The sequence below is a fragment of the Marmota marmota genome, unplaced genomic scaffold (genome assembly GCF_001458135.2).
Source record: "Marmota marmota marmota unplaced genomic scaffold, marMar, whole genome shotgun sequence".
In the NCBI taxonomy this organism is placed as follows: domain Eukaryota; kingdom Metazoa; phylum Chordata; class Mammalia; order Rodentia; family Sciuridae; genus Marmota; species Marmota marmota.
In genome coordinates this window covers 3,973,823-4,107,727 of record NW_025999927.1, presented here as the reverse complement: position 1 = coordinate 4,107,727, position 133,905 = coordinate 3,973,823, and the positions used below count along the sequence as shown (strand labels likewise).

The 133,905-nt window shown below is 48.4% G+C and overlaps 2 protein-coding genes, 1 long non-coding RNA gene and 1 pseudogene across 3 annotated transcripts in view; 3 read left to right on the top strand and 1 right to left on the bottom strand.

The window, feature by feature from the left end:
* Positions 1–12,247: 12,247 nt before the first annotated feature.
* Positions 12,248–68,908, top strand: Nid1 (nidogen 1). The gene is made up of 19 exons (XM_015504343.2): positions 12,248–12,565; positions 14,696–14,922; positions 17,231–17,613; positions 20,037–20,186; positions 23,485–23,736; positions 26,076–26,276; positions 28,019–28,264; positions 30,295–30,438; positions 36,367–36,492; positions 40,733–40,882; positions 42,059–42,181; positions 54,163–54,390; positions 55,903–56,075; positions 59,987–60,113; positions 63,403–63,574; positions 64,071–64,228; positions 65,175–65,298; positions 65,947–66,059; positions 66,975–68,908. The coding sequence occupies exons 2-19, from the start codon at positions 14,822–14,824 to the stop codon at positions 67,094–67,096; spliced, it is 3,093 nt and encodes a 1,030-aa protein (XP_015359829.2). The 5' UTR covers positions 12,248–12,565; positions 14,696–14,821; the 3' UTR covers positions 67,097–68,908.
* Positions 68,909–70,090: 1,182 nt separating this feature from the next.
* Positions 70,091–88,385, bottom strand: LOC125615910. Its single transcript, XR_007346517.1, has 4 exons — positions 87,721–88,385; positions 78,588–78,800; positions 72,072–72,173; positions 70,091–70,538 (listed from the first exon to the last, which is right to left on the bottom strand). It is a non-coding gene; the product is annotated as an uncharacterized LOC125615910 (long non-coding RNA).
* A 38,473-nt stretch (positions 88,386–126,858) lies between these two features.
* On the top strand, positions 126,859–130,076 carry LOC107157956 (annotated as a pseudogene).
* A 3,031-nt stretch (positions 130,077–133,107) lies between these two features.
* The window catches only part of Lyst (lysosomal trafficking regulator), a 165,948-nt gene continuing 165,150 nt past the window's right edge, over positions 133,108–133,905 (top strand). Inside the window, exon 1 of the mRNA XM_048800390.1 lies at positions 133,108–133,548. The gene's annotated coding sequence lies outside the window, so the exon portion shown is untranslated. The remainder of the gene's footprint in view (positions 133,549–133,905) is intronic.

Below are 133,905 nucleotides of genomic sequence, written 5' to 3'. Positions count from 1 at the left end.
GTCTCGCCTTTGTCCCGTGTCTGGCGTGGCAGGACCCGGCCGGGTGGGGCCAGGTGCGGACACCGAGCCTGGGTAGGAGAGTAGCCAAGTTAGGGTCCAGCCCGTGCGCGGGCACAGGGATTCCCGGGGGTGCCAGGCGGGAAAAGAGACGACCCGACCCGGCCCCGCGCCCGGGCTTTTAACCGACAGCCGCCTGCATCAGTGTGTGTGGACTGTGGATCCGACTTGGCAGTGATTCTGCTCTCTACTGGGCGCCGTTCAGTGTCCAGAGGTCAGGGCTGGGAACGCAGGGCCCCTGGGTGAGCCAATTTCCTGTGGCCGACATTGTCACCCCGGGGGGCCCACATGAGGAGCGAGGCCAGACGACCTTTAGCTCTCCTTCCCTGAACTGGCCGGGCCTGGGGACATTGTCAACTTGGTCAAGCCCTGCGGTGCCGCTGCCTCCCCAGCCAAGCACCATGTGGATTTCATAAAAGCAGCGTGCATTCCAGAAGTGGGGAACTACACAAACAGCGCCTGGAGCCTGTCCTGCTGGTGAAGCCGCTGGGAACACCCTCGTGGGGCTGGTCAGTTGAGTCCTTAGTCCCTGACCCACGAAGAGCTCTCAGCCCTTCCAGTTGACTGCCCTGCCCCCTGGGCATTCTGACCCGGTCTGTAGACCCCTTTGCAGCATAATGCTTTTGAATGCATGAAGTAAAATCTGCGAGATTACCCAAGAGATCTCACATGTTGAAATACAGATCAAAATATAAAAAAATGTATGGAGTGGTGTTCTTACTTTTAACCATATTAAATAACAAGGTGGAACAGTGGATTCAAGGGTGGGCCAGGCAGCTATTGAACCTTGAAGATCCTGAGGACTGTAAATACCTGCAGCAACTATAATTTGATGTGGAAAGGCCTGTGAATTTTGTTAGGGTCAGAATCACTAAGTGCTACTGCTGTTGTGCTTAGTTACCTACATTCAGGTTGAAGGAAGTACTAAATATCAGTTAGTAGCTACAGAAAATAAACATGAAAATTTCTCATGCAAGAAAGCAGACTCAATGGAACCACCTGGCAGTGGAATGATCCAGGGTAGCCTTGGTAGGGGTATGGGATGATTTGCTCTGCTTCATCCACCTCTCACCTTCCACAGCTGTTCTTTCTAACACAGTAGCCACTACCCAGAGGTATTTCTCTAAATGAATGGCCACAAAATAATATGAAAGTTTTGGTCATAGTAGCCACATTTCAAGAGCCCAGCACCCTCATTGGCAAATGGCAACTATGTTGTACACTGACACTTTAGAACATTTCTAGCATTGCTAAGAGTTTTGCTGGACAGTGCTGCCTCCCAGGGCCAGTTGAGACTCATCCTTCTTTCATGTCAAAGGCACAGGAGAGATAGTGGAAGGACCTGAGTGCCTTCTCAAATCTCGGCTTGGGCCACGCCTGCTGACATCTCATGGACTACAGCAAGTCAGGTAACTGTACCCAGGGTCAGTTGGGAAGCCAGTCATCCTATCCATGGTGGTAACCAGCAGGGGGACAGGGAGGGGGAAGAACTGAGGCCAAGTGATGTAATTTGCTGTGTGGAGAGTCATGGAAGGTGGCTGGAAGGTCGTGGTTGGAAGCTTGGGTAATGGTAGCTCCTCTGTTTTGCATATCTGTCTGCCGGTGATTTGCAAGATGGCCTAGACAAGCAGGTGAGGGAGAGTTTGGAAGCAGAAACCAGTGTCGTAAGAGGCTGGTTTATCCTGGCACGTGGGCAAGAGGCCTGCAGAAGGGGGGAAAGGGAAGGAGAGGGTGGATCTGAGAGGTGATCTGTCAGGTCACCTAAGGGACATGAAGAAGGCAGACAAGGATGGGGTGGCTGGCCAGAAGGGCTGACTCAAGTGAGAAGTCATTAGCCCAAGTTTGACAATGGCTTTGGAGACCAGAAACGGGACCAGAACATGGAGATGCCCTGGAACTAGCAGACCCTCAAGCAACCAGTTGGATTAGGGAGGAAGTGGAAGCCTGCAGACAGTGGTTTGCAAAGGGGAATAGGATAGGAAGAAAAACTGAATTTGGAGCCCTGGAAAACGATACCTGCTATCAATGTTGTGCCAAGGCAGCTGTTCTCAGTGTGCCACTTGGAAGAAGGGATCCCTGCTTCTGGTCTGCCCAAAGTTGTTCAGTGACTATGGTTGAATGGCAGAATCCAAAACAGAGTTTTCATCTCCAGGGTCCCTGGGTGCCCTGAAACTTTTACAAGGAATTTATAAGTTTGAAACTCTTTTCCTAATCATGCTAAGGTGATACTTGCTTTTGATACTCTCATGGTCTCACACATATAAAGTGAAGCTCACCAGAGGCTACATGATGCATGCATGATATCACCACAGATCAAATGAAGAAGCAGATGTGAGACTCCAGCTGCCTTCCAGTGAGCCAGACATCAGGCTGATTTGAAAAAAGTAAAATGATAACTCTTCTCTTCCTAGGTACTTTTGAATTGGAAAATGTAATTATTTTCATTAAAAATCTCATTTATCATATCATGAGTTCATTACTTAAATGTTACCAACATTTAAATATTTCTCAGCTGTAATTTCTCATAGGATAAATATCGATTGTAATAATTTATATAAAACAAGTCTTTGGGACTCTTCAAACTACATTAGGAGTGTAAAGGATCCTGAGACCCAGTGTCTGTTGGAGTGCTGTTGGTCTGGTGGGATCCGGACATCATATAGGTATATGTTCTCCTCCTCAAAGGCAGGAGGAGAACATTGCTGGGCAGTGCCCCAGGTGCCATCTTGGTTTACCAATTTCCTCCTGTGGCTCACGTGGGCTCCCTCTGTGAGGAAGCCTCATTCTCCCCATGGAATGACCTCTGAGCTTTGGATGGTAAGTCAGCACAATCTACCAATAAGACCAGCCATTCTCCAGATTTCATTTTGGGTCTCATCAGCTACCTCTCTGAGCCACTGGACGTTTCACTTGAGCTCTGTTGCCTTGGCCAATGAACCTTGAACTCCCTGGGTGAGAGTTTTTCAAAATCATAACAAGGTTGAACAGAGCAATGAAAACATGTTCTTCCTTTGACTGGATTTTTATTATGTCAGTTTATTTATGCTAGGAATCTCATGCTGATTTGAAACTTTCATTGGTGGTATAGATCAATAGAAGAATTTCTGGAACATAATTTTATTGCATATTAAGTTATTTGTCTTTGATTCATAAAAATTGAGAAATGAATTAATTGTTATTATTTAATGCATTTAGGGGGTTTTTTTGTAGATAAAAAAATCCTCATGCCATGGAAAAATAATCAAAGGATATGATATCCTTGGTAGCAAAAAGATCATAGGTCTCTATCCTGACTCATCTCTGTGCCTCTGGTTTCCTTCCCCCTGCTTCCCTTTCTCTTCTCTGTCAGTCTGTCTCTCTCTCTTTCTTTTTCTCAAACACACACACACACACACACTGTCCTCTAGATGTTTCAGGTATAGAGTGGCCACATTTACTGGCAGTCAGGAAGTTTATGGATTGACTGGTCAAGCACAGGGCCACCACCTAGGGCTGCGCAGGCTGTTCACTGCACGCAAAGGGTTCTGGCCCAGGACACAGTAGGGCTAAAATCCTGCCCACACCCTGTTCACCCAGCCCTGAACCTCAGCCTGGAACTGGGGCCACTTGGAAAAAGGGACCCCTGCTTCTGGTCTGCCAGAAGTTGCTCAGTGACTATGGTTGAATGGCAGAATCTAAAACAGAGTTTTCATCTCTAGTGGAGGCGAAAATGCAGCTGATTAATTGAGGAGGCTATCTATTGCAAAGAATACCAGCTGGGGGCGTGCCTTTGACCTGGGACAGACAGGGGGGAGCTAAGCCCTGGGGGGTCCAAGGAGGTGCCTTGTAGACCGACCTCTCCTCACCAACTTACAATTGATAGAAAATCATTTCCTTTCTCAGCCTCTTGTCAACCTGGTGTTTTTACATATAAAATGAAAGGGTTCAACAAGGTTATCCCCTAAGCATTTCATTTTGAATCTTGAATTCGGTTTGATTGGTGACCCCCTGCCATGTAGGCAGTTTAACGTTTTCAAGATGCTGGATATCCTTATTGCTATAATGTGAAATGCAGTCCAGTGTTAAGATCCGTCATTCATTCACTCCATAAATACTTAATTTGTCCCCTAGTATGCCAGGCATAGTGCGAGGATTTGGACAGAAATTGAAAATAGATCATGTGTTTCTATCCTCCCAGAGCCTACAGGATTATGAGGACGGTGGACATTGAGCCAGTGGTGACACAGTGCCCATGTGCCATTGTGCCGGAAGAAGAAACTCAGGGTGTAATGTGCTGGCGGGAAGCCTGGGGAGAGGCCTGAGACCCTCTCCAACAGGGCAGGGACAAAGGGTGACAGAGCTTAGCCTGGGAGGGGGAGGGCAGGTGGCAGGAGGGAGCCTCACCTTATTCAGTCAGGGATTCAAAAAAGGACCATGCTTATGAGTTGCTGTTTTCCCCTTTTGATTAATCTGTTTATTGAGAATCACTGCCTGTCATCCTTGGGCATTTCTGTGTCATGTAGCTTAGTGTGTTATTTCATTTTTGCATTTCCTATAAGTGGGTCATTGAATCATATCTTGAAAATATTCAGTTAGATTTTTTTCCTGTAAAAAACATGTATAATTTCATTTTGAAATTAATTTTGGAAGTAGTAATACATCTAAGGTTTCAAAGAAGCAGTCTAGTAAAAACAGTGGAAAATGGATTTTCCTTCTCACTCACCTTAGAGACATCATTGTTCATGTTTCAAAAATCTCCTTGCAGGGAGATTCTCAAATGTATCTCTCTTCTCATTTATTACACTCATCTCCCTCTCTGATTTTTAAACAGCAGCTTTATTGAGATATAAGGCACATACAATGGAACTCACCTTTAAGTATGGTGTAGTGACTTTTAGTATTTTTAGAGAGCTGTACAGCAGTCACCACTATCCAGTTCTGAAGTAATATTTATTAGCCCCAAAGCAAACCGGGCATCCGGCAGCCACTTCCCATTTCTACCTCCCCCGCTCCTGGCAGCCACTACTCTATTTTCTGTCTCTGGATTTGCCTGTTGTGGCTGTTTGATGAAAATGGAATGTGTGATCTTTCACTCTGCAAGTCTTGGAGGTTCACCCCTGTTGTAGCACTACCAGAACCCTGTCACTGTCAGAGCCCCGTCACTGTCAGAGCCCATCACTGTCAGAACCCATCACTGTCAGAGCCCCATCACTGTTAGAGCCCATCACTGTCAGAGTCCTGTCACTGTCAGAGCCCTGTCACTGTCAGAGCCCGTCACTGTCAAAGCCCATCACGGTCAAAACTCCATTCTTTCGTGGCTAGATAACAATCCGTTGTTTGGATAACCCACATTTTGTTTATCCTTTCTTTAGTTAATGGACATCCAGTTTGTTTCTCCGTTTGGGCCATTTTGAGTATATGCCATGAATAATCCTGTGCAAGCTTTGTGTGGATCCCTGCTTTAGGATCTTGAGCACATCCTCGGTGCAGAATTGCTAGGTCATTTCTAACTTTGCTTGATGTTCTGAGGAGCTGTCAGACTGTTGCACGGTGACTGCACTGTCCCTCCTGTGTCCGGGGGTTCCACTTGCTCTGCGTCCTCGCCAGCATTGTTGGTTCCGTGCATCTGGGGTGGTGTCTCATGATTTTGACTTGCATTTCCCCAGTGGGTCCTGAGGCTGAGCATCTTTGCTTGTGCTCATTGGCCACTCGTACGTCATCTTTGGAGAAATGGCTATTTCAATCCTTTTAATTGAGTTTTTAAGTTTTTAATTTAATTTTTAATTGTTTTTTTATTGATGAATATGTTGTATTTTTTTAAACTAAAGTACTTCGTAAATGAAGCTGTGGGTCACATGGGACCGCTGATGTCTGGTTGTTGCTGTGTTCATCTTGTTAAGATTAATAACAGGCACCAAGGAGATGACGGCCAGGGAGTGTCTGTCAACCATGTTCTGAAGTTTGTGAGCAGAGCCCTGGTGGATGTTGGTCTCCAAGCTAGTCCCTGCCCCCAACCTTTCATCCGTGTTTCTTTTTTTTTCTTTTGTCATTTGCTTGTTTCTATTGTTCTTTCCGCATTATTAGCTGGCACTTCTGAGGACAAGGCTCTTCCTTGTGAGTACAGTAGGTCTCCTTCTAGAAAGACAGAAACAGAGCACACTGAATCCTTAACTCTCTCCTAGAGTCTCTGATGTTCAAATGAAGGAATTAGTATATCAGGAGGCTCCTGTTGCCACAGTGCTGATTTCTCAGGAGAACCCTGTTCTCCACAGAGATGGAGGCATTGGGCAAGGCCCCTTCCTCCGTCCCCACCCTCCGAGGTGAAGTGGAGTACTCAAGGGCATCATTATCTCTTCTCTGATAGGCAAACCACGTAGTTAAAATGTAAAGACCTCGACCATTTCTAAGTGTGGGAATGTCGTCTCTGTAGAGATAGGTAGGTAACTCTTTGAATCTCTCATTAGACATTAACTGGATTAAGCAGCATTTGATGACTTTCTATTACCCTTGGTTGTCCCTCACCTTTATTTAGTAATACTTTTGTTTCTATTTCTAATTCAAGACAGCCATTCTCCGGTTCTATGGGGTTAATGGGAATACCATTGCCTTGGACTTGGGCTGCCTTCCTTCCTTCCTTTCTTTTTTTTTTTTTTGATGGTGCTGGGGATTGAATCTGAGGCCTCAGGCATTCCAGGCAGCTGCGCCAGCCCTCTTTTAGTTTTGTTTTGAGACAGTGTCTCACTCAGTTGCCCAGACTGGCCTGGAACTCGGGATCCTCCTGCTTCAGCCTCCTGAGCAGCCGGGGGATAACAGGCGTGGCCACTGCATACAGCTGGACTTGGAGTTTTGTTCTGTCACTACTAGTGTGTGGTCTTTAGGCAAGTGATAGAAACTGAAGCTCATTTTTTTTCCCCTCAAACTAAGAAGGAAGAAGCTGTTAATAATGCCCACTTTACTAAATTTAGTGAGAAAACTGAGGTAAAAGTGCTTTGTAAACTGTCTGAATTGACAAGGCCCCAGGTCCTCGTCTGGGCTCTAGACTTTTGACTTGGTTGTATCCTGGACTTGTTTTCAAAGTTTTTCTTTTCTTAAGCCTGTTAGTTTTCCAGGTTTTTCTGGCTGCTGAACCCTAGCTACGAAGCCACCTTGTCCATGGCTCCTGCCCCCATTTCTCCAAACAGAGCAGCCGCGTGTGACTAGAAAGACCCGGGTTATGGAACCCACTTGAAGTGTGTCTGGATCCTGCTTTCATCGCTGGGCGGCTGAGTGAACATTAGTCTCTCCATTTCCTTGTCTGTTTCACACAGGAGAAGACAGTGTTGAATTATTAAACTTCTAAAAATGCAAACAGTCACAGTAAAGGACTGTAAACAGCATACACTCTCTAAATGTTTGTAGCTTTCCCATTCTTTATTCTAAATAATTCTACCTTGAGTTCCCCCTGCCTACCACCCAGGGAGTTGGCATTCCCGCAAATGTCATTGTCTTCTCAGCACAGCTATTTGCATTTCTAAAGCCACTCTGTTTGTTTCTCATTTATGTTACCTCAACTATTCTCTGACCACACACCCTTTGGAGAAGGCCTTCCTCTCTATTGCAGGCTGCTTTCTGCCCTGGGGACTGCAGCTCTGCTCACGGAAACCAAAATGATGGCTGTTGTTTTCCTTCTAGACTGTGCACTTGGATATAGGAACTCTGGTACGATTTCAATTGACTATCTGCGTTTAGACTTTCCCCAGCATCTCCCACTGTCTTAAAGAGGAAAATGACAGCAACTGCTTTTGACACAGGAAGTGCTCTTCCACTTTAAGTTACTTGCTCCTTTTTGTCAGATGGGCTGAAACCATCACAGGTGGGCTTTTTCAGCTGTTAATTATGAGGTGGGTGACATTTTCCCCTTGTAGTTTTGTGACATGATTGACACTTTCTGCCCTAGGGCAGCCCATGAAAAGCTATATTGTGCATTGTGTGCCTTGGGGTGAGTGGGGAGAGGAAAGAGCTTTAGGTCCTGCCAGGGACATGCAGGGCACATATTTGCACCTTGCTAAGGGAACCTTTCCAATGCAAATGGAGTTGGTAAGCAAGGCTTCAGGGCAGTATTTACACTGGTCAACCTGCCAAAGGAGGTAGGTGTTTTCAACAAACAGTTTTTACTCTTTGATGTAAGTAACAAGGATCTCCCTGGCCAGAGATGTTTGTTACTTTGACACTTTAACATAATTGCTGTCATGTTTAGCTCTCAGTAATTCCTGGAGGCTTCCTAGAGTGTGCTTACTCAGGGAGGGCTCCTGGTGCGATCCCCAGCAGGAACACCCAGGTGACATTGAGTCAGAGATCCTTTTTTTTTTTTTTTTCCCTGGTGGGGGGGTACCAGGGATTGAACCCAGGAGCACCTAACTACTGAGCCACATCCACAGCCTTTTTTTATATTTTATTTTGAGACAGAGTCTTGCTAAGTTGCTCAGGGCCTCACGAAGTTGCTGAGGCTGTCTTTGAACCTGCAGTCCTCCTGCCTCACCCTCCCAAGCCACTGGGATTATGGGCATGCATGCGCTCTGAGGTGCTAAATGCAAAGTTGGAGTGTGGTACCTCTCACTGGGGAGGTCAGAAAAGCCTTCTAGAAGAAATGAGATGTTCTCTGGAGAAGCTAGGCCACCTAAAGACTTCCCCTGGCACCTGGATTTCTACTTTAGCCTCCTATTTACAGATGTTCACACCAAAACTGAAGTCTGGTTCCATAACCCTAATTGTTTCAGGAAGGGCAGATGGGTGAGCAGAGTACTGTGACTGCTGTGCACCCCCTTGCTTAACAACTGTTCTTTCTGGACCCGGGCACTGCTGGTGCCTGTAACATTTGGTTGGCTTTAATTACTAGAGCTGCATTTGCCAGCACCTTCTGCTCATTAACCAGCAGGCCCAAAGCCACTTACACTCCTGAGTCCCCGGCCGGCGGGGTGCTGGGATGGAGGCGTGGGAGAGGCTGGGAGAGCCCGGGAAGGAATTCAAAGCCCTGACGGAGTCCCACTTACTTATTTTTGGCTTTTGTTGCTTGAGCTTTTGGTGTCATGCCCCCAAGAAAGCGTGGCCAAGACCAATGCCAAGAGCCAGTTCCTTGTTTTCTTTTGGGAGTTTCATGGTTTCAGATCCTACATTTGTCTCTAATCCACTTCACGTTAGTTTCTGTGAGCACTGTAAAGCAAGGCTCCAGTTTCATTTTTTGCAAAGATAACCAGTTTTCGTGGCACTGTTTACTGCCCCATCCCTCTGTCTTCTTGGTGCTCTTGCCACGTGTCAGTTGACCGCACCGTGTGGGTTTCTTCCCCAGCTCTCCATCGGGGTGGTCTAGTTCCCGTGTCTGTTCGTCTTGCCAACTAACCTGGTATGGCCGTCCCTTCATGCCGCTTACACAGATGGCAGTCATCACGCTGTCCACCCACATGTATATAATTTGTTTTTGTCAGTTAGATACCTCAATAAATCTGGAAAAGCAGAACAGAATCAAAGATGGTGTGCTACAGGCCCTCTGGTGATCACGCATGAGTGTCAGCTTGTCTGCTGAAACCACTGGCCCCTTTGCTAAACTCCAGATAATGATGTTCATTAGCTTTTCAAAAACTAAACCTTGGGTGGGGAGGGGGACTGGGGGCAGGAAAGATCGTGGAATGAGATGGACATCAGTACCCTAGGTACACATGAGACTGCCCATAGGGTGCGACGCCACATCGTGCACTGCAGTTGTGTACAGTGGATCAAAGTGCATTTTGCTGTCATAAATACCTAATTAAAATTAAAAAAAAACTTTTTTGTGGCAAATATTCAATGTATTCAAAAATAGATTGATGCTAGGAACTCCTTTGTACCCATCATCCCGCTTTGACAGCTGTTAATATGTGACAAATCTTGTTTCATTTATAGCCCCAACTGTTCCTAATATTCCCTTTCTTGTCCCAAACTATTATTTTTAAGCAAATCACAAACATTTTTTTCATTGTAAATATTTCAGAGTGTGTCTCAAAAAAGATTCTCTTTAAAAACAAAGCAGAAAAATAATGATCATGATTAGAATTAATAATAATTTCTTAACATTATTCAATATCCACATAGTTTCATAAAATGTTTTATTTTGCTTTTCAGTTGAATCAGGGTTTAAATCAGGGCCCAGCTGAAGCCCACCGATTGCATTTGGTGGGTATAATCTTTTCTTAGGATTTTAACAATCTATAAGCTCCCCCACTTTCCCTACCTCTCTTTTCCTTGAAATTTTTTAGGGGTGCTGGAGACTGAATCCAGAGGCCCTCTACCATTGAGCTAGACCCCTAGCCCCTTTCATTTTATTTTTGAGACAGGGTCTTGCTAAGTTGCTGAGGCTGGCCTTGAACTTCCCATCCTTCTGCCTGAGCCTCCCGAGTTGCTGAGGTTACAGGCCTATGCCATCGTACCTGACTTCCTCGCAAATTATTTATTAAAGAAACTTGACATTTGTTTTTTCCAGCATACCAACTTCTGGATTTTGCTGATCACATCCCTGTTGTATCATTTAACATGTTCTTCTGTCTCCCGGTCTTCCTGTAAACTGAGAGATTGGTCACATTTGCATTACGGGTTCATGTTCAGGCACTCTCTGCTTTGGCAGCAAGGACTGCAGGTTCACAGAGTTCTGTGGTCCTTCGTGCTCCCTGATGAACTCTCTCTCGGCATGGTTTCCACAGCAGTCTGGGTGCACAGGTCCTATCCTGCCAGGAACCTCCCTGCCTGCATATTGGAGGAAGTCAGGAAGAAATGGAAACGTGTATCAGGTAGCAGGTAAACTCTGGAGCTGCAGTGGTGACCTGAATGGACAGTCTCCTACCCCAAGGAGCTGAACTCACAGTGACAGAGCAGCCAGAGTCTGCAAAGTTGGAAGGAAACCCATAGGGGATGGAGACAGAAATCTGGGCGAGGGAGTAGGGGAAGGGAGGAGGAGAGGCCAGTGGTAGGAGCCTGCAGGACATAGTGGGGAGCTCTCTGAGGAGGCCAGTCAAGTGAAGGAAGGTACTGGTGGCAGCAGGTAGTGGAGGTGAGAAGTGATGAGAAGGCTCTGCTGTGGTAGAAGGAGGGGAACAGGCAGAGCATCCTCAAGCCTCTGATGGACTCCCCAGCCTCTGAATGCTGCTCTTTCAGATTTGGGTGCTTCCAATCTATAGCCTCTAGAAGAGCAAAATAGGGTCCATTTGCAAAATCTCTCCTATGTGATTAGAGAATTTTAAAAAGGTTTATATTCTCAAGAAAAGATGGCTGGAGTGGGGTTCCAGCCACCAAGACGTGGGAGGTATCTGGCCTTGCTGGCTAGTTGGCTTTGCAGTAGGCCCTGGACCACACACCCCCACCACCACCACCATGGGGCTGGTGCCCCTGGATCTCAGCGGCCCCTTCCCCGTTTCCCGGAGGAGTGTGAGGTTTAGCTGAGTGGGAACAGTGGTGCCTTAAAGGTGACAATGATTTCAAGAAGGCTCTGCATGTGGCAATTAAGACGGCCAACTTTGGAGTCAGGTTCCCTGAGTTAGAATCCAATGTTGCCACCTATTACTTAGTGGCCTTGGACAAATTGATCAATGTACTGAATTTTCTTTACCAGAAAAATATGGATATTAATAGTACCTGGTCTTCTGGGGTTCTTTGGAGGATTTGATGCTAATAAGATGCTTAGAGCATGGTGAACAGTCAAAACACGTTAACTGTTCCTCTAACCCGATAACCTAGCGGCAGCAAGGAGTGATACCACAGGCCCCTTTCTCTTGGAATTTCAGGTCCTTGGAGGCAGGCACTGGTCCCTTCTCGATTTGTACCTACAGCACTGCACATAGTCCTGGCGAGGGATGGTTCCTCTATCTGTGGAGTAAATTAATTAAGGCCTGAATGGTGACTTATGCTTGGCATTAAACAAAGCACTTTTATTCCCATGTTTTACTGGAGGTCAGGAGGATACATGGGGAAACTGGAGACTCCAAGTCTGAGAGGCTTGCCCACGCTCTGGCGGCTGGCAGTCGGCAGAGTCCATCCTTGGGATCTCAGCCCTGCTTCCTCACCAGTGCACCTTGCCTGGAGCAGGAAGGCTGGTTTTGTGATTCTCAGATTCCCTTGGGGTTTGTGTGGAGGAGTGTGGGTCCCCATTACAGCGTTCGGTGAGCAGGGCTCCCTCGGGGAAGCGGTCACCTCTGCATCCCCTTGAACCACACTTGGTTTCCCACAGGTCACCACAAATGGCATCATTGCCACCAGTGAACCACCGGCCGAAGAGTCGCACCCCGGACTCTTCCCACCCACCTTCGGCGCCATCGCTCCTTTCTTGGCGGACCTGGACACAACCGGTGGCCTGGGGAAGGTCTACTACCGGGAAGACCTGTCCCCCTCCATCCTGCAGCTGGCGGCGGAGTGTGTCCAGAGGGGCTTCCCAGAGGTCTCTTTCCAGCCCAGCAGTGTGGTGGTGGTGACTTGGGAATCTGTGGCCCCCTACCAGGGGCCCGACAGGAGCCCTGCCCAAGAAGGCAAGGTAAGCGCTGCTGTAGACACGGTGCAGACAGCCTGGACTTCTGCCTTGTGCCACCCTGATGTGTGAAATGTCTGCATTATTGATCAAGACAGGAAATGCCAATTATTTAACAGGCGGGTTACTGCAGGTCTGAAACTTCCGAGAGCTTCTCTGCAAGGGTATGCGAATATGTGTTCCATGCCAGGCACAGTGGCACACAGTGTAAATATGTAACTCAGGTGGCTGAGGCTTTGCAAGTTTGTTGCCAGCCTGGGCAACTTGGAGAGATCCGTCTCAAAAAATACAAAGGGGTATAGCTGGGTGGTAAAGTGCCCTGGGCTCACTCCCTGGTACAAAACAAAGTTCTGGCAGCAAGATAGCCTAAAATTTATAAATAAGTACATAATGTGTCCAATGACAACTAAATATAAAGAATGCAAAAGAATGCAAATCCAGAGAGGATCGCCACTTAGCAAAAACAGTGCTGCTAAATGGCAGCCCCTGGTGATCCTGATTCAAATGGCTGATGGTGGAAGGACACTTTCTAATTAAAGAGAGGAATTATGTACATGAAGTGGTAGGTTTTGGTGGCCCAGTACTCTGAGGGATGAGGTGGGGGCAGGCTGTAGCAGGGGAGGCAGGAACCACATGTGCCCCTGAGTGTTCAGAACACAGGTCTTTATAACCCAGGTGGGCTCTCTTGGGTGCAGCAGTCAGGAAAGGCCTGGAGACCCTCGACTTGCCCTTGAAGGAGGAAGAGTGTTTGAGTAGGTTGAGAAATGACCTACCGTGGCTTTTTGGGGTAGGCCTCAACTTGTCCTATGAAAAGTTCCATTTTTTAAATTTTGATAGGATAACTCGGTAGAGAGAAACTCAAAAGATCCAAAATCACACTAAGGGAGAGGTGCTGCAGACTGATGGTTCCCAAAGTGTGTGCCATGGACCAGCCCTATAAGACAGGCCTTGGGGAAAAGACCTCCCCTGGCCAATTTAGTTTGGGAAATCTAAAGTTATAGCTCCCTCTTGGTGATTCACTCTGAAGAGTCCTGCAGTAAAGAAACTTGCTTAAATGTGTTTAACTGAGCATTCCCCAAACCTTTTGGTCATATCTTCCCCTCACCCCTACCCCCAAATAAGGCATATCACATGGGGTATGACCTGCATTGCCAGCTGTTACCTGTCAGAGTACCATACTTGGAGAAGCTCCCAACCCCTTGCATAGAGCCTTTGCACGCCCTTCCCAGCACTGTATCGAGTTACCTGCAATTCATGCCCCTCCCCATTTGTACAGTGCTTTGCATGTTCTGTCCTTTCTACCGGGGGCATCCTCTCCCTGACCCCTGCAGGTGGCACACTGCTCCTACTGGTTCATTCAGGCCCTTCTGTGAGGCTTTGACCAGCTGTGGCCTCCTCCTCTCCCACCCGTCCAGGCACAGGACACTCCCTCCTTTGGCTCCCACAGTGCTTTGCACCTATCACTGCTGGGGAATCTGTTCCTAGGTTTTGCAACGCTTTGTTCACATGTCAGCCTCTCTGCCTAGACTGTACATGAAGTACAGGGCCATGTGTTGTTTCCTTCATGTGTGCCGAGCTCAGGGCAGTGTGTGGCCTATGGAGAGGTGTTAATGTGTAAGAACATGATTTCTGTCTGGCCTTTCACATGCTGCCTCAGGATGTGGTCTTCCAGCAGTTCTATCAACCAGCTGTACCATGCCCATGACCTCAAGACCAATAAGGAGTACAGCAAAGATTTGGATCGAGGTCTATTTTCTTCCCAAACTCATATTTTTACTACCACATGATGTGATTGGATATGTTTAACGGCCTTGGAAACAAAAGCCACTCTATTCTGTGGGTAGAGATTTGCCAAGTTGCATGAGATTTAGGCCATCATATTGAGGTCCCATCTGTATAATTTTTGGTCAATAAGGTAAGAGTTATGTAAAATATATTCATTAATTAATTAGGAAATGTCATGTGTGCACATAGCTCTGGAGATATTTCAGTGGAGCCATGATGAGAGAGAAGGTGAGAACAAGAAGGTGAGAACTCTCTCTACAGTGCTCTCTGTTCAGAGCTGAGAGAGCTGCACATCTGAAGTTCTGTAGGAATTTTGCCACTGGGTAGCTGAATTTTAACTCATCTCCACAGAGAAACACGTTCCAGGCTGTCCTGGCCTCCTCTGACTCCAGCTCCTATGCCATTTTCCTTTATCCGGAAGACGGTCTGCAGTTCTCCACCACATTCTCCAAGAAGGATGAGAACCAAGTGCCCGCCATGGTTGTGTTCAGTCAAGGTTTAGTGGGATTCCTGTGGACGAGCGACGGAGCATACAACATGTTTGCTAATGACCCAGAGTCGATTGAAAACTTGGCCAAGTACGCTTTCTTTGCTCCTCAGTGGATTCTTTCCTAATAATATTATTATTTTACCAAGGGAAATGCAATGGGCATTACAGATCATTCCCCAAACATGTTTCTGCAGATTTAAATTTTATATGTAGTTTTTCATATTAATGAAGTATGATTTTTCTAAAAAGCTTAAGGGAACATACTCGGAACCAACAGATATGCTATTTTTTAGAAGTCGCCCTTGTTGAGAACAGTTTCCACCATGTCCTGTAGAAGTCAGGAATAAGGGTCATTCACACCTGTCCTCTGCCAGGAACTGAAGGCTGATGAAATACGAACCCCTCCTCCCCATGACAGAGAGACACTCCTACAACATCGACTATGCTCAGTGCTCTCAGGCCATGGCAGTGTTGACCAGAGGGGAAAAGCCCTGTCTGGTTTCTATAAATTAAAATTTTTCCCTCTCTCATTTCTCTTTAAAAAACAAAGGCTAAATCCAGCCTCTCCTGATTTCATATTTTCCAACCCTCTGTGCTTTATTCTGTGGGCTCCTGGTGGATGCTAACAGCTGGTTTTATGATGGCAGAGGAGCCCAGGTTCTTAGTGCTTGCCTGTTTCTGTGGTATAAATAGTCCCTCTGCGGTCAAGTTCAGGCTACTAGTGCCATGTCACTCAGTGCAGAACTGAGAAAAGATGCACCTTATGTACACTCTCACCATAAAGATACCATGGACTCTAACCCCAAAACACGGATACATGTCAAGTAAATAGGACGTGATGAGTTTTGAGTATTTCTTGCCTTTTAAAACATATACTTTATTTAATTGTAAATTTATATTATTTCATTTTTTGCAATGGCTATGTTTAATAACTGGCTTGGAAAATTTCTAAAAATTCAACAGATTTCCATCATATAATGTGATCATTTTGTGTAATTTTGTGATAGGACATCTCTGATCACAGATATGTAAGAACAGTAAAGATCGTGGAGCGAGAAGTAGGGCTTAGGGTTATTCTGCTGCCCTGGATAAAATACCTTTGGATCTGGCATCTCATTGGCTTTTCACTACACCCTTTGAACACAAAATGGTAAATTGAGACCTGCATAGAATCCCACAGCTAGGGAAGTTGGGGTTTTAATAAACCAAATCTGCACTGTTTTTACTCACAGGGTGTCTGACACCAAATATATGTTTGTTTTTTCCCTCTCATACCAACCAATTCTCCAATGCTCTGGACACGGACTGTGAGTCCTGAATTTCCATTTCAACTCTGGCACTAACTTCCTGCAGTTAAGGGCGGCCCCACAGGTGCAGGGCCCAGCCCTACCACATTGCTCCACTTCAAAAACCAGGCACCAGCCCTACAGCCCCACCTGCACCTCTCACTTCCCAGCAAGGACTTGGGGCCTCCCGACTCTGTCCTCAGGTTCAGTTATTCAATGGAAGAGTTCACAGAGCCCAGAAAAGTGCCTTACTCACTATTACCAGTCTGTTATAAAGGACATGCCATAAGGACAACCAATTGAAGAGAACACAGGGCATGGTAGGGGAAGGGTACTGAGCTCCCAGGCCCTCCCCACCACCTCACCTCCCAGCACTGCCAGGTGTTCACCAACCCAGTTCTCCAAGCCCTCACATGTAGGGTTTTTCATGGAGGCTTTGTTACATGGGTGTTGGTTATTGACTGAATCCCAGCTGGTCTCTCCAATCTGGAGGTGGAGGTGGAGGTGGGGTGGGGTGGGGTGGGGTGGGACTGGGATGGGACAGAACCTTCTCACTCTCTCATTATGGCTTGGTCTGTCAGGCCACCATTCCCTAATCTGAGGCTATCTGTGAGCCCTCCAGCCACCAGTCAACTCACTAGCTTACAAAGGACACTTCTTTTCTATTATTTTGGAAATTCTAAGTGTGTACAGAATTCTTGAGTTAGGAACCAGGGACAGAGACCAACTGTATGTTCTCTGTTAAATCACACCATGCCATGGAGAGCATGTAGTGGAGAAAATGAATGACCACAGACACCTTAGCACGTAAGGTAGGGCAGATAACAAGTGGTCAGTACAGCAGGCAGCCTGTGAATCCTGCTAAAGTCTTTTAGACCATCTGGGAATGGTGGAGGCTGAGCCCTTGCTAGTGTTGTGCCCACTGGGGTACAGCCTCCCCAGATTGCCCTGGACCGCCTGAGCTCTAGGATAACCAGACACAATGGCTGCTGCCCTCCCACTCCATCCAGGCCCTGCTGGTGGGAGAGGGAGATGGGTTTCAGATCGACAGGGGTCCCCAGGGTTTATCCCCTGCTGGCCAGTTTTCAAGAAGCCTTCCTCGCCCCCTAGGAGTAGCAACTCTGGGCACCAAGGCGTGTGGGTGTTTGAGATCGGGAGTCCGGCCACGGCCAGTGGCGTGGTACCTGCAGATGTGAACCTCGGACCAGATGATGGAGCACAGTATGAGGAGGAGGATGAAGATTATGACCTGGTGACTCCTCCTCTGGGCCTGGAGGATGTGGGCACCACATCCTTCCCCTACAAGACTTCAAGGAGGGGAGACACTGACACATACAATGTCCCCAGTGTCCTCTCCCCCCGTCATGGGGCTACTGAGAGACCCTCAGGATCCTCCACAGAGAGGACCAGGTCCTTCCAACTGCCAGCGGAGAAGTTTCCCCAGCAGCACCCCCAGGTCATCGATGTGGATGAAGTGGAGGAAACGGGAGTTGGTAAGACCCCTCAAGACCAGTCAAGTTGCAGTTGGACCCTTGGGTTTCTAGAGGGGAGTACTGCTGGGGTGTGGGGTTACATGCTTTGTGTGGGGGCTTCTAAGAGTGGGTGCTTAGGGAAGAGGGGCTGAACTCAGAGCCGGGTGCATGGGGGTGTAGCCCTGGTGCCTTTGAAGAGCCCAGTGATTTCTCCTGGGATTAAGACTATGGTTCTAGAGACAAGGGGTGCCGGGTGTCCTCTTTCAAGATTCCTCGTATTCCATTCTGTCTGTTTTAAAGAGAAACATGCTTTAGAGTTATTTTGAAAGTCAGAATTTCTTATTTGTGACTTCTGAGATCAGAAATGTATTCACCCACCTGAAAAAACATGGTAAAAGTTCTTTTGGCTATTTATGTGGCTTATCTTTGACATGTATTTCCTCTTGGTTTTTTGGAATTAGAATGGCTGATTATTTTTCCTCCCAGGACCTCTCAGTCTCAGAGTTGATTTGTGAAGATTAAAAAATTCAAAATGAGCAGATGCCCTTTAAAAAATAGTTTCACAGGGCTGGGGTTGTGGCTCAGCGGTAGAGTACTCGCCTAGCGCGTGCGAGGCCCTGGGTTCGATCCTCAGCAACACATAAAAATAAATAAATAAAACAAAGGTGTTTAAAAAATAGTTTTACAGTTTAATATCTGTTAGTCAACTATATTGGGGTTTTTCTACATTTTGAGGAAAAAATAGTTTGAACATGATTTAATTTGTCTAATAAGAGATGTTCAAACTAAAGTGTGTTTTTTTTTCTCTTGAGATTGCTGTATAATCCTTTGAGACTTATGGGTGGGATGGTTTAAGCCTTTGAACCTATTTTTTATGATTCTTTACTGTTTCTACTAAGAAGTTATCATGAGGCCCCAGGAGAGTCTAGTTCTTTTCACACTCTTCATTTTTTTTTTTTTTTTTTTTTTTTTTAGTTTCTCCTTATTTGTTTTGATGTATCTCATAGTGATAGTCAGAAAGGCTGGTTCTTATTGAGCACCCCAAACTACAGACAGGATGGGGTGCTTACCAAGCAATGTGATCACTCACTTCTGAGGCACAAAAATGAAGGAGTTGAATTTGCAGCAGGACGAGGACATGGGCTTCTGTCTCAGGGTTCCCCATACACACTGCACTGGGATTCCTGGGGTGAGGCCCACATCTCTCAGGCTGTGGCACTCTGTCATGGGTCCAGTTTAATCTTCCGAAGAGTTCACTATGCTTATTTGCAGACATTGAGCCTGAAGACTCATCCTATTTCTACCCTTTCTAGGTATCTCTGAAATTCTCATTTGTGAAGCTGTTGCATTTAAAGAAGACCCTACCTAGCCCCAACAACTTAAGACGGTGTATTACTTGATACTGGAAAAAGCCTAGATTTGAACTCAAAATGTGTCTGTAACAGATGTTTTACTGTCCCTCTATTCCAGTTATTCTATTGTGTTTATTAGAAAGGTCAGCCTTCTGTGGTCAGCAGTGCATTCCTGGTGTTGTCTGCATAGTCACCCTCAGGTCACAGTGGACCCCCTGAGAGTTGGTCACAGCTGGGGCTTATGCAATCAGTGTCCCCTCTTGAGTCAGGGCCCAAGTGCTTCTTGCTGTGAACATTATCCTTACACACACCGGAAGTTCCCTTCCCAGCCTGCAGGACCAGTGGAATCTACCTGGGGTTAAACTTTACTTTGATCTTCACTGGTAACAGTCAATTATAAATGAGATCATTACTCCCTCTAAAAGTTCACTCCTCTTGTGCTTTTGAACTCATTCCAAATTAATTTGCTATGGATCATTAAATTTAATGGGCTAGTTCATGATTCTAATAAAATGAACTTGGGAGGTGGGAATTTGAACTAGGAGAGATTCTTTTTGATACTTGGGTCAAAGACTTTTTTTAGAACAACTGTAACTGAGTGATTATTTCTGATCAGCTTTTGAATTGTTCCCTGGGAGAAAGGAGGAGATTTACATAAATATGTAGTAAATACACATACTTAATGGTTGTTAAAATGGCAAATTTTATGTTATATATATTTTGCCACAAGAAAAAAAAAAGAAAAACAAAGATATATTTTAAGGTTCCCCCAAATGTGAAGCTGATCCTTCTGGCCACATCAGACATCACATTCGTTGGACTCTGAATGGCAGAGCTTCAGTGATACCAGGAACCCTGGGTTATAAGTGGTTCTAATAGTTCAGTCTTGTCAGGTCTCAGTTGTTTTAGACCAGTTGTGCACAGCGGAGCCCTGTCACCCTGCTAGCTGTGTACAGTGGGCTGGGGTCTTCCATGGTGAGCTGGGTCCCCAACGCCCAGGCAGGTAGGGCCCTGCAGAGCTTGGGGGCGCCCGGGGAGATGCCTCCTGGTCCCGCACAGTGCTGACCCGTGTGCCCTTCTTTCCTGAAACAGTGTTCAGCTACAACACGGACTCCCGGCAGACGTGCGCCAACAGCAGGCACCAATGCTCGGTGCACGCTGAGTGCAGGGACCACGCCACGGGCTTCTGCTGCCGCTGCGTGGCGGGCTACACCGGCAACGGCAGGCAGTGCGTTGCAGAAGGTAACTGGTCCTTACTGCTCAGCTTGGGGGAGGAGGAGGAGTGGGGTTTTGCTTCTGTGTGTGTCTATAGTGCAGCTAGTCCCAGTGGCAGGAGCGTGGGAGGTTTGTGCGGAGTGCCACCACTCTCCCCTGTGCCTTCCCCTAATCTAACCTGCCTTCCTCTGGACATGCCCATTTTTCTAACATGGAGAAGTTCCTTTCTTTCTTGTGCTACTTCTGCATCTTGGAGGTGACCACCTCTGGGAGCACCTAGTGTCCCTCTTCATGGCAACCCCAGTGCTGAAGTGTCACAGCCTGGACCAGGTGTTGTTTAGCCCCCTCACCTGCCACAGTCTCTGCCAGCCTTCTCCATGTCCTTGTCCTTGGAGTCTCTACCTGGTGCTGTTCACAGACCTGTCTTAATGGTAGTGGCCCCCGGCTGGACCCAGGGATGCTGGCTTAGCCCGTGGCTTGCAGTGGGTCAGGTTTACCCCAGAGGTCCTCCCTGTGTTTCTCTTTCCTGGTGCCCTGAAATCATAGCAGGGCTGTGGTGGAGCTTAGGGGTGCACTCTGTTAATCCCAGAGGGCTGGACCACTGTGGGACCAGCTCCAAAGGGGACTCTAGGATGGGCTGTGGGCTCTGAAGTCCTTCCTCAGAACTGGTCTTGATGCTCCCAGATGGTCAGAGGAATCTTCTCTGGGCAAATCCAGTTCACTCAGAGTGAGGCCAGAATTAAAAAAACAAAACAAAACAAAACAAAAAAACCCCCACTATACTAAGCCTTTGTCCTTTCATCTGCCACCAATTGCTTCCCTTCTCATGGGTCACTTTCCTTGTATGCTTAATGAGAACTTCAATTGCTTTGTAAAATCCTACTAAATGAATCCCAGTTGGAGAAATGTGTTCTGCTTTTCAGATTCTTTGCCATAGCTGTTGTTAAGTCAGGTCATTTTAATTTGCCAGAAGCAAAACATTGTTTCCTTCTGAGTCTTAATTAAAGTTTTTTTTTTTTTTTTTAATTTCTATTTTTTTTTAAAATACTACCTTCAGCCATGGAAGAAAAGTCAGTATACTTTTCATGTTAATTTTGGGGGTTGTTTTTAACTTCTTTAGAGTGTTTTCTATTTTCTTCCAAATCTCCTCACCCCAGGGATTGTGTGTGCCTTTGCCTCTTTGTTTCAGGCTTGGCTTTTATACCTCCCCACCCTGGAGAAGCTTCCAAAATCCACAATGAGAGCTTATTCTTAAAGAGCAACCTCATCAACCCCCCTTCCCCCTAACCCCCACCAAAAAGAGCAGAGCTCAGAACGCTGAGCAGTTTGTTTGGCAGCAAGCTTAGAGATCACAGACTGTTCAGCCACAAATTTTGATGTTATATACACACCCCATAATAGTTTCGTGGTTTAAATATTTGTTGCATTCTTGCTACTTAATTTTTTTTTTTCCTAGCTCAAAGTTTGATGGAAAGTTTCTGTTGGTTGTGTCCACTTGGCTTTCCAGCCTGTTTCTGGATTTGTTCTGGGATGCATTTTTTCGCTATTAGCCTGCTGGATTCATAGCATTCTCCAGTGTAATCGAACAATGTGTGCGGAATTGCTCTGTCAGATAGGACCTGGCTTGTGAGTGACCCTGTTTAGCAATCTGGGCATGTCCTATCAACAAAAAGTCACCAGAACATAGGGAGCCCCCGAGATATGAGCCCATCTGTGTAGGATTATTCCACAAAGTTTACTGAGAATTTACTAAGTGAAGAAACCTGCCAAGAACAAGTGAGGGGGATGGGTGAGTCATGTTCCTGGTGATTCAAATCCAGGAGGATAAACAAGATACACGCTCAGTAGCTGATAGAATTTAATTCACTGTCACATCTAAGCAACCAAGGTGACCTTCATTTTATCTTCTATTTACCTCTTCCTTCGGCGTTTGTTTTTTTGAGATACAGTTCACATACCTGATTAAGATAGACAATTAGATGGGTTTAATAGATTCACAAGGTTGTGCGACTATCGCCTCTGTCTAATCCTAGGACATTTTCATCACTGTCACTCTCAGCAGCCACTCTTAATTCCCCAGAGTTCCCAGCTGCATCCATCACCAGCCTGCTTTCTGTTCCTGTAGGTTTTTCCTGTTCTGGACGTTTCATATCAATGGAGTCATGTGATTGTGGCCTGTTGTGTCTGGCTTCTTTCACTCAGCACAGTGTTTTCAAGGTTTATCCATGTTGAAGTCCACATGAGCATTTCATTCTTTTTTCTCGCCAAATACTACCTGTGGATGGATAGTCGTATTTTGTTTATCCATTCATCGGGTGATGGGCCTTTGGATTGTTTCCGTTTATAGCTGTAATGAGGAAAGCTGCTAAGAACATCTGTGTACAGACTTTGGTGTGGACATATGTGTTCTGTTCTCTTGGGTATATACTGAGGAATTGGAATTATTGGGTCATATGGTAGCCTTCAGTTTTCTTATCTAAATACAATAAGAGCAATTTAATGTCTTTAGTTCTTATTATTTTTATTTATTCAACAATACCAAATTCATACAAGTTATAAATATTCAGATATGTAATGCAGAAAAATGATTCACCATACTGTTCCGACTTAGCTTCTGTTAGCAGTTTTCCCCCAGCTGTAGGCTAACACTCATGAAGGTAGTTTCTAAAGCCAATGATATTTTCCATGTGCTGTGTCAGGTATCAATCACATTGTTTCCAGTTGCCTAAAAGAAACTTCCCTCTGCCCCAGTCTACCAAGTGGCTGTGTTTCAGAGGGCCTGTCTGTGGTCTGTGACGCTCACCCTGCCCATATCTCTTCTGGATTGTGCTATGTGAAGCTGCAGGACTCACGTGTCCACCCTAAACTTGGGAAATAAGACATACTTGAGCCCATGGGCTTGTTTTGTGGATCAGTCGCCACATGCCCCAGATTTCTAGGGCCATTCAGTTTAGTTTCAGTGCTGTCCTGGAGAATGAGTAATTCTGCTCTTTTACTCTCAAAAGATCTTTTATATGATCTAAGGTGCTATTGTGCTGGCTAGCGTGTCTGTGATATTGCTCTTCTCCTGGAATTACTTGCCCCTGAAGTTCCAGATCACGCGGTGACTCCCAGTGGAGCTATCTTTCACTCTGTCCACTGTCAGTGACCTGGAAGAGAGGCAGCCACATTGGAATTTCTAAGACTCCCAGTGCACGGTCATGGCTGCGGTTGCTTATGTTTTCCCAGTGCTTTCTTCATGAATGGGTGCAGGCTCTGTGGACACGCTCCTTTGGAAGGCTTGCTGGAAAGCCTTCTCCACCTCTTCCTTTTTTTTCTGGCTCAGGTTCCCCGCAGCGTGTCAATGGCAAGGTGAAGGGAAGGATCTTTGTGGGGAGCAGCCAGGTCCCCGTTGTCTTCGAGAACACCGACCTCCACTCCTACGTGGTGATGAACCATGGACGCTCCTACACGGCCATCAGCACCATTCCCGAGACCATCGGCTATTCTCTGCTTCCTCTGGCGCCCATTGGAGGCATCATTGGATGGATGTTTGCAGTGGAGCAGGACGGATTCAAGAATGGGTTCAGCATCACTGGTAATTTACATCTGACGTTAAGATCAGAGTTTAACGGGGGGCCTGGGAAGGCCTGGGAATGAGTGGAGAGGGCACCCTGAGCCTGCAGGCAGCTTTTGATAAGCATTTTGTCTGTAGAAGGGTACACTATAGTTCTGCTCTGGAAATACAACGATGAGGTCAGATTAACACATAGTACTTATTAACTGAGACTGCCTAGAATTGTTTTGAACAGGGAGCAATTTCTTGGTGGCTATTCAGAATAGAAATCTCTACAGAGCAAGTGATGTCAGCTCACATATCCCCACAGCCAGAAGGGTGGTGCTGGGGCTTTCCTCCTCCTCCTTATCAAGCCTGTCTCCAAATTCCAAAGCAATCTGAGCTGACTGGACATTCCATCAGTATCTTGTCAGAGAATAGGAACCTGCCATGTCCAGCTGGTGAATTAAGCCTGATAACCATCACCCTCAGGATCTTAGGAAGCCATGAAGGCTCTTGGAGGCTGTGCCCTGTTGAGGAAAGTGCAGGCCTTCATGGATATGTGGGCAGATAACTGGGGGATATTCCCTTGGTGTGATGGGAGCCCCTCCTTTGCTGTGCCAAGGCCAGTCCACCTGAGGGTGCCAGGGCCCATTCCTGGACACAGCTGGGTGGAGGAGCCTCATCCTTCATCTCTGGGCACCTCCTGTCATGCTGGGTGTCACCTCTCTATACCTGCCTTCCCTCACTGCCTGAGGTATCTGGTTAGCCTGGGCTGGTTAGTGGACACTCTGCTGGGAGCAGAGCCTCTGCCTTGGCTTTACCCTGGTCATCATCCATAAGTTAAATGTGAAAATGCACAATTTTCTGAAGTGTGGCCATTTAGAAAGGAGAGAACCTGGCGTGAACAGGGTGCACTACCCTAAGACTTGCCGGTTTGGGCCTGGGTCTTCTTCCTGTTCTATAGGCCTGTGTATTTTGAATATTGTAACCACATCCATGTTCTCACGCAAGCAAGATGCTCTTTGCAGACAGCTGAGCTGCAGCAGCCCACTGACCCTGCTCTTCCTAGCACAGCTTCCCCAGGGTGCTGCTTGTAGTGGGTTACTACTAATGGGTGACGCTCTGTAGCATAGGAGAGGGGGAATTTCAAATTCCCTGCACCAGCAAACCTTTGTAACTCTTAATTTCTCCAGGACTTATGTTATTAATTGGATATTTCCCTGGAAATTGGGTAATGACAAAGCAGAAGTTGTCACACGTTTCCTGCAAAAGGCAATTTAGTAAACACTTAAAGCTTGGCCCGAATATTTTAGGCTGCATGGCTTCTGTTGCAGCCACTCAACTCTGTTACTGCAGAGAGAAAGCAACCGTCGACAGTATGTACACGGAGGAGGCTATGTTTCAGTAAAACCTTATTAATGGGCATTGAAGTTTCAATTTCATATATTTTTCACATGAAACAACATTCTTATTTTGATTATTTTTAACCATTTTAAAACGTAAAGAGCATTCTTCTCTTGAGATTGATGCAAAGGAGGCAGCCCTTGTGGCCCAGCCCGGGGGCCTGGTTTGCTGTCCCCTCCTGTGGTGGGGGCATGCCCTTGTGGAGGAGGAAATCGGCTGGACGAGGGGGAGCATTCCCCTGCCTGTCTGGGCTGCTGCCTTGCTCAGACCAGGGGGAGGTCCCAGCTCAACACCAAAGCCAGTGATCTCAGGGTGGTATCTGGTACTGTTGATGGTTTTCCCTGAGCAATGGGCCCATCCTGACTGGGACTTAGCTGTTTCAAAATTTATCACCTTACTGTCATCACAGAATGCTGGACAATTGTGCAGAACATTTGTTTTTTAATTTTTTTTCACTTGTAGATGGACATCATACCTTTATTTTATTTATTTTTTATGCGGTGCTGAGAATCCAACCCAGTGCCTCACACATGCTAGGCAAGCACTGAGCCACAACCCCAGCCCCCAAACACTTTTTAACATATTTCCTGTCCTCTAATCCCTATAAGATAGATTGTCCCTCTTTTATAATATCAGGAAATGGAGGCTCAGAGGAGTTAAGCAACTTATTCAAGTTCACCCAGCCAGAAGGAGGCATGCTGGGAGCAGACACAAGTCCCCTGCTTTTTCTGACCCAGCCTGGAGCCAGTACATTGAGATGCTGGTGTGTGGCTGGGAAGCGACTTCTGTCCTCTGCGAGGCTTTATTGGACCACTGGGATTCCTCAGTGTCTCCAGCCCCATGTCCTACCAGCCAGGCTGAAGCACCTTCAGAGGAGGTCCCTGCCCACCCGCACCTTGTGGCATTGCCCTCGAGCCTGTGATGGGAAGGAGGGTGGCCTGACCGTGGAATGACAGGCCACTGTTGCTTTCCAGGGGGCGAGTTCACCCGGCAGGCTGAAGTGACCTTTGTGGGCCACCCTGGCAAGCTGGTCATCAAGCAGCAGTTCAGTGGTATCGACGAGCACGGGCACCTGACCATCGACACGGAGCTGGAGGGCCGCCTGCCGCAGATCCCGTTCGGCTCCTCTGTGCACATGGAGCCTTACACAGAGCTCTACCACTACTCCAGCTCTGGTGAGTCCCAGCCTGGGCCAGCCCAGGGACAGCGCCACATTACCCTGTGCTCCAACCAGCTTTGTGCCCTCGTGGGCCTGGCCACTCTGGGGTCTGGAGGGGATTATGCAGACCTTCGCTTATTACACTTTCTGTCCCCCAGTGATAGACATGGGGCGTACTTGTAGGGAATTGGTGCAAAACAGGAATAAGCTTAACTTGGAAATTAATTTAAGAGTAATTCCCTTCCCCATCATCTATCATCAAATATCCCAACATATTCCATAGTTCAAAATAAAATAATAAAATTTTACCGTAATAAACATCTATCTGTAGCTTTTAAACTGCATTTATTCTCCATTTGTTACCAAGAAGAATTCCACACACCATGTATCCAGCTTTATCCATTGTTAACATTTTGCCGGGTCTCTGCGTGTGCATGTGTGTGTGTTTATGTGTGTGAACATGTATGCAGTTTTTTTCCTGACCATTTGAGAGTGGGTTGTATACATCACAGTAGTTCATCTCCTAAACACTTCATGTGTTTTTCCTAAGAACAAAGACATTCTACATTATAACAATCAAAATCAGGAAATTTAATACTGATATGATTATACAACTTATAATCGGATGTATTATTTTATTTAGATCAGTTCTGCTGGATGCCTGTTAATTTAAGTCCTTATCCTGTGTTCTAAAGTTCAGGCTATTTCCAGCTGTCCTCTCATGAGGAGTTGAAATGACCATCTTCATATAACTCTTGGCCAGATTTCTGACTTTTCTGAGACTCAGTTCCTAGAAACAGAGGTACTCAGTCAAACAATAGGACTTTATTTAGAAGGCCCCTATGAAATCACTGTCCAGAGCCCTGGGCTTGGTCCAGTCCTGGGGTGGGAGCCTGTGGGGGAGCCCCAGGGCCGTGGGGCGCAGCCTGCCGGGCCAGATGGCCTTTCTGGCAGGCGGCGTGTGGGAGCGGGACAAGAGGCGGCCACTGACTGGTGTTTACCCTTTGGCTTTCATATTTCTATTATGGAGCAAACTGCAGCAGAGCACAAAACTATAAAGAGTCTTTTATACTTTTTTTAAAAATAGGAAGTGGAGGGTTTCGTCGCATGGGCGAATAGCAGCTGTTCTGTGTTGGGGTGGCCTTTCCTCTCCTCTGCTGAGGTTTGCTCAGGACACTTGAGTAGTTTTGCCAAAACTGGCTGCTAAGATGCATTTAGTTTTCCATTTTTTAAAATATGACAGCACTGCTTTATTGGGGTGGTGTGGTGCAAACCCTGTTTACTGACTCCTAAGTGAAGTCAACTACAGAAAGCAGGGAGCATGCTGCTTGTCATATAGTGAGTGCTCAGGAAATGGTGGTTGTCTTGGTAATAGGGTTTGCTTGCTTCCCCAAATTTTACCTATGTGACTTCATCTAATCTGTACCCAGCTCATTCTGCAAAAGAAACCGAAGCTAGTGCTGCTGGCAGCCGGTGGGCGGTCTCATCCAGGTCTGTCTCCTGAGCTCTTCCTGCCAGACGTTGCCTCTAGTTCTGGGAGTCCTAGGCACCTACAGAGAGTTACTTGATTCACAAAGGAGCCGATATTAATAACGCTAGGGCTATCAGTGATGGTCAGGGACATGTGGCAGGCAGCGTGTGTGGCCTTCCTCCTCCAGCCCATGGGCCTGCCCTCTGGTTGCATCATGGACCGGACACCACCTGTGGTTTCAAAGTCCTGGATGAGGAGATGAAGGTCTCTGTCTTTCTCCCACCCAGTGATCACTTCCTCCTCCACGAGGGAGTACACGGTGATGGAGCCCGAGCGGGACGGGGCCACGCCTTCCCACACCTACACCTACCAGTGGCGCCAGACCATCACCTTCCAGGAGTGTGTCCATGACGCCTCCCGGCCGGCCCTGCCCCGCACGCAGCAGCTCTCGGTGGATAGCGTGTTCGTCCTGTACAACCAGGAGGAGAGGATCCTGCGCTACGCTCTCAGCAACTCCATCGGGCCTGTGCGGGGTAAGGGACGGAGCCGTGCCTCTCTCTGCCCTCCCTCTTTGGAAACTCCGCTCTGTGACTTTGGGGTTTTTGATCTCTTACTCTCCTAGGAAAACTGTGCTCAAATGTCTTCTGAAAAAAAAAATTGCTTGTCAACTGTGATTCTTGCCAAACCCAGTTAGGATTCTGCGGGGGCGGGGTGCCAAAAGCTAACAGATGAGTGACGCTTCGGGGTCCCAAGCAGCTGGCTTGGACAGGACATTTTAAATTTTTTGGTTTTGTTTTTAATTGGTACATTAATACTCCTACATATTAGTGGGGTATAGTAATTCATTTCTATGCAGGTATACTATGTATGATGATCAGGTCAGGGAAATTGGGTATTCATCCCTTAAACGTTATCATTTCTTCGAGTTGGGACAGTCTTAATTCCCTCTGTTGGCTATTTTGAAGTAAGTGCCGTTAACCTCAGTCCCCTGCTGGGCTATAGAACGTGAGGAGTTATTCCTCCCATCCAGCTGCACCCCATGAGCCCCCTTTCCCCTCTCCTCGCTGTCCTCTGGTTTCCACTATTCTACTCTTACTTCTATGAGATCAACTACATTAGCTATATTGAGCCCCCACACTTAAGTGACATTGTGCAGTGTTTGTCCTTCAGTGGCTGACTCATTTTATTTAACATCGTGTCATGGATGACAGGATTCCATTCTTTTTTGGGGGGGAGTGGGTACTGGGGATTGAACTCAGGGGCATTCAACCACTGAGCCACATCCCCAGCCCTATTTTTTAAAAAATATTTATTTTTTAGAAGTAGTTGGACACAATACCTTTATTTTGTTGATTTATTTTTATGTGGTGCTGAGGATCGAACCCAGGGCCTCAAATGTGCTAGATGAGCGCTCTACCGCTGAACCACAATCCCAGCCCCCCCAGACCTATTTTGTATTTTATTTAGAGACAGGATCTCACTGAGCTGCTTAGCTTCTCACTGTTGCTGAGGCTGGCTTTGAACTCGCAATCCTTCTGCCTCAACCTCCTGAGCAGCTGGGATTACAGGCGTGAACCACTGTGCCCAGTAGATTCCATTCTTTATAGCTGACGACATTCCATCATGGACGTCTACCACGATTTCTTCATCTCTTCCTGACGGGACCTTTCAAACACCCAGATACTCCACTCTGGAGGAACCGTGTGCTTAGGGCCTGAGGAAATGTGAATGAGTCATGCACAGAGCCCAGGCCCAGCTCTCGGAGATTCACACCCCCCGGCTGGGCTGGTGGAAGGGGCTGCCAGGGGAGTGCCACATGTCAGCGCCTATACTCCCATTGTCCCCATGAGGTCCTGCATAACTGGGGCATGTCCTTTTTCCAGATGTGATTCTTCTTCCATCCCCAAGTCACTTCCCCAACTATTGGTTTGTCCCTGGTTAGCTCTGGGACAGCGGGAAGTAGCTGAGGTTCTCCCTGTTGACAGCCATGTCTCTGAGCATCAGGAGCAAGCACAGCACTCCCCACCCTTCTTTTTTCTTTTTTTGGTACTGGGGAATGGACTCAGGGGTGCTCAACTACTGAGCTACATCCCCAGTCCCCCCGCCCAATTTTTAAAAAATTTTTGAGACAGGAACTCACTAAGTTGCTGAGGGTCTTACGAAATTGCTGAGGCTGGCCTTGAACTTGTGATCCTCCTTTCTCAGCCTCCTGAGTCACTGGGATTACAGCAGTGTGCCATGATGCTTGGCACATTTTTTTTTTTCCTTGAAGGAACAGATAGTAAATATTTCAGCCTCTGCCAATCACATACATCTCAGCTCTGCCATGGCAGCTTGAAAGCAGCCATAGACCATTTGTAAGTGAATGGGTATGACTGGTTGCCAGTAAAACTTTATTTTCAGAAACATGGAGGGAGCCAGGTGGAGGAGCGTCACAGTGTGCCCAGGAAATGCAGGAGCTGGCTCAGCCCCCACTGCTCTCAGTCACTGCTTGCTTTCTGGGGCAGGAGGCCTGGGGGAATTCCTGACCACTCACTGGGTCCCACTGCCCCTGCCTTCACAGATGGCTCCCCGGATGCTCTTCAGAACCCTTGCTACATCGGCACTCACGGGTGTGACACCAACGCAGCCTGTCGCCCTGGACCTGGGACACAGTTCACCTGCGAGTGCTCCATCGGCTTCCGAGGAGACGGGCGGATCTGTTACGGTACAGTCTTTGATTCTGGCTCACTGGGGCTGGGGCAGTTGGGCTAGCAGGAGCATCCAGATTCTGTAGGGCCAAAAGCTGGGTCCGGGGTGGAAGCGCAGGTGAGATGCAGATGTCGAAGGACGTACCATGCCTGAATGGTGTACGTCAGCACTGCTATCCCGGGTAAGGGGGGCTCCGTCCCTGTAGTACAGTACATGTGACGTGCAGACGCCCAGCTGCCAGCAGCATCCCTGGGCCACACTGCTCTCCATGCAGAGTGCACAGGGCTGAAGGGAGGTAAGAGACAGTGACATAGCTGTGGCTGGGTTCACCCAGCGCTGTTTGCATTTAGTGCTTCACAAACACCATCTCGTCTAATTCTCTAGCACTTTCATAGGATAGAGTCTTTCATTCCTCTTTTAAAAGCTGACATTTAATTGTGGTAAAATGTGCCATTTTAACTATGCCGTTCAGTGCGGTTAAGGACATTCTGCTGCTCTGCAGCCACTGTCCTCCAGAACTCTTCATCTCACACGACTGGCTATGAGCCTGTTAAATAACCTCTTCCCTTCCCCTGGGTCACTGGCCACCATTCTACTGTCCCTATGAATCTGATGTTTCTTGGAACCTCAAACAAATGGAATCACACAGTATTTGTCCTTCTGTGATGGGCTAATTTTACATACTGCAATGTCCTCAGAGTTCTTACACATAGCACGTGTCAGAATTTCTTTTTTTGAAATTGAATAATATTCCATTGTGTACACATACCACATTTTATTTCTCCATCTATCAGTTGATGGGCACATGGGCCGCATCCACCTTTTTGGCTGTTGCCAATAATATATGCTGTTATGAACGTGGTATACAAATACTGTTGAAGCCCCTGTTTTCTGTTCTTTGGGCTGCATACTCCAAATGGGGTTACTGGATTATATTGTCATTCTATGCTTATTTTTAGAGAATCCCCCACACTGCTTTCCATAGCAGTTGTGCTGTTTTGTACTCCCATCAATAGTGCACAAGGTTCCAATTTCTCCATACCCTTGACAGCACTTGTTATTTTTTTAATAGAGGCTCATTAACATGAACCAGTGACAAAGAGTATTTGAACTCAAGCCTGTGACTTGAGCATCTGCATTACTTTGCCTTCTTGTAGCACTTATTTTACTATTTATGACTTTACTTCAAAGGCTTTCCTGTGAATAGCTTGATATTTACGTTTGTTAACAATTTTAATCCAATACCAGGGCAAGAATGTCTGGCTCCTCAACCAGCACTACTTAAATCTGCAGTAAAGAACCCCCTAGTAAGGGTAAGGAATGCTAGACCTGAGGTTCCCTGGCGCAGGGAGGAGCGTATTCTCATATGTTTGCCCAGAAAAACAGGCAGCTCCCTCCACCCTTGCTTGACTGGGGAATCAGAATCTGGCAAGTCGACAGCCTTGGAATTTGGGAGTAATGCCTTAAACTGGAATTCAACTCCACTGACTGATTGTGGCTTTGGTGTGTGATTCACTGTGAAACTCAGCAGGTCCTGAGGCAGGGTACTGTGGCATTTGCTTCCGTGACTCTTGCATGCAAGGTGCTCATCGGGGTGCCTGAAGCATCGGAGGGCAGGGCCTTGACACAGAGATAGGCTGTGTGCTTATTTGGCCAGCTTGCTGATAGCTTTGTAGTGTGGAAGAATCCAATCTGAGACTCACCTTCTTGGTAACACTCCACACGAGAGGACACAGTGCCTGTTCACCTAAACTGTCAGTTGCCCAGTCTTTCCCTAAGGAGCGAGATGGTCTTGGGTGACTGTGTTGACCCAGGACAGTCCCTAGCAGCACAGCACTGTTTGGATATGCAGAGCTGTCCTGCACTGTGCAGAGGTGATGGACACCATGCACGGTGGGCCTCCTTCATTCGCCCACACCTCCTCAGTCCTTATGCAACCACAGCAGCTTCATAAGCCACCTGAGTGTTAGAGAGTTGTGGGAGACCCCAGCCTCCTGCTGTTGACTGTGACCTTCAGGCTGACTCTGCTCTTGGCACCTGAGCTTGGTGCAGAGGTGGCTTCAGCTTGGAAGGCTCCGCCAGACATGCTTCATGCCATCAGCTGCTGTCCTCGGAAGTTCTCAGAGGCCCTTGCCCAGGAGGGCAGGTGGTCACGTGCATTGCTTTTGTGCTGAAGTCAGTCATCATTCTGGAATGTTAGCTCTGTGGAATGTGGGGCTGTTCCCAGTCGGGCTGGTCATTGTTCTGGGTCACTACAACATGCTTCAGAGTGTTAATGCATCGGGACATGAGGCTTTCAATAGGAAATTGCATTAAGCAGATCGCTTTGTGTGTTATTTTGACCTGGGAAGTACCTTGGAGGAGAATGAGGATGAGCCTTTGTGACTCGGTGTGTGTGCTATTGATATAATGACTTCTGGCGTCCAACACAAGCTGGCTTGGGTTAGACATCTCACAGCGAACCTCCCAGGTAATTTGGAGATTTCCCGGTGAACCGAAGCACTCTCATTCCCTATACTCCGCAGAACAGTGCCTGTGCGCTTCTCAATTTGGAGTCTGTCGAGGCTGTACTGCATAATCTCTCATGGAGTGATTTTTTCGAGTATGTAGAAGGCATTTAACAAATCAGTAATGAAACATGTCTCCTCAAAGATCTGGCCTTTAAAAAAGAGCTGAATTAGAGCAACAGTTCTTGAAAATATGTGAAAAGTAGCCACTCTGAAAAAAAAAAAAAAAAAAAAGAATAATCCAGGATTTTGCTATTGGACTGGAGAGTGGTCATGTGAAGGGAATCTCTGTCCAGAGAGAAGGTTGACCGGAAGCTGAAGAACAAGCATCGTCAAGCAGACACCATGTATGCTAGGAGAAACAATTGTCACAGTTACCAGGTCACTGTTCCCAATAAAGAAAAGTTTAGGGTTCTGGCCTCAATTTATAGAAGAGAAGATTTAAATTGCACCTCAGGAAAAATTTCCACACTGCAAGGACCATGAAACACTCACAGGGAAATTGCGAGAGTCTTGTCTCTAAAGAAAGGATGTCATCCGGCTTGGCTTGTATGTGTACATCTGTGTGGTGGGGGTGGCTGTGCTGGGGACACTTCCCTCCCTTGTCCCTCTGCTCCCAGATCCTATTTGTCTCTGGTTCTGCAAGCCGAGCATGTGGAAAGAGCCTGATTGCTTAATGAGCTATTTCAAAACACATAGCTTCCCTCTCTATAAATGTTCCCGGGGAGGAATGGAGCTTGGAAAAGTTCCCCTGGTGATCTTGCTCTTCTGTCTTCTTGATTGAAAACTATTGCTCGGCACTCTGGCGCTGGTGGGGTGAGTCTAAGCCTGTGGGGCCCTGGAGCCTGTACAGTGCGTCTGGCCATCTGTGCGAGGAGAACCCTCTGGGGGCAGTGGTGCAGGGGTGGGCACTGGGATGTATCTCCCAGGCTGTTGATGGCAGCTGGCAGATGGAGTGGTGAGGTCCACCCTTGCTGCCCATCCCCAGCCCCACCCCAGCCCTAGCTCTTACTGTTCCATAACCCTCCAACTGTGATTGGCACAGACCTCTTGCCTGAGATCCTGTCTCTCTCTCTCACACACTTTTTAAAAAGACTTGACTATTACTTGGGCTTTAGTAGGAGGGATTTTGCTGGGTACAGGACTAACTATGGGGCTGATATGGCAAAAGTGCTTGTCCAAGAAGCCAGCAGGCATTTGTTTCACCCAGGAAGGGACTGGCTAGATGGGCTATTGGAGGTGGACAAGAGGCTTCGCCTCCCAAGTGTGGAAGATTCACATTAGAGCCCTGGGGAGGGGACTTCACGGGGGGAAGGGAGGTGAGTGGCCTCAGCCATTATGGAATCCTGTGCACACATCTCAGACACTCTGAGAATGGTGTTGGCATGGGGAGGACCTTGTTTCACCCCATTGATGGATAGGTAACCAGGGTTATGAGAGGTTAGGTCAGTTTTTTTTTTTTGTCTGCGTCAACCAGCCTTACACTAGTGGCAGCTGCAGACTGGCCCCCAAAGCTTAGTGGCCATCTGAGGGCTGTGTCCCTGCAATCAGCCAAACCCCTCACCACGGCTGGAGGTTGAGGGTGGATACCTGATAATTTTAGAAGTGACGTGCCTTGAGCATGCTAGGCATGCCTTTGGCCTGCATCCATTTTCTGTAACCCTCTGAAGAACCTTCAAGATGATTATTAATATGATTATTTACCAATGGGGAAACTGAAGCTGAGTAGTTGGGTAGTTTGTTCAAGACCACAAGAGCTAGTAATCAAAGCAGGTAGGATTTGAACCTAGCACATTCAACTCCAAAACATGTCTTCTGCTGTACATCACCCCAAGGCAATGGCTGTAGTACTGTCATGTGAAAGGACATCACCCTATTGGCCAGCTTTCTGTCTTATTGAGACCAGAGTTTGAGACAAAATTGGATTCTCCACTTACTGATGGTGGGTATGGCCTGTGCAAGCTGCAGGTCTCTGCAGCCGAGAAAGCCCATTTTAGGGTTGGCAGCTAATCACAGCACGATGCCTGCCACAGTCAGGGCCAAGGGCCATGGCCAGCAAAACTGGGTTCTTCTCCACTACTGTGGAGGGGCAGGGGCAGTTCTGAGGAGTGGACTGTGCACTCCAGTGTTGCAGCAGACCTCAGAAGCTTGCCACCAACTTCCTTCCAGCTTCTTGTTGCTATGGAAGGTCAGGGTCAAAGGAGTAGAATTTTTTTTAGATATAAAGAATAGACCCAGCAACTCAGGAGGTTGAGTCAGGAGGATCACAAGTTCCAGGTCAACCTCAGGAACTTAGCAAGGCCCTATGCAAATTAATGAGCCCCTATCTTAAAAAAATAAGAGGGACTGAGGACGTACCTCAGTGCTAAAGCTCCCCTGAGTTCAATCCTCTGTACAAAAAAGAACTCTTGCAGGAACAAGAGAGAAGAGTGATGGGGGCTGATGCCTGAGTAGGGGTTTATATAATACTTGCTTCTCCCTCGTTATTAATTAGTGGGTGCAACAGAAGGTGTATGCTATGAGTCCAAACTTATGCTAATCAGAGTTTGAAAAAGCACTAATGCTATTGGTCCAAATTTATGCTAATCAGATTTGGAAAAGCAATAATGGCTATTGGTCTAAACTTATGCTAATCAGAGTTTGGAAATGCTATTGGTCCAAACTTAGGCTTATCAGGGTTGGGAAAGACTATTGCTATTGATTGGCCCTGCATTCCTTGCAGGTCTGCCCCACTTCTGTATTCTTGCTGCTGCTCTTGGGGAGGTGGGAGGTTGAGGTCCTGGGATGGTGAATGCTCAGGGTATTCGGCTGTAGTACTGTGTGGAGTGGGTGCCACACCGAGCCTGGGCTGGGTCTCCATGGGGCTAGGTGTGCCCGGGCTTTCTGAGCCTTGGGTCCATGATGGCATGGCTGGCTCCATGTGCTGCCTGTACTCCAGCCTGAGTGCACTGCCGCTCTGCAGCTCTGGAACAAGGACTTGCCTTCCTCTGAGTTGATGACTTTCCTTTTAGTCCATTAAGCTTCAGATAACGTTCAAATGTTCACATTAGGCTCTAAATTGTCCAACTTTTCTTTATAACTGTAATTGGAGAAAGGTCACATTTTTAAGCCATAATATGTTTAACATGCTCTCAAGTTTAGGCTTTTATCCAGAGTCCCTTGTCCCTGTGTCCTTCAAATTTGTCTTTATGAATCTTCTGTGAGCAGACACGAACTCCAGGAGAGGTGGAGGAAGGACCTGCTTACTTAGGAAATGGGCCTGGGAACCGCTCTCTGAAGCCATGCACAGAAAAAACACATTCATTTCACTCTATTTTGGGGACGACGTATAAAAATCTGCCTGAAAATTGGTCTGTTCTCAGGGAGCATGCTTTCTATTTTATTATATTCAGTGCCATTTGAAGAGGCTAAGAGTACGTTTGTAAACTTTGCTGCAGATATTGATGAATGTTCTGAGCAACTCTCGGTGTGTGGCAGCCACGCGATCTGCAATAACCACCCGGGGACCTTCCGCTGCGAGTGTGTGGAGGGCTACCGCTTCTCAGACGGGGGGACGTGTGTGGGTAAGTTCTTCAGGCAACGTTTCAAAGCGTGTCACGGTGCCTGCCGACTCCTGTGGTAGAGGGATCGTTCTGGTATCGGTCCTGGTGGAGCGGGTGACCTTTCTGCTATCAGACGGGCAGTTTCCAGAGGACCGTGGACCTTTCCTCTGCCCTCCCCCTACCTGGAGAGTCAGGCTGCAGAAGTTTCATCTGCGACTGTAACACTGTCCGCTTGCCTGCTGCAGGTGTCCACAGTGCGTTTGCTTCATCATTAAGCTTCTCCTAATCATTCTTGGTATGCTTTTAGTGGCTATGAAAGCTCTTCCACTTGCTTCTCCCTCATCATTAATTAGCAGCAGTGGGTGCAGCATAAGGACCAATTTCGGGTATCTTTATGCTATTAGCTGTCGTAGACCAGATTCTCCATGAGTTCTGTCTAAAATCCCACTCCATCTATTTATGCATATTAATTTTATAAACTGCAGGTCACAGTGTACCGTTTTAGTCTTTAAAAAAAATTTTTTTTTAGTTGTAGATGGACACAATACTTTTATTTTATTTATTTTTATGTGGTGCTGAGGATCAAACCCAGTGCCTCATACATGGGAGGCAAGCGCTCCACCACTGAGCCCACAAACCCTGCCCAACTTTTTAGTCTTACTGAGGCAAGTGGATACTACTGACTAGGCTAGCTATGCTCTTGGTGGTTGATGGTTTGGTGGTGGGGACAACGGGCCAGTCACAAACAGCGTTGTCTAAACCCTTTCTTGTTCTGCCACTGCTCGTTGACCTTGGTTCCAAGGACATTAAGGTTCCCAGGTTTAGAGGGCCGCATGCTGGATGGCCACCTGAGCTCAAGCATCTGTCAGCGTAAAGCGGATCCTCACATGGGGTCAGCTAGCTGTCACTTTGTCCTTCCTGCCTGCGTGCAGCGCCTGGGGTACTTTCCCTGTGCTCCGTCTTGCAGCTCAGACGAGGAGCCAAGGTCACGGGGTGAGGTGTGTCTGTGGGTGGAGGGAACAGGCAGTTCTCATGTTTTGAGTGTGACCCAAACCATCTGCAGGCTCAGGGAGGCCCGTCCCCTGCACAGCTGTGATTTCAGCTTGCTCTGCTGGAGTTTTGTCTTTTTCCTCTTGACGGAGAACATCAGTTTCTCTGTATTTGGCCTGACTTCCTCCTCTGCTTTTTGAGGTCAAAGAGATTCCAAAGTTTGCTTTTAATGGCAACACCATCTACTGCCCATGTTGTCTCAAGATGGATAATAGTTTCTTTACCCCTCGGGTGGTGGTGTGCGCAGTAACTGAAATCCATTTTGGGACACGTGTGGGCAGCATGGTGGCCTGGATCTGACCATGCCCATTGGAGGGGCAGGGAGAGTGCTGTGCAAATGTCTGCTCCTGGTCATTTGATTTTTGAGGACACTCATCCTCCCTGGGCCTCAGTTCCTTATCTGTAAGGTAAACAGACTGGACTTGACCAGTGGTTTCCTGTGTCCCATGGAGCTCTTGGAGGTGCCTCAGGAGTTCCCAGGCCACAGGGAGGCCACAGGCAGACCCTTGTTCTTTCCTCCTGGTCACTAGCCTTCCATTTTTCTGTATATCAAATTCTGAGTGAGGTGTTTGAATAGTGGATTCCACTGCTCAAAAACAAGGGTGAGCAGTGCAGGTCATCACTGATCCCGGGGTTCAGCTGCATGAGGCTTCCTCCCATCCCTTCCCCCAGCCACTTGCAGTGTCCCGGGTACCTCCATCCGGCTTAGCCCTTTACCCTGTTTGTTAGCTCTTTTGGGAACCAGATCTAGCTGAATACGTTTAAATAGCTGGCTTGTCACTGCATAATTGAGTGTCACTTTATCTCCTTCCTTCAATGTCATACAAGGAAGTGTGGGCTGGGACAGTTTCTCTGTGGGACAGACTGGGAAAGGTGCAGAATGAGTCCTGGTGGCTTAGGAGGCTGAACGAACCCTTCCAGCTACTTGGGGCCAGGGTTCAGGCAGGACACATGGGCTGGTCACAGAGGAGTCTCCCTTCATGACCGCTGTCCATTACTGGGGCCTAGTAGACTCGCATACTGGTATTTTCTATAAGCCTATGACTTTCTTTTCCACTAGATGCAAACTTCTGTAGTTAACTGAAATATTCAAAACATTTTTGAAGGAGATGGGCCCTAGCTTGCCCATAATTCACCTTAGATGTACCTGAGTGGACATGGCCCTGGGATACTGACCATGTATATGGGGCTTGGAAACCTGGAGATTCTGCTTGTCCCTCAATAGGACATCTCTGCAGCACACATTATGCACCAGCCCCTCTCAAGGCAGGAACAGGGCCAAGCTCAGGTGAAGGCTACTGTGCACAGATCCCCTTGGCCTTGCCTTACCTAGTGTTCCTGTCCCCTCCCTTGCTAGCTGTTAGGAAAAGCTGTCCACCATGATCTTCGTTTTAGAACTCTCAGTAATGGGGGCTTTATGAAACCTCCTTTGCCCCCTGCCCTTCCCCTCCTTCCCTCCATTTGTCCTTCCTTGGCATCTCCTTCCCTCTCCTATTGCCTCATTTTCCAGCCCTGACCTGCCTGTCAAACCAGCATGGCAAGCCACCCTGCTGTCCTCCTTAGCCGGTAATCGCTCTTCAGGAATAAATGAACCAGGAAAGTGAAATCCTGCCTTGAGAATCTTTTCAAATCCTCTTCCAAAACTTTCCCGTGCCCTCATCCTGTGGCTCCCCTTTGCTGAATGAGTAGGGAGGTAGGGAAGTCACCTCTCTGCAGTCCAGGGCCTCCAGGGAAAGGAGGCTGTGCTGGTGCCCCACTGGGGTGTCAGGTCTTCTTGAAGTTCTTGGTCAGCTTTGCTCTTGTGGCACTGGCCACTGGCTCTCCGAAGTACCATGCTGCTCTCTGCATGCACAAACCATCAAGGCCATCTGGACGCCCTGGATTCCTTATCTCAGGAGAACTGGAAAAAACTCACACTCAGCTGAGTGTTCCTTTGCACAATTCAGATAGAAATCACAAATAAGCAAATCACAGCTCCCTAAGCGTTAGCAGCCGGGCTGTGGAGCGCGGGTGGCTCTCTGCACCTCCAAGTTCAGCTCATGCTGGACGCAGCCTCAGCCCTTCTCATGGCCGCCTGGCAGAAGCTTGAGGGAGCAGCTCTCCAGCCCTCTACCACTCTCTCCCTCTGCCCCAGTGTTGGCAGCCCGGCTTCTGGTAGTTCCCAGTGCCAGCTGCTCTGCGTTGATAGCTCTTAGTGCAGCCAGCTCTGCTGTATTGGAGGCAAAGGTGACAACCAGGGACCTCTACCCCCACCCCCCAAGTGGCCTTATCAGAACTTCTGCTGCAGCACAAGGAAGCATCTCACACACTGTTCTGATAAAGGGCAGGGGTGGGGGTGCTGCTTATATAGACAAAGAGGCAGGCTCAGGCCTGCGCAGTGTCCTGCAGCTGGCCATAGACCTTCTGCTGAGTCATGGGGAGTGGGGGCTCCTCGGGACCTGATTGAGGACAGCTGAAGTGCTGCAGAGGGGTGGAGTCATTAGGATGGACCTGGGCAGAGGCCACCAAAGCTAAATGTCTGAATGCCAAGGTGTTTGGGACAAACCTTAGCTGTTAACAACAGAGGAAAAATTTAAGAAGTACCTGGTGGGAAGCACTGGGCCTTCTCCATCTCAAACTCCCAGACCTGCGGAGGGCACAGCGGCCACAGGAAGACCTAGGAAGTACTTTCCTTCCAACTGGTGTAAAAACATTAGCTTTCAAATGCTTTATGGTACTAAACTATCTATTTTTGTGGTAGTGGGGGGACTCTGGCAATGGTCGTGAACATGCTGTCTGCCCAGGGGGCCCAAAGCTGTAGACCCCGTGTGTCTCAGATTCTTGGCTCCAAAGCCACCCCAGCAGGGTTGCCGTGGGAGTGTGGCCTCTGCAGATGTCCTGCCTCTGGGTCCAGATGAGGAGGAGCTTGGTCCTGGGGCCTGTTGCAGGCTGTGGTGTGGTTAGTGGCCTGGGCCAGAGCCTGGGGTGAAGCTGAGGTGGGGCCAGGCTGAATGCCCAACCAGGGTGTTGGTCAGTGAGGACGTGTGACACAGTCCAGGAGGAGGGGACAGCAGGAAACAGTGGAGAGCACGGTGACCCCCGCACACCTGGCGTCCAGGCGCTGTCCCTCATTCATACCCCACTTGGTCAAAGCATAGGTGAGGAGGGGCTTGGGAGGTGCCTGATGCTCAGGGACTGTTCCACCAGCGGGTGATAACTTTTTGTTCCGAAGCCATTGTGGACCAGCGCCCCATCAACTATTGTGCCACCGGCCTTCACGACTGTGACATCCCGCAGCGGGCCCAGTGCATCTACACGGGAGGCTCCTCCTATGCCTGCTCCTGTCTGCCCGGCTTCTTCGGGGATGGCCGAGCCTGCCAAGGTGCGTGGTGCCCCCTTTCCCACCAGGTAACCCAAAAGGGTCCCTAGGTGGGACTTGTGCTCCGCTGGTCACCAACTTGCCTTGGATGATAAGAAAGAATGGTCCTCTCAGCTCTCCCGGGACGTGGGCAGCTGACCTCTGCTGTAGCTGGAACCATATGCTTTCTCGGGGGCTATTCTCAGCCCCTGCTGATTTGTCCTACGTGACTGTCTCGCTGTGACTGTCTCGCTGAGGCGACAGTTAGACACCTGCTCTCTGTTGGGGACTGGGAATGTTGTTTGTCTTGTACAAAAGGATAAACAGTGCTTGCATGCTCATAGCTTAAAGTCCACGCTTTTATTTAGTAAAATACACATAGTTATTCAGCCGGCTCACTCCAGCCTCTCCACAAAAAGCAAAGTTTCCTAATTGGATAAATAATGACAGAGTCAGAGAGTAAATGACGCCATAGAGTTCAGGTTTGGCATCAGCCCATCCTAGGAGACAGGGTGCCCTGGAAGGTGATTCTGGGTAAGATGATCCATGAACAGATCACCCTGAGTCTCTTGGATACAAAATTGCTTAAAACTATACCATAGAGTGTTTCTGAAAAGTGCATACTTTCTAAGATCAGCCGTCACCTCTGAGATATTCTCTCTTCGTTACTGCACAAGTGAATTTTCTCTCGTCCCTGAGGCTCTTCTGTCCAGCAGTTAATGATCTGTCTTCAAACGCCCAGCCATTTCTGAAGCTCTCATTGATGATGGGAGAGGTCATCTTAAGGTGCAGATGAATCCTCTCTTTCCCCTTCGGCAAGCATGACATTTTCATGAGAATATTATTGCCAAGGTGAAACACACTAGGTGGAAAGGTACTAGATGGAACTGAGGACCTCGTGTCCTGATAATTAATATTTAGCTGGGCATGATTGCACACACCTGTGATCCCAGCCACTGGGGAGGCTGAGGCAGGAGGATCACAAGTTTGGGGCCAGCTTCAGCATCTTAGCAAGCTTAGTGGTAAAGTGCTCCTGGGTTCGATCCCCTTGTCAAATAAAGAAGAAAGAAAATTAATATAAGGTGACTTTAAAGTCATCGCAGCTGGCCCCCATAGATTTGAGTAAGTGCCTTATGTTGCTGTGTAAGCCACAAATTCCAGAAGCAGTCTCACTCTCCTGGCCCTGTGACTGTTTTGCAGATGTGGATGAATGTCAGCCCAGCCGATGTCACCCCGATGCCTTCTGCTACAACACCCCAGGTTCCTTCTCGTGCCAATGCAAGCCTGGCTACCAGGGAGATGGCTTCCGATGCGTGCCTGGAGGTGAGGTGGTGGAATATGTGGGGCTGGTAGCCATCTCCCTGCCCAGGGGTGCTGAGTACATGGCCCCTGGGCAGGGGACAGAGGGGAGCGGGGAGGGGAGGCTCTGTGGAGGGGCCTACAATTCTTGAGGTGGGAGATGGGAGCCCAGGCTGCAGCACAGAGCCCCTCTGGTGTGCACTGCACAACCCAGTGGGCAGACAGGGACCGTGCTTGCTGGCAGCCTGGAACCCATCACCTTGGACTTCAGAATAAGGACTGGCCTGTTTGTCAGGGTTCTCCAGAGAAACAGAGCCCAAAGGACATACATGTGGGGAGTTTGTGTGTGTGTGTGTGTGTGTGTGTGATTTATTATAAGAGTTGAGTCAGATAATTACGGAGGCGACAAATCCCAAGATTTGCAATAGATAAGCAGGATACCCAGGAAAGTTGGCAGCCTGGTTCTAGTCCAGAGACCAGCAGGCATGTGAACCAGGAAGAGCCAATAATTTAGTTCAGGTCTTGAGATGGGGGAAATGAAGTTCCCCTTTGGAAACCTCTGGGCAGAAGAATTCTGTCCTTACTCAGGATAGGGTCGGCGTCTTTGTTGTGGTCAGCCTTCAATTGATTGGACTGGACCCACCCACATTAGGAGGATGATCTGCTTTACTCAGCCTATCGATTTATATATTAATCTCATTCAAACACATTCTGTGGAGACACCTAGAATGATGTATGATCAAATATATGGGCACCATGTGACCCAATCAAATTGACATAAAATTAACAGGTTCCTAAAGAGCCCTGGGGAATGGAGTTGACTTGGGGGTATGAGACAGTGTGAAGGGCCCGCGCTAGGGGAAGATGCAGACTGAGGACTCCTTGGAAGAGCCTGGATTGCCTGTATTCCAGACCCGGACATGCAGCTTCTCCAGTCACTGCTGACCTGAGACTCAGGTGGCCACTCCCTAGAGCACAAAGTCCCAGTGGCTCCAGGCAGCCCTAGCACGAGTCTGGGAGGCTCTCAGCGGATGTTGTTGGATGCATGAACCTAAGTGGCTGCTGTTTGTGCAGAACTGATTACATGCTCGGTGATTGTGTTGGTCAGATTTCTATCATGAGAAAATCAACTTAAAAGGAGAAAGATTTATTTTGGTTCTTGGTTTCAGTCCAGGGTTGGTTGGGTCTGGGATTTCTGGGCCTTTGATGAGTCGGAACCTCATGATGGGGAGCATGTGGTAGAGCAGGGCTGCCCACCTCTCAGTGGCCATGAAATGGGGGGAGGGCCTGAGGTCCCAGTATCTCCTTAAGGCCGCGCCCCCAATGACCTAACTTCCTTCCACCAAGCCCTGCCTCCTAAGGGTTCCACCTCCTCCCAAGGGCACCACAGGCCCCCAGGGGCTGGCAACAAAGCCTCCAACAGTGGCCCTTGGGGGATGTTTAAGATCCAAACCATGAAGGGCTCTGCAGCCCCTGCTTCATGATGAACCATGCTGATCTTCTCAGGCAGGTTCTTTACACATAGGCTGCTGAACTGGAGGAAGGGATAAGGCCCTTACAAGGCCACCTGGGGAGTCAGTGTTTTAGACCCAGCCCAGGTCCCCGTCACAGAACCCTAGGTCTGACCCACAGTGTCCTTAGACTTCCCATCCTGGAGTTAGCCAGTTACGTGGTTTGTTTTTAACCACTGCTGCTGCTACTGGACAGATGTGTCCATGTGACCTTAAACATTTCAATAAGAGGTGTAAGGGCATGGTCACTCCACCGTGCCTCCAAGAGGCTGCCAGCTAGCTGTCTGAATGTCCATCCCCTTCACCAGCCCTGGAGTGTGCTGAGAACAGGGGCAGGCACTGTGCTTTGGCTTCTAGTGCCCGCGGGGGCACCTGGATCTTGATGGGGCCTGCAGCTCCTTACAGTTGTTGAAGAAGGAAAGGAAGGTACATGCGCTTCCCGCACCCTGAGCGGGGTTCAGGATGTTGTTGACCTAGGAGAAAACGTCAAATCAAAGTTTAAATTTTGACCTATAATACTAGATGTCGCTGAGCTAAATCGTTTTCTGCTTAGAACAGGAATAGCAGGGCCTGGGGCTGGGGCTTAATGGTAGAGCACTCGCCTAGCATGTGTGGGGCCCTGGGTTCCAGCCTCAGTACCACTTAACAACAAATAAATAAAATAGAGGTATTGTGTCCATCTACAACTAAAAATATTTTTTAAAAGAACAGGAATTAGCAGCCTATTTATTTATTTATTTTAATTTTATCAAGGGTCTCGCTGAGTTGCCCAGGCTGACTTCAAACTAGTGATCTTTCTGCCTCAACCTCCTGAGTCTCAAGTTTGGCTCACTCTCTGTTCTTGTAAGTAAAGTTTTATTGGAGCTGGGTGCAGTGGGGCACACCTGTAATCCCAGTAGCTCTGGAGGCTGAGGCAGAAGGATCCGAAGTTCAAAGCCAGCCTTAGCAAAAGTGAGGCACTAAGCAACTCAGTGTGACCCTGTCTCTAAATAAAATACAAAATAGGACTGGATGTGGCTCAGTGGTCATGTGCCCCTGAATTCAATCCCTGGTACCCCCCAAACACACACACAACAAAATTTTTATTGGTGCACAGTCTTGCTTGTTAGCTTATGCATTGTCTGTGGCTGTTTTCATGTTGTGAAGACAGAATCTAGCAGTTGTAACAGAACCTGGAAGGGCCAGACCCCAAATACCCCAAATAGCTTTCTTTCTGGCCTGTGCGAGAAAACATTTGCTGACCCTGGCTTAGAAGGATCCAGGCAGGGCCAGCCTTTTGTTCCTGAGCCTGCAGGTCAGAGCTGTAGCACTGCTCACAGCTTTTGGAAGGCAGGGTACAGAGAGGGCTTCTTGTGATTTGGGTCGAAGCATTGCAGCAGCTGTTAACCATGAATATGTTCAGCTGGGCATGGTGGTCACACCTGCAATCCGGCAAACCAGGAGGCTGAAGAAGGAGCAGATCAAGTTTAAGGCTTGGACCAGATCATCAATAAAAATAAAATAGAAATTAAAAATTTAAAATTGGGCTGGGGATGTAGCTCTGTGGTACTCAGCGTCCCTGAGTTCAATCCCCAGTACCACACACACACAAAAAAAATCACATCCGTTATTTGCATAGCCTGTCTCATATCTCCACTTCAAAGAGAAGCAGATGTTCCAGTTTTGGGGTTTTGTTTGCTTTGGCTTGACTCCTTGCCCTCTCTTTAAAGCTCTGTTTACTAAACAGAGACAAATCCAGGCCTACAGGTTGGATGTGAAGATGGGGTGACGACATTAATAAGAGCTGTGTGCCAGACTGTTCAGGTATTTAATCCTGTCCCCTGAAGAAATTCCACTTCTAGTTGTACACCCAGGAGAGAGTATTCACTGCCTGTGGTTTGTAACAGGTAAACACCTCAGCGACAGTTGGCAGGAGGAGTGGACAGCTGACTTCTGGTTCAGTTCATACCATGAAGTAACAGAGCAGTTGAAATGAATGATGTGCAGGGCATCGGGGTGAATCTAAAAACACAACCTTGAGCCAAGCAAGATATAAAAGCGTACAGATATACGCAGTGTGACCCCAGGTGTGTAGAATGTAAACCCATGTGAAAGCAACTCACTGTGAAAATCTCGCAGTGTGAGAATTGACACGCACGTGTGGGATGGAGAGGCAAGCTCGGAGCAGAGGTGCCCTTGGGCGGGGAAGGCACTGGCTTGCAGAGGCAGGCATGGGGGGTCTTGGTCCATTTGGACTGCGGTAACAGTATGCCCTAGACTGCCGATTTATAAACAGAAACATGTTTCTTTCAGTTCTGAGGGTTGAGAAGTCCAAGAAAGTTCTGTGCCTGGTGAGGGCCAATTTCCTGGTTCACAAGCACCCAGTCTTGGTGTAATTACGTCACATGGCGGAAGCAGCGAGGGTCTCTCTTTCTTAGGACTCAAATGGTGTTCTCCAGGGCTGCACCCTCATGACCTGATCACCTCCCGAAGGCTCGGCCTCCTTCTGCACCACCTGGGGGCTGGGTTTCAACATGGGGATTTTCGGGGAGGCAACCGTCAGGCCTAGCACAAGGGTCAGGAAAGGCATGGGTCAGCACTTAGTTGGTACCTGCTCTATACAGAACTCAGCTGGCTTTGAGGGTGGGCTGGTTAAGGTCATGGCTCCTGCAAGGTCAGCTGAGGACAGACAAAATAGAGGAAATTACTGTTTGTTCCCCTCTGTCCTATGCCCTGTTCCATTGAGTCACCTTAGTAGATCACTATGACCATTTTCTTTCAAGTGCTCTGAATGAAATAGAGAACAATATCTACAAGACAGTGTGCATAGAGTGTATTCGGTAGGAACAATACCATTCCATGAAACAGTCCTCACGCGTGCTCATGTGTGTATGGGGGTGAGTGCATGCCTGCATTGCGATGTGTGTGTGTGTGTATGTGTGAGCATCGCGTGTGTGCACTGGGTTGCCAAGTAAAATGTATTTCTTTCTGTAAGCCATAGTTAAGACAGTTTGGAAGCCATCATATTAGGAATCTGCTGTTGCATGACAAATCCCCAGAATTAGCAGCTTAACACAGTACACATTAGTCATCTCACAGTTCCCTGGGTGAAGATTTCAGGAGCAGCTTACCTGGGTGATGCTGGGTGGCTGTCTGCCCTGATGGTGGGGAGGGATCTGCACTGAAGGACTCATGCAGCCATTGGCAGCCTCGGCCTGCTCTCTCCACAGGGCTGCCTCCTTCTTCAAGGTCTTTAAGACCAAACAGTTGGCTCCCTCCAGGGCAAATGATGAGCAAAATTTGGTGGGGGCTGAGGTCGAAGCCACAGTCTTTACTTTGGGAAGTGACCTTCTGTCACTCTGCTGGTGCTGGTGTCTCAGGCCAATGCTCTTAGAGTGTGAGAGGGGATTGCCAAGAGGGGAGAAGGGAAGCCATCTTGGAGGCCAGCTGCCACCGCCTCTGACCTTTCCTGGACATCAGAGGGAGTGTCACTGGCGAGGCTTTAGTAACTTAGGAGTTTAGTAGAGGATCAAAGAGGAGCATAAAAGTTCTGGGCTGCAGACTAAAGCCTGTTCCCTGGGCAGACACCAGGCCTCCGACAGATCACTCTCTGCATCCTGGCTCTGTTCTGCCTCTGGGCGCCCTGCCTGGCGATCCACACCACACATCTAGAGAGGAAGATAATGAAGGGTTCAGAAGGTAGGGCCGCCAGCAGAGATGAGAACAGGCAGCACAGTACAGCTCAAAGGAAAGAAAACTGACAAACAATTCCGTGCTTTCTGTTTCTTGGGCTTCTGTGGTGGGGAGCAGTTTTCACCGTGTTTCAGGCAACTCCAATGTGAGAAAAGTGGGATTTCCTAGTTGGATCTGGAAGGGGCTCTAGAAACTCTGTTGTCCATTCCCTTTATCTTAAGGGAATGAGGCTTGAGGGACTTCTTAGATCTGTGTTTAAACAGGCCTGCTGTGCTTTTCAGGGTACACCTCTTTGAAGCCTGCCTGCTCCCAGGACTCCTGCATGCTTTGGTGCTTCCCTTTGCTTTCTGTCACCCAGACACTGATAACAGGTGGGCCTTGTGGCCACTGGTGGTGTTCCTCACCTGTTTGTGTTTCAGAGCTCACAGGGCTGCTACCTTGGCACCTTGTTTCTTTGTACATGTGACTTACAGGCTTTATCGAGTTCCCTTATCTGTAACCAGATTCTAAATCTAGGCTGCTGCCTTTTTCTGAGTCTCCCGTGCTTGCTCCTGTACAAGTCAGAGACAACCCTCACTCACTGGAGCTCAGGTCCACTTTTATTGGCAGCACTGGGCAGTTGGCCTCACCATCCTTCCTGAAATAGTTCTTGCGTTTGGTGTCCAAGGCACCACACCTGAGTTCTCTGCATCAATGGGCTGCTTTGTCACTCTTGATCAAAGCTGCTGGTTGAATGGATAAGAGTATGAGGATTTAGCCAGGCTAGCTAATTTGCCCAAGGCCCTCAGCTATCTAGTTGCATAGTTAAGTACTGTGGAAGCACTTCCTGTGGGCCTGCTGTTGTACTCAGCACAGGAGTAGGAATGCCTCTGCCCTGGAGGGGTGTACCTGGCAGGAAAAAGGAGCACTTGAAAGTAGAGAATCTGTCAGTGGTGACTAGTGGCTGGGTGGGCTAGAAATGCTGGGGAAAGCACGAGGAGAGAAAGACTTGCACACAGCCTTGAAGGACGGGTAGAGTGTGGAGGAATAATGCGGAGATGCAGTGGGGCAGGCAGGGAGGGAAGGTCGTGGAGGACCCAGCCAGGGCCCTCTGAGCTGGAGAGCCTCCCCAGCCTTGGTGCTCTTGGGTTTGCAAAGCACAGCCTCTCCTTGGAGCTCTCAGGTGGCCTCATTTCCAAACAGGCTCAGCAGTGTCATCGCTGAGCCTTGGGCTTCTCCTTGGGCTGGGGGGGTTCTCCATTGTTCTTCACCTTGAATCTCCTCTAACCAAAACTCTGGAAGCATTGAGACTGGAGTTTTGAGGTGAAATTTGATTTCTCACTTCCACTGGCCAGTAAGACTGGAGTTTCTCCGCTCCTGCAGGCAGTGGGGTAGAGCACAGTTTGCAGCCTCTGTAGCCAAGAGGTGTTGTAGCTCTTAACAATGGGCTAGGTTCCTGGTACCGTAGCAGGCCTTAGCATCTCATCATCAACTTTTTTCCAGGTTCTTGTCTTGTGAATTCAAAGAATAAAATCCATAGAGCAGGATGAGGGAGTGTAAGAGTAAGATTTATTGAAGAATAAAACCCAAACTAAAACTCTTATGCCATTTAAAGAGAACTCAGTAGCAGGTTTTCTCCCAGTGTGCTGGTCTAGGGTTTTATATGGTATTTGGTTCCATGCTATTGGTCCAAACTAATGTTAATTAGGGTTTGGAAGAAGTACTAATGCTATTGATCCAAACTAATGCTAATTAGGGTTTGGAAAGATACAGACACTATTGGTCAGTTCTTGAGTCTTGCTTTCCATTCGGGTCTGCTCCACCCACCTTTTCTGCCCAAGTCAGGAAGACAAAGGTTGAAGTCCTAGGGTGGTCTATTCTTGCAGATTCTGGGCTGCAGCGCTGCATGGAGTAGGCTTCTGCCGCAGGGTCTGTACCGTACCCAGGCCTGGCTGCTGCAAGGTGACAGGTCAGCAGCGTACCTTGGCTCACAGTGCCTTAGGACCCCAGCCTGCAGGTTGGGCTCCATTTGGCCACAGGTTGTGTTGTAGCCCACGCGCCCACCCACCCAGGCTGCCCCCCACCCCCAGTACACTGCAGCCGCTTCTCGCCAGGGACTGATGTTCTGGCTCTTGGCTCAGCAGCTGGGAGCCAGGTCAGCATCGTGGCGACCAAGCTTACCAGGGCCCTGGATCTCTTGCCTCCTGATTCTTAGACCTGGAAGCCCCCAGCCTTCTGCCAGTCGGCTACTGCACCAGGCCTCACACACATGGGGACACCACAGATTGTCACCCTGAAGGTCAGACGAGCCCTTACTGGGGATGGATGAGCTTCTCTTTCCCTTTGGTCCCGTGGTGGCCTTCTCCCCCTGTGGTCCCCTGAGCAGGAGCCTGGCCTTCCCCTCTGGCCTGTGAGCTCTGCAGCCACCTGTTCAGCTATAGACCCTCTGTCTGGGGGCGCCTGGCTCATGGCAGCTTCCCAGGAGTGCTTTTATCACAATAAAGGGGACAAGTGGTTCAAGGGTCTGGGAAGTTCAATGAATGCAGTGATTTAAAACGTGACGGGCGAGGGTTTTAGGAGAGGATGGAGAAGAAGCTTCTTCCGGAGGCGGTGAGGAAGGCTGACAGGGCACTTCGCACAGCGCAAGAGACAACTCGGGCTCCAGGGCATGTGCTTTCCTCCCGGCTTCAAGGGCTTTCCTCCACTTCTGTGCAGGAAGAGCCCCAGTAAACGGAACTTCTTCAGACCACTTTGAGTTCTCCCCATCAGAGAGGCTCGGCTTCCTTCTGCGATGGCCTCTTTTTCTTTTTTCTTTTTGGTTCCAGGGATGGAACCCAAAGGTGCTCAACCACTGAGCCACATCCCTAGCTCTTTTAATATTTTCTTTTGAGAAAGGGTCTCGCTGAGTTGCTTAGGGCTTTGCTAAGTTGCTGAGGCTGGCTTTGAACTCAAGATCCTCCTGCCTCAGCCTCCTGAGCTGCTGAGATTACAGGTGTGCACCTCTACACCTGGCTTGTGATGGCCATTTATTTGATAGAGACAAACTGAATCCCATGGGGGACATGGAATGCAAAACCAGAGGTCAAGAAGGGCTTCTTCCTCACTTCTCCTTCTCCTTGGTTTTCCTTGGCTTTCATTCTCCTGGTCCTCACCACAGGAAAAGCCCCCCTAGACTTCCTACCCTTCCTCAGGTATGTATCAGGTCTTGAGTGGCTCAGCCACTTCTCAGAGGGTGAGAAGAAGCCTGCCTGAGTTTTCATTTTCCCAACGAGAAGCCAGTGCAGGAGAAGCATCTTCCGGCCTCCCCACCCACCGACCCTGATGGAAGCCGCAGCCCCTGGCAGGCTGAGGAACCATCCAGGAAACCCACTGAGGTCACAGCTTGATAAACACACCTGAAATCCCATTTCCTAGGTCAGAATGGGGTTTCCCCCTCTGGGTAAGTTGAAGACACAATTAAGAGTTTTGCTGCCAGCTCCAGATCACTTGAGATCTCCTGTGTCAAACTCCAGGTTTACACAGAACGTCTGTGCTGGAACAGCAGCATGTGGAGATGTTGATAAGAGGAGAATCTGTCTAAGCCCTCAGATGACCTCAGTGAGTGCCTTGGGGCCATGTGTGCCATCGTTGTTGGCGTGACAGTGAGTGCGTGTTGGCCATCCTGGGGCACAGATGTAGAAATTCAAGGCCCGAAGGAACGGGGCCTGGACCAGGAATCCAGAGATTCTAGTTAGAGCCCAACCACTTACCCATGTCTGGGCCTCAGGGAGCCTGTTAGCATGTTGAGTTGCAGGTTTCTCCTTTAATGTAAAAACTCAGTTGTCTTGGGGTGTGGTGGCGTGAGCCCGCAATCCCAGCTACTCAGGAGGCCGTGGCAGGAGGATGGCAAGTTAGGAGCCATCCAGGTAATTTAGCAAGACCCTGTCTCAAAATTTAAAAAACAAACCACAACAAATAATAATCAGACAGAAAGAACTGGGGGTGTAGCTCAGTGGTGGAGCATCCCTGCGCTCAATCACCACACTGCAAACAAAACGAAACCACAGTTGCCTATCACATAGGATTGTAATGGAACTAAATAAAATGTCTATGGTATGGGGCAGCTAAGGCAGAAACTCTAAGGCCCTGTGGGAATGTAAGGTTTTGAGAAAATAAACACATTGGATGTCAGAGAGCACAGGGAAACCGCCATTCTTGTTCTAACCCAAGTGGCTCATTCATCTCCTTGGCCCTTCCTACATCCAGGGTTTCATTTTTTTGTTGTTGTTGTTTTGTTTTTTTAAACTGATGGTCTCCCATGCCATGCATAGAACTTTTTATTATTATTATTATTATTATTAGAGAGAGAGAGAGAGAATTTTAACATTTATTTTTAGTTTTCGGCGGACACAACATCTTTCTTTGTATGTGGTGCTGAGGATCGATCCCGGGCGCACGCATGCCAGGCGAGCGCGCTACCGCTTGAGCCACATCCCCAGCCCTCATTTTGTTTTTTATAGTAGCCTCTGGTACAAAAGAAAAGCAGTTTCTTCTTGCCAGGTTCCACACACATTCTCGGCAAGCAACCTGCTTCTAATCAAGGGAGCAGTCGTGTTGAGCCGGCCAACCTAAAGACTGGCAGCCTAGACCGAAGGCACGTTAAACGTTGATTGGCAGCTCATCCACTTAATGTCACCGTGTCTGCCTGTGTGGGTTCAGTCACAGATGAACATTTGGAGGCAGAGCCTAAAATTCCGATTGTGTGTGTCGTCTTGTTGTCTAAGCCAGTTTTCTGCTGGAGCAGGAGCTGAGGCTGGGTGATTTATAAGAAAGAGAAATTTATTTGGCTCACAGTTCTGGAGGCTGGGAAGTCCAAGGTCAACTAGTGAGGGGCCCTTTTGCCACGTCATAACATGCAGACGGCATCCCATGAGAGGGAGAGGGCAGGGAACAGGTCCGAACTCCGTCCTTTAGTCAGGACCCCTCTGACAACACTAATCCATCTGTTCAGACATAGCCCTCGGGGTGTCGGCACCTCCCACCGCAGTTGTGCTGGGGACCCAGTTTCCAGCAGGAGAATGTTGGGGGCACTTTCAAGCCACAGCACTGTCCTTCATTTACTTCTCATACCAGTCTTGGGACGTTAGTGCTACTGCCGTCTCTGTTCTACAGCAGAGGGAGGGTAACCCGGGAGTAGTGACCTGGGAACCAGAATACTCTCAGGCACAAGTCTGTGAATACGCAGCCTTTAGCATAGGTTATTACCACACATTTCATTAATTAATGTATATTAATTCACACCTACTTTTAATTTCCCCCAACATAACAAGCAAGGCCCTAGAGCAGGGGGCATCAGCCACTGTCCTTATCAGGCAAATCTGTGGCCCATGCTTTGCTATGAATACAGTTTTATTGGAACACAGCCACAGCCCCTCATTTGTGTATTAAACGTGGCTGCTTTCGTGCTACAACCACAAAGTTGCGCGGTTGTGATGGGGAGTGTGTGTATCCTCCACAAAGCTGAAAATATTTACTGGGTAGAGTCGGCAACGCCCTGCCCCAGAGCTGTCTTGCCCTCTAGTCATTGGGAGGTGTGTGCCCTCCTTTTCTCCTGCCCTGTGGAGAGTCTTCTGCGTGTCCACCATATACTGGGCTCCTCGTCTAGACCCTCGCTCCAGGATTACTAGTGTGCCCCTGTGGCTTCCCTCTAGCCAGGGTTGGTGTGGGTCTTCAGCATAGCCCAGTCCTGTAGGCGCCCCTCCCGAGGTGGAGGAGAGTGGGTCATGGCCTCTCAGAGCCTAGAGTCTGCTCAGGAGTCAGGGAAGGACCAGCCCTGGGGTGGTGTGAGGAGAGCTACAGAGCTAGTGAGCCGGGGGCCCCGGAGTTCACCAGGGGCCGAGGGGGCTTCCTAAAGGATGCCTGAGCGGGTTTCTGAGGGGTTACCTGGCAGGGGAGGGGAGGCCCTCAGGGGAGGGGCAGCCAGACATTGGCCAATGCAGCTCTTGGTAATCAGCAGCATAGAGATTAGGGGCCTGGTTTTATGTGGCCAGCACTGCGCAAGTGGCCTGTTTGGCCTGGTCCTCGTGTGGCTTGACTGGGTTCCAGCAAGTGTGGAGCCAGCTACAGCTCTGTGTGCCTGGAAGTTGTTTGTTCCGGGAAATACTTAGAACTTTTCCCTTGCCTTGGGGTCTGAGTTGCACCATTCAGAGGCCAAGTGTCAAGCCAAACACAGGCCAGGTCCCTGTTGGTGGACACTCTGGTTTTTAATTTCCCAACTCTTTGGCTTTGAGTCAACATGAGTCAGCCAAAAGCTTGTGGGGTCAAAGGACACATTTAAGAACAACTTAAAATTCCTTAGAACCCAGTGATGTCCGTCAATGGATAGACAGACAAAATGTGGCATAGCCAGACCAGAGATGTCACCCAGCCAGCCATCAGGGAGGGCAGGACTGACCCAAGGTAGGACGGGATAACCTTGAAGACCTTCACCAAGAGAAGGGCCAGACTCCAGACTGGACGAGGCCTGGTGGTCTCCCGGGGCTGGGAGGAGGGGATGGGAGCAGCTGCTGCTGGGCTCAGGTGGTTGCATGGCCCTGAGAAGGTACCAAATGTGCCACTGACATTTGAAAACGGTTCATTTTATCTTATGTTCATTTTATCTTTGCCCCAATTTTTAAAAATTTCCAAAAATTGCTTAGGAGAGAAAAGGAAATATAAATAGATTATTGATAGTTACATAAATAAGAGTGATCTTTTATTTTTTAAAAAATGGACAGAATGAAACCTATCCACAAGGGAGGCTGCCCTCGGGTGCCCCCCCCGACACACCCCAGCTGATGGCCCCTTTTGCTGTCTTCCCGACAGAGGCAGAGAAAACCCGGTGTCAGCAGGAGCGAGAGCACATTCTCGGAGCCGCGGGAGCAGCCGACGCGCAGAGGCCCAGGCTCCCTGGGCTGTTTGTCCCCGAGTGTGACGAGCACGGGCACTACGCGCCCACGCAATGCCACGGCAGCACTGGCTATTGCTGGTGCGTGGACCGGGATGGCCGTGAGTTGGAGGGCACCAGGACCAGACCCGGGATGATGCCCCCATGTAAGTGGACACAGGGTTGCCCAGCTAGCGACCAGAAGGAGTGCCTGTGGGGCTGCTGTCACCCGCCCTGGCCTCTCCCCATCCTCCTACCACTTCTCTTCCTTCTCTGAATGTCCAGCGGGGCCTGTGGCATGGGTCCTGAGGTGGTGGCAGAGAGGGTGTGTGGGAGGCCTGGCCTTGGGCTATCTGGGCAAGGGGATGGCAGGGAAGGCAGGAACTGCCCCTGGTGGTGGGGCTTGTTCCCTCCTTCACAGTTGTGCCTGAGGGCCTTGAGGTGCCCAGGCCACCCTTCAGGCCACCCTTCAGCCCATGGGGCAGGCAGCCCCACAGGTGGTGCAAGCTGGCTCCGAACCCTCCTCACCACAAAAGGCTCCAGGGGGCCTGAGGCCCAGCAGGGCTGTGGGGCCCTGGGCAGACTCCTGCCCCAGACTCAGACCTCGGCCTTAGCTTGAGGGATGAGCAAGGACATTTCCCAGCTCTAAGGGTCTGCCTCTGCCATAAATGTGGAAATTGGTCACTGTCACAAGTCACCAAAAGCCAAGATAACGAATTTTGGATCTCCACACTCAGTGTAGCTAGTGATCCTAGATTGATCCCCCACCAGATGTTTCTCCACAGCTGCTAAGAAACAGCAAAGCGATTGTCACAACTCCACGTTTCACTCAGCCAACACAGAGTGGGTGGCAGTGTGGGGGGATGCCAAGGAAAGTCACGGTGCCACCCCCGGAACCCAAGGGCAGGGACCAGACAGGAACAGGGCCGGGAGGAGAGCCCACAGGGGTCCTGGTGTGCACGGTGGGCTGATGGGGAGGCCTCTCAAAGCAGCACCTCATAAACCATAGCTTTGAGCAGGGCCAGGAGTGAGCAGCATAGGGAGAGGACGGCCTCTGTGGCCAGGCTGAGCCCCTGGGTGCTGGTCTTGGGGTGCCCTGTCCCATGCCATAGGAAGGGGCTTCTGATGGGCAGTAAAGGACTCAGCAGCACCCAGGGGAAGGCAACTCCCTTCAGCAGGGATTTCCGGCTGCTGTGCCTCACCACTGCAGCCGGTGTCCAGTGACAGAGGAATAGCCCAGTCCTTTCTGTCAGAAGGAGGCTAGCCACTTCCCCCTGCACCTGGAATGCCCAACTCATGTGCTGCCTCATCGTCACCAACACCCTCGTGTTGACTGCAGGCCTCCTGCTTTGGAGCTTGCAGAGGGAAAATGAGCCCTGTATGGCTGTGCATCTTGTGGTGCCAGAAAGGTGACGTGACCTGGCATGTGGGTGCCCGTGTGGGTGTGTGCATGTGTCTGTGTAGGTGTGCTCGCATGTGTGTGCATGTGTCTGTAGGTGTGCTTGTGTGTATGCATGTGTCTGTGTAGGTGTGCTCATATGTGTGTGCATGTGTCTGTGTAGGTGTGCGCATGTGTGTGCATGTGAATTGTTTATGTGTGTGCACCTGTGAGCATGTACGTGTGCACCTGTGCATCTCCCGTGTGTACAGCCTTGCTCATTGACTGTCCTGTTCCCCAGGTCTGAGTACAGTGGCTCCCCCCGTTCCCCAGAGACCCTTGGTGCCTACAGCCGTCATCCCCCTGCCCCCTGGGACCCACTTGCTCTTTGCCCAGACTGGGAAGATCGAGCGCCTGCCCCTGGAGGGCAGCACCATGAGGAAGACAGAAGCCAAGGCGCTGCTTCACATCCCGGTGAGTGCCAGCCTCTGGGCCTGGTGGCAGCTCCTGCTCCCATGCCCCAGAGAAACGAGCAGAGCAGCCAGACCAGGACCCCTGGCTTGGCCCCTGGAGCCAGGCATCCCCTCCATGGGGCCTGAGTGCTCACCTCACTGGGGCCCCCCATTGCCCAGCTAGCCGAGAGGCTCACAGTGAGACAGAGTCAGACACAGCCAGCCTTCCAAAGACGCCTTGCCTGGGGCTTCCTGTGAGTTGGTGAATGGTCTCTGTGCTGCTGCTGGGTTAGACCTTCGTGCTCCTCCTGAATCTGTGGTCACTCACCTCCCAGGGGCTTCTCAATCAAGGTCCTCACATCTGCCCTGAGGCAGGAGCAAGCTCTGCCCAGAGGCTTTTCAGAGCTTCAAAGTACATTTTGTAGGTTGGGGGTTTTTCCATTAGGCAGGAGCTGCCCTCCGGCTTCCTCTCCTGCCCCACTTCCTACTACTGTCTGCACTCAGTGGCTCTGGCCCCCTGGCTAGTGCTCAGTCAGGCCACACACGCTCCCACCCCCACCCCAGGGCCCTTGCACTGGCTGTTCCCTGCCTGGAGTTTCCTCACCCCTAGCCCTTGCACAGCTTGCTGCCTCACTCTTCATGCAAACTTATGCCCCAACATCCCCTCTCAGGCCTGTCCTGTCCCCACGTCCAGATAGCCACCTACACTGCCCTTTCTCTCTTTCATGCTACTTGACACTGGATATTTAGTATCTGGTGTCTGTCTTCCCAACAGCATCTGCACCACAGGACAGGGCAGAAGCATCTGCTGGACAGATGCATGAGTGACCCTGTGAACGACCCTGTGTTCTCCAGTTGCCCCAATGGAGACAGACCCTCTGGGTTCCGTCTCAGTCCCCTCCAGCGCATGCTCCCGGGGAGTGGGAATGGGTGGGACTCCTGTGAAGTCATTTCTCCCAGGACCCAGGGGAGAGGATGTGCTGAGTCATGCAGCTGTCACCTCTGTCATCTACAGAGCTTTCTCCATCTGCCCAACTGGGACTCTACCCACTACGCCCAACTCCTCATCCCCACACCCCGCCCGACCTAGCAGCCACTGTTTTACTTTTTGTCCCTAACTACTGGACTCCTCTAAGTTCTTACATGAGTAGAACCACACTGTACTTGTTTTTGTGTGTGTCTGACTCCTTTTGCTCAGCATACTGTCCTCAGAGTTTATCCACATTGTAGCGTGTGTCAGAACGTCCAGGCTGAGCAATATCCCTCCCATGTACGTACCACATTTTCATTATCTGCTCTTCTGTCGATGGACGCTTGGGTTGCTGCCTCCTTCTGGCTGTGGTGAATCTTGCTGCTGTGAATACAGGTAAAAAAAGACCTGTTTGAGCCTCTCCTTCTGTCTTTGGCTCTATACCTACAAGTGGAACTGCTGGCTCCCGTGCTAACCCTGCGTTTGATGTTTTGAGGGACTGCCATGTGTGCTCCACAGTGGTTGTGCCACTTCACATCCCCACCAGCAGAGCACAGAGTTTGAGATTATCCACGTCCTTACCAATACTTGCTATTTCCTGCTTGTCTTTCCTGTGATAATTGCTATCCTGTTGAGTGCAAGCACCATCATATTATGGTTGATTTAACGATTAGTGGTGGTGAGCACATTATCAGGTGCTTATCGGCCATTCATATAACTGCTTTTGAGAAATGTCCATTCAAGTCCTTTGCCCATTTTTAAAAATCAGATTTTTGTCATTGAGTTAATTGTAGGAGTTTATATATATATATATGTGTGTGTGTGTGTTTATATATGTATATATGTATACATGTATATACACACGTGATACATATATGTACACATGTGCATACATGCACGCACACGTGTGTGTGTATACACATACACACACACACATATACTTTTTCTGGCAATTAACCCCTTATAAAATATATGTTTTGCTGATATTTTCTCCCATTCCAGGAGTCGCCCTTTCACGCTATTGATTGTATCCTATAGAGCACAGAATTTTACATTTTGATTTTGTCTAATTAATCTAGTTTTTCTTCTGTTGTCTGTGCTTTTGGTGTCATATTCAACAAATTTGCCGGGTCTAACATCACAAGGCTTTTCCCTTGTATTTTCTTCTAAGTATGTTATAGTTTTAGCTTTGAAGTTTAGGCCTTCGATCTGTTTGGGGTTTATTTTTCTATGTGGTGTGAGGTAGGGGTCACTGTCCCTTTGCCCTGACCTCTACAGGGGAAGTATGTGCTGATAACCTTAATTTTCCCAGTGAAAGGTCATCCTCGTCTTCAGAGCCTCCCTCCCGAGCCTTTGCCTGGCCTGTGTCCTGTGTCCACAACCAAGCACCCACCCCAGAGTTTCCTGTACCTGCATAGTTCAGTGTTCCCAGGCTTCAGACAGAGCCTGACCTCATTATGGGCTGAGATCACTCAGGCTGCCAGCTCCTTCCCAGGCCTCTCAAGAGCAATACCTAGAGATGAAGTTCTTGCTCTTTGATCAAGTTTGTGTCCTTGTTTTGTTTTTGATTTTTTATTTGAAAATTTTTATAGAAGCATAGGAAGATCAAAAGATTGTTTAGAGAGGTCCTGTGTACCCTTCACCTGGTTCTCCCAGTGGCCAAATTTTATGCAAATACCTAGCTTTTAAATACTTAAATTTGCAAAAGATCTGAACTAGGCTTTACCAAAACAACCTGTGGGGAAAGGGCTTATTTTGAGGCTTCGGACAATTTAATTTACTGGGTGTCCTTACTGGGATGGAGTCTTGCTAAATATCACCATAGTTCATCGTAACTGATGATGTTAAGAAAAAAATATGTATTAATATTCAATAAAGCATGATAAAGAAGACTTTTTCAGGACCATCTCAATAGGTGTAGGGACCACTCAACCAGGTCTTGCCATGAGGAGGAGATTGGGCTCAACTCTGAACACAGCTTGGACAGGTGGGAATTTATAGCCAAGGAGCAGCATGAGGATCAGAGAGGAGAAAATCACTAAGAGGAAACATCAGGGTGAGGGGGACTCTGGCTAAACTGACCTAGCAAGGTTCTTGCTGAAGATGTCTGGGGGATCAGACATCACCTGGTCAGTGGTGGAGATAGGAAGCTGACAGGTATCAGAGACCAGGCTTCTTGCTCAGCCTCTTGAAGGTGTCTTCTGAACAGATTCACCTCTTCCGAGGAGAGGTGGCTTACTCCAATGTCTAGCTCCTGGTGGCTCTTCAAACACAAGAGTGGCCCAATAGATTTCTGTTAAACTCAAATCACGTGTGCAAAAAACTACTCAGCTGTTTCCTCTGATCCTTTTACGCTTTCTTTTTGTAAGAATTGGTGTGGAAAGGGAGTCTCAGTGTGTTACTGCAGGAAATGTTCCTTCTTTTCTAAGATGGGGGCTAGAGAAGCCGATGAGCATGGATACGGTGAGAGGGACCCAGAGGTGGGGCCAGAGCCATTGGTCATGGTGCCTTCTGCTGTCATGTCCACACACAGGTGCACAGAGCTGTCTTGTTTTCAGAGACTACCTAATTAGTTGATAGCTACATATGTAAGAAAATAAATATAATATATAATACAAACTTATTATTTAATTTAACCTATAACCTAGATCTAAATATAGTGTAGGTTTATAGCTTTCACATTTACAATCTGCTGTAACAATTTAGAAGTTCAGTCCTACGACTGGGAGTTCCCTGCGGAGCTGCCCTGTCTGTCCTGCAAGCTTGGCCTCAGGGGTGAGTTCATTTGGAAGCGTGTGGAGATGTTGTTGAATGATTTCTTCTAGGAGTTTCTTGTTTTGGACCTGAATTTTGCCTGTGGTATAGGTCAGGTTAGAAGTCTTTTTTCCCACCTCTTTATCCAGCCATCTTCTATTAACTCGGATGCTAGGGTGAACGTTCTCACCGCTGGTCTTCACTTCCAGGCGAAAGTCATCATTGGACTGGCCTTTGACTGCGTGGACAAGATGATTTACTGGACGGACATCAGCGAACCTTCCATTGGGAGAGCCAGCCTGCACGGTGGGGAGCCAGCCACCATCATCCGACAAGGTGGGCAGGCAGACACTTCGGGGAATCCATTGCTAGCCAGCCTCGGGGGAATAAAATCAAACAGGACAGTGCCTGTGCCTTTCTCTGGAGCTGATGTGGTCAGTTTTCATGAACTAGAAAGGCCAAAATCACTGTCTGTTTGTAACCCAGTCCCCGTCTGGCTGCTGAGCCAGGTTCTCGGGGTGCACGTAGTGTGCTCAGAAGGTTTCCCAAAGGCAACAGGTGGGTAAATCATGAAGTCGGGAGAGTTGCCAGCCACTTCCAAGCCTGAGCTATGAGTCTATGCCCGAGACGGTGGTCAAGGTAAAGGGCTGTTGCATCAGCCTGCAACGCAGGTGCGGGGGTGGGGGTGGGGGGTTGCTGCTCTTTCTTCCTCACACCCCAGAGGCTTACTTGGGATTGCTTAGGTCAGAAAAGTGTAGCAAACCAGGCTGGATTCTTTAGACAGTCCTGTGTTTGCTGATCACTGGTAGTGAAGCGCATGCTGCCTTGGCGTAGCCTACCTTCAACATTTCATCTCTATCCCTTGACTTAAGGATGCTGAAGTCAGCCAAGGGCGCTGTGCATGATTTTAATGCCTCCAGGTGAAAAATCTAGACCATTTTGTTTAAGTATGTTTTACATATCTATAACAAAAATCCCAGGATCTGTAAAAATTCCTCTGAACCAAAACTGTCAAGAAGCATCCGTTGCTTAAGTTATGCCTCCTCGTCGGTTGCCTCGAGAATATTCTTACTCAAAAGACACCACCTTTGGTGTTATTTGTTGTAGAAAACACTCATGCTCCTCTGTAAATATTCAGAGACTCATCTCTGCAGGACAGAGGCTTCATGTTGTGTTTCTTTTCCCTTGGGACTGAGTGTGGCTTCTTCAACTTCTAGGTTCAAGTTTCTCTCACAGATGATGTTCTGAAGGGTCCTATGTCTGTGGAGCTGCCCCTGGGGCATGCTTTCCTTTCCTCAGGGCCTTCCCCAGAGACCATGCAGCAGGAATTAAACTGAGTCTGAGTTGACTCTGCCTGGCTTTGCCCTTGGACCCTAAATCCTTTTCTGGAAACTGATGGGCTATTAAATGATGTCTGCTAGTGTTCCTGCTCTGGCTTAAGGAGCTGGAGATTTGAAAATGCCCTTTTGCCTGTTATCTCTATTGAAAAGCTCTTCCTATTATCTACAATTCAAGTTCAAAACCCAGTGGATGAGGGGAGTAGGTCATCTTCTGCTATTTCCTGTTGCCTTTGGAGCTGATAATCATCCAAGAAAGCTTCAAGCACATTCCAGGCAAAAGCCTACTTAACTGCAGAAGCATAGAATTAAACCAAAAGGAGAAAGAAACGTCCAGTGGACTCCTTGGTGTGACAAGGCGGGTGCTTCCCTTGGGAGTCTGGGTGGTCCTGGGCATTATCCCTTTCCCCCCTGATTTTGTACAGTCTGAATCCAGGGTGTCTCTTTCTTTCCCCACACTGAAGTCCTGATATCTTCAGTAAGCGTAATCTTCCATTTCCTTTTGACATAGCAGCAGGGGACATGTGACCTTGCCTGTGCAAAAGGGGACCGGCTCTCCAGGCCTTTCCTTTAGAAGAACCATCCATGAAGCAGCGTCTTCGGGGTGGGGGAGGGAGGCTTACGGCTCTTGGTTTGAGATCAGGACCTGGCTGTGTACCGGATGTGGAGCTCCCTCAGGGGTTCCCCTGGTGCCTGTGAAGACACTGTTGTGGGCAGCCCACATCTGTCACCCGATGCCCTCATTCCTCCTGTGCACAGAATGGATTATTCTGGTTCCCTCTGGAAGCCAGAGGGTCCTCTCGCTGTCCTTTGGCCTCTAGGGGCGTGGGGAAGATCCAGAGCTCTCCTTTGGGTATGAATAGTAATAGAGATGGTGTGGGAGTGTGGGTTCTGCTGAGGGCTCCTTTCCCAGAGCTTGATGTTTCCAGAGTTTGTGGCCCACTGCCGTGCTGGGCCCAGTGAGGCTGATCCAGAGGGGCTGAGGGGCCATCCCTCATACGCAGACGAGGCAACATGGTACTAGATGGTTCTCTTACCCCAGGGGGAGCAGCCTCTTCCCCTTCCTGCCTACACCCGAGCCATGCTCAGGGACCCTCTGTCCTCCATTTAGGGGGAGAACCTAGAGTGCCAATAAATCCCACAATGTCATTTTTTAACTTCAAAAAAATTTGTAGTCAGAAAACCATAGGAAACTTGACCTTTGGACCAAGTGCTGCAGGCTTGCTGTGAAGACTTTGCTGTGCAGTGACAAAATGGCAGCTGGGGTCCAGGAAGACAGTGGGTGTTGTTCATAGTCACTGGCAGCACTTTTTGATACCCCTTGTGCTTGTATGAAAGTACAGTTTCCCTGAACGCCTTGGTCCGCATAGTTAATGAGGAAGATCCATTGTCTGTCACCACCTTGAGACCTTCCCCTGCCTCCCTTTACCTGGGAGTTGAGCTCTGAGCTCACCGCCCACCCAGCCTTGCGGTCTCCAGCCATAGAAAATGACACACTGTCCATGTCAAGCCTTTTCCAGTCTTCCTGGATGCCTGTGTGCTGCCCACTACCTGGAAACACTTACCTGGCTTCTTTGCCTGACAGACTCCCATTGGTCCTTCAGGAGCCAGCGTTGAGAGGTGTCTTTGCCCCCAGGGATGCTTTCCTGGTCTCTGCAGGCTGGGTCCCGTGTCTCTTCTCCATGGTCTCAGTAACTCAGTCTGAATTGTGATTGGCTGTGGTCTACTTAATGGCCTGGCCATAGCTTAGTAGTCGGTGACCATCCTGTTTCTCAGGGCAGCACACAGGAATGGACAAGGAGAGAATGAGGGGCATTCTCACATTTGTTGCTTTGAGTTGCTTATCTTATAAACAACAAGCATTTCACATTCCATTTGGTTTCTCAAAAGTGCAAGGATTGGATGCACTGTGGAGCAGCACTGAGCAATCAGAGAAGGCTGATCTTGTAATCCCAGGGGCTTGGGAGGCTGAGGCAGGAGGATCGAAAGTTCAAAGCCAGCCTCAGCATCTTAGCGAGGCTCCAAGAAACTTAGCGTGACCTTATCTCAAAATACAATGCAAATCACCTGGGGATGTAGCTAGGTGATAAATTGCCCCTGAGTTCAATCTCCAGTACCCCCTCCCCCCAAAAAATGATCTTAGGCTGGGGACGGAGCTCAGTGGTAGAGCATTTGCCTAGCATGGCCAAGGCCCTGGGTTTGATCGTCAGTGCTGCAAAAGAAAAAGAAAAGTCTAATCTCACCTGCTTAGAAGAAAACAATCCCAGAAGTTCCATCTTTGGTTCTAGATCTGGGAAGCCCAGAAGGTATTGCCATTGACCATCTTGGCCGCAACATCTTCTGGACCGATTCCCACCTGGATCGAATAGAAGTTGCAAAGCTGGATGGCACACAGCGCCGGGTGCTTTTTGAGACGGATTTGGTGAATCCAAGAGGCATTGTGACGGATTCTGTGAGAGGGTATCTTTGTGTAAATATGTGTGTGCATCTACTCTGTCTGGTCCTTTGGCTATTCCCTGATGTGAGGTTCTAACTCAGCCTTGTTCTCCTGACTTGAGTACAGGATACCTGTGGGCCTACAATGGGTGACCTGCTTGCCTTAGTCAGTCCCTTGGGTCTGCTGTGCCCTCCTGTGTGACGGCAGCATGCTGGGTACCATCGTGTGTTTATGCCAGTTACAGAGCATTGTTTTGTTAATAGCTCTTTTGAGATATGTCCTTTAGGTTAAAAGGAACTGAATTTGATAATTGAGTAACTAAGTCCGAGGCAGGAGCACTAGGTCCAAGGGTCCTTGCACAGGGAAAAGCTTCTTCGCCCCTCCAGATCCTGTGTAGGCGTTCTGTTTTCCTATCTGCCACTCTTGTCTTCAGGTTCCTTAAAAGCATTTTTTTATTAACTTTTCCCTCAATGTCTTCAATATTTCCTCTTCCTCTTTCCCTTCCTTTTCCTCTGCCAGGAACCTTTATTGGACAGACTGGAACAGAGACCGCCCCAAAATTGAAACTTCCTACATGGATGGCACCAACCGGAGGATCCTTGTGCAGGATGATCTGGGCCTGCCCAATGGCCTGACCTTTGATGTGTTCTCTTCCCAGCTATGCTGGGTGGATGCAGGTGACGGGAGCTTGACTCTGGGAGCATCCTTGATCTCAGGCAGGAGTTGGCCAGCTGACCCGCTGCCTGGTTTTATATAACGGGAAGCTCTGAATGGCTTTTATATTGTAAAACATTGCATTTTAAATGGTTATATAAACACCTGAGTGCCACCCTCGATTTTGCCTCTGGGCTCACAGAACCTATCTGTCCTTTTAGAGGTTGGCTGTCCCCTGTTCTAAGTGGCATTGCATAGTGCCCATAGCTCCCTCGTGTCCCCAAGAGCTTAGATGCAACGTTGAGCCCAGGAAGACACAAGGAAAGCAACCCCCATGGGGTCCCTGCAGTGTGCCCTGCTTTGGCAGATGTGGGGTGTCCCTCAGGATAGGGATGTAGGCAGGTTGCCGATTAGGGAGGAATGTCCCTGTCTGTAAAAGTCTGTTGCGTTCCTTCTCCATTCCCTACACTGTCAGGTGCACAGGGGATGCAGAGACAGTGGGACTTGACCTGTCTGGTTGAGACAAGGGGGTGAGATAAACTCTGAGATGATAAGGCAGCCTCTGACCGGCGTGTGAGGCCTCAGTGCAGGCTGTACACAGCTGCTGAGCAGCAGCAACCCCCCAGCACGCTGAACCCAGTGAGCAGGGACTTGATCAGGAGCTGGAGGATGTCGCCCCCTCCTCAGAGGAGGAAAGCCTAGGGTGCCTGAGGCATGGTTCCTCTGCCCTGGCTCATGTCTCCCCAGCAGGACCAGGTGTGGGTGCCTGGACACAGGGGTGGTGACAGACCAAGGGGCAAGGTGTGAGGAAGGGACGGCCACATGTTGAGAGCAAGTTGTGCGTGTTCCTGAGGACTTGGCCGTGCAGCACAGAGCGTCTCCAGCCCTCGCCCTCCTTGGTCTCGTCTTGTGACACAAAGGGCCCATTTCTTGCATGAACAATGACCGCCTTGTTTTTGCTGCACACAGGCACCCATCAGGCAGAATGCCTGAACCCGGGTCAGCCCAGCAGACGCAGGGTTCTCGAAGGGCTCCAGTATCCTTTCGCTGTGACGAGCTATGGGAAGAATCTGTATTACACAGACTGGAAGACGTATGTCCACTGTGGCCATGGGGACTGGGCAGGCCTGCTGTCCCACCCTGTCTCTGGGAGACCAGGCCCTTCCCTCTGGCCTCTTGACTTGATCATTGAGTCTTTAGAGATGCCTTCTCACTGTCACCCTTCTGGTTGTGACAGAGGAGGGTGGAGGAGGGAGATCAGGACTCTGGGGAGACCTGGGGGGGGGCATATATCATCTGGATGCCCCTAGCTGGGCACCTCACTATAAACTTGGATTTCCTGAGTGTGTCTGTTCTTTCTCAGGAGCTGGCCCAAGATCACTTAGCTGGGGGGCTCCAGGCCTGCCTCATTATAGTCCTCAAACTGCAATATCCTTGTCTCTTCTTGACCACCACTTCCTACAGTTGGAGGGTTAGCTAGAGGAGGTGACTGGCAAGGGCCTGTGTATAGCTACTAGGTCTCTCCCAAAATTTAGTGTGGGAGGAAGGAGTGAGCTAATTTTTGCCTTTAAGAAGTCAAAGAAATGCAGTCTTGACTCCCAAGGGGAGGGAGGGATGCCTAGGGCCCCCGTGTCTATTTATGGACTCCAATTTTTCCCTAAACCGCACAGAGGCTGCCCGGTGGAGGAAAGGTCAAGCCACCAGATACATTTTTCAACCTCTTCCCTTCCGTGCTTTGTAGGAATTCCGTAGTCGCTGTCGATCTTGCTATTTCCAGAGAGACGGATAGCTTCCAGCCCCACAAGCAGACCCGGCTATATGGCATCACCACCGCCCTGTCACAGTGTCCCCAAGGTAACGCACCCATGCTGAAGCTCCTGGGGGCTGGGGGGATCCTCATAGCCTACATCATGGCTGTCACATCTGCTGGTAGCCTGATCCCGAGATGGGTGAGCTGCAGTTCCACCCTCCAGGGTTCTTTATCACTGAGTGGTGAGCCAGACACAAACAAAAGATGAGAAATGGACATGGCGGGCAAAGTCTTGAGTCTCAGGCTGGGCCTGGAGGTGCTTGGCCTTCAGGTTCCAAATGGGAACCTTAATGTTAGGATCTCTGCAGCTTTGAGTCTTCGCCCATTTGACCTGACAGCAGCAGCAGTAGTTAATAATAACAAGAAGAATTGCAAACTCAGCGTGGTGTGTGCTGTGGGCGGGGCACTTCCTGTGCACAACTCAGCCTTCATTCAGTCTTCCTGGCAGCCCTGTGCAGTGGGCACTGTTGTTATGCTCATTTTAAAATCAACCTGCTCCCTCACAGTGGCAGAGCCACAGGGAGCTCCAGGTGCCTGGCTCCCCAGATTGTGCTGTGCTGCCTCCAAGGCCTTGGTCTGACCCATTTCCTCCTCCACTTCCCTCCTCTGCCCAGTCCAAGTGGAGACTGGTGTACCAGCTAGACTGCAAGCACTTTGTACTTTAAAATTCCAGCTCTAAGTTGGAGTTGGGAATCCTCCATGAGGCCTATTTAATAACTTCAGTGATGAATATGTATAGCTGCCAAATTAGGAATCTGTGCTCTTACCCATGTGGTGTAATCATGAGGGAATAATAACTAGCTCAGCTTTAGCTGAGTGCTAGGCCCAGTGTTCCCTCTTCCCCTGGATCCCTCATGAGCTTGGCCCCTGAAAAGGGGTTCAGAGAGAGGTCTCTCTCTTAAATGGCTGTCAAGTCAGGTCAAAGAGGAGGCTGTAGACCTGATTTCTGCCTTTTCCAGGTCACAACTACTGCTCGGTGAACAATGGTGGCTGCACCCACCTCTGCTTGGCCACCCCGGGGAGCAGGACCTGTCGTTGCCCTGACAACACTCTGGGAGTTGACTGTATAGAGCGGAAATAAAGATCAGAGTGTCTTATCCCCATCCAAGTATTTCACAGCAGCACCCTACTTGAAACTACTTGGTCCAGATTGAAAACTGCCCTCCAGCTGACTGACCACTGGGCCCAGGCTAGCCAAGCCTAAGCAACAACTTTCCCCTCATTCTTCCCTAGAACATACACCCTGGACTTCTGCAGTGGGAAATCTCTGCACGAGGACAGGATCACCCAAACTGACCCCAACACTCAGATGAGCTCATAGAGCCCAGCTCAAAATTAGGTGCCATCCAGTGCCCTAAGTCCTTTCCCCAGGGTGAGCAGACTCTTCACAGGCCTGAGTGGTCAATTGTTCTGTGGCCTTACGAGCTCAGCCTTGATTCTGAGCCACCTACCATCCTGGCAGCTCCTTGTCACACCAGCCAGGGTCTTCCTAGGTGAGGTTGGGAGGGAGGAAGGAAAGGAGGGAGAAAGCCCTCACAGACTTCCTTTCTTTATTCACATCTTTTTCGCCCCTTCATCCTACCTGAGATGACAGCTGTAGTGTGTGTGCTCTGCCTTTTAATTGCACCATCCTAAGAACATACAGGTATTTAGTAGATGATAATGAGTAGCACCTCCTGGATAAAACATTGGCATTTCAGCAGTAGTCTTTGGTAGTCAAAGGATTAAATTGAAAGGTATTCTGAGGTAGGAATTTTAAGATGTAGAATCAGATGTTTGGGGATAGGGGATTATGTTCATGTGCCTTAAATTATACCAAAGATCACCAAATTATTTCTCTCTGCCCAAAGCACCTGCTTCTCAGTCTCTGATCACTAATGCTGTGCTAGTCTTCAGTGCCACTGCTGGCACCTGTGTTCTGTCTCCTCATGGAGACCTGTCTGAGGCACAGGCTGGGACTGGTTCCGGGTGACCCATCACAGCACCTCATCTCTGTCCTCCATGCCTGAGAACCAATATACTCTCAACCACCAACTCACTTCTTTGTTTCTCTCTCTATCTGTGCCTCTTGCTGTGTGTATTCTTACTTAAAGACACAATCCAGGAAGATCTAGTTGAGAGTTTATATTAATAGTTCAGACCCCTTAATTTCTCATTGGTCTAATTCAAGGGACCATTGCTTCATTTCATGTTTATGTTTCTACAATTTTTTTGTGAAAAAAAAATTTCCTGACCATATGAGTAATTAATGTTCATCTTTTTTTCCAACCGTCTCCCAAATTCCTAAAACAATAGAAATTTTGGATTGAAAGTTGAGCATAAGGAGTTTGAGTTGGTAGAGGGTAGAGCAAGGGCAGAGAGAAGACTCAGTGGAAAGCACCACAGAGAGACTAAGGGAGAGCAGGAAAGGAACATCTGAGAGGAAATGTTGAGGGGATTCAAGAATAGCAGTAACTAGCCCCTTTAAATAATGCCAAAGAGATGGATGGGGAGCAGGAAAGGTGAACCCCAGAGGAAGGGGAGGGAAGAGGACTTAGGAACAGCAAGAACAAAAATCCTTAAAAAGTGCCAAAGAGAAAATGGAACATTTTGCCAAAGAATGCTTATCCTGAGGACATGGAAGGTTTGCATGAAATTCTCCCTGTGGAAGGATTCCACTTTCTTACAGGCCCAGCACACTCAGCACTTCCTGCTTCTGTCCTCACCTGCCCTGCAGTACCTGGGAGCCTGGGTTGTGAGGGTGGCTTTCTCTATACAGTTGGGTTTAAGAGGCAACTATATCCCCAAGAATCACAAGATTTGGGGAACACATGGACCTTATATGTAGCACAACTCAATAAATTTCTTTTTATATTTATCATTCCATATTAAACCCTCTATATCAAATGTTCAACATGATGTTGTATGATTTTCATAATAACTTTTATTCATTTCAATAGACATTCTAAAATGTTTCAAATGGTAAGTTCTTAAACTGTGGAAACCATTGAAGGTGCTTATTAACTGTTCTCCCAGATTATACAAGTGTTGAATGATTCCTTGAGTTTACAGCTGTACAAATATTAGTGCAGGAAATTAAAAAATTTTGTTAAAAAGAAAGTCTCCGTGTTTTCTAAATGAGAGTCTTTCTGTTGGCCGGTGGGGGCAGGGGCAGCTTCATGATGGGAAAACAGATGAGTTAATAATCTGCAAAACCCGTGAAGCCTAGAGATTCTTCCTCAGTGTTAAAATGAGTTGTGCATTTCCGACAGTTCACAAAGACTTAGGGACTTGGAATTGACTCAGAAAGTATTCATATCATAGGCCCCAAACCACACTTTTGCACATTGTTTACATTTTTTTCTAGAAAATATATCCTAGCTGCAGGGAATAGAATTTCCTGTTTCAATTCTGAAAGTGAGTTTCCCCCACTCCTCACCTTCAGGAGGAGGAAGATGCTTTCTTGACAGTGGTCTGATCTGTTAGGTCACCCATGGGCAGAGCCACCCTATGTCTCTGGAAGGGCTGAGAATGGCCTCTGAGCAGGACAGAGGAAAGGGGGCTCAGGTGGCAGGACCGAGGTGCTCTTGTCTGCAGACAAGGGCCTCAGCACGTGAGGACCCACCTGTGAAACGTCACTGTCAGTGGAATCCACGTGTAGTCTGCCCATGTGAGTTGCTTGAAATGGACACTTGTCTTGGTGTGAAATTTTCCAGGGTTTTCTACTGGCTGTAAAACTTAGTTATCTAAAGATGACATCAGGGAAGATGTGGAACAGGAAGCTCCAGGGGTCCATCCTCTATCAGGTCCACAGCTGACCTGGCAGGCGCTCTGAAGCCACTATTTGGTAACTCTGGGTCCAGCAGAACCCGTGCAGCACCCAGGAGGGACTGGGAAGAGGCTGGTCAGTGTTAGTGAACTTCAGCTTTGGCTCAGTCACGTCTACCCTCTCCCAGGACACGCAGACCACATATCTGTGGCTTTCTGGAGCCGGGGAGCAGGGGCACTAAGAACTGGTTCTCTGAAAATCAGGATCATATATTTCTGAGCATTGAGTTCTGGTTGGTAGAGAAAATCTTTGTGACACTGGGTTTGGCAGTGGTTTATTGAATATGACATCAAGAGCACAAGCAAGAATGGGCTCAATCCTCAGTACCAGAGAGAGAGAGAGAGAGAGAGACTAAACACACAAAGAACAACAACAACAACAAAAAAACCAGGTAAATTGGACTTCACCATTAAAAGTGTTTGTGCATTGAAGGAGACAGTGAAAAGAGACAGTCTATTAAAAGGGAGAAAATATTTGCAAAAACAATACCAGATAAAGAATTAGGATTCAGAAATATGAAGACCAACAACTCAACAACAATAGGAAAAAAAATTCAAAAATAAATAATGGATATGAAAAAATGTTTTACAAAGACACACAATTGGCCAATAAACATGTGGAATGAAGCTCCTAGGGCTGGGGGTGTAGCTCAGGGTTGAAGAACTTGCCTGGTGCTTGCCATGTGAGAATGAGGCCTCGGGTTCAATGCCCAGCACTGCAAAAAAAGGAAAAAGGTTCCTCATCATTAGTCATGAAAGAAATGCAAATCAAACCCCAAATTTGGTACTACTTCATACTAATTAGGAAAAAAAAAAGTGCAAAGTGATGTGCAAAAATCGGAACTTCTTTGCATTGCTGGTGGAAAAACAATTTGGTGGTTCCCCCCAAAAGTGGAAAACAGAATTACCCTGTGATCTGGTAATTCCACTCCTAGGTACAGACCTGCAAAAATCAGCCGGGAGGACTGGAACAGATAGGTGTAAGCCAATATCCACTGCCACATTCCTCACCATAGTCAGAGGGTGGGAACAACACAGGTGACTATCAAGGGATGAACAGATAAACAAAATGGTGTGTACATGCTGTGAACACATGCAGATTCAGCCATGAGGAGGAGGGAGGCCCAATACATGCCGCAGTGTGGATGAACTCAGAGACCTTATGTCTCTTGAAGTAAGCCGGACACAAAGGAAGAAGCACTGTATGAGTCTACTTACATAAAGAATCTGCACTAGACAGATTCATAGAGACTGAAAGTAGATTCGGAGGAATGGAGTTATTGCTCGATGGTTTCTGAGCTTTTGTTAGTGGCCATGTGTGGTGAGCCGTTCTAATTAGACCGTGGCCACCATTAGAAGATGGCGCCGGCTTCCACTGTGGCCTGTGACAAATAACTCCTTATATGGAGAATTGGCACGCAATCCCTTCCCATCCTATGAGAAAGATCCACGTGGCAGCTTAAGATTGGTATGCTGGAGGCTTTATTAGGCTGTGCTTGGGCGCTCGGCGACGGGTCGCTAGAAGATGATACTTGAATCAAGGCCTGAATAAACTGCTGAAAGAAGAATCCTGTGTCGTGTTTTCCCTTGCTGGCGAGGGGTCGCGACAGCCATGAAAAGATTTTGAAAGTAGACAGTAGTAACAGTTGCACAACATTGAGAATGTAATTTGTGCCACAGAGTTGCACACTTAAACATGGTTAAAGGACAAACTTCATGTCTAATGTATATATATTCTACCGCAATTTTTTAAAAATTAATAAGGTAATACACCAAAAAACATTACCCATGCACTTTAAGTGAAATTTATAGCATGTGAATTTTATCTCAGTAAATCTTTGTTTTAAAAAACTCCTAGTTGGGCTGGGGTTGTGGCTCAGCAGTAGAGCGCTCACCTAGCATTTTCGAGGCCCTAGGTTTGATCCTCAGCACCATGTAAAAATAAATAAATAAAATAAAGGTATTGTGTCCAACTACAACTAAAAAATAAATATTTTTTAAAAAACTAGTTACCTAAGTTTGGCAAAATGCCACTCGTGGTGGCAGCTGGCTGTTTGCTAAAGAGCTTGAGATCCTGATTAGGTGCAGCTGTGGAGGGACTGCAGATGGGATCAAGGTTACTAATCAGCCAACCCTGAGACAGGACAAAGATCCTGGGTCATCCAGGTGGGCCTTCAGAAACAGACAAGGAAGGCAGGGGTCCACGAGGTGAGGCAGATGAGGGCCAAGAGCAAGACAGTGCCACCTACCATTTCTGGGTCCTGAGTGGAGGATGGAGTCGGGAGTGGAGGAGAAAGGTGACTTCTAGAGGTGAGAACAGCTCCCGGCAGGTGGGAACCTCAGTCCCACAACTGTAGGGTGTAAGGAATGGTGGAAAAGCTCCGTAAACTCAACAAGCCCAAACAACCATTTTATTAGCAGGACCATAGCGGCCAGTAGCAGAAGAGAAGGGGGGGAGAGGAGAGAGGGGAGAGAGAGAGAGAGGAGGGAGAGAGGAGGGGAGAGAGGAGGGAGAGGGGGAGAGAGAGGAGAGAGAGGGTGAGAGGAATAGCGGGAGAGAGAGAGGGGGAGAGGGGGAGGGAGAGAGAGGGGGGAGTAAGAGAGAGAGCTTGAACAGGGTGTTGATATTTATGGGCTTAACGCAGGATGACGAGGAGCAAGGTGAGTGGGCTGTTACTTCTTCATTGGCTGAGAGTTCGTGCCACTTCAGGGATTGGGGGTGCACCATTCAAAGTTTGCGCCATTCACAGGGATTGGAGGTGACGGTTTGGGCGCCATTCAGTGCATCATGGACCTGAGCTCCCGGAAGAGAAGCGCTCGAGGCGCCATCTTTACCAATATAGGGGATGGGGGCTTGTGAGCAGATTCTTCCCAGAGCCTCTGGCAAGGGCTTCAGCCTGGGACACTGTCAGCAGAGGATGTGGCTGAGCCACATGGGATGGCTCTCCTGCCCCTCAGCACTGAAGACAATAAAGGTGTTGGTTTACGAGCTACGTGAGTGTGATTTGTCACACAGTGATACAGAACTTTCTAATGCACTTGTTGCAGCTGGGTATTGCCAAATGGAACATGTCTTGTCCCTTCCATGTGTCCATCGGCCACCCTGATCTGGGCCCCAAGAGGCTGATCAATGCCGACAACATTTGGCCTCTCCTGCTCCCCGGGTTACTAGCAGGAGGCGGAGGGCAGGTGGGAGTGGGATGGGGCATCTCCCTGACTCCCGGCCACATAGCTCAGGGCAGGCTGAACCCTTGACTGAAGGTCACAGCCCCTCTCAGGGTGTCCCTCTATCTACACTCTGCCTAGGCCCCAGGAACTACCCCCCCCAGGCTCGGGGAGGTGACAGGCCCCTGTTTTTCCCCCAGGGACTGCTCTATTCCTCTTCATTTCCCTGCACCCCTGACAAAACTGTCAACCTCAGACAAAACTTTAATCCTTCCTCAAGGGATTTAATTTGAGGTCATCTGTTTGTTGGTGTGACCCTAAATTAGAAATTCATAACTTCATGATCCCTACTTTTGTGTGTTTGAAATTTTATATAGTTTGATTTCTAAAAAATGTAGAGCTATCTTCTAGTTGTATCTCGTTTAATTTTGTACCTGTGCATTACAGTATAACTAACGGGAAAATTACACAGAGGTGCCCCAAAAGGTACAGAAATGTCCAATTTATTTACTAGCTCATTTCAGTTCTCAGACTTGGGACTGCTGATGGCAGACAGCTTGTCCTGCTCCTCCAGATGTCCCCAGTTGCACATAGCCATTTATCAGTCCCTTGTTGTGCTCAGGAGTGCCGTTGCCCTGTCCTTCCTCAGGTCTACCTCTAAACTCCACAGAGCCTGGTCCTCCACACAGCACAGTCTGACCCATGTGAGACTGGGCTTGTGCTCCCTGTGTCCCTCTGAAGACCTCCCACCAGGCCCTCCCTTGGCCTTCTCACCTTGCCCACCTGACCTAACTGGACCTCAGCTCCTCCTCACCCCTTCTGCAGATAGGCAAGGTCCAGCTGTCCTGCCTCCCACAAGGGGGACTGGGTAGTCAGTGGGGAGTTCTCAGGGCCACCCTGCCCTAGAGAGGGCCATGCAGGATGTGGGAATCACCCATGCACCCACAGCTCTTGCTTTTCCTGCATATTGAGCACGCTGACCCAGGGCCAACTCCCTTCTTCCCCTTCCCTCCTGCTCTGCTCAAGCTCTCCTGGGGGCTGTAAGGCACAGGGGCTGCAGGCCTTTCTCTTTTTAACCTTGGCTCACTGTCATTCCCACCACCGTGCTCCCAAGGACAAATGGAGGCCCCAGCATCTCATTCCAAAGGCAGAGTCAAAGGTCAGGGTATAGAGAAAGGGTGCCCTCAGGCTGATGCCTCAAGTGAACAATCCTAGCATACTCACCCTCGGGGGGTGAGAGACAGTAAGGGCACCACCTTCAGGGGTGAGAGACAGTAAGGGCTCGTTCTCACTGGATCAGGGTTCCCAAGCATGGAGTCCCCTCCTCACCAAAGCCATTTACCTCACTACTGAGAGCAAAGAAATGCTCTTATCCAAGGAACAAGGGTTTTGGGGTCTGATTTACAGTCTCAGAAGCCCTTCTGTTCTTTTCTTCATCTATTCACAGATTTTGTTTAAAAGCCCAGACACATGGCCCAGCTCTGCTCTGTGCCCAGATGGACAGCCCCCAACAACGCCTCTGCTGTATCGGGGTTTCTGACACCACTAGAGAAAGGAAATGACTGATCTCACCTTTGCCCTTCTAGGAGACAGCAGGTGGGTGTGAGGCCAGGCTAAGTCAGTGCAGGTGCTTCTGGGTGTGCAAGAGGGCAGCATCCTGCTAAACCCACCATCAGTCAAAAAGCTCTGGAAGTGCCAAATGTTCTTGGCAGCTACCTTACACCTGACCCAGCTGCCCAGTGAGGGACTGCCTGGGGGCTGCCGCTGCCCAGCATCATGAGAGAGGATGGCACCCCACCTCTCTAGCCAGGAGAAGAGCAAAATTCAAATTGAAAGCATGGCTTCTACTTTATGCACCATTGTGATGTCAAAAAAAGTCACAATTCCAACCATCATAAGTCAGGGATGCCCAAAGAATGGAATAACAGAGTGAGGTGAGGATGTAGAGCCACTCCTCATTATCGAGGTGACAGAAGTTCACTCACATTCGCTCAGGAGCTGAGCACCTGGGCTGCAGAGGGGCTGCCCAGCAACCACGCGGAGGAGGAGGTGGCCCATGTCCAGCCCAGTTGCCCACTGGCTGCAGGTCCTGTGAGTCCACACCATCTTCCTCCTTGGGGATCCCCAGGTGGGCAGAGCCCTCTCTCTGTGGCATTTCTCCTTATGAAGCTATAAACTGGAGTCCTCGACACACCCAACAAGAGAGCCCTGCGGAGAGCACAGCACAGGATGGACACCTGCTTCAGATCTGGCAAATGTGGTCCAACCAAGCAACCTGCTGTGATTTCAAGACAAGAGCTTCATCTGTTGCTCCCTGATGAACTGATCCCCACACATCCCTCCCGCCCCAGTAAAACCCTAATCTTTTCTTTGGCTCTCTAGACCCCCCCGCCAGAGGACACCTGGCCTCGTGTGTCTGAGGTTGCAATCCTGATTTTTGTATTATTCCTAAACAAAGCTTTTATACTTGGAGACTCATCTCTGGTTTTAATTGACTGTTACCCTTCACGTACCTCCACAGCACCACGCCAGGTGGTGACAAGCATCTGGTAGGCTCACACAGAAGCAAGGGAATTGCGACATTATTATTTAATCATACAAGTTTAGGGGGTACTGTGTGATAATTCGATATATGTAGGCAAAGTGTAATGATCTAATCAGGGTAGATAATATTTCCACCTCAAACATTTAAAATTTTTATTAACACGTAGTAATTGTACATATTCATGAAGCCCTAACCATGAATGATCCTTATGAAAATTAAGTCATGGAGGAGCCCCGAAGCCTTGAGCCACCATCGGCTGTGAGAGCGGCCTGATGCTCAGGTGGGCAACTAGAGGCAGCAGAACAGCCAGGGTGCTCCAGCCCAGCCACCAGGTTGAACTCCCTGGGGACTGTTCTCAAGGCAGTTCCAGAACAGACCACATGAGGGCAGTCAGAGCCCCTCAATGTCTGGGGAGAAAGAACAGGGATGGGCAGAGTTCTGATAAAGCCACCAGCCTTCAACCATGGGCTTCCCCCTGGGCTTCCCCCTGACTACCCTGTTTAATTCTGATGACCTGCCCAAAGTCCCACCTCTGAACGTCATGAAACCTTGGGGGGATCAAGTTTCCACCCTCAAAACCCCATGATGTAGGTTAAACTCCAACATGAGTTGGGGAAGATACAAACCATACTAGTGTGTACAGACCCGGGGATATCCCCAAGGTGAACACACAGTGGAAAGTCATGTTTAAGGGCAAACAAGAATTTGGAAGTTGAAGTTTGTTAGCAACAGAGCGCATCTAAATCTTCAGGGGCATCCTCCTGCCCTGTGACTTTAAGTAAACAATGCCCTGGCAGAGGTGCCCACCAGCCCTACCTGTTGGCCCTCCTGCCCTTAGTGAAGTTGCCACTGAGATACATAAAGGAGCTTCTGGGGACATGGCACCAGACACACATAGTGGCATCTGATAACCATGACTTTGCCCTTCCAAATAAGGCAACCGGGTCAAGGGTCAAAAGGATACATAAGTTACAAGGCTTGAGTGTCACCTGCATTAACATAGTTTTCTTAATATTCCAAGATACGGGAAGGGAACGGGTTGAGATTTTAATACAGATTCCAAGTGTGATCAGCTCTTAGGAACCTAGAGCTGCGTTTTGTTGGTTGCTTTAATCAAACAAAATAAAGGAGAATATGTACCTTGTTGGAACCCTCTGGCCCCTCCTCACAGTCTCACTGCCCTCCCTGTGAAGTGGTATTACAGAAGCACCCAATGCTCTTGAGGACATAAGAGGTGCCTTGCAGCCCCAGGGCGGCAGGTGGCGGTGAGGAGGTGGAGAAGGTGCCCCATGCCAAAGTCAGGTATTCCTAGGACATGTGTCAGTGCCTTTAAAAATCATGTGAGTCTTTCATTAAACTCCATAGTATATAAAAATTTAAATATAAAATACTATTTTAACTCTTCAGCATCTACTATGGGTTGAAATGGGGGTCTTCCAAAAAGATATTTGAAGTCCTAACCCCAGTACCTCAGAATGCAATATTTGAAAATAAGTGTTTTGCAGATATAGGAAAATTAAGATGGAGTTATTAAGATGGGGTTGTTAGAGTGAACCCTAAGGACTGGTGTTCTTATTAAAGGGGGCAAGTTGGACAGAGATAGACATGCACTCAGGGAGAATGTGCAGAGACGAAGCCAGAGGCCAAGGTTCTCAGATGAGTGAAGGGGCACCCAGACAGCCAGAGTGCCCCCAGGAAGAAGCCGGGGAAGAGGCTGGCACGGACCCCCGACAGTCCTCAGGAGCAGCCCTGCCAACACTGTAAGGGTAAAAGAAATTGAAGTTAAAGCGTAAAAGTTAAAGGGTAAAAGACCGGGTGTTGTAAAAGTTTCTAAGCTGCAAGGTCTAAGTTAAAATGTAAAGGAGGTATTGTTAGGTTTCTATGCTACCTGCAACACCTGAAATTTCTGTAGCTGTTAAGACAATGCTTAGAACCGCCTAGTAAACATTTCCCCTAGCTGTTTGGTTGTTTAATAACTGAAGGGCTCTGTGTGGTCGCACGTAGGCCTTGCAGGGCCTAAACCAATCAGTTTAAATGTGTATTCTCCTTAGGAATGACCTATCACTCCAGCCTGACCTGTTCCCGCCAATGAATGAACTAATCATGTTTAGGAGTTGTTCAATTTTCCCGTGCCTCATGATGATTTGTTCTGATGTATACAAAGCCCTCCGCCCTCCCCAAAAAGTGTACTTAAGCAGTGCTCAGCCCCTGCTCGGGGCTCTGGGCTGCTTTCCCTTCTTGAGTGGGCACGGAGCCCCAGCATGCTGGTTCAATAAATCCCCTTCTGCCAATTGCATGAGTGGTCACTTGGTGGTCTCTTTCTCCGACGTTTCGTGGGACCCTTACAACACCTCCATCTCAGATTCCACTGAACTGTGAGATCAACTGTGGTTGTTGAAGCCACCCCTGCAGACTAATAAGCAATCAAACCACATTGGCACTTGACAGAGACACACCACTGCCACCCCACGTCTCCCACCCTCCCCAGCTGATGCCCATCTCAGGAGACACAGTGGAGCTGCATGACTCCTCCAGGGGCCATGGAAACACACACAAAAGCACTTCACGGATTCTTGAGCATGAAAAGTCCAGCTATTGCCAGGAAGTGGCAGGGAAAGGCAAAGAGGCTTCTGGGAAATGGTGACATCAACTAAGTCAAGATGACTGAGTGACTTGGAAGCCTACCAGGGCACTCAGGAAAGCATTCAAGCCTCTATCAACTTATAGGCATGAAAAGCCCAGGGATTGCCTCTTTAATGGTCCCACATAAATCAGCTCAGCACATAAAGTACTCAAGTATAATTCCTACAGATGCAACGTAGAAGAACACCAGCCTTCTATTTAAGGGCAGTATTGATCTTAGGAGCTCATGCTACGTGGACACCATATCTCTAATGGAAAGACAAGGAACAGACATCCAGAAAATGACGGCACACACGGTGCATTTTGGTGGGGTTTGAATTCCCAAGGGAGAAGAGATTTGGGCCAATATTTTGTTCAGTAGAAAAATGCCAGAATTAGGTTATAGTACCAACACTGGAAGGCATTTAAGTACCTCTAGTTGGAATGCCAAGAATGGTTTATATTAACACGACGTCAGGCACGTAGAAAGCATGGGGACTCCAGGCCAGCTTTGTAATGGCTTTCGTAAGGATACTGAAGACACAAATGATGAAGACCGGTGCTCTCCTTGTGGACGTAAACATGAACGGGCCTTAGAACAAGATAAGGGCCAGCATGGGGTCACACCATGGTCTCTACTTCATTCCTGAAAAAAATAATAAATTACTCAATGAATTATAAGTTTCCTGATGTGACTCTTCAAGATGCAAATCTTTTTTTTTTTTTAGTTGTAGATGGACACAACACCTTTATTTTATTTGTTTTTATTTTTATGTGGTGCCGGGGATCGAACCCAGTGCCTCACACGTGCTAGGCAAGTGCTCTACCACTGAGCTGCCGCAGTCTGGCTGGGCACAAAATCACGAGCCACTCACAGCTTTGTAGATTCAAACAGCAACTCTTTATTCCCCAACTCACACCGGCACTCTACACACGTACTGGGGAAATTCACGTTCTCCGCCAAATTCACGTTCTGGGCAAAATCCCAAAATACTCTCTGAATCCCACGAGAACTCAAGGAGAACTCAACCGGAACTCAATGAGCAGGCGCGCCTGAGGCAGCAGGATACACCCTATTCCCAGCAGGGTACACCTTAAACCTGGAACCGCCCTAAACCCGGATTGTCCTAAACCGGGAACGCCCTAAACCCGGATCCGCCCTGGTCCTTGAGCAAGGTCACCTTACATGCAATGACACTGCAAATGACCTGGGTCATGCCATGCATCATTCTTACTTAGCAATGGCCCTCAGCACTGAGCCACAACCCTGGCCCCAAGATGCGAATCTTGATGTATCGATTGTAAAGAAAGTGTGATGAGAATAGGACACTTGAAGACTCCAATGCCTTCAACCACCGCAGGGATGTCATAAGCAAAGCCATGAATTTTGAGAGGAAAGCAGAAGATATTTCATGAGTCTATGATTTTTTTTTTCTTGTCATCATTTCAGTTCTTTGGTCTTCACTTGCTGTGTCAGTTCTGGGGAAGGCAGGTTCCGAGCAGCGTTCCCAATACTTTCAAACAGATTTCCTTTTTAATGTTAACAAATGTTTCAGTATCCTCTTGAAATAACTGTCTTTGAAGAAAAGAGAGGAAATAATGAAACTGTGACCCTCCTAAATAAAGTTGCTTATCGTTATCATCAGATCAACTGGACGCATTGAAGAGGGTCACCCACAAAACTCCCTGACTTTAGGCAACTGCATTCACTTTAGGCAAGGCTTGGTGCACATGGAGGGTCTCGGTCCCTTGCAATAGGATCAAGGAACAGCACACTTTGGGGACCCCTGGCCAAGGTACCAGGTTTGTCAGTGCAGGCCTCTGTCACACACCCAAGGATGGCAGCTGTGGAGAAGGTTCGAGTTGGGACGAGGTTAGTGGAGACCTTGAGTCTTGGCTCAGCTGCTCTCTAGCAGCTCGGCTAATCTCATGGAGTCTCCATGTCTCTTCTAAAAAGACGCCTTGTCGGGTGGACCAATGGTACAGAATAGAGGACACAGAGACCAATCCACAAAATTACAACTATCTTATATTTGATAAAGGGGCTAAAAGCATGCAATGAAGGAAGGATAGCATCTTCAACAAATGGTGCTGGGAAAACTGGAAATCCATATGCAACAAAATGAAACTGAATCCCTTTCTCTCACCATGCAAAAAGTTAACTCAAAATGGATCAAGGAGCTTGATATCAAATCAGAGACTCTGCGTCTGATAGAAGAAAAAGTTGGCTCTAATCTACATATTGTGGGGTCGGGCTCCAAATTCCTTAATAGGACACCCATAGCACAAGAGTTAAAAACAAGAATCAACAAATGGGACTTACTCAAACTAAAAAGTTTTTTCTCAGCAAGAGTAACAATAAGAGAGGTAAATAGAGAGCCTACATCCTGGGAACAAATCTTTACTCCTCACACTTCAGATAGAGCCCTAATATCCAGAGTATATAAAGAACTCAAAAAATTAAGCAATAAGAAAACAAATAACCCAATCAACAAATGGGCCAAGGACCTGAACAGACACTTCTCAGAGGAGGATATACAATCAATCAACAAGTACATGAAAAAATGCTCACCATCTCTAGCAGTCAGAGAAACGCAAATCAAAACTACCCTAAGATACCATCTCACTCCAGTAAGATTGGCAGCCATTATGAAGTCAAACAACAACAAGTGCTGGCGAGGATGTGGGGAAAAGGGTACACTTGTACATTGCTGGTGGGACTGCAAATTGGTGCGGCCAATTTGGAAAGCAGTATGGAGATTCCTGGGAAAGCTGGGAATGGAACCACCATTTGACCCAGCTATTGCCCTTCTCGGACTTTTCCCTGAAGACCTTAAAAGAGCGTACTATAGGGATACTGCTACATCGATGTTCATAGCAGCACAATTCACAATAGCTAGACTGTGGAACCAACTTAGATGCCCTTCAATAGATGAATGGATTAAAAAAATGTGGCATTTATACACAATGGAGTATTACTCAGCACTAAAAAATGACAAAATCATGGAATTTGCAGGGAAATGGATGGCATTAGAGCAGATTATGCTAAGTGAAGCTAGCCAATCCCTAAAAAACAAATGCCAAATTTCTTCTTTGATATAAGGAGAGCAACTAAAAACAGAGCAGGGAGGAAGAGCATGAGAAAAAGATTAACATTGAACTGGGACGAGAGGTGGGAGGGAAAGGGAGAGAGAAGGGAAATTGCATGGAAATGGAAGGAGACCCTCATTGTTTTACAAAATTACCTAAAGAGGATGTGAGGGGAAAGGGAAAAAAAATCAAGGGAAAGAAATGAATTACAGTAGATGGGATAGAGAGAGAAGATGGGAGGGGAGGGGGATAGTAGAGGATAGGAAAGGTAGCAGAATACAACAGTCACTAGTATGGCAATATGTAAAAACGTGGATGTGTAACCGATGTGATTCTGTAATCTGTGTACAGGGTAAAAATGGGAGTTCATAACCCACTTGAATCAAATGTATGAAATATGATATGTCAAGAGCTTTGTAATGTTTTGAACAACCAATATAAATATAAAAAAAGTAAAAAAAAAAAAAGACACCTTGCAGGGCAGTAATCTTAAGTGAGGTGAGGCTCCCCACACAGAACTGAGAACCTTTGCTGTCACCCCAAACATTGCAGGGACCAAGAATCACCAGTCTGAGGGCACCTGGGAATAAAGAGCCACTGGGTTGGAGGAGGAAAGCAGTGTCAGCTGCACTCTGGACGAGACACTGCCTGTCCTTCCATGAACTCAGAACTTTCCATCTCCTGGCTAGGCGGCATCAGGCCTATTGTCAGTCAGAGCTCTGCCATTGGGATCCCATGTCTGTATTCTTTTTGTGGCTCCCCACAATGATTCCAATGTGATTGAGGTTGAGAGCCATGGAAAAACATCTGGGAAACAGAAAGGCCTTCTGGTGTTTGAAGGGATTGTGCTGTGTCCATAGATCACGTGGGGTGTGGGGTGGGAGGTGGTCACCATCTTAATAACACTGAGGCTTCCAATCCATAAACATGGAATGTCTCTCCGTTTATTTAGAAGGGCGAACCTTCTTGAGCACCTGTTACACTGATGCATTAACCTAAATCGAGGATCATCTGCATTTTACTGATGCTGAGTCTGAGCCCAGAGTCATCCAGAAACCTATGACGATGCCGTAGCTGGAGGCTGCAATTCCAGGCTGGTCTGTTCGACTCTCTTTGAGCTTCCTTCTGTTGGCTCTGCTCACTGAAGTAGCTGACAGCCCCCAGCCAGCTACACCTTAGTGGATTGATGGAAAATAACAACTCTGCTTTGAGGAAATAAGAAAATAGTTTATTCTGAGCCAAAAATGATGACCATGGCCCCGGAACACAAATTCAAGTGACCCAAAGCAACAGTTTCTTCCTGGAAGGAATTACGTGAGGAGGTGGGTCATAAGCAGTGGACCAGAAAGAAGAGAGGGAATCTCTTCTGTGAGATTCAGATGTTATCACATTCTTAGCTTTTGGGTCTGTGGAGGCCAGAGATCTTTCAAGCTTACCACACACTCCAAGGGTTTTATCTAGTAGTCACAAGAATGCTGGATCCGATACAGGGGTTGATATTAAGTGGCTGTGAAGAGGGACTCAAGCTAGTGCAAGATGACTTGGGCTCTTGCTCTGTACCATCCCCTCCACAGCCATCAGTCCTGGGCCAGCCTCAGCCTGCTGCCTCTTGAATGCACGAGCATCTTCTTTGGAGATCTTTAGTTCACAAGGGTGTTTCATGAGCACAAACACCTGCCTTCAAAAACAGCTGAGAAACTGAGTGAGACAAATGAAAAGAAGATGAGTTATCTGTAGTGACATGGAAATGTGTCCAAGACACAGAGATAAGCGAATAAGGAAATCACCAAACTTTGTACATCCTATGACCTGTGTATTTTTTTTTTTTACAACCAAGATACTTTTGTGTATGCATGTAGGGAAGTCCTGGAAGGAGACCCAAGAAATCCTGAGTAGTGTTTCTTTCTGAGGCGGGAAATGCTAGTGGAGGTGGGGTCAGTGAAAAGGACTATGACTTTTTTTTCCTTTTTAAAATTTTTAAATTTTTTTTTTAATTTTTAAAATTTGTTTTAATTAATTGACTTTTGATCTTCTACTGTCCTGTCTTATCAGTGGAAGTTTCTACTATAAACAGGTGTTATCCTTGCAATGAAAAGAATGTCTGTTTGAGAGAGTTGGGAAAGATCTCCCCTGTAGTGCTGATTGCAGAACCTTGAAAATGGGAAGTTGCCGCCTCCCCCTCCCAGCGTGGTGACCTGGTGACCATGGGGTGATGGGTCTCACCCTCCAGAGGGTGCGCCTTGCAGGGGAGCCACCCAGGCACACACACACCTGAGGGGACAAACCAGCACTTGCCCCTCCCCATGGTCCTTCCCCAGGCTGACCATGAGCCCAGCCACAGCTGCTGCCCTGAGATTGGTTGCTGGTTGTGTCTGGGCGCCCAGGCCACTCATCCCCCTCCAGTGCTGCCCTGAGATTAGGCTGTGTCCTGGGCACCCAGGCCTCTCATCCCTCTCCAGGGCTGCTGCGACCTTGCAGCAGTTCCTGTTTGGGGATTAAGGAACCCTGTGGGGTGACAAAGAGGAAGCTGCGGCTATGACAGGGAGAGTGGCGCAGGGAGGGCCTCTTGCCTTGGCCTCTGGGCACCATGCAAATGGCTCAGCAGGACAAGAACCGCCCTCTAGTGCCCCACGAGCCACAGGACAACCTGGTGGCCCCTTGGTTTCCGACCTGTGCTGTCCAGCTCAGGATCTGCTCTGGGTCCTTGCATTGCTGTATGACACCGGTTGCATTCGGAAGCAGTTCCTGCTTCCCCTGAGCAGGCCCCCCTCGCCCCAGCTCTGCTTTGCTTGCTCTGCGAAGCTGGCCTCAGCTCAGACTGGCCAGTCCCAGAGCCTCAGGGTTGGAACAACAGAAGCCCTTTGCCTGCGGGCTGAGGGACCCCACAGGGAATGGAAGAGGCCAGAAATGGCTGCCTTTTTAATATAGACCTTCCTATATGAACTGACTGTTAAAAGTGTGCACGACGTATCTATTCTCACAGACCAAAAGAGGGACTGGGGGCTAAGCTCAGTGGTGTGGCACGTGCCTGGTATGCACAAGGACCCTGGTCCTCCCCAGTGCGCACACACACACACACACACACACGCACACAAGCCTAAAACAAAATCAAATTTTTTTGTTTGCTTGTTTTTTTTTTTTTTTTGCGGGATGGGGGCGCATGGAGATAAAAATTCTGGATTGGTGGCTGAGAATGCAGAATTATGGTGGTCTAGGGGGCAGCTGGCCTAGCAGACGGCCACACTGATATATTAGTCTTCTTTGGCTGCCATAAGCAAGCATTACAGACTAGATGACTTAAATCACGAAACTTTGTTCTCTCACAGTCCTGGAAGTCTGGAACTAAGGGGTTGGCAGGGCTGGTTCCTTGTTAGGGTGTTATTTATTATTTATTTGGTACTGGGGATTGAACCTGGGGGTGCTTTACCACTGAGCTATGGCCCAGGCCTTTTTAAAATTATTGTTTTATTTTGAGACAGGATCTCACTAAATTGTTTAGGGTCTTGCCAAGTTGCTAAGGCTGGACTCCAACTTGCAATCCTCTTGCCTTAGCCTCCTGAGTCGCTGAGATTATAGGCAGGTGTCATTGCATCTGGCTTACTCTTTTAAAATAAGGACACCAGTCACATTGCAGTAGGGCCCACCCTAATGACCTCATTCTACCTTGGTTTCCTCTATAAAGACCGTCTCTCCTGACAAGGTCACATTCTGAGGGAACTGAGGGTTAGGACTTCCACATATTAATTCAGGGGACACAATTCAACTATAACACCAGAGCTTCCACCAGCCCCCGGAGATGTTCCTACAGTGAAGCAAAAGCCAAGTGGCCACACTCCTGGGAGGTGCAAGCAACAGGGACTCCCCAGTCACCTCAGGAGAGGGTGACCCGTGCCCAGGAGCACAAGCAGAGCTAAGGTTCAGACTCAGTGCTGGTGAGCTCAGAGAGCTCCTGGCTCTGCTGGGCTCATGCCGTCTCTCGTGGTTCAGTGGTCCCTGCCTCCCTTCCAGCTCCCCCTTGAGAGAACACACCTGGTTTCTGCCCTAAGACTGTCTTGCTTCCTCGGTTAGCCACTCACCGCTGTGCTGATCAGCAATGGCTGGGGTTGGGGATGAGTCAAGAGGAGAGGTATGTGACAGATGCAGCTATTCTTGGGTGGGGGCCATGGTGGGCAGCACATGGCAGCTGGACAATGGCCAGCATGGTCAGTGTCCCTGAAAGTATATTTTCTAAAGCTTCTCCTAGTGGTGGCTCCTGGGGGGGCTGGTAGCTGGTTGGCTGCTGTAAATAATTTGTTTTGGAGGGATCCTTTGAATGGTGCCTCAGCTGGAACTGCTGAGTCAATTGGTCATGAAGTGGACAGGTATGAGTTGACTCTGGAGCAACACCTGCCCCCAAAGTCCTGGAACCGCCCACAGGATGAATGCAGGGATGGATGTGGGTCTTAGAGAAGACCCCATCCCTGCCCCAGGCTAATGCAGGGGAGGCCAGCCTGCCAGAGCCCAGGCTGCCCCAACACAGCCGGAGTGGGGTCAGCAGTCCTGCCAGGGGCTGATTTGGGGACCCAGGTGTGGTGGCAGGACTGCTGCCAATGAGCACAATTGGCCACTATTTATAGGGCATCACTGAATGAAAAACAGGTCAGCAACTGAGTTAGCCATCCAGGGCAATGGGTGGCTGCAGGCCCCGGGGGACCCAGCCAGCACAGTGGGCCACATGCAGATCCAGCAGGCCCCCGAATCGTGGGATGATCCACAGGGTCTAAAAGAAAGTCCCTGATCCTTGAGACTTGAGAATTGTGTTCCCAAGGCTCAAGGAACTGGTGTCTGGCCCTAGATGAAAGAGGGTGGCCCTGATTGTCTGCCCAGAGGGCTAACTGACTGGCAGCTGTGGTGGCCCTAAGTAACAACAGGTGGGTATGCTAATCTGCCAATGAGACATGCCACCCAGGCAGGTCAATGGATGGAGCTGTAGGATGAATGACTTATTTAGTGAATATAAATGCCACGGCTTTCCTCTTTCCCAGAGGCATTTGCGATGCAGCCAGATGTTAAGGGAAATGGTGTTCTGCATGATGGGGCTCTGCACTTGGAACACTCCATCCTGGGCTCTGCAAACAGGTCCCCTCTCTGTGGCTGGAAGGGAAAGTGGGAATTGAAAGGGAACAGCCCTGAACAACGCCACCTGCCTCAGAGAGGACTTGGGGCGCTGGAGGCCATTGGGGGTGTTAGAGTCCATCTTCCAGCCTGCTCTTATCTGGGGTTTGTGATCATCCCAGGCACAGCTTGATATTTAGTGTTCTGAGTTCTTATGCTCTTTGCACACTGCTGCACTGGGGTGGTACAGCTGCAGAACAGCTCTTCTGCTTTGAGACGCATTTCTTTTTTTCTTTTCTTTTTTTTTTTTTTTTGGTATTGAAGATTGAACTCAGAGGCACTCGACCACTGAGCCCCATCCCCAGCCCTGTTTTGCATTTTATTTAGAGACAGGGTCTCACTGAGTTGCTTAGCACCTTGCAGTTGCTGAGGCTGGTTTTGAACTCATGATCCTCCTGTCTCAGCCTTGAGAGCTGCTGGGATTACAGATGTGCGCCACTGTGCCCGGCTGACACATTTCATTTTTATACAACAGACATTGGCACTACAGGCTTAAATGAAAAAGACACCAACTACCGCCCCCAACCCCCAGGGCCAGGTATTTTTAGCTCACTGTTAAACAAGAGCTTCATAGGAAGAAGACCACCTTCTCAGGAACTGCAGCTTCAGCATGGCATAACTAATGCTTAGACTCCCCTTCCTTTACCACTCCATGACCCCCCTGGGGCTTCCACAGGACTGTCGAGCCTGCAGAACTGTTAAATACCCAATAAAATGTATTGTTAGCTTTGCAAAATACAAGAAGGCACCCACAGGCCACTGTGCTGAGCAGGAGGAGCCCCGCACATGTGGTTCCCCTGGATGGGTTTACAATTGCTACCTCGTGGAGAGCCTTGGCCAGCCTGGCACATGCCCCTCTGCAGTGAGCTCAGCACCGTGGGGAAGGCTGCTCATTCAGAGGGCTCCTGCTGATCCCGGGCTCTCCAACCCTGAGAAAAACCCATCATGGGACCATTTCACTCTGTGACAGAATTCCAGTGAGGAGGTTTGTGCTGCGCTGTGTTGGTGTCTACAGCAGTCTTTCTGGAATGGGGAGAGCAGGCAAGTCAACCCTGGCTTTTGGTCCTGAGCCTTTCTGAGTGCCAGCCTCCGGCTCTGTTCAGGGGCACCAACCCTGACAGCGGTTCCCCCAAACACTTGGCACGGAGCACAGTTTAGCCCTTAGCAGCCTGTGTCTGCACGTGTGCACACACGTGTATGGTTTGGGGGCCTGTGCGGTGGGATGGGGAGCTGGAAAGGGGTGCTTTACAGAAAGCCAGCAGGTCTGGGGACACAAGGGAGAGTTGTAGCATGTAAGAAATGTGACCTTCCTCTGGCCTTACCCTGGGTTTGAGTCTGTGAAGAGGCCAAGCTGCTGCTTCATCTCACAGATGACGGTCGCCGTTTGGGCTCCAGGATTTGGGATGAATTCCTCCTAAATCCCTGCAGTGGCTGGCCCCCACGTGAGCAGCCCTTCCTCAAAGCCCTGGCACATGACTGCGCTGTGCTCACTGCCCCATCTTGAGTGACAGTTCCTGCAGCAGCAGCAGAGCCGAGGACCCTGGCTGCCCTCCAAGGGCCACAGAGGCACGCTCAGCCCTGACTGCGCTCACTTGGGCTCTCCTCTTGCATCCTGAGGCCAGAGTTCTCATTTTTTCAAAGCTTAGAAAGGCATTTTTGAGACTCCTAGTTAATTTGGCTCATCTTTCATAGTGAGAGAACTGTTTGTGGGCTTGAGGGGGATGTGGCAATAGGTTATTTCAGGCCTTTCGAAAGGCTTGTTTTCCATCTGGATGGATGCGTTACCTAACAGGCTGTCCTTCACAGGAAGGGAGCAAAGTCTGTCTGGCACCGGCTTGACCGCCGGCTGCTCCTGGGACAGTGGATGATGCTTTGCTTCTGGGTGCAGCAGATTCAAAAGAGGGGGGCTGGGGCACCCGCAGACTGAGCTAGAGAAGGCCCAGGGGATGTGCTGTCAGGGGGGTGCCAGGGCCTCCCCAGGGCTCTGGGGCTGTGCAGTTTGCCCCAGTGGTTGCACCAGGCCCCCTGACAGGAGCACAGGGCCAGGGCAGGGACAGCCCAGGACCCACTTTATAGTTTCTCAGTAAATGTTTGTTGACTGAATGACTGATTGAAGGAATGAAAACCAATGCAACTTAAAGGAAGGCAAACATGTTCCCAACAGAAGAGAGGGACTGAAATGACAGAGAGAGGAGGCTACTGGCTTCCTTCTAGGAGCCTGCTGCGGTGGCCATAGGGCCTTTGAGGCTCTGTCACAGGAGAGGGGACTCCCCTTCTGCAGCTGCAGCCAGGCCCTTCTAGCCTTTGCCCTCAACGTGCCCTAGTGAGACACACCCCACCTCGGTGGGTGCAACGAATGGAAGCAAAGCTGCTGAGAATCCAGCGCCGCCATAGACTCAGAGAAACTGTGAACAGCCCCAGGCCGGGGGATCCCCAAATCCCACAGCTCCACTGTTCTGAATGGTGGGCATGATGGTTCAGGATGGAGCCCTGCCACGTCCATGTGGCCTTTGCCTCAGTCAAGGCACCGGTAGCTGAGCTCCGGTTCAGGGCTTACAGAGAAGTTGCTGCAACATTTCCCAAGGAAACAGAGGTGAGGATTTCGTTTCTGCTAAGATTGAGCAACTTCCTTGGGGCACTTGGCCCGGTCAGCTAAACATGCTTTCTTTCTTTTCTTTTTCGGTGCTGGGGATTAACTCAGGGATACTCAACCACTGAGGCACATCCCCAGCCCTATTTAGAGACAGGGTCTCCCTGAGTTGCTCAGCACCTCACCGTTGCTGAGGTTGGCTCTGAACCCACAATCCTCCTTTCTCAGTCTCCCAAGCCGCTGGGATTGCAGGCGTGTGCCACCACGCCAGGCCCAAATGTGCTTTCTTAACATAGGCTGGACCAACAGCACAAGGGACGTAACTACACGTCCAGCATAAATGTACAAAAGCACCTGCGGGAGGAAGCTGGCCTGAGCCGTTCACCCTGGTGGGGCTGTTTCTGTTGGTCTGGTTGTCCCTGTTAATAATTTAAGAATCTCTGAGAGGCTGAGGCCACTGTTCATGGGCAATGCAGGCTAGGGACGGCTGAGCCTGCACTCTGGGTTTACCCCATACAGTGCACCTCAAGTCCCAGAGGACATGCCCCAGGTCTTCGGGAACCACCTAAAAGTATTTAACCCACACAAAAGCTTTGAAGCCTCCTTTCCAAAGCTCCGTCTCCTCTGCGGCCCCTGGGCCCCTGTCCATCCCCAGCCACGGCCCAGCTTTCCCGCGCCCAGCAGGCCTGGCAGGAAGGGCAGCCCTGAAGCCCAGCCAGTCTGCAGAGCTCTGGGGGAAACTTCTCCTTCACCAAGCCATCGCCTGAGGGCCCCAGGTGCGGGGGTCACCTTCCTCTGCCCCTTAGTTAGTCATGTCTGCACTAGTGTGGGTGGGTGGGCTGCCAGAGCTGTTTTTAGACCCCTAGATCTAGGTCGTAAACATACAGACAAAATTTCCCGCCCTTTGCTTGACAGTGACTTCCAGACTTTTCTGCCCTTGAAAGCATAGCCACAGTCGAGGACAGTCTGCTGACCCCGTCTGCCTGTAAACAGGAGGCTTCTGTTCCCTCCTTGGGGCTGGTTGGAAAAGGAACTTGTGCAAATGGATCTGCCCCCACGGAACAGCACCAGGGCTCACGGGGGCCAGGCCAGCACCAGGTTGTTCTAGACAGTGATGCTGAGGGTGATCAGACCTGAGGAGCCTGGATAATGTGGAGATGAATTTTGCTTTGGGAATGTCATGTGCATGGCCATTTGGGCAATGGAATTTGTTTACACGATTCAGGAAAGAATAGAACTTGCAGAACCCCATAATGTGTTGTGGAGGTTTGTCTTCTCATGAAATGCCCATCCTGCTATTCATTAGGTTTGTGAGAAATTTCTCCCCTGTCTCAACCCTGATTTCACTTCTGTAGTCCTTCGTTTCTCTGCAATTGCTCTCATTTACCTACACAGTGAGATTTAAGAGCTACTACATCTATGGGAATCCAGAAGATTCTGGATGATAATATGCTGATTTTACATAAAACACTGTCTTAAGCCCTTAGCAGGCTTTGCCTCATTTAACCCCCCAAAAAGCCTATAAAGTAACTGCAGTTGTCACTCTCAGTCTTGGTTTGTTTTCTGTTGCTATAACAGAATACCTGAGAGTGGGTAACTTATAAAGAGCACAGGTTAATTTGACTCATGGTTCTGAAGACTATGAAGTCCAAGATGGAGTGGCTGCTTCTGGTGAATGCCATGTGCTGCTTTAGTGAATGATGGGAAGCAAAGGACATGCTGGCTTATCAGGAGGAGAGAATAATGCTCTCTAGATAACTAACCCAGTCCCAGGAAAGCACAGCTCAAGCAGCCAGGGCTCTATTCATGAGGCTCTGACCCTAGAACCTAAGGCCTTGAGGCCCCTCTGCAGTGCTGTGCCAGCAATCAGGTCTCAGCATGCATTTCAGAGGGACAACCCAAGTTCAAACTGTGGCAGCCTCGCTCACTGAAACTGAGGGAGGTGGCCGAGGCTACCAGCTTGCCCAAGTTCATGCGGCCAGTTTTGTGATGAGTGAAGGTGGGCCCAGGCGTGGCTCCTGCATCTGGTGTTGGTGCCCATGCTACAGTGAAGAGGGGCTCCGGGAGACAGCCTTCCTGGGTGGAATCCAGCCTGCGCCTCCCTGCAGTGAGATCGCGGTGAGAGTACCAGGGTTTCCACATCTGTAAAATGGGCGCCCGTGGTCAAGTGGCAATGACCTAACCTCACAGAACATTTGCAAGAGTAATTCTATATTTCACGAATGGTTGGTATCTCCACATTTGCTTTATCTCTATTTTTTCCTTTCTGACAATCTATAAATACCACCATTATTGTTATCTTTGCTAAAGCATTTGAGCATTAAGTTGCAGATGTTTTGATGCTTGACCTCTAACAAAGATATCTTCTATTGTAACCACAGTGTAAATCTATTCAGAAAATTTAACATGAATACAATACTGTCATCTAACACACCATCCACACCCAGGTCTCAACTAGCGATCCAACAGTCCCACTATAAAGAAATTGCTTTCTCCTGCTCCTGGATCCAGTCCAGAAACACATCGCTCTCAGTTGCCGGCTCACGCGAGTCTCCTTTAACCTGGGATGGCTCCTGGGTCTGCTGTATCTCACGTGGTGTTGCTTCTGAAGATGCCGATTGTAGGATGCCCCTCCCACAGGCCTGATTTGTCCCTCGTGATTAGGTTCAGATTAGGCGCCTTGGGCGCTGATGCCATGGAACTGCCGTCCTCTCAGTGATCACACTAAGAGGCACATGACACGTGTTCTAATCTCTGGGAGAGGCTTTGAGACTATAAATATCCATTCCTCTCAGACTCACACCCAGGGGATTCTAGAACAGAGTGGAAGGCCCCAGGCATGTGCACAGGTGCCCGCCTGCACCTGGAGGCTCCTCGCCCACCTCCTGTCCTTCCCCCTGCTGCCATGTCCTTCCCCTGCCGTCAGGACCCTGTGCTTCTCATGCCCCCCCGCCTGCCTGCCCAGCACAGAGGTTTGCAGAGCAGGATTCCACAAGTGCTTGTCAGACCAAAATAAATGAAAAGCCCAGATCTGAGGTCTTGTCCCCGGGTTGAGGGCAGCAACAGTGGTGCCTTTCACAAAGGCCTCCTCTACAGACCCGAGCACAAAGGGGCCTTTCATCTGCCTGAGGGGGCTGAGGCTGACGGAGCCCTGAGTGCACGTGTATGTTAAAAGGAAGGAAGGAAAGGAGGGAAGACAGACCACGAGGGGGGTGGAGAGCCATGGGGTCGTGGGGTCTGTGGGGGGGGCAGGAGGAGGAGCACACCTCCCAAGCTAGCCACTCTCCTCCTCCTTGGGACACTATGGTTTGAACAAGCCCTCAAAGCCTCTGTGTTAGGAGCTGTCCCCAGTACAACAGTACTGAGAGGTGGGACCTTCCAGGGGAATCAGGTCAGCAGCTCGGCCTTCCAGAGTGGCTTGGAGTCAGTTTCTGGGAGGATGAATGGTCCCCCTTCCATACTCCCTGTCTATGTGTGGTCTGACCCTTCTGCCCTCCTGCCTCTGCCCAGCAGGAAGGCCCTTGCCAGGTGTGGTCCTTCCAACTTGGACTCCCAGCCTCCAGCACTGTGAGAAATTAGCCTCTGTTCTTTATAGCTCACGAGGTCTCAGGTCTCCTGTTACAGCAGCCTCCAGGGGACTAAGACGTGGTACCAAGGAGTAAAGGCCACCGAGGTTCCTCATCAGAGCTGTGAGCAATGCCAAGCCTTCATTCATTCAGGACTGACAGGGGCCTACTGCAGGCTGGTGCTGTGGGAGAGCTGGGGTGGGAGCCATGAGCAGAAGAGCCGCTGTCACGGAGCATGTGTTAGTGATGGGAAGATAATGGGCACATGTGGCCTACTTCCGTGCTCGTGTGCACATATGGGGAGTGACAAGGGTCTGCTGTAGGGGAGGGCCAGGATGGGAACACTTTGCACAGTCAGAAACAATAAACTAGATTTACAAACAGGCTGGGAATGGATCTTAAAAACATTGTCAGCTGTAAGAAAGGCTGGATGTCATCTGTGGGACAAGCACATACAATCAAGCCCTAGGTGCACACATGTGAGCACATGTGTGTGCATGTATGTCTCAGGGCATGTGCAGACTTGGCAGGGAGGGAGGTGAAGAGGCAGGCTGGAAAGGGATTAAGGGGCACCACAAGTAAGAGGCGCTCTGTTTGGAGGGACAGCACGGGGCTAGGAGCTGCGCTCTGTGGTTGGCCCAGGGTCGCTGCTGGGGTCCTCAGGTACAGGTGCTTGTGATTCTTCCAGAAAGAGTTTGAGCGAAACTGAGCAGTGGGCCAAAGTTCAGAGGAGAGGGTGAGAAGTGGGGGTTCTCACAGCACAGCAATGCACGGACCGCTGGGAGGACGGCTTGGAGGTTGCTCTCGGAGGACAGTGCATGCTTGCAGAGCTGAGCTTTTAAAGAAATGGAGCCCCTGTTCTTGCCTCCATTTACCTTTCCCCGGAGCCAGTTTATTACCCTTTAGATAGCCCTCGGGCAAGCTTTATATGTGGGGCCTTGATGTCCTGGTTGCCAGGGTGACAGGGCGGTTGTGACACAGTGATAAGAGAGGGTCCTAGTGGCCAGGTTATGAGACAGAATGACAACATGCTCTGGAAAGATGGGTTTTAATTAATTATTGCTGCGGGAGGTTTTGACATACCAGACCCCACTTTGTTGAAGCTTGTCTGCTTCGATTGGGCCCCCCAGGACTTTCATAGTTGCCTCAAGGGATTCTAATTCTCTACAGCTTGGGGAAGGTGGGACGGACCGATTCTTGTTCCCAGATGCTTGCCTCTTTCAGTAAGTTTTCCTGTGGTCTCCGTTTTGACTTCTGGAGCTTCCCCCTCCAGCCCACAGCTGATGGCACAGTCTGGTTCACATTCCAGCTCCATCACTTGCAGATCACCTGTGGGTGGGCTGCTGTATGGCTCTAACGTTCAGGTTTTCCATCTGTGAAGTGGGAATAGTTACATGATGTCACAGAGTGGTCATGAGAAATCTGTGAGCCAGTGCCTGCTGAGCCTTGTCATGGGGCCAGGACCATAGTGCACTCCTGGAAATTCTTAGGTATTAACATCCTTCTCCTTTGCTGCCTAAGAGGATTGGCAAGCTAGCGGAGTCCCCGAATGTCTCCCTGTGTGCTCAGGACACTGAAGTCCAGCTACTGGCACCTGTGGCTTTCACTTTCTAAACACAGCAAGCTGGCCATCCACAGCCAGCTCCAGGATTGGCTGGCACAGGCCGGCTCAGACTCCAGCTGGGCCTCTTCTTATTCAAGAATAGGAGGAAACTGGACTCTGCTGATCTCTCCTCTGGGAAGCTCTTCCATTGCCTGTGTTTACTCTGCAGGGCACCTAAGTTCAGGACAGCTTCCTTTTTCGAGAAATTTGACATAAAATCTCATAAGTGATTGGGTCAAAGCAGGAGGAAGAGCGTGTGAGTTCACCTGAGCACATGTGTGTGGACATGTCTGTGTGTGTGTGTTCATGTTCTAGGTGGCCGCTGAGTCCACCTCCAGCTTTCGTCTTGTGTGCCCTTTATTCAACCCTCAGCCCAGACACGATTTGTGCCTCTGATGTTGGCGGACCACGCTGGCAGGAATTACGAGCACAGTATTGAAACCTCTACTTTATCAGATGGCACCAGGTTTCAGTGTGACAATAATAACAGGACAAGCCAGAGTTTCTCTGGGACAAAGGGTGGAGCAGCTTTCTGTGGCTGAGCTTACAGAGCCACCAGAACTGCTCCACCCTGCATGGTGGGAATGAGGGGAGAAGGGCCCTGGGAGGAGCAGGCACACAGCTGTGAGCACCAGCCAGCCGAAGTTCTACCCTCAAAAGCACCAGAGACAAGGGTGACACTTGGGCTGCCCATGCAGGATGCCACATTGCAAGCCCCTTGCACTCGGTGACTGGCAGATTCCTCTTGTCCTCCCAGCAGCTGTCCCAGGGCCTGCCCAAAGAAGATGTTCAGTAAGTATTTATAAAACAGAATCAAGGACGGAGACAATAATTTAGGATAAAAAGTCCTCCCTGGATGTCACCACAGGAGCACTCTTGCTGGCTCTGCACTGTTCCTGCTCCCAGCAGGGCACCTGCAAAGATGCCCATGATTTGCTCTCTGCTCACTCTTCAGAGAAGCAACCCCGGACGGCTTCGGTCTGCCCAGCAGGCTCTGGGGGCGGAAGCGTGATCTGCCCAAGAGTAGAGTCCATCTCTCTCTTGCCACCTGGGGGGCCAGTCTCTCCTCAACCCCCCAACACTTAGAGAAACAAGAAACACAGGTTCCTTCCTGTGCTTGCTTCAGCCTTTGCGTCTGGTATCCGAATCGCAGCTGTGATGAGCAGTGAAGTTCTCAGGCAGACGCCGGTCGTGTGAACCCAGACTGCTGAGCCTCATGTCCCTGGTGAACGCGTTAAACTGCACCTGAGGCTGACTCCTGTTTTCAGAATGTGCGTGTCTTTATTGTGAAGGAGAAGGCAAACTGTCAGTCCCTCTAACTCACATTCACACATGCAACTCCTACGACAAGACCTGTGGGATTTCTCCTGACACTGAGCTGTTTGCCAGTGGACCCCAGCAGGAGTCTTCGAGTTCCATTTGATCCTGACACCATCCATCTGGAGATGGCGTCTGATCCCACGGGTTGAGGGCTTAGTCTCTGGGAACCTCAGCCACGGTGAGGTGCCAATCACAAGCCAATCACAAGCAGTAGGCTGGCATCTGTACTTCTGACCAGCGGGCTATACATGGGTTCCCAGGACCTCTCTCCTCACCTTATTAATTTGCTAGGGCAGCTCACAGAACTCAGGGAAACACTGGTGCTCACCAGTGCTATGGTGTGGATAGAAATGCCCTTAGAGGCTTGTGGGTTGAAGGCTTGGCCCCTAGCCTCTAGCGCTAGTGGGAGGTGGGGCCCCTTTAAGAGGTGGGGCCTAATGGGAGGAAGTAGGTCACTGGGGGTATGCCCTTGTGGGGGGGATATTGGGACCTGAGCCCCTTCCTCAGTCTCTTTGCTTCCTGGCTGCCATGACATGTGCAGCTCGCTCTGTTACACATTCCTGCCATGATGCGCTGCCTTACCCCAGGCCCAAAGGCTCAGAGCCAAGCAACCATGGGCCAAACCCTCTGAAACCATGAGCTGAAACAAACCTTCTGTCTTTTTAAAGTGGCTTATCTCAGATATTTGTTGCTGTAATAGAAAGCTGACTGACACAACTGGCTTATTATAAAAGATAGGACAGGGGCTGGGGCTGGGGCTGGGGCTCAGCGGTAGAGTGCTTGCCCAGCATGTTGAGGCACTGGGTTCAATCCTCAGCATCACGTAAAAATAAATAAAATAAAGGTATTGTGTCCAACTACTATATATATAAAATTTAAAAAAAATAACAGATGGGACAAAGGTTACAGATGAACAGCCAGATAGAAGAGAATTGAGGGACCTGTAAGGGGCCGTGCGGAGCTTCACACCTTCTATGGACGCCACCTTCCCAGCACATGCACATGTTCAACAGCATGGAAGTCCACCAAGTATTATTGCTCCAGAGCTTTTATAGAAGTACAACCTTCAGTGCCCTATCCTTCCGAGAGGCCAGTCAGTGGACTAAAATTTCCCATTTCCCAATTGCTTGGTCTTTCTGGTAACAAGTCTCACCCTAAGGCTATCGAGGGTCACCAACCTGGGTTATCTCAACAGCAAGAGCTCAGTGTGATCCACAGCAGAGGGAGCTTTTTTGAAACATGGCCTATTTCTAAGTCCATGTTCTTTCCACTGCTCCTTGACTGATGATCCTTCAAGGCTCTGGATCCAGCACACAGAGACCCAATCAATTTCAATTTCACCTTCTGATACCCAGCAAGGAGGACAGCAGTCTTTGCTCTTCTCTAAGTGAAGAAGAGCCTTCTCTAGGCTCACTGAGCATAGCAAAAGGCACCACTACCACTCAGGGAGTTCCTGGGGTGACAGTAATCACAATGCCTTTACCTGCATCACCTATCATCACCAGTATGTTGTCACACCTGGGTCATTTCTCAGAGCTTCCCCAACTTTCTTATCTAGGTTAGAACCAGAGAAGTCCCCTTTGTCTAAATGAACATGTCAACTTATCCTCTTAGATACAGACTTGCATACAGTGGTAGCTGTGCTAGTATTCCTTCTTTTTCTCCTTCAGCAAACCCATGTCAGTTCCTCTCATTCTGTATTCCAGCTCAGATCTGGAAGCACAGCCTCACCATGCAGGTGCACACACGTGTACACACACACATGCATGGCAGATCTCAGGGCTTGCTAGGAAGAATTTCTCTGGTGTCAATCAAAGAAGCCCGAAGGTCTCATTTTATTAGCAGTCAAGGTCGCTTAGAGAAGAGCAAAGACTGCTGTCCTCCTTGCTAGGATTCAGAAGGTGAAATTGAAATTGATTGGGTTTCTGTGTGCTGGATCCAGAGCCTTGAAGGATCATCAGTCAAGCAGCAGTGGAAAGAACATGGACTTAGAAATAGGCCATGTTTCAAAAAAGCTCCCTCTGCTGTATAGCTATGTGTCACAGAATAGCATTTGGGTCAATGGCAGACCACGTCTACTCTGGGGGGTCCCACAAGGTTATAAAGGAGCTGAAAATTTACTACTGCCTAATGGTTCGTAGTCATCCTAGAAGTCTGCACAATGTGTGTCGATGCTGGTATGAACTGACCTACTATGTGGCAGTTGTGTAAAAGTGCAGCACAGTTATGTAATTGATGATGTATTGATTTATGTGTTTATCATTCTTTCCTTCTTGTGGTAATTTTAGAGGTAATATTTTCTTGTACTTATAAAAAGCAAAACATGTGCCAGGTCACTCTGGCAGTAGACTCCTGCATCCTGTGTTTCCTGTGGCTCTTGATTGACTGAGGCCATGTTAGAGAGTGACCTCCAAGAGCTGGGTTTGCGGGTGTGACCTCTGTAAGGTTCACACAATGAAACCACTTAAGCGTGTTTCTCACAGTGTATCCCTTCAACAAGTGATGCGTGGCTGTATTTCTTAGCAAAATCCCGGGCTCTTTGTACTTTAGTGGGAGGGGGTCTAGCTGAAATCTTAAAACTCTCGTTCCAGACCAAAGCACCTGAGTTTGAAGCCTGGCCCTGAGTTTTCTTTTGAGCGGCGACAGATGACCCCTGAGTGACCAGGTGTGGGTGTGTTCCGTGAAAGCTCTCGTGGGAGCGCCGAAATTTCTCTTAATACACCTGGGCCTCGATTACTTTGCTTACAAAATGAGACTAGTAATGGTACCTACCTATAGAATTGTAAGGGTCAAATGACCCAGAGGCAGGGCTTCCACCCTCCTCTTCTAAAGCTGGCATACCTGGGACATTCACTTATCATGAGCAGCAATAGAAGCTTTGAAAGGGGAAAAGGCAGGAAGCAGATGGTGTGGGCAAAGGGACCTTAGAGCAGGGGAAGTGGTGCTGCCGGCGGCAGCTGTGGCCCAGGAGGTCTCTGTCCTTGTCCTCTCTGCCTTCCCCAGTGGCCCGCCTCTTGGACTCATAGCTCAGAGAGTCAGGTGCCTCTGGTGGCTGGAGCAGATTCGCTGGGCTCTGTAGAGTGGCTCTATCAAGAACCTGGCCCTGGCTTGGATCCCACTGCTCTGGGCCACACCACCTTCCCCTGGAAGTGAGCAGAGCTCAGCAAAGTCCTTCTTAGAGTCCCCCGGTGGATACTGGTGGCTTTGCAGGCTACGTCTGGGTGTGTGTGTGGGGGGGTACTGAACGCTGGAGCGGTGACAGATGACCCCTGAGTGTCCAGGTGTGGGTGTGTTCCGTGAAAGCTCAGGTGGGAGCGCTGAAATTTCAGGAAGCAGCATTTTTCTCTTGATTTTTTTCAACCAGTTGAGAGTGTGAGAATGATCCTTGGCTCACAGGCCGTGTGGAAACAGCATGGGGCTTGGTTTGGCCCATAGTCTGCCCATCCCTCGCAGACTCAGGCCCCAGGATCAACTCTGGAATGAGTAAATGTGTTTTTCTCATTATTTCTCTACATGCACAGACAACTTTCACATATTGTTAAAGTAAAATACGTATGATCCTAAGTATTCCTAATACTATGTTTATATAAATCATTATCAGCACTGTATGTGAAGTACCCCTTTATTTAATACAAGGCAAAGACCTAGCTGACCTCTCTTTGTCCGTTTGTCCCAATGCCTAATTTACCTCTCCCAGGCAGCATCCGACTCATGTCGAAAATGAACTTTAAAGACACTCTTATCCTTATTTCACAGTCAAAATCCAACAGGATTATGTATGTAACTGGATTGTAGCTCTGTTGATGCAGGGCTTCAAGACAGTGTGGCCTTGGAAATCCTAGGTGGCTTCACACAGTGGAGGCTTTCAGCTGCTGATTTGAACTTGACAGGGACAAGGACTAGAAGGTACTAGTGACCCAGATGGCAGGCTTCTTCCTTACCTTCCAGCTCCTCTACACGTTTGCATGAAGGGGACATGAGGCAAATGTAGGGGAAGGAGTGAGCTTGAGGCAGGCGCACCGGTGGCTTAGATCTGGGTCCCAAGGGCAGCCAGCGGATCATCTCTCCTGACATAGGTCACAACTTTCTCAGAAGTGGATTTGCAGCTTGCCTTTAATACATTATCTCCCCCGCCAAGTATTTACTAACTGAGGTTGTGCTCTTAGACATGGCAACTCTGATCAGTGTCCCTTGGTAACCATGGGGGACTGTGGTTCTAGGACCCTTGCAGGTACCCAAATCTGCAGATGCTCAAATCCCTTATAGATAACCTGTATACTCCTCCCTCACCTTCAATCATCTCTAGATTGCTTATAGTACCTAATAAAATGTGCATGCTGTATAAATCGTTGTTATACTGCATTGTTTATGGAATAATGACAGGAAAGCATTTATAGATGCAATTTTTTTCTGAATGTTTTCAATCCCTGGTTGGTTGAACAAGTGGATGCAGAAATCACAGTTGTGGAAGGCTGACTATTAACTGATATACACGCACACATGGTTTCATATATATATATATATATATATATATATATATATATATATATATATATATATATATATATAAAACACGTAAACATGCACTCAAAAATACACATAACTTAAAGATTGATGTGCAGCTCCCTAACCTGTACTTATGGGCTGCTAACTTCAACATTTCAAATAATCTTATTTTTTTCTCCGGAAGGAAAAAGAAGAGCAAACTTTTTGCTTAGATTCTTGGGTGTGATTGAAGATCATATTTCCCACATGTCACCTATTTTCAGGCAGAAGTGTCACCCCATCAAGCATGAATCCATTTCCAAAGCTGTCACTCTTCTTGTTCTCACCTGTTGGCATCACTGTATGTGACAGAAATGAAATAGACTCCTGCAGACAGATGAGAGATTTGTGATTTCTGGCACCAAGAATGTACTGGAAACTAGAAAAGCCATCCCAGATGGCTCCTCCTGCTCAGAGAACCACGTCCCCTGCACCTGTCCTGGGCTATTTGTGAAATTTGTTGACACTGTACTTGCTCCCCTGTTTAAATTACAGAAGAGAGTCCCTGGGGTGGCTATGGAATTTGATATGGGAGACAGGGGAGGTAGGCACATCTCCATGATCTGGCTGTTGTTTGACATGAGCCTTGGGGACCTCTGCCCTGGCTCTTTTGGCCTGCTTTGTCTGGATCATGTTATACCATCTACAAAATCTTGGGATGTTTTTAGCTGCTAAAATTAAAGAACCTTAGCATCACATGGCTTCAGTAGCCTCTGCTCCATTTTCCTTCTCCTGAGCCTTCTTCTAGTGGGTGAACTACACAGGACACACGCTCAGAAGAACTCACGCTTGGCTTACTGTTCTGCTGTTGCTTCTTGAAATTCTAAATAATTCTTGAGCAAGGGAACCCACATTTTTATTTTGTACTGTGCCCCACTAATTATGCAGCCAGTCCTGCCAGAACGTGTAAGCTCCTTGCCACACAGAGAACATTTGTACAAATGTCTGACAATTATCTATGCCTCAGATCCTGCCCTTGCCCCTGCTGCCTGCTCTGCTTCAGGCACTAACTGGCTTCCAACCCTGGGCTTTCCCACCTGGTTCCAGCCTGACTTAGCCTGCCTTGCCCCTGAGGGTCTGGAGTCTAACTGACTCTCCTAGGTTCCCTTTCACACAGGACTACTCATGGCTCTTTATCAGACCCTCTTCTCTGTGCCCACAACGCTTCCGTGTGGCCAGCAGCCTGGGCTATCATTTCACAGCGACAAAAGTCTTCCTACACATCTGTCTCTGGCTTCTGCTTTCATGCTCCTCCCACTGCCAGCCTCCCAGTGCCCAGGGCCCCAGTTCTGTGGGCTTCTGCACGTGGATGTTTGTTTTTAATCACGCTCTGGCTGCAACCAGCAGGTACTGGCCCACCAGACAGAACTGTGGCCCCCTCCAGCAATGTCCCAGGCTCCTGGATCCTCTTTCCTGGCGTTTGTCTATGCTAATTTCCAGACTCCTTGGTAGTATGACTTTTTGGTTTTGTTAGTAATGTGCATGTGTGTTTGTGTTATGGGCACATGTGTACGTGAGACAAAAAAAAAAAAAAGACAGGCACAATGCTCGCCAAGTGGTCCTTCTCATTCTTCCATCTTCGACATCTGTGGCTGCCCCACTATGCCTCCCAGTTGGCAATGACTACATTGGATGCCCCAGGCAGAGTCAGCTTTAGTGGTGGGTCCATCCTAGATGGCTCCTCCTGCAGCCTCTCTAGATGACTTGCCTCTTTGCTGCTCTTCCACAGTGCTGACTGGGGTCAAGTCTGCAAGGGTCCCTCCTCCTCGTGACTAGGCAGAAAGTCTGTTAGCCTAAGGACACCACGCATGCATGAGCCCACCTTTTTGTCCATACAAGCAGCCACTTTCCCTTATATGGACAGTGTGCAGGCTGTTTCTCCTGTGCTGCAGCAGAGCTGCTCTCAGGTGGCTGTTATTTTACCTACTGGTGACATCTATCTTGGGTAGAGCAGGCCAAGTACGTTGAACTGAGAGCTGATGATACTCAAGGATGTTGGCACTTGCAGTGGCACAGTCAACAGCCAGGGGTGGTGATGCTGAGGGCAACTAGCAGCCACAGTGGTGGGAAGCCATGAAGAGCTACCAGGACCTGCTGGCTTTAGCTTCGAGAGAGTTTTGCCATGCTGAGAGCTGCCAGCCACTAAAGCTCAGAGCTGCTAATGTGCAGGGAGCTGCACTTGCCTATTCATGGTTTCTATCCAGATCCAGCAAAAGGATCCTTCACTGGACCCCAGTCCAGTGATGGTACATGCCTGTGATCACAGCAACTTGGAAGGCTGAGGCAGGAGGATCACAAGTTCAAGGCCAACCTGGGCAACTTAGTGAGACTCTGACTCAAAATTTTAAAAATAAAATAAAAAGGGCTGGGGATGTAGCTCAGTGATAGAGTAACTTCAATGTCTGAAAGGACATGCAAAAAACAAAACAAAGAAACATTTATCAATGCCTCAGATCCTGCCCTTGCACATGTAAGTGTGTGCCTATGTGTGTACACACATATCTACACAAGGGTCATTTTGCTCATACAAGAGTATTAGTTGTGAGGAGTGAGCCTCTGCATGGCCACATGCCTAACACCTGCCTCTGATGTCAACTCTAGCTCGGTACCTTACAAGTTAAGTAACAGCACCTCCAGATTTCTTTGGGCTGGTTTTGAACACAAGCAGTCAGCTATCCAACCTGGCAGCCCTTCAGAATCTTGGAGAGCATTTTTTCCCAGTCTATTTCCTGTGCCAGCACACAGACCTACTGAAGCAATCTCTGAGAGAGGGACCCTGAAATCTGCACCAGTCAAAAGCTTCCTGCACTGAAACTGGTTTGGAAACCACTGCCTTAACATCAAGCCACCCCACCCCGGGGATATATAAACCTGATAAGTGTACCTTGCCACATCGGGTGCACGGCCCTGCATGGAGGTAAGAAGGTACTATGTCTTAATTAAAAGATGAAGTAATTGAGGCCCTGGGAGACTGCATGGCCTGTCAAAAGGAGAGAAAAGGTGGCCAGGACTGTGCAGTACCCAGGAGGGACAGCTCTTCCATGCACATGGTATGGTGAGATCCAGGAGCCCTCCTCGAGGTGGGCTCGACTGGGGCACATGAGGCACACCCTTGGGCCCATCACACTCCCTCCTCTGGGCACTCCTGCTCTTTGTGCAGAACCGTCGTGGACCTGTGGGGTGGTCATTTGCTTATGTGCTCACCACCCCCTACACCTGAGTTTACTGTGATGATTGTGACACAGAATATGCCCTGAACTCAGACATGGATGTGTTGCTTTTGACTCTCATGTTGGGCAATATTTTGGTTCACCAGGGTGTTTTAATTTATAGAAACTTCCTCATAGTCTGGAGGCTGGAACCAGAGTGTTGGCAGGGTGACTCTTTCTGAGCAGAGAATGGGGGACAATCTGTCCCAGGCCTATCCCCTTGGTCTGGTGGCTCTCTCCCCATCTTGGGCATTGCTTGGCTATAAATGCATCCTGCCCCACCCCACCCCAACCCTGTCTCTGCCTTCACCTTCCTGTGCTCTTCTTCCTGAGTGCACGTCTGTGCTCAAACTTCCCCTTTAAATAAGGACACTGGTCATATTGATTAGGAGCCACTCGATGACTGAATTTTAACTAGATTACCTCTGTAAAGACCTTTTCCCTAAATAAGATCATGTTCTGAGCTCCTGGAGGTTAGGAGACCAATATATCTTTTTGGGAACACAATTAAAACCATGGCAGCAAGTACTGGTTCTATGACCTTGAGCAAGTAAGTGAAGCTTGCAGAATCTCAATTTCTTCAACCATGAAATAGGGATTAAAAAAATACCTACTGGGGCTGGGGTTGTGGCTCAGCAGTAGAGCACTCACCAAGTACATGGGAGGCACTGGGTTCAATCCTTAGCATCACATAAAAATAAATAAATAAAATGAAAGTATTGTGTCCATCTACAACTAAAAAAAAAAAAACTAAAATAAAAAATACCTCCTGTGCAAGTTTTTCTCTTAGTGATTATTATCAGATTAGATAAATCACGCAACAACAACGAGATTAGTTGCTACAAACTAGATTAAAAGAGGTGGAGCACTCTCCACCCCGTGTGTGGGGGAGTTGTGCGTAGTGTGTATGTGTGTGCACCATAAATTGTGACTGTCCAAATCATCAGTGTCAGAGCCTAAGGCAGACTGTTAACAGCAACCGTGACTGGATGCATATGATTCTGCTTGAATGCTGCCTTCAAGTTGCCATAAAATCCAGAACTGGCTGCTTTGGCTAGTGGTCAAGCTCATGACCTGTTTCCCCAGCTTGCCTGCTGAGAGAGTCCAAAGTACAGATTCTCACCACAGAGATCCAGGTTTGCTGGATCCAGGTGGGGACGAGGGTCTGCAGGTCATAAGCCCCTCAGGTGTTACTGGTTGAGTCTGGAAGAGCACGGTTCTGGTGGCAGAGGGATTGATTTCTCACCTTGGCCTCCCCTGCAGCTGACCAGCTGCTGTAAACCACTGAAAGGGGATGGGGAGGCTGTTTTCCCAGCTTAGCCCTTTGTGCTTGACTTTGAGTCTTGAGATCTCCAAGTCTTTTGCAGCCCTCAAGGGCCACCCCTTGTTTGTGAGCTCAGAATAGTCTGCATTGTAATCAGCTCTTCAACTACCTTGACATCTTTTTCTGCATCTTCCCACCAGCTGGAGAGCTAGGGCCTCTGCACTTAGTGAATGTCCAGCTGTGAGGACCTGCTGAGCAGCCAGAATAAGACATGCAGGAGACAGCTGTCCAGGAATTGAGTGGGGACCAGCGCACCTTTCACCCTTCTGATAAGGAGAGTCACAAGACATGGTCCCAGCCTTGTCAGACTGACTGGGTGAACGCCTCTAACTTGCTCTGCTCTGAGTTTGGGCCTCACAAGCTTCTTTCAGTTGTGGGGTCTGGCCAACCACCTTGGGGCACGTGGGATACCCAGGGGGAGAATATGACTCTTCTGAGCTGCAGATTCACTAGCCCACGTGGATGGACTTCCTTTTATAAGCTCTTAAGTATGCAAATTGAGTTTTTCTTAGAGCTTAGCAGGAAACACACACACACACACACACCATGGATGGAGATTAGAGTCAGAAGCAGAAAAGACATGGTTGGCCACCCACTCTGAAGAATACATTTGGAAGGGTTTCTGGAAAGTCCTTTGCTGATGGGTCCCTTCTGGACAAGTCTAGACAAAGAGCTCAGGTAGAGCTGACCACTTAACAGGACGAGGTCATAATGAGAACGGGGCTCTGCAGGGAACGTCTGAGGTCAGACCCACCCAGGCCGGGCTCTCTGTAGGACTGCTCTTGGCCTCTTGCCCAGACCTTCACCTCTGGGACCACCTGCTTGTGGTTTGATGTCTATTTTTAGCTCCCGCCAGCAGCCACATCCTCACTCTTCCGCTCTACAGATCTCTGGTTAAATCTGTGTCCTGCTCATGAGCATGCGGCAATAACGCTGACTGTTCCTAGACACGGAGTCCAGATGGCCAGTCACCGAAGAGTCTCAGAGGGGGACTATTGGAACAAAGGCAGAGGGAACCCCAACAGAAGCTTGCCATGGTCAAAGTGAGGGCCTTATGGTCACCTGTGTGCCCTATCTGACAGTTGAAATTAAATGAATCTTTTAACTTTCACTAAAAAATTTAAATATTATTTAAAATTAAGTAAAACCCCAAATAGTATTTATTTATTTATTGCATATTTATGTGCAGCTGGACCCACTCCCTGGCCTGCCAGGAATGGCCATTCTGGTGGAATCCTGCCTGCCATCCAGAGGAATCTGTGCCCGAGATGGCTGCTAAGCTGGAGTTGCCAGTCCCATCACATGGCCTCCAGCTCATGACTCTTCATCAGAGCATCAAGTGACTTGGTCACCGTGGCTGTAATGTTATTTGCAGAGCTCTGCCCCCAGGAGGCCAGCTCTGAGCTTGGGCCTTTCCTTGGCTCCTTTCCAAAAATGTGACTGATTTCCTGTGCTGAGAGTCAAGACTGCTGATCCTAAGAGCCACTAGGAGAGTCCTGAACCTGTTCTCAGTACATGACGGGTGCTCCGCGGGAAGGGCCAACCCACAGGTGGCTCAAGTGCTGTGAGGAAAGGGCTGCGAGATAGGAGCCCAAAGTCCCCATTGGAATTCTGGCTTTGATATCTGAGTAGCTGTGTGACTATACAAGTTAGTTAATGTCTCTGGGCTTCCGTCGGTAAAACAAGATTCACAAAGAGGATGCCAATAGAGGAATGAGCTCAGTCAAGCCTCAAAGTTAGACAGAGTTGCATTCAGGTCCTAGCTCTGCCACCTACTGCCTTTGGCCATTGCCACCCTTCCAGAGCCTCTGTGGCTGGGAGAGATGGTATCTGCCTTCTGCCGTTCTAGTGGAAATTAAGAGATGATTTATGCACTGTGCCTGGCCCATGGTTAGGCACGGAAGAAGTGTTTTTGCTGACAATAAAATAAAAATAAAACATAGTTTCTTTCTACTCCCATAGATTTTTGAAAGGATCAAATTAATATATGTGAAAATATATATGGTAAACTATAAAGTAATATAGAATATCTTTTTCATTATTGGAATCTGATTCTTTTTCCTCTCCAACAAATTTACTCTGTTTTCCTCCCCCAAGATTTGTTTTAACAATTTTTTGTAGTTGTAAATGGAAAGCATGCCTTTATTTTATTTGTTTATTTTTTATGTGGTGCTAAGGATGGAATCCAGAGGCTCACACATGCTAGGCAAGCGCTCTGCCACTGATCCAGAGCACCAGCCGTATCCTCCCCCAAGTTTTTATTTAAAAATTTTCCACTTTGGAAAAAATAGGAAACATTATTCTATTATGTAAACACATCTGAACATGCTTTCCCGAGATGCAGCAATTATTAACACTGGCTTCGTGAGCTCCATCTCTCTGTATCTCTGTTTCTCTTTACTACCTCTCATCTCCTTCCCTGTAATGTGCCGAGCGATTGGAAAGTCAGACGTCACGACCATCCCTCTAAGTGCTTTCGTGAGTGGAGGATGGCCTAAGAGTCCTGGCAACACTCTTGCTGGTAAGATCTGCTCTGTCATTCTCTGTCAGCCTGTGCGGGATGCCACGTGGGATAGCTGTGAACTGGTGGCCTTATAGATCTGGAAGCCCAACATCCAGGTGTTAGGTGATGGGTTCCTGACGAGGCCTCTTCCTGGTGTGCAGGTGACCCGTCCTGCTGTGTCCTCACATGGTGGGGAGAGAGCCAGTGGGAGAGGCTCCCGTGTCTCTTCCTCTTGTAAGAATGCAATCAGGGCCACCCTCGTGACCTCCTCTGGACCTCCCATAGGCTTCGTCTCCAAATGCCATCACCCGGGGAGGCAGGATTTGAATATGTGGCTTACAAGCCTTCGATTCCTGTCATCAAGGACCCTAACACTGATGCTACAATCTCTAAAGGACGTCTGAATTCAGAACCACCCCCATTCACCCCCAAAGCCTTGCTTACAGGTACTGTTTCCAAAATGGGATCCTACATTTTGTTTGGTCATCAAGTCTCTATAGTCCTATTTAATCTGGAACTGTGTGGCCTGACTCCATCCATCTTTGGCTACTGAGCCCTTGGAATGTGACCAGTTCAAACTGATTGCATTAAAGACTGAGGGGAAAAAAATGAAAAAGAATGTAAGTGATCTTATTTATATGAATTCTTTATATTGGTTTCACAATATAAAGATAATATGTTGGAAGTATTGGGCTAAAATGCATTATTAAAATTAATTTCACCTGTCTCACAGCTTTGTGATTTTATTTCTTACATTATATTTCTACTAGACAGCACTGTTCTAGAATATTCTGTCCCGCCTTCGTGTATGTGTATATGTGTCTTTTGTAATACAGACATTTTTTAAAAGTCCAAGCCAATTATCTTATGGAGTGCCCCACAATCTGAATTTGTTTCTTTTTTACTGTATTCTGGTGAAATCTCTGACAATAATACAATCTACGTGATTGTTATGGTCGGAATGTGAAGTGTCCCCCAAAAGCTCACATGTGAGACAATGCAAGAAGGTTCAGAGGAGAAGTGATTGGGTTGTGAGAGCCTCAACCCAATCAGTGAATCAATCACCTGATAGGATTAACTGGTGGTGACGAAAGCAGGTGGGGTATGGCAGCAGAAGGTGGGCATTGGGGGCCTGGCATTGGGGTGCATGTTTGTATCTGGTGAGTGGAGTTGCTCTTTCTGCTTCCTGATCATCACGTGAGGCACTTCCTCCTGCCACCTTCTTCTGATGTTCTGCCTCATCTGGACACTGGAGGAATAAAGCCAGCTGTCAGTGGACTGAGAACTCTGAAACCGTGAACCCTCAAATAAACTTCTCCTCCTCTAAAGTTGTTCCAGTTTGGTCTTTTAGTCACAGCAGCGAAAAAGCTGACTAAAACAGTGATGTTGGCCTTTTGCATGAGAAGGCTCATTGTGTGTTCATCCCACTGTTGGGGAGACGAAGCATGATCTCTGTGAAAGTGGCATCTGTTGGATTCCTCCTGAAGGCCCCTCCCCACCCTCGGGAATCCTGAGACCATGTGAATGAACATCCTGTGCCTACAGCCTTTCACCACATGGTCTTCTCATCTAGGGACAATTGTGCTTCTCTCAATTATAAGTTAGTGGTTACAAAAATCACAGGCACCTTAGTCTTTCATTTTAACTCAGCTGCATGACTCATTTCCTATATGAGTCTTTTGTGCTAAAACATGGTGAACAATTCGCCACTGCCTAGGTCTCATTATTTTACTGGTTGTGTAGCATTCCATTATATACAATTTAAAACCATACGTGGTTTACTTAATCCTTATTGCTAGCTATTTAGGTTGATTCTAAATTTTTGCTATTAAAGTATTGATTCCATGAATGCCTGTGTACACTGTCCACCCCGTCATCTCTTGCTGAGATACATGCCTAGAAGTGACATTTCATTTCCAAGTACGTTTGGTTCAATTTGTGATACATGCACTCAGATTGCTCTCCAGAAATATCACCCAGTTCACACTCCTCGTGAGTCAGCCAGGACGCTTTCAGCTGCAAAGGAACAAAAATCCCAGCACAGCTGAGCTTGAATAATGAAGACATTCTCTCACACAAAAATCAGAACTCCAAGTGAAAGTTCAAATACTCTGTCTTCTCTTAGATTTTTATTTTACTTTTTTTAGCAAAACACCAACAGAGACCTACTAAGTAGACTTCCTGACTTGCTAGTGGATCATGACAGCAGTTTGAACAGCACATGTTTGAAATATTCAAATTCCTCTCTGGATCTGGGACAGGTGAACCAATGACATCCAGAAGAATGGATGTCATCATCATACTTCTGCGGAGTGGCAGAGTACTTTCCCCAGCCCTCCTCATTCTGGACGTCACTGGGCTTTCCAGTGTTTGCCAATCTAATAAGTCAGTAGGCCATCTCCCTCTCTAAAGTTCCCTCTGTATCCCGGTGAGACTACACAGGACAGCAGTGTGATCCAGCACAGAAGGCCCACCTGCATTCCTAATCTGGAGCCTCTACTTAGCAGCTGAATGACTTAGGTCAAGCTCCTGCACCTCTCTGAGCCTCTGGCTCCTCCTCTCTGGAATGAGCATAATATCTGTTGCACAGATTTGTTGTGAAAATTAAAAGAGATCAGGTCATGGGGCACATTGTGCACAGAGCCCTGGGGCTCTAAGAGATCAGGAGAGAGGCTGATGTGTATGTGAGAGAAGCTTCCAGAAGCTTGATTAAAGAAAAGGAGGCGAATGAACTTTAAAACAGGAAATGCACCCAGCAGACACATGTTTACACCTGGTACCAGTGGGGAACACACACATACCCTTTCTCTGGGCTTGCACTGCTGGTGGGGTCTCCTTTGATGGGGACAGGCAGACAGAAGTGGTGGGAAAATATGAGGTTAAGGGAATAATTCTAAAAACTGGGCCCACTGTGCTGACCTTCACATGCTTTTTCTTTTAAAAAGCAACTTACCTGAGGCCCTGTCTGGTTTAAGCAAACTACCTGTTATCTACCAGAGAAATGCAGGTCTGAAATGATCCTGAAAAGAGGAACCCAAGTTACCCTGAAGGCAGACTTTTGTGCTCCTTACATGGATCACATCCCAGAATTCAGGGAGATAAGAATAACTTCCCCATCATGAAAACTATAAGAAGAGGTTCCAATTAGAACCAATCAGCATGAGCCAAAGTGACCTAGAGTTGCCATGGCAGTGGGGACTTGAAAGTCTGATGTCAGCCTACTGTCAGTTAAAAGCCAAGAGATGAACCTGGGCAGGACTCGCTGGAAACTTCCCTGGAACCCCCAATAAAACATGTTCACCATGTTTTAGCACAAAAGACTCAAATAGGAAATGAGTCATGCAGAGAGGCACATAGTCCTCTCCTGAGAGGACCCACTCTCTCCCTTCAGAGTGTCCCCTTGTCCCCTTTCCTATTCCTTCTAATAAACTCATGCCTGTTAGTCTGAGTGACATGTCTGAAATCTTTCTGACTTGATTGCAAGAATCAGAGTTGAAGGGGGCGGGGGGTCTTTGTGCTGCCGCAGTTTCCTGGAAGGTCCATCCCTGGAACACCTTAGGTCCTCAAGAGGAGGTCCCTGTCTCCCACCTCTGGGAGCAGCCGGCATCTTGCCTGCTACCTTTCCCATGCTGCCTGCACAGGGAATGCCTGACTGGCTCACGGAAGCTGAAGCCATCCTGGGAGGTGCTGGAGGCACTCAGTGTAGGTTCCTGGGACCATCAGTTTCCCTCCGCACCCTGTGGTTTGTGTATGAATCTCACGGCCAATGTCTCCTGGAGTGGAGGAGGGAAGCCTAAGTATTTACGGCAAATAGAAAGTGGTTCAAGAATGAAGAGGAAGAAAAAGAAGTGTTCCGTCTTTTTACAAAAGAACAGACTCCGTGGAGAGAAAGTCTGCAGATTGTGATGGGCAAACTGCAAAGAGGCCCCAGAGTCTGAGTGTTCACAGCCAGCTCCAGGCTGCCAGGGTTGGTTGAGCTCTAAACGTGGTCTTGCTGTCCTGTGAATGTGGACAGAGTGATTTCAGTTGAAGGTAGCTAGCCCCTAATTAAAGAGGACACATAGCAAGAGCAGGTCAGTTGAAGAGGCACAAATGTCCCCAGAAGAGGTAAAAATTAGGTGACGTCAGAACCAACACCGTCTGTTTTTTGACAAATGAGGAGACTGTTTGAAATTGTGGGTGGACTTGCTTCAACATTGTAACAACAATGCTAACATTTATAGTGTCACTGTTCCCGTTGACTTCTTTTCCCTGACTTTATCCCAATAGAGCAACAGAAATCTATAAAAACAGTCTCCTGGAATGTATTTACTGTGCTGAGCACCTTACATGAAGTATTTCTTATAGTCCTCATATTAAGTCTATAAGATGGTTATAACCATCCTCACTTTAGAAACATGGAGCCAGATGCACAGAGAGGGTAAGTAACTTGCTCAAAAGCCCACAGCTAAGTAGTGGTTGCGGAATATGAATTCACGAGAGATACCTCTGTACAATATTGCTAGCCCATGAAATCTCACTATTATACAAATGAAATTAAAAAAAAATAGTTGATTTCTGAAATGCAGATGCACTCTATGGTGTTAACTCAAAGCCTGAAAATATCCCTGGGATTGGTACGTTGTAAGATAGTGGTGGTGCTAAAACTTCCAGGGAACTTGGAAAGACACAAGGATTGAGGGAAGGGTCACTTCAGCCTCATCGTGGGGAATAATCAAGTCCGTATGGACTCCAGTCCATGGCTGAGGCCCACTTCCAGGACTGGCTCATTAGACCACAGCAGTCAGTGTAATGACCCAGCCATCAGGACGGGTTTCTCCCTAAGGATACACACTGCTAGGACTGAATTCTATTAAGCCAGCCTGGACCTGGAGGGAGACTGTATTTCTGTCTTTCAAAACTGGACTAAAAGGGGCAGCAGCTGTAATATGGAGGCCTGCATTTCCCTCCTGCTGGGTGCTTGTGCCTCTAGCCCCTGTCCTGTCTCCTCAGGGAGCACACTACAGTCCAGTTGAGCTCTCTAGACCTGCTCCCTGCCCCAGTGAGGTGCTGGGCGGGGCGAGCCCAGCTCCCCGCTCCAGGCACCAAGCCTTACCACGATTATTACAGTCTTGCCAGCTCTCAGTTTAACCAGCTCAGCCCTGGGTCCTTGGCTTCATTTGAGACACAAATCACAGAGGAAAGCCAGCAGTACTTAAACCAGGCTTTGTTGGGTTTATGCTCAAGCACACAGGTAGGGCCCCTCAGCTGCTCCCTCTGGACTTGAGGAGTAAAGCTTCTGTGGATGAAAACGATGGGTGTACCCTACCCCAGGATTTCTGCACACATAATTATCAGTTTTGTTTTTTTTTTTTCCCCTCTGGGCACTGGGATTTGTACTTGTCCTGGAGATCTGCTGATGTTAGATTCCTGCCACTGGGCTCAAATGATGGCAGAGGTGATCCTGCCCCACCCCAGGAGGTCACCTGCTGGTCAAGTCCAGGGTGGCAGGAAAGCTTAGGGGAGGACCAGCAGTCCCCCAGGTCTGTCCTTGGGGAAGCACACTTTGAAATCAGCTTGTGTTAAGCGGGGGCCTTGGTGGGGGAAACCAGGGCCCTCACTGCTCTGTTTCCGTTATTTCTCAGCTACTCAGAGGCCACAGAGGCGGAGAGTGCCAAATTAAGACAGCAAACAGAAAAAGGCAAGGACCCACCCATCAGCACACCAGCACTTTAAAAGAAAGCAGACGTGGAGGTCATTTCCGACTCTGGCATCCTGTATCATGATCATAAGAAACGTTTATTCAGATACAGCACACAAATTAGTTGATGACTTCCCTTGTTGCTATAAACTGTCAGGGCCAGAGACAGAGAGCCAAGAACAATGAAGTATCTTGCCACTAAATGAAACTGCTCCTGGTTCTAGTCATTGGTGCAGGGAGCCTCTTCACAACCCAAGTCCTGACCTATTTCTCAGCTTCTGAAAAGAAAGAAAATCTGATGAGCTCAGTCCATGCCTAAAACTCAAGGGGGCTTCTCCCCGACCCTGAGCTAAACTCTAGCTCTTCCCTCCTGGTAAAGAGAGTCTTCACAATCTGTCCCCTGCCTGCCTCTTGGGTCTCAGCTTTTATTATGATGATTATTATTTTAAATTGGCAGATAGGATTGTACGCACAGCCCTCTACAGCAGGATGTCCCGCAGAGCGCTGTAGCTGTCAGCACCTGGGCTCCCAGGCCCCGTCTTAGCCAACAGCACCAACAGGCCAAGCCTGTGTCTGGTGGCCCTGCAACCCTCCCCTTGCCTCTCCACCCTGGTCTTCACGCTTCCTCTCAGCTAAGACATCACTTCCTGCTTTTCCCCAGGCACATCATGGCCCCTGCAGTTACCCTCCTCCCCCAGCTGCCAACCCTCGAGAGCAAGCAAGCTCCACTGTCACTGCTCTAGTCTCAGAGCCCTGCCTGCCACGTTGTCTGGCACATCACAGACACTTGACAAATATTTATGGTTGAATGTTCTTCATGCTCATATGATTTTTGATGTTTTTTTGCTGTTTAGAATATAGTTAACTGTTTTCTTTTAATACTCTCTACTGTGTACTGAAAATAACCAAGTGACTCATAGCTTCTCCGGCTCTAAGCTGACGCCTACTGATGCCATGCCTAGGGCAGGACCTCCGCACCTCCACCCACAGCACTCGCCTCAATCACACGGTGTAGGACCTGGATGCTGCATTGAGAAACTGGCTTCTACCCAACACCAGGGAGGGTCAGTGGACATTTGCTTAGGACCAGGGAGTGTGCAATTATAGCTCTGTCCCAAAATGGATGTTTCTGGGAGGTGGAGGATGAATTGGCGGAAAGAAAGCCTTGAGCTTGAGCTTAAGGGAAACTGGCTGGAGACCATGGCACTAATCAATGGACCAGGCTGCGGGGGTCTGTGCAGAGGAGGGCCAGAGTCCAACTGAGAGGCAGGACTTGGCAATCGAGCAGATGTCGGGGCAAAAGGAAGAGGATCAAGTAGATTTCAAACTCCTGGGTCTGGAAAACCGGAAGGCCAGTGAAGCCACCAGCAGAAATAGGGGTCATTAGAGGGATCACGGAAGTATCTCACTTTGTTTGGGGAGGAGGAGTGTGTGTTGGATGTGCTTGCAGAGAATGGAGTTCTAAAGCTTAATTAGTCAAATAAAATTAGAGATAAATTTATTGAGTAATTACTCCATAGTAATCGATCACTTTACAAAATTTACTTCTTGAATGCTGATGACACCGATTCCACTATTCTCACCTTTAGATGAGGGAACACAATAGAGTCACTTTTTTGGGTTCACCCAGCTGCTCCGAATGGCAGAGACAGAATTCCACCCACACTGTGGGACTTGGCGCCCTCAGTGTGTGGGAAAGAGAGGTTAGAGAGAGGGTTCAGAGCTCTCTGCAGACGTCAGAGGGGTCCACCCAGGATGTTTTTGGCAGCTCTGAGCTCAGACAAGGTTGTCCAGGGAGATGACATGCAGAGGCAAGAGCTGGCCACCAAGTACAGAAATGGAAGGCTGAGAGTGGGGAAGAAAAGGCCAAGGTAGAGAGGAAGCAGGGGTGGCCAGAGGGCAGGGGGTGGAGGAAAGGATTCTAGAAGGCAGAAATGTCCCTGAAGAGAGGTGAGGTCATGTGCTGTGTAGGGGTCAAGAGGAAGTCATTTAAGGCCATGTAATTGCCTATTATTTATTCTTCTTTGATGGTTGGGCTGATAATCAGTGTTCTTCTGAGTGCATGTGGGCATTTACGGTGCAGAAGGAAAGGCCCAGGAAGCAAGCTGCGCAACAACAGCAGCATCTGTAGAATGACACCAAGGACCAGCAGAGAGGGCTGGAGGGAGATTGGTGCTGCAGTCTCCTTGCCACAAAGAGGCAAAGTGACCAGCCAAGTATGATCCTGAGGCTGCTCAAATCCCACAGGGCACCATCAGCATAACGAGAGCCTCAGTGGGGTTCCATGTGGACACATGATCTGCGACAGCCTTAGCTCTGGCAACCTGAGACCCCTGGATCACTTGATCTGACATCAAGCTCTCTTTTCAGCTTCAGCACCAGATGGCAGGGAGGTGGCCATTCCCAGAACAAGTTAGAACTCTTTTTCATCCAACACCATTCAGATAAGACCTGGCTGCAAGGACGGAATTTAGAGGCAGATGGTTCTCTCTAGCTTGGTCAGCGATGAGGTGATCTTTTGGTTTGAGGCACAGAGGTTCTAAGCCCTGGGGAATTTGACTGGCCCCTTCAGAAGAGGAGAGATTCCTTTCCTTTTCCTTGGTTCAATAATTGATGAACTGGCATCCAAACTGCTTTGACTGAGTTCCTGTTGGAGGCTTAAATGGCCTCAAAGCGTCTGTGCTGGAGGAGGGGCAGGGCTCCCTGGCCATCAGCAGGGACCTGATAAGGGTTTGACTAAAAGGACAGGCCCTCCATCAGGGCATGGGACAGAGAGGTTGGAGGGGCAGAGCTCCAGCCCTTATTGTGCTTGTTGGCATGTAGGTTTTCTCAGACCTCGGATCTGGAAGGGACAGTACTGAGTCCTAGGAGCCGGGCCCAGGTGTCTCGACTTACAGTCCAGATCTCTTTCCACTCGAGCATTCAGAAAGCAATCGATCCCTCTGTCCTTGGATGTTTGTCCTATATCAGCATTCCAGCATCTAATGCTACTTACCATCCCCCAAAGCATATCTTTGTGCCTCAGGCAACACGGAAGTGAGAGGGATAGACAAGCTTTTATAAAGCCCTGAGCAGATGCCCAAGGAGTCTCTTCAGAGGGAATGTGAGCTTTGGGGAAAGGCCGCTCAGGCTTCGGGCCAGTTCACTCCTGGTTCTAACCCAGGCTCCATCACTGTGGCATTGGGCAAGTCATTGTTTGAACTCTGTTAGCTTCCCATTGCCAACCTCGCAGCTCACCACCAGACTCACTCTCACCGTTCTGGAAGAAGTCCACGGCTTGTCACCTGGGACGAGCCTCGTGAGGGGCTTTCCAGCAGAATTTTCCTTCCTTTCCAGTTTTTAGAGGCCACCCACACTACTTGGCTGATGCCCCTCCTCTCATCTCCCCAGCCTAGGGCTTTTGCCATCTCCTCTCCCACACTGACCCTGACCTTCCCGATCCCCTTACACAATAGATGACATTAGTCCCTCCCAGACAACACGGAAAATCTCCTGTCTCAAGATTTTTAACTTAATCACATTGGCAAAGTCCCTTGGGCCATTATTCTGTCTTTCATGAGCTCCAGGAGGTTCACAGATAATTCTTAAAACAATAATTTCCATGTAACTGTGCTTAGATATCATTTCTCATAAGACTTCTTTGAAACCCCAAAACTAACTTAGAGCTTCCTCCTATGTGCTCCAGTAGCCTTCTGGGCTCCCCCCTATGTGAACCCTTCTGCCCACATTATAGTTATGAGAAACTGATGTGACTCCATTTTTGAGAAACCAGCCTCTACCTCAGAGCAAAGCCTGTCTAAGGAAGGGGGTGTGACACTTGTCCTTGGAAAAACCCACAGAGCACTCCTAAACACATGCCCACCCTGCTGAGTTGTTTGTCTACAAATAACAAGAGAGATCTGCGGAGCCAGGTGTCCCTGACTCAAGTCAGGCTAGGTGAGGACCCATAGCAACCCCCTAGCAACCACCAATCAGCATGAGACAGGGAAAATACCTGGGATGCCAGATGACCCCCCAGTAGTTATGGTGGTTGATAACATGTTGGGAAACCATGTAGTTCAGCACATACACCTCTCATGGTTTAAACCAATCATTTTTAAGTGCGTCAACCCCTTGAACTAACCAATAATCCTTTCCAGATTCTTTCCTGCCACATGATATGCTAATCATGTTTTAGAGTTGTTTTATGATTTTCCCGCGGTGTGTGATGATTTGCTAAGAGATGCTATGATGTATGTGAAGTCCCTGTCTTCCCCAAAGAGTGTATAAAGAGGTGCAAACCCTGGGCTTAGGGCCTCTCAGCCTCACCAGTTGCTGTGTGTGCAGAGGACCGAGCTAGCTCGCAATAAATGCCTCTTTGCTGCTTACATGGATCTTGTTCTCTGGCGGTCTTTTGGGGGTCCAGAACTCGAGCTTATCAGTTACTTGATCACAACTTTATCCTGAAGATTAGACTGTAAAACTCTGTGGAGGGGCTGGGGTTGTGGCAGCAGTAGAGCGCTTGACTAGCACGAGCGAGTCCCTGGGTTCGATCCACAGCACCACATAAAAAAATAAAATAAAGATATTGTGTCCATCTACAACTAAAATATAAAATATTAAAAAAAAACCTCTGGGGAGCAGAGACTGTGTCCTGTTTATTTTTGTATCTCTTGACCCCCAACACAGAATCTGGTGCTTGTAGTTGCTTAATTAATATCTGCTGTTATGAAGATCAAATGAGATCGTATAAAATACTCAGTGGTACCTGACTCAAATAGGTATTCAAGAGATGGTAGAGGGCTGGGGATACAACTCTATCGGTAGAGTGCTTGCCTCATATGCACAAAGCTCTGGGTTCAATCCTCAGCACCACAAAGAGAGAGGGGGGTGGAGAGAGAAGATCCTGTTGCTAACACCCATTATGTCCAAAAAAGGAGGAGATATCTGTGAAGGTAAATGTCTTCATCCCTTCATGGGAAACTATGAGACTGCACATCTTCTAACTTAGAAGCAAAAATCCTGTCGGCAGTCTAAGCTAATGCTGTGGTTCAACTTTTCTATTTTTATGGTAACACAGTTTTGCCCAGAACCCACTACATATTTGCTGAAGAAAAGTTGCTGTAGGCCTTTTGGAAGCAAGAGGGACAGGAGAAAGTGCAAAGAAAAAAAAATCAATTACCTGTATTTCTCTTTCCCACCTGAACAGAATAGAGATGCAGCCCACGTCTGCCTTACCTTTAGAGGTAAGATCCAGCTTTTGGCTTCAATCACATTTCCTCTCAAGGGGTCATCACTGCTCTCTGCTACTAATGTTTATACCTGGTACAGTGAAGGAGGAGAGAAAGGCAGCAGGCCAGGAGGTTCTGGCAGCCTCCAGGTGCTGGATTCGTGGTATTTCTGAGCTTGCTATCTGGCCTCATGCAACTCAACCATCTTGCAATTTCTATAAAATGCATGACTCATCTCAGAGATGCCAAGAAATTCAAAGACTCTGTGTTCCTGTCATTAAAGGAGAAGAGTTAAATACAAAAAAGCTGCTGCAGACATACCTATGAAATTATTATTAGATCAAAGCCAAGGCCTGAGCAAGCTTTGATTTCATTTCAAAGCCAGAAGCAGGGGACCTACTGTCACCCTGCCATTTGGATTGAGATTCAAACCCCTCCATGGTGGGGACTCTGATTCTGCTGTAGGTTCACACAGTAGGACTTGCACTAGTAACCTTGCCTTTCTTGCCAAGTAGCAGCATGGACTGACTGCATGCACAGCCAGAGCCTGATTGCTGTATGTCTTGGGCCATTTTCTGTTGCTAATAACAAAACCCCACAGACTGGGTAAATTAAAAAGAAACAAGATTTATTTGGGATCCTAGTGCTGGTCCAATGTTGAGAGCTGACTCTGTTGATGACCTTTTTGCTTGCAGAGTCCCATGGTGGCACAGGGCATCAGCTGGTCTGAGACAAAGTGTGTGTGTGTATGTGTGTGTGTGTATGTCTGTGTGTGTGTGTGTGTGTGTGTTTGTGCAGCCTGGTATCTCCCCACCCTGCCTCTGAACAACATAGTTGGATTGTTTCTACCCTCTTAGGACCTAGTGATGGGGGCTACATCTCAACATGAATTGCAGAGGGGTCAAACCACATTGGAACCAAAGCTGGAGTGAGGACGTGGTCCCTGCTGGAGGCTAGCTTCAAGCTGATTCCACATGGGCGCCCCACCCCTGCTGCAAGGGCTGAACCTTTACACCTCAGGGCTGGGCTGCTCCTCCGGAGGAGCCACAACCTTGGTGGAAGAGATGAATGCTGGGCTGAACCTTCAGGGTCACCTTGGAGAGGGCACTTCCCAGAATACAAGTGAGCTGCCATCATCTTTATGCACAATCTCCATAAGCCCCACCTTGATATGTGGGGTGACGTCTTCTAAGGTGGGGATGGGGGCAAAGCATTGTGGATGGTGAGGGCAGGACAGAGAGAAAGCACCTATCAGGTTTCCAGGTGGAGCTGTGAAGATAGAGACTTGGCTTTGTGCTGGGCCCCACAGAGATGCAATGGGGTTGGAGTGGGCCCTGAGAATTTGCATCTTTGACAAGACCCCAGGTGATGCTGATGCTGCTGGTTGGGAACCACATTTTGACATCTGATCTAGATTTCTAGGGGCAGGTTGGGGCCAGATATAGAATTAGGAGACAATGGCATGGCTGTAATTTAGATCTAACATGTCCCACAAAAGCCCACGTGGCAAAGGCTTCCTGCCTAGCTTTGCACAATTAGGAAGTGGTGGAACCTGTACAAGGTGGGACTAGTAGGAGGTCTTCTGGGTCACTATGGCCTGTGCACAGCCACCTGTGTTTGTAAATGAAGTTGTAATTTCTATTTTAAAACAGGATACCTGGCTATACATTCATTTATACAATAATTCTTGAATATTTCATACATCTATTAACACGACAATGAAACATTGGCATTGCCTGAATGCTTTGTAACATGAAATAATTATCTGATTTTGGATATAACTTCAGAAAATGTAACATCACCCAAAATGTACAGAAATGCATAGCCAAGAAAGCAAGTCTTGGATCCATCCCCCAAAGCTACATATGAAGCTATATAGTAAAGTTATACAAAGATATTCTTTTATATGAGGTGTGTTGTAATATACTATTCAAACCCAGAAATCTTGGAGTCAGTGTGGGGAAGGCTCTTGGAGAACTGCTTTGCAGCTTTCTTAGAGCATCTGTGCACATGTCAGAGCCTCCTCGATATTCCCACAATTTGCTCCTCTTCTCACTAGCACCCACATCCTAAAATAAAGTACACTTACAGGCATGATGTGCACAGTGGAGTGATAATACCCTGCCGTCCTCAGCAATATTTATTCAGTTTTGAGCCCTTAAGAGGGAAACCAAAATTAATTCATGATAAAGCTAGAAATCTAGACTTGGTTAAAAAGTTATTTCTCTGTTTAATAATTTGTCAGATCCTAGCAAAGTTAATGAACAGTACTGTGGCTGCCTTTTGATCTTAAGACAAAGATGGGATAGTTTAAGGAGGTGCTTTGCCACTGACTCAGGAAGGACAAGTAGCTGCCCATCCCCCATGGCTCCCTGCACTTGTTTATGGCCTGGGTTAGTTATTCACCTGTGTATCAAGCCACCATCTCAAAGACAGGGAGCACTTCCTCCTGGGGCTCTCGTGAAGATGAAAGGATTCCACACAGGCAAGGAGCTTAGACTATGCTCAGCACACAGTGAGTGCTCCGCAGATGAGAGCCATTGTTGACTATTAGAGATTGGCCACCTGAGCCGAGGGAGGTCTGAAGATATCAGGAATAACACAAACAGGTAACTAGAAGGGTAACTCTCTCTGTCTCTCTCACCCTATCGAAGGACCCCATCCCTGGCCCAGCTCATTGCAGTCCATATATCCCCTGGGGCAGACTTACTCTCCATGGTTTCCTCTACCACTGCTAGATCAGTGATCCTGACCTAGAGCTCCCGCCCTGACCTCAAGGCCAGCTTCTCCTGGGCTCCGATAAGCACCACACATTCAACACACCCCAACCCTAAAATCACCCCACTCCCCTAGCCTCACCCAGCCTGCTTGCCAGGAGTCTCCAGGCCATCCTCTCTCTCTTTCCAACCTGCCCCATGCTTACTCAGTAACCGGGTCCTTCCAGTTTTACCTCTCCAAGTGCCTCAACCTGTCTCTCCCCACCCCTCTGCCACCGTGGACCTGGGTCTTCCTGATGTCCAGCACCTCCCTGCTTAAAACTTCCAGTGACCTCTTGCTTCTGCAGCGTCCAAGCTTCTGAGCGTCTCTTCAGTACCCTCCCTGACCAGGCCCAGCCCCTCTCTCTGACTTGTTTTTCTGCACCTTCTGACGTGCACTTTTTCTAGCAACACTGAATTGCTGACTATCCCCTTGTCCACAAAAGGCTGCATTCTAGTTCTGTGTCTGGGCTGACACGGCCCCCTCTGCTTGCAATGCCTTTCTCCCCTTTATCTGGCTAACTCAGATGGAGGACATCGCCTCCAGGAAGTTTTCCCTGATCCTCCTCTCTCTCCATCTAGGTTTCATATCCTTCCCTGGTGGCTGTCTTGTCCTTGATGTGGCAGGCCTTTGCACTTGCTATTCCACATCCTTCCCTGGTGGCTATCTTGTCCTGATGTGGCAGGTCTTTGCACTTACTATATACGCCTCCCTCCCTAGACCATGAATTCCTTGCAGTCAGGAAATGCTGCTTCTTGTTCACTTGTGTTTCCTGTGTGACTGATATGGTGCCTGGCATGTCTTGGGCACTTACTAAATGAATACAGAATGAATAGACAGTGTATCTCTTGGAGAAACTAGATGATAGAGACTAGCATGCATCCCCAAGGTGGGAAAGGACATCCCTGGCAACATGGATTTCACTCCAGGGCTCAGAAGGTGAAACAGCCCATGGGGCTCAGGGATGGGGGAGAGGAGAGAGCAGAAATGGCCTGGGAGAAGCCTAGAGTCAGAGGACAGGTTATAGAGAATCTGTATCCCCTGCACCTCAACACTCTGCCTTGGGTTTTCACATGGCCAAAGCAGAGGGGAAATGAAAAGGCTATTTGCTCACTCAACAAACCTGCGTGAGCATCTACTCACGAGGCAGGTAGAGCCAGGTGTGGGAGGACACAGCAGTGAACAACAAAGTCCTGTCTCAGCTCTCTTTGGGCTAACCAGCTGGAGGGGAGACGGAAAACATGAGAGCAAGCACAGAAATCTCTCCTGACAAGTGGCAGTAAGAACCATGACGCAAGGAGCAGGATGCAGAGAGAGAAAATAGCAGGCGGGAAGGGAAGGTCTCTCCGAGGATGTGGTTTTGAGCTGAAGTTGAGCAGGACAGGAAGGAGAGGGAGGAGGAGCAGCCCAGGACACAGCATGGAGGGACCAGCACTTCCAGAAACTTAGGAGCCCGATTCAGACTCAAAACTGGTACTGGAGGCATCACAAAACCCAATTTCACAGCGTACTACAGAGGCCTAGCAACAAAACCAGCAGGCTGATGGCATCAAAACAGACACACCGACCATGGGATAGATGACAGAGAAACAAACCCACACAGCTACAGTCATCTGATTCTGAACGAAGTGCTAAAAACACACGTTAGAGAAAAGCAGCCTCTTTTGCAAATGATGCTGGGAAAACTAGGCATCCATATGTAGAAGAAAGAAATGAGATCCCTGTCTCTCACCTGCATAAAACTCAATCCAAAAGGGATCAAAGACCTCAGTATAAGACCCCAAACTTTGAAACCACTAGAAGAAAAACTAGGGGAAACAATTTAAGATACAAGCACAGGCAACTGCTTCCTGAATAGGACCCTATGGCTCAGGAAATAATAGCAAGAATTGATAAATGGGACAGCATCCATTTCTGCACAGCAAAGGAAATAATTAACAGGGTGAAGAGAGAACCTATGGAGTGGAGAAAATCATTGCCTGTTACTCTTCCAACAGAAGATTAAAACCCAGAACATATAAAGAACACACACAAGGGCTGGGATTGTGGCTCAGTGGTGGAGAGCTGGCCTGGTACGTGCAAGGCCCTGAGTTCAACCCTCAGCACCACATAAAAACAAATAAATAAAATAAAGGTATTGTGTCCATCTACAACTAAAAAAATAAATATTAAAGAACACACACAAAACAACCCAAAACCCCAACCCATTCCATAAATGAGCAAATGAAATGAAAAGACAAAGTGGCAAATAATTATATGAAAAAAATGTTCAACAATTTCAGGCATCAGGGAAATATAAATCAAAACAACAGTGGGCTTCTGTCTCATCCTGGTCAGAACAGAGAGCAAGAATACAATTAACAAGCCGGGCATGGTGGCACTCGTCTGTAATCCCAATGACTCAAGAGTCTGAGGCAGGAAGATCATAAATTGGAGACCAGCCTCAGCAACTTAGTGAGACCCTTTTCAACTCAGCAAGGCCCTATCTCAAACTAAAATGTAAAAAGGGCCAGGGATGTGGTTCAGTGGTGAAGTGCCCCTAGGTTCAATCCCTGGTTTAAATAAATGAATGAATGAATGAATAAATAAATAAATAAATATTGCTAGGGAGAACATAGGCAGGGAAGTGTTGAGAGCCACAGCCGAAGGGGCCCCAGCAAACTTTCAGACTGCCAGCTGATGATTGGCTCACAGCGGCCCCAGCAACATCTAGCTGATTGGCTCCTCTTCGGTGATGCTCATTAGGCTGTTTCCCTGCCCTTTCAGACCACGGAGCTGCCCATTGGGGGACTTTTTTGGCTCTGCCCACGCGACCCAGCCAATCGGCCTCAAGAGCAGGAGGATTGTGGGAGAGAGAGGCTTGTGGGAAGCCGGTGGTGGCAGTTGAGGCTCTGAGGGTTTTTCCTGAGAGGCTGTTTTGTTTGGGGTGTGTGGTTCTAAAAATAAAGTTCGTTTCTTTTGACAAGTGGCTCCTGAATCGTGCCTAGCCAGACTGCGGAATTTGGTGGCCTGTACGGGGAACGAACCCGCGACCTTGGTTTTTGTGTTATATGTTTGAATGTACGTATGTCCATATATCATATATGATGAGAGCTCATGAAAAAATGGATCCAAATTTNGGTCGTTCAGCTAAAATTTGGGGGCGAACAGAGGTGAGGCAAAGAACCTCACCCCCCCGCTGATACAAAGACCTATCCACAGGTGTGGCTGTATACTGGACCGGTAGCCAGTGACGGGTAAGATCCAATTGCAATGGTACCAACCTAAGACAGGAGGCTGACGCCTTGAGGTCAGCTCATCCGATAACGGGTAAGGACCATATGTACTATTGGACAACCTAAGGCAGGCACGGTCCCTAAGCCACATGCTTGTTGTTTAAACAGAGAGGGGGAGATGTTGAGAGCCACAGCCTAAGGGGCCCCAGCAAACTTTCAGACTGCCAGCTGATGATTGGCTCACAGCGGCCCCAGCAACATCTAGCTGATTGGCTCCTCTTTGGTGATGCTCATTGGGCTGTTTCCCTGCCCTTTCAGGCCACGGAGCTGCCCATTGGGGGACTTTTTTGGCTCTGCCCATGCGACCCAGCCAATCAGCCTCAAGAGCAGGAGGATTGTGGGAGAGAGAGGCTTGTGGGAAGCCGGTGGTGGCAGTTGGGCTCTGAGGGTTTTTCCTGAGGAGCTGTTTTGTTTGGCGTGTGTGGTTCTAAAAATAAAGTTCGTTTCTTTTGACAAGTGGCTCCTGAATCGTGCCCAGCCAGACTGCGGCAGGGAAGGAACTCATACTCTTCACGGGAATGTAAATTAAAACAACTAGTATGGAAATCAATATGGAGGTTCCTCAAAAGACTAGGAATGGAACCACCATATGACTCAGCTGTACCACTCCTCAGTATTTATCCAAAAGAATTCTTGACAGGGTACTTCAGAGGTATCTGCATTCCCACATTTTTCATGGTATGATTCACAATAGCCAAGTTATGGAGTCAGCTTAAGTGCTCATCCATGGATGAATGGATAAAGAAAATGTGTCATTTATACACAGTGGCATTTTATTCCATCCTAAAGATGAAAGAAACTATGTCATTTGCAGGAAAATAGGTAGAACTAGAGATCATCATGTTAAGTGAAATAAGTCAGACTCAGGTATTTCAAGTTTTTTTCTCATATATGGAAGTTAGAGGAAGAAAAAACAGACACCATTGAGATAGATCAAGGGAGAATATAGTGTAGGGGAAGGGGAGAGGGGAGTGGGGAGGTAGGGTGAGGAAAACCAATGGGTTTATATTGTATGTATGTGTGATATGCCTCAAAGAAAGCCCTGATGCTGTGTAATTAGTCCGTACCAATAAAAAATAAATCACATACTTAAAAACAAAACAAAACAAAAAACAGGCTTAGGTCAGGGACTAGGCTTAGATTCTGCTCCAAGTTCCACATCCAGGAAGAGTTTTATGGAGGGGAGCCATGTGGTGTGGTGCCCATAAGCTGCTGGGGTCAGGGTCAGGACAAGCCTGGGAAGGAGCTGGAGAAGAAAGGGGAACAGCCAGGGTTGTCTGGGGGTAGTGGTAAGCTGTTCAACCTTAGGAAATATTTTCATTTACCCCATTTTACAGCAGAGGAAATGTCATCAGAGCTGGAAGACCCACATCTGCCCCTTTCCTCAGTGGGAACTTAAACCTCTTTTGCTGCTTCCAAAGCTCCTAGGCTCCCATGGCAAAGATTAAAGAGGAAGATAATATCCTTTCATCTTTGGAGGGTGGGAATTCCCACCCACTGCAAACGGGGAATCTTTCCAAAGGAAAACCCAGTGCCTTAGAGATGCATCTCCTCCCAGAGTCCCTAGTTTTAACTTCAGGAATTGTGAAAAATACATCATCTACCAAGCAAAGATGTTTAACCAAGTCTTGATTATTGGTGTTTGTAAAAGTGAAATAGGGCATTGGTAGAATAGACTTCAGTCCTCTGCAGGTAATACAGTGATGATAATCTGTCCGCATGGAAAGTTTCTGCACTATAATTTCTATAAAGTATTTATCCATATAGAAAAAATTCTAGAAGAATCTCTGCCAAAATATCAAGAGTGGCTACCTATGAAAAATGGCACATCTGGAGCTTTTTGTGGTTGCTTTTTTTTTTTTTTTAAATCTATAGCATCTAATTTGTTAAATTCAAAATGTGAATTTTTTTTAATTGGCGTATAACACAAATATGAAATGGGCACTCACCTATTCATGACTTGATAAGTGATCGCAAATTGAACACACCCAGGAAACTAACAAATGGATCAAGAACCGGGACACTATCAGGCTTCTAAAAGCCTCCTTCATAGAATCATTTAGAACCTACTGTATTTTCTTACTTCCTTCACTAAAGACTATGTTTGCATGATTTTTTTTAAATGGTTGCATTTAATTGTAGTGAATTGATCAATTGTTCTAAGAATGTTTATACCTTATCTTTTATAAACATGACTCCATGTGGAATCTGTGATGATCATTAGTAATCTGGTCACTTTACAGAGCACTATAATCCAGGACACTTCTCGGAAATTTCAAAAGAAAGTAAGCAAGTTGGTAGAGAAAACACACCACCTCAAGTATTTCCTGAAGCCCTCGTACAAGTCTCCTTGTCTTACGGATGAGAGTCAAGAGAGGATGGAGTGTAAGAGCAGTGTCGAGAACTTAGTACCAACTCTCTTTCCCCACACCTGCTTCCCCTCTGGGGAGAGTCCTTTTCTGTTAACTTTAGAAAAAACACACAATGATTCACAAGATGAGACTCCATTCTGGTGGGTCTCAGCAGCCAAGAAGTGCAGGTTTCTTGTCTTGTAAATTTGATGGACAAAATCCACAGACCAGGACAAAATCCACAGACCAGGCAGACCAAGACATGTGAGCATAATGATAAAATTTATTGAAAAGCAGGAGCATAACTTTTGCAATGCAAGTGAGAATAAGGAAATTTCACCCTCAGAAAATCCTAGTCTAGGGGATGATATAGCACTTGGGTCACTCCCATCGGTTCAAACTTATGCTAGTTAGGGTTTGGAAACGCACTAATACTGTGGATCAACTCTGGAGTCCCGACTTCCACTCAACTCTGCCCGCATCCATTTCCTCAGGGCAGGTCAGAGGGGGAGAGGGAGTGGGAGGTCATGGATGTGGCTGCTGCACTGTGTGGAGCTGGCTTCTACAGCAGGCATGGGTACCAGGCCCAGGCCTGGCTGTGGCAGGGTGAGGTGGGTGCCTTGGCTGGCCTGGGCACTGGCTTGTGATGCCTGCATGGTGGGCTCCACATGGCTGCAGATCATGCCTGCCTCTAGTGCTTTGACCTCCCCAGGTTGCCACTCCACACTCCACTAGTCTGAAGCTGCTTCTCGGCGGGGACCAGTGGGCCCCGGAGCCTTGTCATTCTGACCTGTGAATCTGTCACCACACAGAGGAGGTCAGGGGAGGTCAGGCTCTGCTTTTCCTGATCACCTTTCGGGGTGCCTCAAATGGAGGGTCTATTTTGCCCTTTCGAGAACAGTATTTGCCTATCAAACATCAGCAGACAGGCCTGTTTATTTTCCCAGAGACGTGGGGCAGACACTTCCTGTTCTCACCTGCCCTGCTTACTGGGCCAGGTCAGACTTTTGCCCAGGTCCCAGGCCTTCCTTCCCTAATGGGCTTCTAGGCCTCCTCTCTGAGAGCCTCTGTATCTTTATACTCACAGTGACCTTTAAAAGACAACTTGGGGAAAGACAAACCTTTAAATAAATAGGTGAATATGGTCTTAGAGCTGTCACCCTTCTCGTGACCTTTGGACATTGAGAAATACTTTGGCCTTGGACAGCTCTGGACTGTCCTGTGTCTCAAACTTGGTCCCAGGGGGTGGGGCTGAGATCTGGGAACACAACTTGAGTGCTGAGTAAATATAGAGCTTTCTGGGCTTCCGGTGGGAATTCCAGCACATAGAACATGTCGATTATCCTCCTTACAAAAGCTAGCTGAACCCAGGGACTCCTGCTCTGCCCTAGGCTATGACAGACTAGCCATAGGCAGAGGTCTTCATATGGTCATAGGCTCAGAGAACCTTGAAGCCAGCGGCTCATGGATAGGTGGATGATGCACAATTCATGGAGGGTCCAGTGAAAGGGGCAGTATGGAGGGCTCCAAGCACAGAGCAGAGGACAGGGATGTGCCAGCCAAAATGCAACCAGAAAACTCTGTGTCCAGCTCTGCCTGGGAGGGTGCACTACAGGGCTCAACTGCAAGTCCACTGCACTTACTGTCTGGAGCACCACTGGGACAGTGGTGGACAGAGGTGGACAGTGGTGGACAGTGGTGGACAGTGGCTGGAGTCTGCTTTCATTCTTGGACATTCAGTACAGATCAGTCACACTCCCCTCCCTGCACACATTCCTTTTGTAAAACTTCGGTATTAAAAGCGTTCACATTGTTGTGAAACTATCACCACTATCTGACTCTGGAGTTTTTCATCTTCCCAAGCAGAAACTCTGCCCCTAGAAGATTACAACTCCTGGTTCCCCATCCTCCACCCCTGGATATGACTGTTCTACTTTCTGTCTCTTGTCTTGACTGCCCTGGGTATCTCCCATAAGTGGGATCATACAGTATTTGGCTTTGTGACTGACTTTGTGTTACTTCACTGGGTCTAAATGTCTTCAAGACGCATCCCTGTTGTAGTGCCTGCCAGAATTTCTTTCCTATTAAAGTTAATATTCCATCGTATGGTTTATCACATTTTGTTTACCTATTCACACATCAATGGACACTTGGATGCCTCCGCCTCTCAACTATTGTGAATAATGCTGGTAGAAACATTAGCATTCAAGAAGCTGTTTGAGACCCTGCTGTCAATTCTCTGGATTCTATAACCAGAAGTGTAATTACTGGCTCGTATGGTAATTTGGTTTCATTTTAAGGGTCCTTCCTTTTGTAGCAAAAAAAGTGTTCTGGGAGGTGAGACTAGGTGGAGAAGAGAGATGGTAAGAATCAAGGGTCCTTAACGCAGGAGAAGCACTTCAAGGACCCGGAACAAGTAGACCAGCTGGTGAAGGTGGACCGAGACAATGCAGATTTGGGCAGACAACTTGAGTAAGCTGAAGAACTTATGTAGCAAGAGAGAGAGAGAGAGAGAGAAGACAGCCAGAATGATGACTCTGTTTCAGAGAACATGTTGAATTTTCATGAACTCCCTGAAGACACTTTAGCTAGCCTGAAAGTCTTACAAATCAAAAAAGTCCGACTCCTCATCGACAAAATCATCAGAGAGAATGGGAACCTTGTGCACCCCTCTGTGCCCATCAGTAGTGACGAGAATACAGACATCAAAGTAGAGAGGTGTCGGGGTGATTGTGCCATCAGGAAGAAATACCCTCATGTGGACCTGGTGGTGATGGTAGATGGCTTTGAAGGAGGAAAGGGGGCCGTGGTGGCTGGGAGTTGAGCTACTTCCTGAAGGTCCTGATTTTCCTGGACCAGGCACTCACCTAGTGTGTTCTCCATACATTGGGAAGTCGGAGCCACACTCCTTTTTACACCCCCCTTTCTGGTGAGGGAGGAAGTCATGCAGGGGGTGGCACAGCTCAGCCAGTTTGACGAAGAACTTCATAAGGCAATGGGAAAGGTACCGAGAAGTCTATGACCGACGACTCCTATGGTGAGAAATCCCTGATTACCACCTCAGAGAAGCCCATCGTGCTCTCCACCAGGGTGAGTGACTGGCCTGTCCACCTGCTTTCACCAGGAGGGGCTCCCATGGCTGTGACACCCGCAGGATCTTTTGAGTCCATCAGTTTGAGAAGACTGGACAGTTTGTGTACCTGCCACCCCATCATAACAAGTCATGGAAGATGTTTGAAGAGATGATTGCCATGGCTGAAGAGGTCTACAGTCTCTGGGGGACTCCTTATGTGAATATTTTCTCAGAGTCTTGGAAACAAGCTGCCAGGAAGATGCTTGACCTGGAGCCTGTTTCCAGGCTCCAGAGCCTTCTAAGGGTTAGTCTCTCGTATTAATTGGATCATCAAGCTCACCAGCTCCAAATCAGATCAGGCTGACCAAGAAGATAATGGATAAGGTGAAGTTTGTCCACAGGCTCAACATTATGATGTGCACTACCACCCATACCCTCTGCGCCATCCTGGAGAACCACCAGACAGAGCAGGGCATTGTCATGCCAGAGAAATGGAAGGAGTTCATGCCGCCAGGACTCCTGAGAACTGATCCCTTTGGGAAGCCTGCACCCATTACCGGGAACCTTCAAAGAAGCAGAAGAAGCAACACCAGAAGACAGCAAAAAGAAAATGGCAGCAAGAGATGTCACCCTGGAAAGCTGCTGCAGAACCCGGAAGTCACCGATGCTTGAACACTCCTTCCTCCCAGCTCTCTGGGCTCCATTGCTGTCAGCTGGGACCTCAGAGCTTGTGCAGGAGTGGGGAGGCCAAGCATCCACTCATGGCGCAGTCCCAGCTGACTGCACAGCTACATGGCAAACTGTCTGCTATATACAGTGCAGGCACCCTGTCACCCTGTCCCCTCGCCTGGGCTCAGGGTCTATCACTGATGACTGGTAAAACTTGCTGCAGAGGGGGAGAAAGGATTCCTTAGACACTCTTTAGAACCTCAAGGTTGGCAGGGCCAAGATGGGAAACCTATTCTTGCACGGCTACCCTCTGGCACCTGCAGCCCCCTCTCTGTGCTGGCACCATGGGCTTTCCTCCCAGGGCTGGAGCACCCCACAGGGAAGTCTCTGGGTGCCGGTGCCATTGCTGTGGTCACACGGAAACCAGACTCCCACTGTCAGGTGGCAGCCCTCTGATCTTACTTGATCACTGCCATCTTTTTATCTTCTGGAGAAAGTTTCATGCTTTTTAAAAGTCTTTCCTCTTGTGGCAGTTTGAAGACTCCTTGTCCTGGGCACTCCTTCCCTGAATGAGAGTATTTCAGTATAGTTCTTGGACTGGGACCCAAGCTGCGTGAAGTGTCCCACGAAGTCCAAGCATCATGGCTGAGAGAGTCCTTCACCTCCTTTATTCCAGACAGTGCTAGCAGCCATTTGGGCCGGGGAGGGGACAGACAGGTATGAGTCAAGTCTCCATGACACAGCTGGACTTGGTAATGCTGGATAAGTGGACAGCAAGCAGCTTAGGAGTTCTCAGGAATAACCACTGTTGGCAGTGGCAGTGGCAGTGGCAGCCCCAAGTAAACCAAGGGTTTGTCCTAAGGTCAGACCAGTCAGCCCAGGTGGCTTTTATTTTTTGACAGGCAGCAGAAGGATGGACGAAAAGCCTTCAATCTATGAACTATCCCTTCTTATCAAGCTTGCTTTTGACTGAAACCCTGGATATTTCTTCCCACAGGTGTTGTCTCTATTCTTTACTCAACTATTGATGTTTTGGACTCAGTTGGAAGGCCTGCCATGTTTCTCTACTAAATGTCATGCTTTTAGAACCATCCAAGATTTTTTTAGAGCCAACTATAACAATCAGCTCATCTCAGGCAATGGGTGATAGTCACCCATTTATATAGGCCCCACTATATTTTTTTAATCTTAAATTACCCTATTTTTGGAATCTGGATTCACTTTTATGATACCTTGTATCACAAAAATGATACTATGCATCAGAAGAATGTTTAAATGCTGGCAACCTATAAAAGCATGCAGTCTTTCACATGCATCATTTGCATGGTATTTACAAACAAGGGCCTCTGAGTTCATAATAGGGCCAAGAAATATTTTCCTCCAAAAAGCCTTCAAGAAGAAAATATCGATTCAGTCCATTAGGCTGTGGCAGGTGACCTGACAGCGGGTGGAATTAAGTGAGGCAGGAAGCACCACCCAAGATGCAAATAACACTTAGAGGTGTGAAGTCACAGGGATTCAAACTGCTTCAGGGCTGTGTGTGTGTGCACATGTGTGTGTGTTATAACCTAAAACAGAGCTAACAAACATCTCAAAGTAAAAATGTTTCTTTTCACTCTCTTTCCTAGAGGCATACATTGACGGATTTTATTACCCACAACAGTCAGCCAGTTTTCATGTTGGAAAGACAAACAGTTCTCTTTCAGTTCCTTCGACTCCTAGCTCTCTGTTGGATGTGTGTCCCTGAGTTAAACTGGAGCTGGTGCAAGGATGATAAATACAGTCAAACCCACATTCGTCTCACTGACAGCACGTGGAGGAATCCACATACCCAGCTCAAATGGCAATAACTATTTATTGAAAATTATCTATTGAGGGCCTAACACCTACATGGCACGCAGTATGCTAGAATACATTTAAAAGTATTATTGAGGAACTAATTAAAAAGACTCTGCCAGATGCTTTAGGGTTGAGCCAGGAGTGGAAATTGAGTACTGTACGTATGTGGTTGTATCTATTATAAGCATCTACTTTAATAGCCCTTGTTCTAGTCTCCAATGTGATGTTATAATGTGAATCTTTTTAGATATAATCTGTATCCATAAAATAAAGTGATTAGTATCAATTTCTAGTGAAGTAGTACCATGGAAGTTCTGAGCAAATACAAATAATACATCATAGTCACTCAACAAATATTTATTGCACATCTATTATGTGGTCTTTATATGCATACATGTTACACACCCCCACAGACATTGGTCGAGTTAGCAGCTAAGAGGATGGACTCAGGAATCAAAGGCCATATGCCACCATTCAAAAGCAGAGCAACATGGGGAAGATCTTGGATTCCTTATTTGTGAAATTTGGAAAAAAAAATCCACCTGGCAGAATTGTTGTGAGGATTAAATGTGAAAATGTTCATAAAGTACTAGCCCAGGATTTGGCATAATTTCTCAATAAAAAGTAGAAATGTATTGCTTTATACATGCATGTATGTATATAAGAATTTGTTAATAAAATACTAATACAGACATTCATACTATGCATGGGATTAAAAAGATGACAGTAATTTATAATTGACATTTTTAAAAGGTGAGGGAAGGGGGGACAGATGTCAGCACAAAGGGAAGGAAAAACAGCAACATTACAGGTTTGTTGAGTTTGTAAGCAGAGGCAAGTGGCCCTGCTGGGACTAGACTCAGGCCTCATTCTGGTGGCAGTTCAGTTCTCCTTCCCCCAAGGACTGCAGAATTCTCAAGCAAGAGTAAGGATGATCCTCTCAGGGACAGACATAGGATAGGACAGCCCCCTCTGCATAAGTCAAGGAGCCATGACTCACAGGAGCCACCACCACGAAATCACTAACTGGAAATCCTTGCTGCAGCCGCACTGCAAAGGAATTGGACTTGATTTGCCAAATTCCCCATGTGATACAAGGTGGCCACCTGCCAATGAGACAGAGGGAGAGAGGGCCATTTGCCTTCCTGGAAACAGATTTCTGAGCCCCATCACCTCGTGAAAAAGCAGTGTAAGGGTTTAGAGAACGCTGTCCCAGGGACTCTTGGCATCAAGGACAGCAGGTGTCCTGCCAGAGGGTTTGGTGCATTGGGATTTCACAGCTGGGCCCTCCTGAGGTGGGCATTGTGCTCTTGAGGTTCATGAAGACACTGCCTTCACCACTGTGGCTTCCTCTGGTGACATCAGAGAGCACAGCAGCATTTTATTGTGACAGCTCAGGCTGCCTCCGTTTTCCATGCCCCTGTAATGCCAGGAGAATGATGCTACCCTAAGCCAGCTGAACAGAGGCCAGGATTTAACTGCAAACAAGAGACCCAGCTGGCTACCAGCGTGGAGGACACCAATTCCACTGCGGCTGAGTGGGAGGCTGCTGATGGGCCTCCAGTGGAGATGCCCACGGAGTGACCACCGAAGGCAAGGGTTCTTTGCTCAACTGAAGAACGTAATCACCGTGCAGGTAGGATTGCCTGTTTCTGAGACTTCCTAGTGCCAGCAGAGAGCATGGGCAGCCCAGGTGGCAGGCGAGGTGCTGTCTGAGAGCTTGGGTACCACGGGGAAAGGTGATTACTGATGGATTCCAGGTTGGTGCCCTTGGATGCTGGCTCCTGCAGACTCCTTGTTCGGAGGGGGCGGGCAGCTCTGCAGAGAAACCTGAGGGGAGGGTATCTGAGGAAGGAGAATAAGGGTCCAAGTAGGGTGAGCTGGAGACTTCATTGGAGAGATTTCAGTACCTATTCTTGGGCAAAGAAATTGAGATTTTTTTTTTTTTTGTCTCAGGCTTGATGTAGTTATAAGAACTCACTCAATAAAGGGA

Bases quoted from the DNA above. Each gene is read 5' to 3' on its own strand.
- Nid1 (XM_015504343.2), top strand. From the start codon at position 14,822: ATGGTTGTGTTCAGTCAAGGTTTAGTGGGATTCCTGTGGACGAGCGAC. The intron at 20,187-23,484 runs GTAACTGGTCCT...TTTCTGGCTCAG, and splicing joins CAGGCAGTGCGTTGCAGAAG to GTTCCCCGCAGCGTGTCAAT. The intron at 42,182-54,162 runs GTGAGGTGGTGG...TCTTCCCGACAG, and splicing joins CTTCCGATGCGTGCCTGGAG to AGGCAGAGAAAACCCGGTGT.